This window comes from Saccopteryx bilineata, chromosome 9, assembly GCF_036850765.1.
Source record: "Saccopteryx bilineata isolate mSacBil1 chromosome 9, mSacBil1_pri_phased_curated, whole genome shotgun sequence".
NCBI classification, from domain to species: domain Eukaryota; kingdom Metazoa; phylum Chordata; class Mammalia; order Chiroptera; family Emballonuridae; genus Saccopteryx; species Saccopteryx bilineata.
Genome location: NC_089498.1, coordinates 37,750,542 through 37,866,723, shown reverse-complemented (window position 1 = coordinate 37,866,723; position 116,182 = coordinate 37,750,542). Strand labels below are relative to the sequence as shown.

General features: G+C 44.2%; 2 protein-coding genes, 2 non-coding genes and 1 pseudogene across 4 annotated transcripts; all 5 read left to right on the top strand.

The window, feature by feature from the left end:
* Positions 1–2,423: 2,423 nt before the first annotated feature.
* LOC136313604 (large ribosomal subunit protein eL34-like) lies at positions 2,424–2,767 on the top strand (annotated as a pseudogene).
* Positions 2,768–4,192: 1,425 nt separating this feature from the next.
* TRNAA-AGC (transfer RNA alanine (anticodon AGC)) lies at positions 4,193–4,268 on the top strand. The gene has a single exon. It is a non-coding gene; the product is annotated as a tRNA-Ala (tRNA).
* Positions 4,269–8,674: 4,406 nt separating this feature from the next.
* Positions 8,675–51,428, top strand: GPATCH1 (G-patch domain containing 1). The gene is made up of 20 exons (XM_066243565.1): positions 8,675–8,772; positions 13,715–13,849; positions 17,402–17,487; positions 19,339–19,499; positions 20,187–20,284; positions 20,882–20,940; positions 21,325–21,567; positions 22,932–23,079; positions 27,819–27,898; positions 30,288–30,492; positions 32,626–32,922; positions 34,180–34,358; positions 34,635–34,762; positions 36,323–36,459; positions 36,803–36,969; positions 41,823–42,039; positions 43,991–44,098; positions 47,840–47,937; positions 49,656–49,801; positions 51,186–51,428. Exons 1-20 carry the CDS (start codon positions 8,700–8,702, stop codon positions 51,214–51,216), a joined length of 2,796 nt encoding a protein of 931 aa, XP_066099662.1. The 5' UTR covers positions 8,675–8,699; the 3' UTR covers positions 51,217–51,428.
* Positions 51,429–52,215: 787 nt separating this feature from the next.
* On the top strand, positions 52,216–85,099 carry WDR88 (WD repeat domain 88). Its single transcript, XM_066244122.1, has 11 exons — positions 52,216–52,668; positions 56,268–56,378; positions 57,508–57,596; positions 59,355–59,418; positions 61,375–61,513; positions 62,736–62,865; positions 67,760–67,947; positions 70,409–70,491; positions 71,935–72,003; positions 82,860–82,952; positions 84,803–85,099. Exons 1-11 carry the CDS (start codon positions 52,216–52,218, stop codon positions 84,992–84,994), a joined length of 1,611 nt encoding a protein of 536 aa, XP_066100219.1. The 3' UTR covers positions 84,995–85,099.
* A 1,893-nt stretch (positions 85,100–86,992) lies between these two features.
* On the top strand, positions 86,993–87,066 carry TRNAT-AGU (transfer RNA threonine (anticodon AGU)). Its single transcript has one exon. It is a non-coding gene; the product is annotated as a tRNA-Thr (tRNA).
* Positions 87,067–116,182: the final 29,116 nt, after the last annotated feature.

The window sequence follows — 116,182 nt, the reverse complement described above, 5'->3', positions numbered from 1 at the left end:
AGAGTGCACCACCCCACATCATGCAAGAGTCAAGGGTGTGGGGAAAAGCTTAGTCTTAAAACTAAACCTGAGGCTATAAGGACCCTGCCTGCTTACAGCCTGTCCCCCACACCCAGTGCAAACTATAAGCAAGCAAACATATATATCATATTTACAAACTTATTTGACCAACATTCTACCCCTTTTGCTTGCTTACAATCTAAAGCACAGGTATTTTGGTACAAGGAAATTAAGCACATTACACAAATTACAATAACAGCACAAATTATACAGTTTCAATAATTATAAGGTACATTTCAGCAGTCTTTGAGCACTTTGTCAAAAGCACAAAATGTCCTCGGCCTTTTTTTTAGCCATTTGAAAAGCTTCCCAGGGCAGGGGAAGGGCCTCCAGCAAAGCCGCCTCCCACCCCCATCAGGGTATTTCACATTGTCCAAAATTCGTAAGTCCATCCAACAAAGGAGCCAGTGCCCATTCTGGTCATAGTCCAGTAATCAGTCCACGCACATGGGGCCTCAGCCTCCCTCCCATCCCTGCCATCCTGGCAGATCTTATACTGTCCCAAAGAGGAGCACATGGCAATGGCAGTCAGCATTTCCATCTCTGCTCTAGAGAGCATGATGGCATTCACCCCTATGTCCCAAAATCGCAGACCTACCAGCGGCGTAGTAGGTACTCCTTGCTGCTGGGCTCTCACCTTCTGGAGACTGCAGATTGCAACTCCAGCCCAAGTGTCCTCATCCTCCAAAGAGGAACTGAAAACACCAGTTCCTGCCGCTGGGCATGAGCCCTGGGCTGTCACTGCCTTCTGCTCCATGGGCCTTGCAGCCCCTGCCCCGGCCTCAGCCCTGGCCTCCTGCCACTGTTGGCTCTCCACAATGTCCAGGGCAAGCTGCAACTCATGAACTTGTGATTTCTCTTCCAGCAGCTGCTCCATTTCTAAGTGAATTTCACAAACCCAGTCGGCCTTCTCCGGTGCTTGCTCCAGCTCCAGGGTCAGCATTTTTTTTCTTCCACGTTTGCTTCACCTTCTTCCACTGCTCAGTTTGCAGGTCCCAGGCAGCCTCTTCCACAGAGCTCTTGGTTTCCTCATGCATGGCTATAAAAGTCAGCCAGCCTACGGCCCCCAAAAGGACAGCCATGGGGAAACATAACAGCAGCCAGTCCTCTACTCCACTCTTCAAAGGTGGTGGTGGCTTCATACCAATCTGTATCGAATCCTGCTGATTATGCCAAATGTAGGGCCAGTAGCCACGGCCACCATCACAGCCACCTGGCCAACGCAGGTTCGCATTTGATTCAGACAGATGGTAATAAAACAACAGAGCCAAGAACTGGTGGACCATTAGCTTTAATCCTAGCTTGCACCAGCCTTATTCACCTCGATTCCCCATCTTCTTCTCTCTGCACAAACTGGCTTCTCCTTCAGCACTCCGCCATCTTGGCTGCTTCTCCTCTCCTCCACGTGGCCTTTCTCTGCTCTTCTCCAGCATGGGCTCCTCTAACCCATTTTATAGTGTAGAAATCAAAACCTTTAATTTCTTAGAATAATTTGTTGATAGGTGTCCTCAGAAGTCTAAAGTAAACGAACCTGAGTTTTCTAAGAGGCACTCTTATTCATTCCATTACTTCTGGCAAAGGCTCCAGGTGTAGGCTTGGACACTAGAAAGCCTGTTTTTTTATTTATTCATTTTATAGAGCGAGGAAATGGAGAAAGAGAGAGAAACATTGATTTGTTGTTCCATTTAATTATGCATTCATTGATTGATTCTTGTATGTGCCCTGACTGGGGATCGAACCTGCAAACTTGGCATATGGGGATGACACTCAATCCCACTGAGCTATCTAGCCAGGGCAAAGTATTTTTTTTCTAATTAAATTTATTGATTTTAGAGGGAGAAATTGTTGTTTCACTTATTTATGCATTCATTGGTTAATTTCTGTATGTGTCCTGACCAGGATCAAACCCACAACCTTGGCTGGTTGGGATGACTCTCTAGCCAATTGAGCTACCTGATCAGGATCAGACACACTGACACAACTGACCTTTTTTTTTTTTTTTTTTTTTTTTTAGAGAGAGAGAGATGGACAGACAGACAGGAAGAGAGAGTGATGAGAAGCATCAACTCATAGTTGTGGCACCTCAGTAGTTCATTGATTGCTTTCTCATACATGCCTTGACCTGGGGAGCTCCAGCAAGCCAGTGATCTCTTGCTACGCTCAAGCCAGTGAACCTGTGCTCAAGCTGGTAAGCCTGTGCTCAACCTAGTAACCTCGGGGTTATGAATCTGGGTCCTCAGCATCCCAAGGAAATGCTCCATCCACTGCGCCAGCACCTGGTCAGGCTAAACTGACCTAGTTTTAAGATTGAGATTTTTTTTTTCCTTTGCTTCCTCCAGGGATGATGTCTATTGTCATTCAGAATGGTCCAGTGTTTGACGTACCAATGTAGGCTGTCCTACAACAGTCTAACAAAAGAAGGCTGTCCTAAACCTCTGGTAATGGAATTGTTTACCTTTATACCAAGAAGGTTGGGGAAACACCAAAATCTGCATATGGTTGGCCAAGCTGACTTTGCGGAGTTCCTACTGTGAGACCTAAAGTTCAAATGAGGTTGTCTAAAATGAAAAAACATGTCAGCAGGGCCTATGGTAGGTCTGTGCTAAATGTGTCAGTGACAGGATCAAGCGTACTTTCCTTACTGAAGAGCAGATAATCATTGTGAGTTTTGAAGGCACAAGCTCAGAGTCAGAGAGCTAAATTTTAAAAAAGAAGCTCTTTTAAGTAATAAAAACAATGCAAAAACAAACAAAAGATAAAAATTGGTTAATGAGATAGAGAACAATGTATTCACCTAGTTTCTGGAATGTGGGAATTCTTATTTGAAGTTTTGAAGGTGGGACTAATGCAGAATAGTAAAAAATTAGGGAAATTCCTTGACAAGTTGAGTAAGGGTAACTGAGACAAAATAATTAAACAAGGCCAAACAATTTGAGCAATTCACAGCCAGCTAATGAATCACAAGGTTTTATCTTCCCAAACCAACGATACTTAGGAGCAAATGGTGTCGACACATTACAGAATATGCTGGAACTGACCAGCCTTGGTCCTGGGCCCTCTTTGATGACATTCTTTTTTTTTTTTTTTTTAATTTTTAAAAATATTTTTATTTTTCTGAAGCTGGAAACGGGGAGAGACAGTCAGACAGACTCCCGCATGCGCTTGACCAGGATCCACCCGGCACGCCCACCAGGGGGCGACGCTCTGCCCACCAGGGGGCGATGCTCTGCCCCTCTGGGGCATCGCTCTGTTGTGACCAGAGCCACTCTAGCGCCTGGGGCAGAGGCCAAGGAGCCATCCCCAGCGCCCAGGCCATTTTGCTCCAATGGAGCCTTGGCTGCGGGAGGGGAAGAGAGAGACAGAGAGGAAGGAGAGGGGGAGGGGTGGAGAAGCAGATGGGCGCTTCTCCTGTGTGCCCTGGCCGGGAATCAAACCCGGGACTTCTGCACGCCAGGCCGACGCTCTACCACTGAGCCAACCGGCCAGGGCCCTGATGACATTCTTTAAAAATAAAATTAACCAGAAAATAAGCCTGACTCCTCTTTACGTGCATTTTGATGAATCAGCACATTGAGGGACAAACCTGTAAAGCTAATGAGTATTCTGTTAAGACCTCCTCACCCAAGACCTCCTCTAGGATTCCCACTGGCTAAAGAAAGAGAAAAAGTCTCAAAACAAAGGACCCAGGAGCATGCTGTCTCTACAATGCCCATACCTTTCTCTCTGACTGTAAGGAGACTTGCAAACAGGGGAGCAGCTTATCCGGGGCTTACCCCCTGAACCTGTCAGTGAGGCCCCCTTTTTCTCTAACTTTCCAGAGAACCAAAGCAGAACTGCCTAGGCTCTTTCCTGTTGCTTCTTCTATCCTAAGCCCTTTCTTCATTACACTGTTCCCAGTTATAATAAACGTTCTCTCTCTCTTTTTTTTTAATTTTATTTATTCATTTTTAGAAAGGAGAGAGAGACAGAGAGAGAGAGAAGGGGGTAGGAGCTGGAAGCATCAACTCCCATATGTGCCTTGACCAGGCAAGCCCAGGGTTTCGAACTGGCGACCTCAGCATTTCCAGGTCGATGCTTTATCCACTGTGCCACCACAGGTCAGGCTCTCTCTCTTTTTAAAAAAAATATTTTGGCCCTGGCCGGTTGGCTCAGTGGTAGAGCGTCGGCCTAGCGTGCGGAAGTCCCGGGTTCGATTCCCGGCCAGGGCACACAGGAGAAGCGCCCAGCTGCTTCTCCACCCCTCCCCCTCTCCTTCCTCTCTGTCTCTCTCTTCCCCTCCCGCAGCTGAGGCTCCGTTGGAGCAAAGGATGGCCCGGGCGCTGGGGATGGCTCCGTGGCGCTAGAGTGGCTCTGGTCGTGGCAGAGCGACGCCCCGGAGGGGCAGAGCATCACCCCCTGGTGGGCAGAGCGTCGCCCCCTGGTGGGCGTGCCGGTTGGGTCCCGGTGGGGCGCATGAGGGAGTCTGTCTGACTGCCTCCCTGTTTCCAACTTCAGAAAAATACAAAAAAAAAAAATTATTTATTGATTTTTTGAGAGAGATGAGAGAGAGAGAGAGAGAGAGAGAGAGAGAAAGGATAGGTGGGGAGGAGCAGGAAGCATCAACTCATTGTTGCTTCTCTCATGTACCTTGACTGGGCAAGCCCAGGGTTTTGAACCAGCGACCTCAGCATTCCAGGTCGATGCTTTATCCATTGTGCCACCACAGGTAGGGCTAAATGTACTCTCTTTTTTTTTTTTTTTTAATTTTTTTAAAATTTTTTTATTTATTCATCTTTAGAGAGGAGGGAGAGGGAGAGAGAGAGAGAGAGAGAGGAGAGAGAGACAGAGAGAGAGAAGGGGGGAGGAGCTGGAAGCATCAACTCCCATATGTGCCTTGACCAGGCAAGCCCAGGGTTTCGAACAGGCGACCTCAGCATTTCCAGGTCGACGCTTTGTCCACTGTGCCACCACAGGTCAGGCATTCTTTCTTTTTTTTTTTTTTTAATTTTTTATTTATTCATTTTTTAGAGAGGAGAGAGAGAGACAGAGAGGGAGAGAGAGGAGAGAGAGACGGGGGGGAGGAGCTGGAAGCATCAATTCCCATATGTGCCTTGACCAGGCAAGCCCAGGGTTTCGAACCGGCGACCTCAGCATTTCCAGGTTGACGCTTTATCCACTGCGCCACCACAGGTCAGGCTAAATGTACTCTCAATATCACTTGGTCCTGGACTCATGCTGTGAAATTTTTCCTGTACAAAGTCAAGAACCTACACACACTGCCAGCTGGTCCGAGGCAGACCTGCTCTGGACCCAATCCCTGTCTGGTAACAGACTAAGGGAAGTAGAGTTTAGGGTGCCAAAATATGCCTTTTAGGAATATTGATTATTTAAGGCTGGTTAATTTTAAGAACCAGCAGACATGGGAGAAGTTCACAGGTACAAGTAGAAGTTACCCTTTGTGAAAGGGCGTTTACACTTATAGGGGAAATCTCTATTTGTAAGGGTTTCCCTTGTTATGAGTACCCATCTCACTGGCGGCACAGATGTGTGGACCCTGAGGAAGAAATCACTCCCTATCATGGTGACTCAGTCCATCTTCTTGTTTTTTTGTTTTTGCTTTTCTTAGCCCATTTTATTATCTGCAGTTTCCTGATAAGATTCTGAGATTTGTGTCTTGCATACCTGAATAAGAAAGGAGGGGTATTTGGTGTTTCAGTTGCATAAATGTCAGAATGTCCATACCTGTAAATAATTTTATTTATTTATTATTGACTTTAGAGAGAAAAACATTGATTTGCTATTCCACTTATTTATTTATTTTATATTTATTTATTTACTTATTGGTTTTAGAGCGAAGGAAAGGGAGAGAGAGAAACATTGATTTGTTGTTCCACTTATTTATGCATTCATTGGTTGATTCTTATATGTGCCCTAACCGGCAATTGAACCCACAACCTTGGCATTTTGGGCCAATGCTCTAGCCGACTGAGCAAGCTACCTGGCCAGGGCAATTTTTATAAGATTTTATTTGAGCCAAACTGATGACAGTTGCTGGGAAGCAAGATCTGAAATGCTCAAGAGAATAAGTTTTGCAGCTTCTTTTATCATTTTGGAATTAAGGAGGTTGGGTTCTAAGAGCCTGCACCCTGAGAAAAATTAAAATCTGCCAATCTCTTAAAAGTTTGATGTGGAAATTGTTTTATTGTTGCTTTCACTGTATTTTTTAATTATTTTTTAAAAATTAAATTTATTGGGGCAACATTGGTTAATAAAATTATATAGGTTCCAGGTGCACAATTCTATAGCACATCATCTATATATTGTATTATGTGCTCACCACCTCAAGTCATGTCTCCTTTCATCATCAAGTCAGTCCCTTCAATCACCATTTATTCCTCCTTTACCCTCTTCTACCCCTGACCCACTTTTGCTTTCACTATATTTTTGGTCAAACAAGTCATGGAGCCTAGATTCAGGGGGAAAGGACATAGACTCCATTTCTTCCTTTCCTTCCTTCCTTCCTTCCTTCCTTCCTTCCTTCCTTCCTTCCTTCCTTCCTTCCTTCCTTCCTTCCTTCCTTCCTGCCTTCCTTGAGGACATAGACTCCATTTCTTTCTCTTTCTTTCTCTTTCTTTCTTTCTTTCTTTCTTTCTTTCTTTCTTTCTTTCTTTCTTTCTTTCTTTCTTTCTTTCTTTCCTCCCTCCCTCCCTTCCTTCCTTCCTTCCTTCCTTCCTTCCTTCCTTCCTTCCTTCCTTCCTTCCTTCCTTCCTCCCTCCCTCCCTCCCTCCCTCCCTCCCTCCCTCCCTTCCTTCCTTCCTTCAAAAAAATTTTTCCATTTCAGAGACAGGGAGAGAAAGGTTGTAGTTGTGGCACTTTAGTTGTTCATTGATTCTCATATTTGCCTTGATGAAGGGATGGGGGGCCGGCTCCAGCCAAGCCAGTGACCCCTTGCTCAAGCAGTGACCTTGGGCTCAAGCCAGCAACCTTTGGGCTCAAGCCAGTGATTTTTGGATCATGTTGATGATCCCATGCTCAAGCTGGTGAGCCTGCAACCTCGAGGTTTCCAACCTGGTACCTCAGTGTTCCAGGTTGACACTCTATCTACTGTGCCACCACTGGTCAGGCTGGGGCTATGTCTTAACACCTGCTTTTTTTTTTTTTTAACTTTTGTTTTTTTAAAGTCATGTACCGTGAGTTAATTTAGTTATTTATTCTTGTTTTCAAAATTATTTATTGAATGTTTACTACCTGCTAATCAGTATTTTAAGCTCTGAGGATAACTGAAAGGAAATAATCCCACAGAACAACTCACCCTGGTTGGACAGCTCAGTTGGTTAGAACGTTGTCCCCGTATACCAAATTTCAGTTCAATCCCTGGGCAAGCCACATAAAAGAATCAACCAGCGAATATATAAATGATTAGAACAACAAACTGATGTTTCTCTCCCTCTCTCCCTTACTTCTTTTTCTCTTTTGCCCTCTCAAATCAATAAACGAAAAAAATAACAAACCTGGTCCAATCTATGTTCATGTGGCGTTTATATTCCAGTTCTGAAAGACAATAGCCACAGTAAATAAAATATATAGTGTGTTAAAAATAATAAGTGTAAAAAAAATATAAAGTAGGATAAATATAAGGGGGATAGGGAGTATAGTAGATAGTGATTGCTTTTAAAACAGGGTCAGAGAAGGCTTCGCAGAGACCTGAAGAAGGTGAGGCAGTGAGTCATGCGGTATCTGCGGGAAGAACATTCCAAACTTAGGAAACAGGAGCTACAAAGGCCTTAAGGTCAGATGTGCTTGGAGTGCTCAAGAAACAACCTTACTCCCAGAGATTCTGATTCAGGAGGTCTGGGGCGTGGGTTGGAGGGGCATTTTAACAACATCCTAGTGATTCACTCACACAGCCTTCTGACCCTTATTTTAAAAACTTGGGCTTCCAGGGCTGGTTTTCAGCTCAGCCTCTGTAATAAAAAGAGTTTTGGGGTGGGATAACAGCACCCCACTTGACAGATGTTTGTTTCTTTAGGTTCAGTAAAGCAGCCCACAGCATCCCCTTTACCTCCCAGCAACTTTTTGCTTGTCTGCTTGCTGTTTCTTTTTCCTTCCTGTTTTTTTCTCCTTTTCAGATTTTTCCTTTTCTCTCTATTCCTCTTCCCAAACTCACATTACCCCTTTCTTTTTCTCCTTTTCTTTTATTCTCTTGTTCATTGTTCTCTCTGATCAACTGTTGTCTGGAGCTGCCTTTGGCAGAAACATCAGGGTTTCCGGGTCAGAAGTTTGGAAGGGAACTCCACTCTGGCAAACCTAAGCGCGATACTGTGTGTGTGTGTGTGTGTGTGTGTGTGTGTTAACACGTGCGTGTGTGTGTGTGTGTGTGTGTGTGTGTCTGGTAACAAAGATACTTTCCCAACAAGTGGCGGGATGGTATGGAGGCAAGCAGTCTCTCTTGGAAGAGGAACGGAAGCCTGCCTTGTGGCAGGATAGCTAAGTGGTTTCTAGCTTCTCTCAGGTACCTCCTAGAATGGGCTGTTGTGGCTTCAGAACTTTCAGGCACAGATCCCAGGTTAAAGACTTAGGTTTGCGAAGCAGAACGAGCGGAAGGCTTTTGGCCTGTCGAAGTCCCCGTAGCAAGGGGGCGGGGCCAGGAAGGGAGCAGGATGGCGGCGCTGGGTAGTGACAGCGATGAGGACTTGGTCAGCTATGGCACAGGCTTGGAGCCACTGGAAGAAGGTGCACTCCTGTGGAAATGGGGCCAGGGCTTAGGATGCGGGGCGAAACGTATACCCCGGTGTCGGGTCTTGGCAGGCTTCTGGGGCAAGACTCCTAACTACGGGCGCTGGGAACAGCGATGAGGGGTGTGCGCCGAACTTTTGGGATGCTCATGTTCTGGAGCGACGGAAGGGAGACTCAGAGGGGTGGGAAATAGATGACGAAAGGGCCTCGTATGAGAGCGGGGTTTGGGGTGGTCAGGCAATGTCTTTACTAGGAGAGCACATCTGAGCTCAGTCTTGAAACAGAGGAAGGAACTACCGTACAAAGACCTGGGGGGTAGAGGATTTCAGGCAGAGAGAACAGCAAGTGCAAGGGTGTGAAAGTCGGGGCCACTTTTGCAAATTGAGGGACAGGCAGGCCTGATGTCGGGAGAGGAGAGAGTTTGGGTTTTATGTGAAGTGTAGGAGAGTCATTGGGGAGTTTACACAATTGAGGAGTGTCTATTTTAAAGCCGATTCTGTCGATTTGGAGAATAGGCGTCGGGTTGGGGGTGGGCAAGAGTGAAGCAGGGAGATCAGCAAAAAGAGGTCTGGCGACGATGATGGCTTGGACTGCAGTGTTAGCACTGGTGGTGGTAAGTCGTTGCCTTGGTCAATATACACTTGGAAAGGAGAGCTGACGATACTTGCTGGTGGAATGTGGGGGAGGGCAAGATGAAGCAAGGTTCCCTCTCATGTTTCTAGTCTGATTCACTTAATGACTTGATTTGTATTGAATGCTCAGCAAGGTCTGATGGCAGTGCCAGCCTTGTGGGAAAGAGAAAAGAAGCATGGTTGGCTAGGAGTTACTTGTAAACCTGCGATTGAGATCTTTTTTCTACCCTGACCACATCCTGCCAGGTTGGTTGTAATGCTGGGATATTTCCACTGATGACCTTTTTATTCCCTCTAAACAGTTCTAATCATTAGAAACTTCTGCTACATACTGGCCTTGCTTCTATTCCTGCTTACAAAAGACAAAGAAAGGCTAATCCCCTGAAAGCTTTTTTTTGTGTGTGTTTGAAGACAGCCTTTGAATTTCTTTAAAGACATTTCTGTACCACACTTACCATCTTCAGTTCTCTAATTTGTTAAAGCCTTTCTCCAAGTATGAGACCAGAGTGTGAATAGAGAAGGGCAAATTCTTTCCTACAGCCTAAGATCACATTAGCTTTATGGGCAAATTCATCACCTCATGATCTCAAAGAATTTGTTGATTACCCACCATGACCTGTCTGTTAGGAATTATGTTCAGCTCATTCTGTGAGGTCACCACTGGGCTTGTCAGATTTATTGCAGAACCCCCTTTTCATCCATGGAACACAATGCACTCTGAGTACATTTTACATGATAGCATACTAGAGTCAGTAGTCGTTTTTATTTCGTGCTTTGAAGTTTTAATGGTAGGTTGACCAGTGGTCGGCAAACTTATTAGTCAACAGAGTCAACAGTGCAATGATTGAAATTTCTTTTGAGAGCCAGATTTTTAAAACTTAAACTATATAGGTAGATACATTGTTAATAACTTAATTAGGGTGTTTCTAAGTTGGCCAAAGAGCAGCATGTGGCTCGTGAGCCGCGGTTTTCTGACCACTGGTTAGACAAACATTGTTAGAGGAAGGACTTCACTACTTTTTTTTTTTTAGATTTTATTTATTTATTCATTTTTTTAGAGAGGAGAGAGAGAAAGAAAGAGAGAGAGAGAGAGAGAGAGAGAGAGAGAGAAGGGAAGAGCAGGAAGCATCAACTCCCATATGTGCCTTGACCAGGCAAGCCCAGGGTTTTGAACCAGCAACCTCAGTGTTCCAGGTCGATACTTTATCCACTGCGCCACCACAGGTCAGGCTCGACTTCACTACTTAATTAAAGTTGCTGGCCCTGATGGACAGGTTTATTGTTTGCACCATCAAACGTAGACCCATAGACACATAGGCTCTCTGGCCTGGAAGGAAGGGGGCACCATCTTCCCTTAGACACTTTTCAGTTGGCTCTAGAATTCTCATCGCCAGTTCATCTGTACACAGGTAAGTTTTAGGACCATTTCCTCTTCCTTGATGTTGTGACTCTATCACTTAAAACTGTCTGTGGCTCCCATAACCCACAAGACATATCACAGACCCTGCAGCACCATGTTCAAGGTCCTCTGCATGCTCTTCCTGTCTGGTTTCATCTTCCATTCCTTCCCTGCTGTCCAATCAGACTAGACTACTTTCTCAAACCATCTGACACTACCCTGTTTACTGATGGACTTAACTGCTTCTGTCAGGAATTGTGTCCCTATCTGCAGCTATCCGATTCTGCTTCTGCCTAGTGTGACTGTGATGTTGTGCTCCTTAAACACTGTCAGAAGAGTTCCTATACATCCAGGTCTCCTCTGCTAGGCTTTGGGCACCCTGGGAGCAGAAATGGAGCTGTACTTAGTTTTCCATACCCTGGGTCTAGAACAGGGCTGCTTCCATGGTAAGGCCCTCAGTAAGTTTTTGGTCAGGGATGAGTGAAGGGCAGCGTGGGTAGCATCCCTGGCTTGGAGGCAGAATTGAGATTTGATTTCAGCTTTGTGATTAGCTGTGGACCTCAGGGAAGTTACTTAATTCAAGCAGTCTTATCAGGGTATGATAAATGAGATAATTTGTGTGACAGGAAGGGATTAGTTGTTATTAGTAGCAATAATTATAAGAGGGCCTGGCTAAAATGTCACCTCCCTGGAGTTTCCATGCTGTGGTTAGAGCTGGCGCCTCCTCAGGAGCCCTGTGGTTGGACCTCATCATCTGCTGCCACAGGTTCCAAGTAGTTGTCTGCAGATCTTATCTCCCCTTTCAGATCAGAAGCACCTGGAGAACAGAGCAAGAACAGTACGTAGCATTGGCAGGACCTACCCTCTCTCACTTGAACTGGGTGGCTCTCAATTGGGAATGATTTTTCCCTCTAGGGGACATTTGGCAATGTCTGGAGACATTTTTGGTTGTCATGCTTGGAGGGTGGGGAGTTGCACTGGCATCTAGTGTTACAGGCCAGGATGCTGCTAAACATCCTACAGTGTACAAGACTGTTCCCCACAGCAAAGAACTCTCCAGCACAGACTGGCAGTGGGTGCTAAGGTCGAGGAACACCACCTTAGTCAAGAATCATGCCAGCTGCACATGCATTAAGGGAGTGTGTGTACTGCATTTCTAAGAAACGGTGACAATCTTGGATTGGGGGTCCTCAGTTGTAGTTCAGTTCTTTCGAGTTAAATGAAATTGTAGCTGATATCAACTGAGCTTCCCTGAGACCAGGCACTGTGGTCAGCCCTCTGCGTGTGGTATTTAATCCTCAGCACCACTCTACAAAGTAGGCTCCGTTAGTGCCCTGATTTTATAGTTTTGGAGGCTAAGTCTTGTGGAGATCAAGTAACTTACCCAAGTTCACAGAGGTAGCAAGTAATAGAGTAAAGGGATTTGAGCCTAGATCCCCTGGTCTTCAGAACGAGAACTTGTGACTGGCTACCCTGTTATGGATTATACTCCAGAAATGATCTGGAGACCTCATAAGCTACAAATAAGAATTTAAGACAGTGAAACTGGAAGTTCCTTTTTGTTCCATCTTCCAGGAGTAGTAACTAGCTCAATTATTGAAGTAACAGGTACATGTGGACTTTAGGATGCATCTTACCTATTGTATATAATAATAATAATAATAATAATAGTAATAGCTAGTACTTTATTAAAAAGAGGTATTTGTGTGTGCCTCTTCTTGACAAGCACTTTATAGGCATTATCTTTAAATTTTTTGTTTTATTGATTTATTGATTTTAGAGAGAGGAAGGGAGAGAAAGAGACAGAAACATCAATCTGTTTCTGTATGTACCCTGACTGGGGATTGAACCAGCAACCTCTGCTTATCAGGATGATGCTCTAACCAGCCTAGCTATCTGGCCAGGGCCATCGGTATTATCTTATTCAATTTTCATAACAATTCTATAAAATAGTTATTACTATTAGTGTCATCCTCATTTTACAGATGAGGAAATCAAGGCACTGAGAGGTTAAGATGACTAAGTCTTCAGTGCTAGAAAAGGTGAAGTTGACTTTAAAGTCCATAGTGCTGTGACTCAACTCTGTGCCCTTAACTACTGTATAACTTGCTTTCTGTATGCAATGTTTGGAAGTAACTTAATGGTTACTTTTTATTTTAAATAGATTCAGAATTTTGGATTGGAGTTGATAAAATTAGTAATTGGGATCATGGTACCTAAAACTTTAAACCTGAGTAATTTTTAGACTAGGTTAACATATATTACAGTAAGCTCCTTTCTGCTTGTATGATGGAGCAACCCAGCCCCTTATAGCAAAATAGCAAAAAGAACAAGTTTAAAGAATAGGAACTATAGAATCAGAAGATTCTCAGAAATATGGAAACACTTAAGATTTGGGGGAAATGAGCAATACCAAGGGGAAAGTTCTGGAGTCAGGATGCTGTGAAATGCTAGGAGAGATACAGAAATGTTTCTTCTGTTGCAAACTTCTATATGCCGTGCACCACCCAGCAGTCAGCCTCCTTCACTGCCCACAGGTTTCCCTTCTGTGTGTTTGAACTCTCCTCCCCAGGCAATGTAATTCAGTTTTCATAATGCAAGTTAGTGGAAAGAGCAGGCCATTTTTGCTAAAACGTATTTATTTCTAATATAAATAAGAGATATTTATAATTGTTTTAGAATTATAAAGAAGCTTGTTAAAATGTATTGCTTTCTAAGCCATATAACCTAGTGAAGCCAAGGAAATGCACCTTAATTAAAATTATTATATTTGAAGTTACAGGAAGTGATATTCAAGAAATATTTTCTAGTCCACCATATATCTATATATCTATAGATCTATATCTATATCTATATATCTATATATATCTATATATCTATATATATATAAATACATTTTTTTTTTTAGGTGAAAGACCAAAGAAACCAATTCCTCTTCAGGATCAGACCGTCAGAGATGAAAAAGGAAGGTATAAACGGTTTCATGGAGCCTTCAGTGGAGGGTTCTCTGCTGGGTACTTCAACACTGTTGGCTCAAAAGAAGGTATGATTTTCCTACTTATAGCTATAATATTGCTAAAGCAAGTGATTACTAACTAGCACAAGTTTCTCACCTCCCCACCACTCACTTTTTTTTTACCTCTGTTTTTTTTGAAAACTTCATGTAACATTTTAGTACATACATTGTGCACTTGCGTGTTCTCTGAATATTTATAATGTTTTCAGATTCAATGTGTGTTATTCATTGATGGCAACCTGAAGGTGAGAGAGTTTGTTTCCACTTAAAAAAACCCTCTAATTAGATCGTTAAATGATGGTAGTGACCTCCATTTCATATTATATCTGCCATGCACAAAGCACTCTTACACAAATGGTCATTGTCTCACACGACTCAGTGATTAAGGAGGGCAGGTGTTACAGCTGTTTTGTAGATGAGGTCACTGAGAATAAGAGCTGTTGTCTCCTGATGTGGGACTCAGCCTTACTTCTCAGTACATACTCTCGACCGGAGAAAAGTCCATTAAATTTTTTCACATGGTGCAATATAATATATTCTGTATTGATAAAAGTAATATTTTTTTTAGTGTTTTACCATAAAACTGTAAAAAGATCACATATATCTGAGAAATGAATAGATTAACTCATATAGGAATCATTAAGAACTAGATGGGACAGATCTTTTATATATATTTTTAAAAGTAACTTGTAATATAGTCAGTAATACTTTAATAACTGTGTATGATGTCAAATGGGTACTGGACTTATCGGGGTATCACTTCATAAATTTTATAAATGTCTAACCACTGAGCTGTACACCTGAAAGTAATATAAAATTGTGTGTCAACTATAATTGGAAAATAAATAATTAAAAATAACTTGTAGCCTGACCAGGTGGTGGTGCAGTGGATAGAGCATTGACCTGGGTCACTGAGGACACAGGTTCAAAACCCTGAGGTAGGCCCTGGTCGGTTGGCTCAGTGGTAGAGCGTCGGCCTGGTGTGCAGAAGTCCCGGGTTCGATTCCTGGCCAGGGCACACAGGAGAAGCGCCCATCTGCTTCTCCACCCCTCCCCCTGTCCTTCCTCTCTGTCTCTCTCTCCCTCTCCTGCAGCGAGGCTCCATTGGAGCAAAGATGGCCCGGGCGCTGGGGATGGCTCCTTGGCCTCTGCCCCAGGTGCTGGAGTGGCTCTGCTCGCGACAGAGCGACGCCCTGGAGGGGCAGAGCATCTCCCCCTGGTGGCCAGAGCGTCGCCCCCTGGTGGGCGTGCCGGGTGGATCCCGGTCGGGCGCATGCGGGAGTCTGTCTGACTGTCTTTCCCTGTTTCCAGCTTCAGAAAAATTAAAAAAACCCAAAAAACCCGGAGGTAGCTGGCTTGAATGTAAGCTCATCTAGCTTGACTATGGGCTCGCCAGCTTGAGCACAGGGTTGCCGGCTTGAGCGCAGGCTTACCAACTTGAGTGTAGGGTCATTGGCTTCAGCATGGGAACCTAGACATGACCCCATGGTCATTGGCTTGAGCCCAAAGGTCACTGGCTTGAAGCCCATGGTCGCTGGCTTGAAGCCTAAGGTTGCTGGCTTGAACCTAAGGTCACTGCCTTGAACAAGGGGTCACTGGCTCAACTGGAGCCCCCAGTCAAGGCATGTATGAGAAAGCAATCAATGAACAACTAAGGTGCCACAACTATGAATTAATGTTTATCATCTTTCTTCCTGTCTGTCCCTCTCCTCTCTTTTGCTAAAAAAAAAAACAAAACTAAAAAAGAATGAAAATAACTTGTATACTACAACAATAGTGAAATAAAGATGAAAAGTAATGGAAGAAAGAAAGGAAAAGAACCATGTAAGAAAAATAGTTGGTGCTGATAAGATGGTTAAAGTTCAATATCCAGAAAGTATAAAGATCAGTTCAATAAGCAAGTGATTAAAGTATTTGAACAGTTTACTCCAGACAAGCTAAAAATGCTATATGAAATATTTAGCGTTATTATTAACAAAAGCAAATTAAGAGAACTAAGGCACTATTAACACACTTATTAAAATTTTAAAATGGCAGCAGGATTTGTGAGAAAGGAGTATACTAATGCATTGCTGGTTAGTATGATAATGGCTGTGCTGGGCATTGTAATTCTTTAAAAGTAAGACCAGCTCAAATGATTAGTCAGGTATAGACTGTGATATGTTAATATACTGGAATATCTCTTTATCGTTAGGAGCGATGGGTTCCTATCTACATAGGAACAGGGCAAAGACTATAGAAATCCAAGGTGGAAGAAGGTGGCGGGCCCATCCTTACTCTCCTGGGGAATCAGTCTCCCAGGCCGGTCTAGAAACCTGCTCCACCCATCTGCCAAGAGTAGATCTGCCCATAGTAAGACTCCTCAGCAAGACCCTTGTAGGATATCAGAACATAGGTGTATAACTCTTAGAGAAATCTAAAGAAGTTACCTGCAGAGGGTTACAGATACATTTGACCACCAGAGCATTCTCTCACTTTAGGCACAGCGCATGCTTGTGACTATGGATGAGAAACAGGAGCATTTGTCATAGGACTCAGGTATTTGATGGAATTGGGAGCCAGTATGGCCATTGCCTGCCCTTAGACAAGCCTGGTTGAGTCCTTAGGCCAGGGCACCCTGAATGTTGTTTGGATTGCTTTTGTAACTCTGCTTTTTTTTCTTTTCCTTTTTTTTAGTGAGAGAGAGACAGACAGACAGACAAACAGACAAACAGAAAGGGAGAGAGATGAGAAGCATCAACTCAGTTGCAGCTCCTTAGTTGTTCATTGATTGCTTTCTCATGCGTGCCTTGACCATCCAGCAGAGCTAATGATCCCTTGCTCAAGCCAGTGACCTTTGGGCTCAAGCCAGCAACAAAGGGGTCATGTCTATGATCCCATGCTCAAGCTGGTGAGCCTGTGCTTATGCTGAGTGAGTCCACACTGAAGCCGGTAACCATGGGGTTTCAAACCTGGGTCCTCAGCATCCCAGGCCACTGCTCTACCCACTGTGCCACTGTCTGGTCAGGCTGATGATACTCTGTCTTTAGCCATCCTTTCTTGGCTGACTAATGCATCTTGATATGTAAATTTTATTTACAAAATGTTTTAATTTTTTGTTGAATTTCTTGAGGTGACATTGGTTAATAAAATTATATCGGTTTCAGGTGTACAATTCTATAATACATCAACTGTATATTGTGTAGTATGTTCCCCAGACATACCGTTTCTTTGTTATGTCAGTTTGCTAGTGAAGGTTGCCTTTCTGCTGGTCTCAGAATGGTCTTGCCTTTTAATGTGATGTTGCATCTTTCTGTTCAGATCTTCTTGTGTTCCTTTCACCGTTTAACTTTCAATGTATGATTTTACTTGGTTCCAAATTCTAATGGAATTTAGTAACCACTAAATTCTGGCAGCGGGGGGTATGGGGATGAATAAGAAATTTATGTGGAATAATTACATCTATATGAGCAGTGAGATGGAGAGTAGCTAGGAGTTTATAGTTATTGAGGCTTTAAAGTCACACATGTTACTTAATTATTTAGTTCTAAACCAAAATGCTATCTAGGATTGTAATGTTCTAAACTCTTTTATTTCAAGGATGGACACCTTCTTCCTTTGTGTCTTCACGACAGAACAGAGCAGACAAATCTGTGCTTGGTCCTGAGGATTTCATGGATGAAGAGGTGGGTGTGCCGAACTTTAATTGCCAGTTAGCTGTGGTTGGTTGTTGTAGCACCTTGTCCTTCCCCAGAAAATTCAATATATGATTTCCTATTTGTATATAAGGCTTTATCTTTTAAATATTGGGACTGTAGTGCTCTGTACATCAGTGGATTCTCATTATTGGACTAGTGTATTATGCTGGGGCCAGTTTCTACAGTCAGGAGTGTAGGGAAAGTCAGGTACTGGCATGCCTTGGAGATGTTACTCATGGGTTCGGTTCCAGGCCCCTGCAAGAAAACAAATATTGGGAGAAAATGAGTCACATGAATTTTGGGGTTTCCCAGTACATATGCAAGTTATGTTTATACTCTGCTATAGTCTATTAAAGTGTGCAATGTATTATTTCTTTTAAAAAAGTATATGCTTTAATTTAAAAATACTTGATTGCTAAAAAAACATTAACTATCATCTGAGGCTGTTGCAACAATGGCATGGATGGATTTGCTCGATGCAGGGTTACCACAAACCTTCAATTTGTAATAAATGGAATATCTGCAAAGGATAGGAAAGTGCAGTGCAATAGAACAAGGAATGCCTGTATAGGCAAATTTACTTGAAAAAGCCCCAGTTGCTTCAAAAGTGGGGTATTCATTGAGCAAGTGTACAGCCTTTCACAGTAACTCACGCACATTGCAGTTTAAGGAACAGTGAGTGACTAGAGAAGGAGTTGAAGGAATCCATCCAGGTGCAGGCATCTGGGCAGATTGTTAAAGTGACAATGACTGTAAACTTCTTAGGGGTAAAGGGGGACTCATGGGGGGAAGGGTTCTAAAGTAGTCCTGCCAGCCTGCAGGCTATGCTTCATTTTGTTTTAAAATTAAACTCTTCTTAACTTAAAACCTACTCATGGATTCATTTGTGATAAAGGTGAAATGAAACACTTATATCAGCATGCTTTGGGTTGCGGGTAAGAGGCAAGGGGAGATCCCTTTCCTACCCGACTAGATAACCCATAAGGAAACATATCTCACGTAATAAGAAGTCCGGGTGCCAGGGAGGCCCCAGATTCTCTTCTCAGTCATTTCTGCATGTCAGCTTGTCCTTGTACTAGATCTCCTAGTGGTTGTAAGGTGGCTGCAGTAGTTCACAGTGGCACACCCAGGAGGACATTATTCAGTAGAAGGAAGACTTTCTTCCTGGTATCTTTTCTTTAGATCAAAGAAACTACATAAATCCTCCAGTGGATTTTCCCTCTCATCTGCTTGGACAAATTGTTTTTTTACATGTTCATTCTTTAAGCAAGGTAAATGGGATCAAAATGACTGGCTTAGATAAGACACGAACCCCCATTCTCTAATCCTCCCCTCACCCCAGCCCACGCACACCAGGGACATGACTCTTGAGGTGCATGGTGGTGCAGAGGAAGGCAGGTGTCTGGACAATCTCAGGACAGTGAGGAAAGAGGGAGGGGCGATGGCTGTTGGACAGGCAGCCAACAGTAAATGCAAAGGAACTTAACTCTGGGCCTGGCACACAGGTGCTCACAAATGGTTGTTGACTGTGACTCAGATTTGCCCCCTTCACACTGAGCCGTGAAATGTTGCTTGAGAAAATGAGGGCCTTCCTGTTTTCCCAGCTTGGCAGTGCCCCTTGTGGCTTCAGTGAGTAGTGACTCTAATGCCCCTGTCCTTGGCCACTGACTTTCACATAACTGAGGGTTCCAAAGTCAGTGTGAAAAATCAGCTGCTCCTCTCATCCCAAACTCAATTTTGTAGCTTTAAGTTTTTTTTGAAAGAACTAAAGCTACATGATGTATCTTGTTTAGTCACTTTCCAAACAATGAAAGTAATTCTGTTTGAATTGTTTTTAAGGATCTTAGTGAATTTGGGATAGCACCTAAAGCGATTGTTACCACAGATGATTTTGCATCCAAAACCAAAGACAGAATACGAGAAAAGGCCAGGCAGCTGGCAGCTGCTACTGCCCCCATTCCTGGAGCCACTCTGCTTGATGACCTCATAACACCAGCAACGTGAGAAGAATTTAATTCTGACTTTTCTCATCTTGAAATCACTGCTTTGCATATGTATGATGCTCTTATTTAGGGAAGGCCTAGGTGCAAGTAGGACAAGCCTTCTTAGCCTAGCTTGAGTGCAAAGGGGGTTTTGCCAGAAGGGTCTTCCACTGTTATTGCATGGAGTACTCGAGAGCTCCAGCCATGTTCTGCTCTCTTTCTTTTTATTTTATTTTATTGATTGATTTTAGGGAGAGAGGAAGGGAGAGAGAGAGAAGAACATCAATCTGTTTCTGTATGTGCCCTGAACCAGCAACCTTGCTGCTTCCGGACAGTGGTCTAACCAACTGAGCCATCTGGCCAGGGCATCGTTGTACTCTCTTGTTCTGGTTACCTCCTTGTTCTGATTCTGAGCAAGTGGCCTGATGTCGCAGACTCAGACTGTCATGGTTTCCTAGACCGCATGCTTGACAATCAGGACCATGCAGAGTCCCTCTGTGCCCATTCCAAAGGCCCGGGAGAAAAGACATCTGATTGACTTCCCAAGTGCAGTCAGCCCATCCAGTACACGTCCAGAAAGGCAGGGACATGTAGTTCTAACGAGGGTGAGGGACAAGTAGAGCAGCTGGGAAGAAACTCAGGGGCTGCTTACTTCCTACCATTCTGTATAAAAAGAAGTTCATTTTCAATGCCTTGATATCCTAGATTATCTGTTGGTTTTGAATTGCTAAGAAAGATGGGTTGGAAGGAAGGACAAGGAATTGGTCCTCGAGTAAAGAGAAGACCACGCCGAGAAAAACCTGGTATGCATATTGATTGTCATTAACTGTAGTCCCAACCCTGACCTGACTCTGACTCTGACTCTGACCCTAGTCCTAATCCTGACCCTAACATTACTACTTTTTAATGGCTACATGTTTCTAGAAATAAAATTGCTGAGTGGTATGCGGGTATTTTAAGGCTTTTTTATGTAATGTGAAAAAGCTTTCTGAACAAATTGTACTAGTCTACATTTCCATCAGGAGCGTATGACACTGTTTCCTACTTCTGCCAAAACTGTGTCACAGTTTAACATGATCATTTTCTATTGATTTCTTGTCCTTGGTCTCCCCAGCCAACCAGTGAACTCTTGGAGGCAGCAATAATTTTTTGAGTTCTTCCTGGTGCTGGAGCAATGAATGTAGTGGTTACTCATTCATTACATTGTTGCCAGATGTGAGCAGGGGCTGGTGGAAAATAATTCCTGAATCATCAGTCTCCTACCCTAAAGCTGTAGCACTTTTTTTTTTAAAGCTGTAGAACCTTTTACAAGTGCAGCCATATATCTCTAAAGAGTGTCGGCAAGTCGAGTTTCTATGTTTTCAATTGCTCATGATTGGTATATTTGAAATCTGTTATAGATCCTGGGGTCAAGATCTATGGCTGTGCATTACCTCCCGGAGGCTCCGAAGGATCTGAGGTATTATATGGGATGACTGACCAGTGTGGTTCAGTAGCATTTGTTATTTTATGAACGTGAAATTTTATGATCTGAAAAGATTTTTGAAATCACCGATATCCCTTTACAGTGAAATACCGCTACCCCGAAATTATCCTCAGAATGTCAGATCCTGTATTTAGCAATATGCCAGCACCATAGATATCCCAAGTCTGTTTAAATTCTTGAAATAGAATTGCTTGTGTTAGTAGTATTTGTTCAGGGACTTGAGTTAGTGATTTGTAATATGGAAATGAAAGTTTGGTCATTGTTCTGTCTGGAATTAATCACTGTATTTGAAAATAGTATTTTATAGGCTTACTTTGGGCCAGGCAGTGACTTGCCTTCATTCCATTTTTTAAATAGGATGAAGATGATGATTACCTGCCAGAGAATGTGACCTTTGCACCCAAAGATGTCATGCCTGTGGATTTCACACCTAAAGATAATGTCCATGGACTGGCTTACAAGGGCCTGGATCCCCACCAAGCATTGTTTGGAACTTCAGGAGAACAATTTACTCTTTTCGGTGGGAGACCTGAGAGGACAAGTGATCTTCTTGGAGATATTAGAGTGAACAAAGGAAGGAAAATGGGAATTTCAGGCCAGGTAAAAATGTTTCTGTTTTATAAATATGGAGCCATTGACAAATGAGAATTCTTTCCTTATTATTTGCCCCATAATATGCACTCATTATTAATTGACTACACAAAGACGTTGGAGTGGTTATATTTTCCTTAGGATCTTTTCTGAAGTCATGTAAAGTACACCTTCCTGATTTTAATATTTACTCTTGAGATCCTGTGACCTATGTCCTTGGTGGAGTTTATGTGTTCCCAGGAGTGAGGACTGCTTTTTCACACTCTTGTGAGGCTGAGCAGAAAACCACAACCACACTTACCCCTTTGGTTTAATTAATAGTTGAATTTCAGTCTGCCTCTCCAAGTTCAGGTTCAGGTTTGATTATCTCTTGGACTATTTTCTAGGGCTGCCAGCCCTAAATTGGGAGAATAGGTATAAGTTTCACTTGGGAGACTTGCTTTGTCCCTTTGAGGAAATATAGAGTGTTTCCTGACTGCGTGTCCTCTCAAATTGACTCAGGTTTTTTCCTAAATTACATTTAGAAAATGTCATTATTGTTTTTTCCAATTCTGTTAACAAAAAGTGATACTAGTTAGAGACCATCTCCCACAAAGATTAGGAGTCCTTATAGCAGTTATTAGAATAGTGATGGTCTTCACACCCTGGGCACCAGCTCCGTCCCCAGGCCACACTGAGTGTAGATGAACACTTCCTTTCTCCTTTTGGAGGCCTCATTTCTCCTGCACAGCTACTGTGTGTGTTCTCCATTCCTCTGCCCCTGCTGGGCGTGGCATTCACTCTGGTCATTGTAATCTAAAGGACTTGAGTCTGTGTGTTAATCTGGGTCTCCCATTTGCTTCTCTCTTGGTAATCTTACAGTGCTAATGTGCTCTGTTCAATTATATCCTTAAAGTAGCTTCATCCTTTAAAGTAGACATATACCCTAAAACCTGTAATTGCTTTTTTTTTTTTTTTTTTCATTTTTCTGAAGCTGGAAACAGGAAGAGACAGTCAGACAGACTCCCGCATGAGCCCGACCGGGATCCACCCGGCACGCCCACCAGGGGCGGTGCTCTGCCCCCCAGGGGGCGATGCTCTGCCCATCCTGGGCGTTGCCATATTGCGACCAGAGCCACTCTAGCACCTGAGGCAGAGGCCACAGAGCCATGCCCAGCGCCCGGGCCATCTTTGCTCCAATGGAGCCTTGGCTGCGGGAGGGGAAGAGAGAGACAGAGAGGAAAGCGCGGCGGAGGGGTGGAGAAGCAAATGGGCGCTTCTCCTATGTGCCCTGGCTGGGAATCGAACCCGGGTCCTCCGCACGCTAGGCCGACGCTGTACTGCTGAGCCAACCGGCCAGGGCTGTAATTGCTTTTTGAACCCTGTTTTCATAGGCTTTTGGTGTTGGTGCCCTGGAAGAGGAAGATGACGATATCTATGCCACAGAAACTCTGTCTAAGTATGACACCATTTTGAAGGACGAAGAGCCTGGAGATGGACTGTATGGCTGGACAGCGCCCAAGCAGTACCGGAGTCAGAGAGGTGATTCCACAGACCCACAGCAGGTGGTAGGACCAGTGTCAGGCTATCAGGAAGAAGGGATTGCAAGCAAGGTTGATACTGCAGTGTCAACCTGCGTGGAGTAGGGGTTTGTTGGTCAAAGATGCACAGTGAGAAACAAAGTGGGAAGAGGAGAGGCCCAATGTGGGAGGCAAGACCAGTGAAGCCTGACTGGTGGCGGCGTAGTGGATAGAGTGTTTATCTGGAATGCTGAGGCCGCTGACTTTACCATGGGCTCATCCAGAAGCTTGCCAGCTTGAGCATGGGGCCGCGGGCTTGAGCATGGGATCATCAACATGATCCAAAAGTGGCTGGCCTGAAGCCGAAGATCATTGGCTTGAGCAGGGGGTCACTGGCTTGGCTTGAGCTCCCTAGTCAAGGCACATATGGGAAGCAATCAGTGAACAGCTAAAATGCCACAACTATGAGTTGATGCTTCTGACCTTTCTCTCTTCATGTCTGTCTGTCTATCTGTCTCTCAGTAAAAAAAAAAAAAAAACCAATGCAGGGTTTAGAATGGGTCAAAGTCAAAGCCAATTATCAAGACAGGGCCAAGGAGAAGAGAAAGAAGAGGTCTGGAATTAGGGAAAGCACAAGTGTGTGGACAGGTGCTCATGTTGCAGGTCAGCTGGCATTGGGTCAGAGGGACATTCCCAGCTTGAGAAACTAGGCAATAGTCAAAGTAGGCCAACTCAAGCAGTAGGTCCGAAGGCCAGGTGTGGTGATTTGGTGGTAGGAATACTGAGAGCCCATAGCAAGAGGGAGCTTGGCAGTCAGCCTGTCTTCTACTTGTGTTCCTGGTTCTTAGGGGGCTCTTAGGGGCAAAGAGGTGGACATCTCTCAACACAACTTGAATTTTAAGTCACAGTCTATAGTGATTCAGATTCTAGGTAATATTTCAATTTTTCAATCCAGAAAAGGTATAAGGAGGAGAGAGTGTGGTATAGGTATTAATAACATGTGATTTGGAGTTAATCAGACCTGGATTTGGGTTGCTGCTTTCTTCTGTTCAGCTGTGTGGCCTTGGGCCAGATTTGTAACCTCTCTGGGCATCATTTATAAGGTGAGGATAAAATCCACTCTGGGGATTATTATGAGGGTTAAATGGCATAACAGTGGGTTTGGCATCTGCCGCAAAGGCTGAATTAATGGCATTTACTGTTCTTTGGTTCAATAATAAGTATCACCTAAATAAAGTAAGGACACAAAAGCTGAGATAAAGCCATCTATTCAGACATTTTTTAGCTATAGTCAGATAAAATTGCATCTAACTCTTGTAAATACATCTGAAACCACACTTGCTGAAATAATTTAACATCACTTCTCAAAATACCTGTTTTACATTTCTAGAAGAGAAAAGGCAGGTGCAAAACAGTTTTTAAGAGGTAGTTTGTTTAATGGACCTTTATATTTTCAAAATTTTCTACTAAGACTATCATTTTATTTATTTATTTATTTTTTTACAGGGACAGAGAGAGAGTCAGAGAGAGGGATAGATAGGGACAGACAGACAGGAATGGAGCGAGATGAGAAGCATCAATCATCAGTTTCTTGTTGCGACACCTTAGTTGTTCATTGATTGCTTTCTCACACGTGCCTTGACCGTGGGCCTTCAGCAGACCGAGTGACCCCTTGCTCAGGGACCTTAGGTCCGAGCTGGTGAGCTTTTTTTGCTCAACCCAGATGAGCTCGTGCTCAAGCTGGTGACATTGGGGTCTCGAACCTGGGTCCTCCGCATCCCAGTCCGACGCTCCATCCACTGCGCCACCGCCTGGTCAGGCTAAAACTATCATTTTTATAACTTAAAAGAAGATACATAACAATACATGTCATAATAATATGTTGTAATATATTACTAAGAGCCCAAACTGTGAAGACAGACTGCCTGCTTTCAGTCTGGGCTCTCCCCATTCATCAGCTATGACACTGGACAAGCTACTTAACCTTGATGTGCCTCGGCATCCTTTCCTGGACAGTGGCATGACAGTGGCATAAGTATCCCGTGGAGATTTTTTTTTTTAGATTTTATTTATTCATTTTTATTAGAGAGAGAGAGAGATAGAGAGAGAATAGGAGGAGCAGGAAGCATCAACTCCCACATGTGCCTTGATCAGGCAAGCCCACAGTTTTGAACTGGCAACCTCAACATTCCAGGTCAATGCTTTATCAACTGAGCCACCACAGGTCAGGCCCGTGGAGATTTTAATGTACATAAAGGGCTTAGAACCTGCCTGGCACGCAGCAAGCACTCTGTAAGTTTGAGTGACTTGTCATCGCCATAACAAGAACAAAAGGTTTTATACACAGTGCTGGAAGGGCTCATGCCCTGGGCTAGTTGGCATTACCTCTGTGTGATAATTGGACTACTTTTATTTCTTCCCTTTTGCTTACCTTTGTATTTTTGTTTTACCTTTATATTTTAAAATTTTCTACTATGACTATCATTTTTATAATGTAAAAGAAGTTATATAATAATAATACATACATATTATATTAATATGTTAAATATACTATAGAAATATTAAATGTCAGTTATAGCGTTAACATAATGCTATATTACTAAATTAACATAATATATTAATTGTGTAATAATTACTAATCTGTAATAAGTATACATATTTAAATTTGCCCTTTGAGCCAAATCGTTAGCTTTTCCCTTATATAACACTTTTGCCCGACTGATTAATCCCCAGCACTTCTTGCATCTAGCCTGGCCCGGTGCTCTCCCTGAGCTCCCCAGCCTCCCTGTACCCCCTCTCTGTTGTCTCCCCCCTCCCACAGCTGCCTGTTCTCTCCCACCCGTAGGACCATAAAATCTATAGTGTTGACCTTATAGTTTTTCACTGAGTGAATCTATAGTTAGCCAATCATAATGGTTGATTTTTGTTTGTGTGTGACAGAGACAGAGAGAGGGACAGATAGGGACAGACAAGACAGGAAGGGAGAGAGATGAGAAACATCAATTCTTCGTTGTGGAACCTTAGTTGTTCACTGATTGCTTTCCCACATGTGCCCTGACGGGGGGGCTACAGCAGATACAGTGACCCCTTGCTCAAGCCAGCAACCTTGGGCTCAAGCAGATGAGCCCGTGCTCAAGCCAGTGACCTTGGGGTTTCGAACCTGGGTTCTCTGCGTCCCTGTCCAGTGCTCTAGCCACTGCACTGCCGCCTGGTTGGGCTGATTTTTGAATTGTTCTTATTTTTTCCCTGATCTGTATGGCTATAACAAATATTCTTATGGCTCTTTGTGCACATTTGCTGAATAGTTCTTTAGAATAAATTCATAAAAGTAAAGTTTCAGGGTTTTAAAAGACTACAAAATAGGAAGAATGTGAAATTTAATCCCAAATTACTTTACAGAATCTTAGGAACTTCCAGAAGCTGGTACTAAAGTTCAACAGGAATTGAAGTACAAGGAATGATTTTCAGGGGAGGACAGTTGCCTGGTTGTGCAACAGTCTAAGTGTGGAAAGCCTCAGTCTCCCCTGCATTGTGGGCAGCTGTACCTGCTGGAGGACGGAACACCAGCTTGTGGCAGTGCTTGTGGTGGTTGAGGAGGGGGGTTTGGCTACAGAAAATGTAGTTTGTGCATATGAGTTTTGACAGAACCATCATGGGCAGGAAATCCTTGATAATTAAAGAGCCTTGCCCTGACCGGGTAGCTCAGTTGGTTAGAGTGTTGTCCGATACACCAGGGTATGGGTCCAATCCCTGATCAGGACAGGTATAAGAATCAACCAATGAGTGCATAAATAAGTGAAGCAACAAATCAAAGTTTCTCTCTCTCATCCTCTGTCTCTAAAATCAATAAATTAAAAGAAAAAGTCTTTGTCGATGGGGTTGTCTCTGTGACCGATGGACTATCCCTGGCTTAAAGTCAGTGTGTTGGTCATTTTGTTTCCTGAATTAGTGATCCTTATCTCTTGTTAGAATTTCATTTGAGAAAAAGACAAGAGTGCCTTTTAATTTGTACTAAGGGTACAGAGATTCCCGGCTGGCCTGGTTGTATTGCTTTTCTACCTTCTTCGGATGGCTGCTAAGGTAATTGGGAGGAAGTCTGTCCCTAGGTTCTTCACCTAGTTTTAGAAATGACCCTCTCACAGTTATGATTTTTACTTTTCTCCATACTTGTCCTCTCGTCTTTTCGCTCTCTCTCTTTTTTAAGTGACAGGAGGGGGATAGAGAGACAGACTCCCGCAAGTGCCCCTGCCAGGATCCACCCGGCAACCTCCATCTGAGGCCAATGCTCAAATCAACCAAGCTGTCCTCAGCTCCTGAAGCGAATGCTCAGACCAACCAAGCCATCGGCTGCGAGAGTGGAAGAGAGAGAGAAGGGGGAGAGGGGAGGGGAAGAAAAGCAGATGGTTGCTTCTCACATGTGCTCTGACTGGGGGTTGAACCCAGGACGGCTGCACGCCGGGTTGATGCTCATCTACTGAGCCAACCGGCCAAGGTCCATACTTGTTCTCTTGATGATTTTCCTTAAGATCTGTTACTCCAGAGTAAAATTTGTGCCCCTTAGCTAGGACCTCAAGCACCTAATCAGCTGTGGGTGGTGTGGGCCCAGCTGCCAGCGTCAGCAGAGGTGTTTCCTGCTGTGCTGCTGTCTGTGCGATATCATGTGTGACATGTAGTGTTTGTGTTCCTAGAGATAAAATACTGGCGTCTTTTGTCTTATTCTTATCTGTGCTTCTGAAATTAATCAATGACATCATTTTGTAGAATCAGAGAAAGATCTTCGATACGTTGGCAAAATATTGGATGGATTTTCCTTGGCTTCTAAACCTTTATCTTCTAAGAAAGTAAGAAAAAAAAATTTTTTTTTTTTACTGGTTTTGTATTTTAAAATATTTGTTATGTAATCTGGGTTATTATGTTAACAACACTAGAATGATAAGTAAATTCTGTGTTCTGAAAGCACCAGCCTAGTTACTAGAGATTATTGAGAAAAACATATTCTGTATTAGAAATGTCAATCAAGTAGCCACATTATATTCAAAACAGCTAATTGCTGATCTTTTAAATCCAAACTTCAAGTGACTGATGATTTTTATTAAAAAAGAATTATATTAGAAACTAGTGGGAGAATGAAATTACTAATATTCTAGAGACAATGTAGCTTAAGGACAATGTAGCTATAGCCCTGATGACTCCTCAAGGCTGAGACCTATTAACCAATGGGGGCAGGGTTCCCTGGGCTCCTTGCCTGGGCCAGCGGAGGAGAGAGAAGCCCCGTGCATGCAGGTCCAGCCTGGGGAGAACTCTGCCTGTTCTTCCGGCTACTCACCTGCTCTAAGCTGACTTTATAAGTTAGTTGTGGGTGGATAGCACAGGAGGGGTGCTGGGCCATTTGCCTTGATTTTAGGGTGTTTTTTTTCTTTTTTCTTTTTCTTTATTCATTTTTAGAGAGGAGAGAGAGAGGGAGAGAGAGAGAGAGAGAAGGGGGGAGGAGCTGGAAGCATCAACTCCCATATGTGCCTTGACCAGGCAAGCCCAGGGTTTCAAACTGGCAACCTCAGCATTTCCAGGTCGACGCTTTATCCACTGCGCCACCACAGGTCAGGCAGGGTGTTTTTTTTGTTTTAAGTGTACTTTAGGCATCCTTTTTTTTTTGGTTGTCCCACACTATGTAATGAATGGGCTTTTTGTTTTCTGTTCAGCAAACATTCAGTATGTCTGTGGCGTGGCCTGTGGTTCTCCGGCCCAGGAGCGGCCACGAGCAGTGCAGCCTGAGAAACCACATTCAGTATGGCAGGCGCTGTGACTAGTTTAGTGGTAACAGTTAAAGCATTGTAATAACGAGCAGAAGATATTTAAACCGGTGTTGGGCACATAGTAGGCTGCTATTATTATCAGAAATGTCAAATGAAAATGCAAGTTTTTTACGTTTATGAAAGAAGAGCATAAAAATGGCTGAGAAGTATTCATTCGACTCAGGGCTCAAGGATAACTAGGACAAAGTCTGGCCCTATTCAGGGAGGGTAATAGACAGACAGATTCACTGGAGGGCAGAGTGCCGTAAGTGGGCAGACGGACACTGGGGCTTCCCGAGGTCCTTCTCGCTGGGGGAGGGCTTTGAGCATGAGTGATTCGGAAGAGGGCTTTGTTCACCTAGTTTTTTGCAGACAGGCAAGTTTTCTAAATATGTGGCTGAAAACCCCACCCTGGAATGCTTTAAGTGTAACGGAGGTTATGAAAGAGTCGTGCGTACACACTGCTTTTCTGCTGTGCTCCTCTGGGTTTTTGTCTTGGTAACATGAGAGTATTTGCTAGCTGATTGGGGAGTCTGTTTTTCAGAGAAGTGGTTAGGTTAAGATGATAAGAAATATGATTTCCTAACAGTGATAATACCAGTCCTTTTAGGATTGGTTCCTCAGGGAACCACTGGGGAAGCTTGAGGGACTCCAATTACTGCAGACTTTGTGGCGTTGGGACACAGGCATCATTACTCTTAAAAGCCTCAGGGGAGTCCAGGGTGCAGCTGGGGCTGAGAACTGCCTCAGAGAGCGCTCTCTGCTTCACTGTTACGGAGCCCAGAGCTTCAGGTAGCTGAAAAATCAGGAAACCAGCTTACATACGACTGCACATGTCTGTTAGACCAGGTGCGAGAGAGGCCAGTTGGTGCAGTAATTTAAAAATATCTAGTATTTTCTCTTATCTGTTCTGCCATCATTAATGCCCAAGTTTCCCAAGTACTATATTTTAACTTCAGTTTAGTTAGCTTTTGAATTAAAAATACCTCAGGTAAAAAATGAGGCCTGAAGTTCCAATTTGGAACTGAAACATAACCAGAAAAAAAAATCTGAACTTAAAAGTAACTTAGTTAAAGTTATTATTTTTTTCTACACCTTGATTCTACCTTTCTAAAATTTCTGATTTACAGTGGCCAGTTCTGCATGTGGACCTATCCATTGTGTTAACTATTATTATTGTTCTTGTTCTTGTATAAAACGTGCATGTTCGCATCTCTGTGTAGAAGTGGGTGGGGTGATATTAAAAGTGTCTGGTGGTTAGAACTGTGGTTTTGGTGACCCTCTAGATCTATAATGGATGTTATAGACAATCATGGCAGCTGGACAATCTGGGGAAGTATTAGGTTAATAACACCGAGAGGTAACAGGTTTTCTTGGGTAAATCAAGCACAATCTTGCAGCATGTATTTTCAGAGCTTTGTTTTTTTTTTTTTTTAAGATTTATCCACCACCTGAATTGCCAAGAGACTATCGACCAGTGCATTATTTCAGACCTGTGGTAGCTGCAACCTCAGAGAACTCCCACTTACTTCAGGTATTATCAGAGTCAGCTGGAAAGCCAATACATGACCCAGGGGCACAGAGTAGGCACCAGCTGAATGCCTCCAAGCGGGGAGAGTTGTTAGGAGAAACACCTATTCAAGGTATGTGTCATGGAGAAGACTAATAAATAACTTTATAATAATCTGACTGATCAAAATCAAAATGGAAAAATGGTTTCCCATTGAAATCTTTTCCATGATTTTGTATTCTAGACTGTGAGAATAAAATTATTGTGAATGGCACACATGCATGTACATCCTTTACTTCTTAGGACTGTTTCCCACTGTCAGTTTGAGTTGTGTCATTGAAATTACAGCCCTTGTCTTCAGCTCAGCAGTTTTCAGATTTTAACAGTTGTTCAGGAATGTGGCAAAGACCAGGGACGTGTGCACATTCATTTTTTCAGCATAGCCAGGGAACATAGGGTTTTTCTCTTAGGAGGGAAGGGTATTGTAGAACTTTTCCTGAAAGGCTAAAAGGAATGAGTGCGTGTGAGAGTATGGACAGATGTGCAGAATCCCCTGTAGGTTGGAGCAGAAAGACCTGCTATGAGAGATGAACTTGTACTTGCCATTTGGGAGCCTTATAGGCATCTCAAATGTAATAGACTCAAACAGCATTCTTGGTGCCCATTTCCTTCCCTAAACTTACTTTTCCTCCAGTCTTCCCCTTCTCAGTAAATGATACCACCAGTGACCCACTGCTTAAATCACAATGTAGGAATTCTAATTTATTAAAAAAAAATTTTTTTATTCAGTGAGAGGAAGGGGGGCAGAGACAGACTCCAGCATGTGCCCCTAACTGGGATCCACCTAGCAAGCCCACTAGGGGGCGATGTTTGATTGTTCGGCTACGGAACTCTTCTTAGCACCTGAAGTGGAGGCCATGGAGCCATCCTCAGCGCCTGGGGCCAACTCGCTCCAATCGAGTCATGGCTGCAGGAGGAGAAGAGAGAGAAAAGAAAGAGAGAAGTGAGAAGGGAGGGGTTGAGAAGCAGATGGGCACTTCTCCTGTGGGTTCTGACCGAGAATCAAACCCGGTACATCCACATGCCGATCTGACAGTCTACCACTGAGCCAACCTGCCAGGGCCAGAATTCTAATTCTTAGCTCCTCTCTTTTCCACCCTTCCCTATCCTGCCCAGTTATCAGCAAGTCCTCTCATTTCTACCCCTGATAGGCACATGGACTCCATTTACTTCTCTGCATTTCCACTGCTTCCCCCGAAGTCTGAATGCCATCTCCTCTCACCTGGACTATTGTGGTAGCCTTCTGAGAGGTCTTCTTGGCAATCTGTTCCCCTCAACAGCAGTGAGGTGGACCAAATTATATCACTATTCCCCCTTAGAATGCTCCAGTACTTCTTAGCTAAAGAGAAATCCAGACTCTCCACCAAGCTCTGTGGATCCATTCCTGCCCACCTTTCAAGCCACATCTTATACCATTTTCCCTTAACCTGCTGTGGTCTAACCGCATGACCCTCCTTTTTGCCCTCTGAACTTGCCAGCCAAGATGCCACCTCAGGGTCTTTATGTTTGCTGTTTTCTCTGCCTCTTTTCTTCCCTTATATTTTGACTCCTTTTTTACTTAGAAGTTACCTCAAATATGACCTCTTTAGAGGGACCTTCCAGACCTTCCCTGCCAACCATATAAAGCTAGTTTTCTTTCCCTCTACCCCCATGGCCAGCTCTTATACTTAACTTACCCTCACTCACATCAGCCTATTTTTCCCAGAGTCCTCCTCTCATAGCAATCTTCTGGTGGTGGTTTTTGGATTCTTGAATGTCCTTCTCCCTCGTTAGTGAGAGCAGACCCTGCCTGCATTGTCCTCCCAGCCCCAGGCCAGTGTGCTCAGTGTGTGCATTTGTGACACGAGTGAGTGTGTGATGGGTAGCTGTGCCCTGAACCGGCCTCATGCTGGGCAGGACTGTGGACATGGCGGTCAGCACAGACTGGAGGCCAGGGGTTCAAGGTGGCAGCTTCCTCATTCTGGGACCACTTGCTGGCCTGATAAACGTCCAAGTACTAAGTTCCATTTTTTCCAATTGTAAAATAGGAGCCTTATTGTTTTATTACTGTCTAGTTTACAGAGATAATATGAATACAGATGAAACACTGAATGTAAAATACTCTAATTTCATAAATTTGTGACATTGAAAGATGTATGTACAGGGAAATGTAACGATGTTTTTCTTATGATAATTTTCATCTCTTCCTATTACTGCTTTTATTTAGGTTCAGCTACTTCTGTGTTAGAATTTCTGTCCCAAAAAGATAAAGAGAGAATTAAAGAAATGAAGCAGGCAACTGACCTTCAAGCAGCCCAACTGAGGGCCAGGAGTCTGGCCCAGAGTGCCGCGAGCAGCAGAACCCAGCCCTCCTCTCCAGATATCGGGCGCGGCTCTTGGCACGTGGCATTGAGTGGTGGGACAGCCTCCACAAAAGCCAGCGACTTCAAACCTTTTGCCAAAGATCCAGAAAAGCAAAAACGATATGAGAAGTTTTTAGTAAATATGAAACGGGGTGAGAAAGGTGGGTGCTAGGCCTGGGGCTCCCATGTCTCTGCCAGGTGCTGTGTTCTTGGGATTCTGACCCTTGTCCCAGATTTGAAGGCGGTGTGCCCTGCTCTGCCGTGTTTGCGTCGTTCTGCTGTGAAAAGTGCAGAGATTTTAGGCCCTGGCTCTTGACCTTAGAAAGCGAGAACAATGAGCTTGTGTTTTTGTATATCTCAGGTCGCAAAGATAGCTGATTAACTGGGAGCACGTCGGGGTGGTGGCTAATGCTAAATTACAGACCATCTTCTGTTCGCAAATGCTTGACTTCTGAAAGTGTTGCATCTCACACACAAGGACAAGGTCATCTCCCACTTTCTTAAGGTCCTAACCATCCAGCCCTAAATCATAGTTTAAAATTTGACTTAGAGTTGGCTGTTGAACAATTACACGGTGTAAAAAATCACTCTGTGATTTGTGAGGTACCACATTTTCCCATGTATAAGATGCACCTTAATTTCGGGGCCTGAAATTTGAAAAAAATGTATTATATAAAGTTATTGAACTCAAGTTTTATTCATCATAAAATTCATACAATTCTTCATCACTGTCAAAACTCCCATCCATTAGCTTGTCCTCATCTGTGTCTGATGACAAATCACTGTCTTCAACAGTGAGTGCAAAAACAAGCACAAAAAAGCTGGACATGGAACTAAAAACATTTACAACCACTGTATAAGACGCACCCTGTTTTTAGACGCCAAATTTTTTGAAAAGGCTGCGTCTTATACATGGGGAAATATGGTAAGTATGTCAAGACTTGGGGGAGGACTGGCTGCAGTATGCAGTACTTGTGAGAGGTAGCAAATTTTGGTTTTGCAAAGCAGATCTTTGTGTACTGGACTGTGCACTGTGTACTACTAGAATCCAGACCCCTAACTTTTATTTGTTAAATTTAAAAAATGTTAGACAAAGGAGTGTTTTTTTGCTAAAACTTAGGAATATAGTTGGAATGAACTTCATGTCTGGGAATGGTAACAAGTTCACTTCAAAGATTTAATCAAACATGAGTTCCCAAATGTTTTTCTCAGATACATGCAGTGGAATTCAAAAGAAGCATCATTTTTAGGGAGTGAGCAGTATTACCTGCCAAGTACCTCCCCACTGTGCCCTTACAAACTAGGATGAGGATTTGTCTCCTCTGGTGAAGTCTACAGGGACACAGTAGTGCCACCAGATGTTCCTTAAGCCCTGTGTTTTTCCTAAAAGAAGCAGTTTCTTGTGCTCTGTCCCGTAGATGCGCTGGAACGCTGTCTGGATCCCAGCATGACGGAGTGGGAGCGAGGCCGCGAGCGGGAGGAGTTTGCTCGGGCAGCCCTGCTGTACGCGTCTTCCCGCTCGACCTTGTCCTCCAGGTTCACTCACGCCAAGGAGGAGGACGATTCAGATCAGGTGGAGGTGCCTCGAGACCAAGAGGTCTGTCGCCATCATGTCCCTACCTGGTGTTTTTAAAAATTAGATCATTGCAAAGCCAAATATTTTATATCCCTTGGTGAAAAGATCAAAATATATGTACGTGGCATTATAGAATTAGAAGTTATTTTTATGCTGTCAGCTTCCTGTTTACTTTAGCAAGAATGTAGCGTAAGCAGTTTTGTAATTCTGAGAGATTGCTTGAGAACTTTTAAGTGGAAGAGCAGTCGGGTCAGTCGTGTGACCTCTTGATGAAACAGAGTGAATGTCTTCTTCCAGAATGATGTCACTGACAAGCAGTCAGCTGTGAAGATGAAGATGTTCGGGAAGCTCACCCGAGACACATTTGAGTGGCACCCCGACAAGCTTCTGTGTAAGAGGTTTAATGTCCCTGACCCTTATCCAGAGTAAGTTGGATAACCCTGCCCTTCCATCAGTACTTATTCCTTGTATTAAAGTTAATCTTCTTACATAGTCATATAAATGCCATTTTTCTAGAGGAACTTACTTCAGTTGCAGATTATGTAGATTTAACTTCTATTTATGTGTTACTAAAAAAATAAACACTCGACATCCATAGCAAACTTATTCCATATTGAAGATAATGAAACTCAGATATGTCAAGTTATAAAAACTCAATGCTTGTCTAATTTGCTACCTTTTCAATGATGCACATACAGTTTACATTTAAAATGTTATTTATGTTTTCTAATTCTTTATAAAAGTCTAATACCTTCTTATTTGATTATAAACAACACAAGAAAGCATATACAGTTGAATCAGAGAATTTATCAGAAAATTTAGGTAGGCAGTTGACCCTTGAACAATGTGGCAGTTAGGGGCACTGGCCCCGAGCAGTTAAAAGTCCACATATAACTTTTTTTCCCCTTTTTTAGCTACAGAGAGAGAGAGAGACAGACAGACAGGGACAGACAGGAAGGGAGAGAGATGAGAAGCATCATACTTGTGGCTCTTTTGTTGTTCACTGATTGCTTTCTCATATGTGCCTTGACCAGGGGCCACTAGCCAAGCCAGTGACCCCTTGCTCAAGCCAGCGACCTTGCGCACAAGCCAGCAATCTTGGGTTCAAGCCAGCGACCTTGCACATAAGCCAGCAATCTTGGGTTCAAGCCAGCGACCTTGCGCACAAGCCAGCAATCTTGGGTTCAAGCCAGCGACCTTGCGCACAAGCCAGCAATCTTGGGTTCAAGCCAGCGACCTTGCGCACAAGCCAGCAATCTTGGGTTCAAGCCAGTGGCCTTGGGCTCAAGTCAGTGACCATGGGGTCATGTCTGTGATCACATGCTCAAGCTGGCGACTCCATGCTCAAGCTGGTGAGCCCATGCTCAGTTCGGCAACCTCAGGGTTTCGAAGCTGGGTCCTCAGTGTTCTAGTCTGACACTCTATCCATTGCCCATTCAGGCAAAAGTCCATATACAACTTTTGACTCCCCCAAAAACTTACCTACTCATAGTACTATTGACCAGAAGCTGGCAGACAACATAAACAGACACATTAATTTGTAGGTATATGTATTAAACATATTGTATTCTTATAGTAAAGTACCGTAGAGAAAATAAAATGTTAAGGAAATCATGAGGAAAATACATTTATGATATTTATTGACAAAAATCTGCATATAAGTGGACCTGTGCAGTTCAAACTGGTGCTGTTCAGAATCAACTGTATTTTTAGCAGTGGAAGTTTTCCTTAATGGAAATCCATCTTCAAAGTTAAATTCTAGCTCTTACTCTAATCAGGAAAAATCTAATGGGTACTGAAGTCACCCATTATGAATTTTTAAGCTGCTTTGACAAGTGAAAACATCTTAGGGGATCTTTTCGGCTAAGTGGAGGAACAACTGGTAGAGAACATGAGATGGAAAGCTTGATAAGAATTGGACGTTATTCTCACAGTTGTTATTAAAATCATATTCATATATATTATATATATTTTTCAATCCCCAGTTCAACTTTAGTTGGCTTACCAAGAGTGAAACGTGACAAATACTCAGTCTTCAACTTTCTGACACTCCCAGAGACAGCTTCCTTGCCGACAACTCAAGCATCAAGTGGAAAAGTACCGCAGCACCGAGGTCCCGACAGTGAGTAGGGCTTCCCCGGGCTATGTGCTGCCCATGGTCTCAAGCCCTAGACCATTGGGAAGACAGAAGTGAAGGGTCATCTAATGCTAAGGATACATAACGTGTAAACTCTCCCTCCATTGGAAGAATTGCTCATGTGGATACCTTGGCTCATGCTGTAATGGTCCAGATGTGTCCTCCTTGGGGTTGGTACTCTGCCTCAGCCTCTGCCACATCCACAACGCTGCACAGTGCCTTCCCTGTAACAGATTCACTGAAGTTCTTGAATGAATTAAAGAGCTGTGATGAAGAAATTGTTTTTTGCTTGCTAATTCTGATGTTATATCTATGTCCTACTTTTTAGAATCAAGGAAACCATCCAGATGGGATACATCTAAACAAGAAAAGAAAGAAGATTCCATTAGTGAATTCTTAAGTTTGGCTAGATCAAAAGTTGGTCCACTTAAAGAAGAGTCTAGTCCATTAATAAACAAAGAGGAAGAGCATGTGAAGGAATCGCCCTCAGACAAGGTACTTGGGGCTGTGGTCCTCTGTGCCAGGCTAGCTGTGGCCTTTACCTTTCTCTACAGTGAGCAGAGGTCAGCACACTGTTTCTGTGAAGGGCCGGGTATTACATAAATATTAAAGGCTTTGTGGGCTATAGTCTGTGTTGCAACTATTCAGCCCTGCTGTTGAATGTGAAAGGAAGCACAGGCAGTATTAAAACAATTGGGTAGCCTGACCAGGCTGTGGCACAGTGAATAGAGCATCGGACTGGGATGCGGAGGACCCAGGTTTGAGACCCCAAGGTCGCCAGCTTGAGCGCAGGCTCATCTGGTTTGAGCAAAAGCTCACCAACTTGGACCCAAGGTCGCTGGCTCAAACAAGGGGTTACTCGGTCTGCTGAAGGCCTATGGTCAAGGCACATATGAGAAATCAATCAATGAACAACTAAGGTGTTGCAATGCGCAACGAAAAACTAATGATTGATGCTTCTCATCTCTCCATTCCTGTCTGTCTGTCCCTGTCTATCCCTCTCTCTGACTCTCTCTGTCTCTGTAAAAAAAACCCAACAAAAACAACAATTGAGTACATCTATGTACCAATAAACCTTAGTTACAAAAGCAGGCAGTGGCTGTGCTCAAGCCAGTGCCCTCAGGGATTTGAACCTGGGTCACCTGCATCCCAGTCCAACGGTCTGTCCACTGCGCCACCACCTGGTTAGGCTGGTTTGCTTGTTTAGAGTCAGATCAACACAGGCAGAGCTCAGAGGTGAGCCAGAAGCTCATGGACCACTTTGTAGGCTCACCCTCTTGAACTCCTCTTCATGATCTTTCTGTCACTTTCTGACTTGCTGGGCTCCTCCTTCCATTCTCCAGTCAGAAAGCTGGGGCTTTAGGTGCCCTGTTCTGCCTTGCACTTCCTGTGACTTTCTCTATGGCTGGAGTCAAGTGGCAGGAGGGCAGGAAGGGAAAAAAAGCAGTGGATTTGATCCAGATTGTTGGGACCTTAGCATCTGTGGTCAGAGAAAAAGTTTCCCCTCCTTTAGAGCCTGGCAGCTGCCACCATGGATTTGGAACCTCTCCATTCAGCTTTTACTGTTACTTCTTTTTTAGAGAGAGAGAAAGAGAAACATTGATTTGTTGTCTCACTTCTTTATGGGTTTATTGGTGTATACTTTATGTGCCCTGACCCCGGGGATCGAACCTACAACTTTGGCATATCAAGACAATGCTCTTAACCAACTGAGCTATCTGGTTGGAGCTACTGTTATTTTTTTTAATGGCATAAAATCCTACTCAGGGATTTTATGATATGTGATAAAATGTGATACAGTCCTTAGATTAGAAAGCCTAGATTTTCTGAAAAATTATATTGACATAGTATTTGGGTCATTTTTTCTGGGAAGTTGTTTGTTTTTTGTTTTTTTACAGGGACAGCGAGAGAGTCAGAGAGAGGGATAGACAGGGACAGATAGACAGGAACGGAGAGAGATAAGCATCAATCATCAGTTTTTCGTTGCGAAACCTTAGTTGTTCATTGATTGCTTTCTCATATGTGCCTTGACCACGGGCCTTCAGCAGACCGAGTAACCCCTTGCTCGAGCCAGCGACCTTGGGTCTAAGCTGGTGAGCTATTTGCTCAAACCAGATGAGCCCACGCTCAAGCTGGCGACCTCGGGGTCTCGAACCTGGGTCCTTCGCATCCCAGTTCGACACTCTATCCACTGAGCCACCGCCTGGTCAGGCTTTTCTGGGAAGTTTTGTTTTTTGTTTTTTTTTTGTATTTTTCTGAAGCTGGAATCGGGGAGAGACAGTCAGACAGACTCCCGCATGCGCCCGACCAGGATCCACCCGGCACGCCCACCAGGGGCGGAGCTCTGCCCACCAGGGGGCGATGCTCTGCCCCTCCGGGGTGTCGCTCTGTTGTGACCAGAGCCACTCTAGTGCCTGGGGCAGAGGCCAAGGAGCCATCCCCAGCGCCCAGGCCATCTTCGCTCCAATGGAGCCTTGGCTGCGGGAGGGGAAGAGAGAGACAGAGAGGAAGGAGAGGGGGAGAGGTGGAGAAGCAGATGGGAGCCTCTCCTGTGTGCCCTGGCCGGGAATCGAACCCGGGACTTCTGCACGCCAGGCTGACGCTCTACCACTGAGCCAACCGGCCAGGGCCAAGTTTTGTTTTCTTGGTTTTTCACTTATTAGCCATGGCACCTGAGGAAGATCTCTTCCCCCTCTCTGGGTTATTTAATATATATTTTTTCTGCTTCTAAGTTTCTGTTAACATGATTTTTTAAAACCAAGCACCCATACCAGTGCATGAGGTTAGAGTGGGAGAGGAGGGCAGTTGAGGGAAGGGATTTGGCTCTATTGGTAATAAAGCTCCCTGTTTATCCCTTCGTGGATTTCATCTGAAAGTAAAGGTGTTAAGCAGTCCTTATCAGGGCCTCCAGCCCCAGCCTCTTGGTTCACAGCTGGGTCACGGTGGCCCGCTTGCTCAGCCCAGGGCCAAGGAAGCCATTTTGAACTGGTAATACTTTTTTCTTTGGGAACTTCTGAGTCAGCACAAATGTGAATGTTCACACCTTTTGATGGGAGAATATGTGTGGGGTGCGGTGAGGAAGCTTTGTAAACTTAGATGATGTATATCTGGTGTGTATTGTGGTTGTCATTTTATTCCAGGACAGCTTATTATATTCCAGAAAAAATAAAAACAAAAAAGATCAGCTTGTATAGTACATATCAGCTTGTATAAGTACATAAGTAACTATCTTATGTACTTATGACAGTTCTGCCTGTACATTGAATAATATCAACACCATGAAAGGCCAGAAATGCCTCTGAACACAGAGATCATCCACCTGTCATTCAGTTTATAGTCCACACATGTGACATTGGTATCTGTAGTTTGCCATAAATACATCAGACTCGTAACTCTTCTATGGAATTGCCATCATCCATCAAAATTGAAAAGTGACATTGACGTATAACTGCTATCTGATGCTCAGACCCATTCAAGGCCTACCAGTTCTAATAATGTTCTTTGTAGCAACAAGGAGTCAGTTCAGCATCACTTGTTGCATTTGACTGTCATGTCTCCTTAGTCTCATTCAGTCTGGAACAGTTCCTCTTTTTCTCCTTGACTTTTATGATCTTGATACTTTTGAAGATTATAAGTCAGTATTGTGAAGAGCATCTTCCAATTTGGGCTTGTCTGATGTTAGCTCAGGGCTGGACTCAGGTTCTGCATCTTTGGTAGGACTTCCTCGGCAAGGGTGCTGCTGTGCTGTCGTTGATCCCAGCCAGGTGCAGGAGGTCGGTATGTCCCGTTACTGATGACGTTCACTTTGATCACTTGAGTAATGTGGTGCCTTTTGGGGTTTTTCATGGTAAAGTTAATCTTTTCCCCTTTCTAATTAATAAACATTTTATTTCTTATTAATTTTTAATAAATATTTAAGATCTTTAAAATATAAATACCGTTTCTCATTGAACTTTGTTTTTAGTTTAAAAGATTTTTTTATTGATTGATTTAGAGAGAGAGGAAGGAAAGAGAGAGAGAAACATTGATTTGCTGACCTACTTATATATGTATTTATTCATTGGCTGATTCTTGCATGTACCTTGACCAGGGATTGAACCCACAACCTTGGTATATCAGGATGCTGAGCTACCCGGCCAAGGCTAAACTATTTCTTTGTGTCACTGTGGACCCATGCTTTTCTATTTTGTCCAAAGGGATAAATTTGGTACTATCATTCTTTATTTTAATGCTCAAATTGTACTAGCTTGGCTGGTTGGAGCCCCTTCAAGTTGGCTCTTGTGTCCTTTGGGTATACCCCTCTTACTCTCTAGCCTTGCTTTCTGGCTCTTTTTATTTCTCAGTTCTAGCTCTAGATTCAGTTCATTCTTCAAGGCACCCTGGTTATTTTTAGTGGGAAATGGTATATGTTTTCTCTTTAAATATTTGTTATGAAAAGAGTTTACTTTAAAACTACAAATGCCACTGTCTTGTACCAGTTTTCCTCATGTGGGTATTTGTAACTTCGCTCCAGAAATTGGAGATGTTGAGGTATGGGGGAGTGACCACTGGCCGTGAGTAAGGAGAGCTGGGTAGTAGTGTCCAGATCCACTCCTTGGACCTCTCATCTCTGACTAGGTTCTCCAGTGGTTAAACGGAAGGGCTAAAGTGGATTGTGATCTGGGCCAGTCCTGGGCTCTCTCGTATTGCTTAGCACATTAGATTACCCAGTGTCTGTCTGGTGATACGCTGTTGGACGGTGGGAGCTGTGTCTTCCTCATACCTTTGCATTTTGCTTATTGAATAGAATGTGTACAAAGTTACTGGCTTTTTATCTGGTTTAATATGAATGTCCCTATCTGGACTTCTTTTAGGAAGGGTGATGTGTAGTTGCAAAGAAAAGTTCTGTAGCCATTTTATTGAAATGTTCCTGGCTCCCTTCCCATTGTGTGGAGGACCCAATTTTCTCTTCAGCATTTTCATATGAGTAGACTGACTTCAGCACCTTTAATATTAGACCTCTGAAAGCTCAGATAGACTCTGGGAAATAGGACAGAGGCATTGTGCTATTTCTTGCTGCATTTTTCTCTGCAATTCTGAGTAGTGGCATATCTCCACGAGAGAGTTCAGCTGCTTCTACCATACAACACATTCTGCAGTTGTTGAATCAGAAATACCACAAAAATCAATACTGTATGTGATAATGGCGTAGTGAGGCAGTGTGCGGATGTGGAGACCCATGTACATGAACTTAAACACCAGTATGTGTGTGTCTGTGTGGGTGTGTGTACATGTGCGTGCATGCTAGAACATTCAGCTCCTTTCACCCTTGCCTCTTCATTCCTGACTCTTGTTTCACTGTTATTCAGCTGGAAAACAAAGGTGTGGATTCACAGACTAAAGGAGAAGATAGCCGTCCCTCCATGGACTTGTTCAAGGCCATCTTTGCCAGCTCCTCTGAAGAAAAGTCCTCATCTTCTGAGGATGAGCAGGGCGACAGCGAGGATGATCAGGAGGGTACCGGGGAGGCCAACTTTGAAAGTCCCCAGGAGGGTGACTTGGTGAAAGCATCGTCTGCAGCACACAGTATGTTTCGCACTTCGGGATCTAAGATGACGATGATGTTGCTAGAGAAGCTGCAGCTTTGTTTCGTGTGTAATTTTAAACCAGGATAATTGGATAATTAGCAGTCAGTGGTGTTTTAGTCTTTTACAATTTTTTTTTTTAGCGAGAGAGAGGGACAGACAGGAAGGGAGAGAGATGAGAAGCATCAACTCGTAGTTGCATCACTTTAATTGTTCAGTGAATGCTTTCTCATATGTGCCTTGACTGGGGGTGGCTCCAGCTGAGTCAGTGACTCCTTTCTCAAGCCAGCAACCTTGGGCTTCCAGCCAATGACCACAGGATCATGTCTGTGATCCTATGCTCAAGCCAGTGACCCAGCACTCAAGCCGGTGAGCCCACACTCAAGCCAGTGACCTTGTGATTTTGAACCTGCGTCCTTAGCATTCCAGGCTGATGCTCTATCTACTGCACCACTGCCTGGTCAGGCAATCTTGTACATTAAAAAAAAATTTTTTTTTTTTACTTATTCATTTTTAGAGAAGAGAGAGAGGGAAGCAGGGGAAACAGGAAGCATCAATTCCCATATGTGCCTTGACCAGGCAAACCCAGGGTTTTGAACCAGTGACCTCACCATTCCAGGTCAATGCTTTATCCACTGCGCCACCACAGGTTAGGCTTTTGTACATTTTTATTTTTTTAAAATTATTTTATTTTATTTATTCATTTTAGAGAGGAGAGAGAGAGAGGAGAGAGGAGAGAGGAGAGAGAGACAGGGAGGAGGAGCTGGAAGCATCAACTCCCATATGTGCCTTGACCAGGCAAGCCCAGGGTTTCGAACTGGCGACCTCAGCATTTCCAGGTCGACAGTTTATCCACTGCGCCACCACAGGTCAGGCTCTTGTACATTTTTAATTGGTGTAGACTAGTGTTCTGTTTTATCCATCTGATGTAAATCTCTGGTATATTTTTAGGATAGTGGTGTTCGATAATGTTGATTTTCCTACTTATTCTAGTTGAGATTTTATTTTTTAGATTTTATTTCTTGATTTTGGAGAGGTTGAGAAGGGGAGAGGAGCAGGAAGCATCAGCCTGTAGTTGTTGCTTCTTGTATGTGCCTTGACCAGGCAAGCCCAGGGTTTCAAACCAGTGACCTCAGAATTCCAGGTTGATATTTTATCTACTGCACCACCACAGGTCAGGCAAGAAAAGAATTTTAAAATAGTAAAAATTTTATTTAAAAGAATAGCTTTTTTTTAAAATTTAATAAAAGAGAGAGGAAGGGGGAGAGAGTGAGAAACATTGACTTCTTGTTCCATTTATTTAAACATTCAATTGTTGATACTCCTATGTGACCTGACCAGGGATCAAAACCATGACCTTGATGTATTAGAATGATGCTAACCAACTGAGCTCTCTGGCCAGGGCATTGTGAACACCTCTGATGCTTATTTTCTCAGACTTTTTCTATTTTTATCTCTTCTATCTGAAAACCTAGTCATCTGTTGTTTTTTTTAATGAGATTATTAATATGAACACGATAATTCATTTATATTCAGTTTTTCTCTTCTTTGATAATTCATTTTGAGTGACATAAGCTTTCTGAGCTGGGACATAATTTTACTTCCCTGTTTGTAAATTTTATTTTTGTCGACCTTCCTATGAGGATGTCATGCAACCCTCCAGGTTGTAGTAGGTGGTTGGCAGTGTGGGCTCTGCACACCCCTGTGTCACAGACGCTGGTGCACTTGGTTGCAGGTGCCATTGTGTGACTGACTTCCCAGCTCTAATGCCCACGAGGTCGGAGGTCAGGTCCATGTCTTCACAGAACCTCTGTTCTCAGCCCTGATATGAGCTAATTGAGCAGAGTGGTGAAGGAGAGCACATGTTATCTGGTGGCAACAGACATTAGTTAAAGACTCAAACATGTTAACGTTTGGCAAATATGTAAAATTTATACCCTGGTGTTTTTCAGCTAGTGAGCCGGCCCCCCAGGAGCCCACAACCTCCTTCGTGATACAGAAGATGCAGGTAGATGAGAGAGAAGAGTTCGGCCCGCGGCTGCCTCCGGTCTTCTGCCCCAGTGAGTCCCGAGCTTCTTGGTTCACCTGTTTGTACTGGCTGCAGAGTGTCCCCTGAGATATGACAACTCGAACTCTGTTATATATACCCCCCCATCTAATCCAGCATGAGGCCAACCAAGTATTTGTTTCTGGGTTGTCAGTTCTCAGCCACATTTTTACATCCATTACTCTACTTGTTGCCTAATGATAGTTGTTGCTTTACAGCAGGTGTCCCCAAACTATGGCCCGTGGGCCGCATGCGGCCCCTTGAGGCCATTTATCCACCCCCGCCGCACTTCCCGAAGGGGCACCTCTTTCATTGGTGGTCAGTGAGAGGAGCACTGTATGTGGCGGCCCTCCAACGGTCTGAGGGACAGTGAACTGGCCCCCTGTGTAAAAAGTTTGACCCCTGCTTTACAGCGTCAGAGACCTTTAAGCTTTTTTTTCTTTCTCTTTTTCTTTTTTCCAAGTGAGAGGAGGGGAGATAGATTCCCACATGTGCCCCAACTGGGATCCACCTGGCAACAGGGGTTGATGCTCTACCCATCTGGGGCCATGCTGGCAACTGAGCTGTTTTTTTGTATCTGAGGTGGAGGCTCCATGAAACCATCCCCAGCATCCTGGGCCTATGCATCAATCAGGCCATGACTGCAGGAGGGGAAGAGAGAGAGGGAGAGAGAGAAAGGGGAAGAGGAGGGGTAGAGAAGCAGATGGTCGCTTCTCATGTGTGCCCTGACCGGGAATTGAATGCGGGACATCTACTTGCCGGGCTGATGCTCTACCACTGAGTCAAGTGGCCAGGCCTTTTTTTTCTTTTTAACTATCAGATATTTAAAGTGGAGTTCTTTTTTTTTTTTTCTTTTAAGACTTCATTTATTCATTTTACAGAGAAAAGAGAGGGGGTGGGGGGAGGAGCAGGAAGCATCAGCTCCCATATGTGCCTTGACCAGACAAGCCTAGGGTTTTGAACCTGGGACTTCAGTGTTCCAGGTCGATGCTTTATCCACGGCACCACCACAGGTCAGGCTACAGTAGAGTTCTAAGTATCTCAAATGTCACTTAGGACACAGTGATGGGAGGGGAATTGCAGGGCGTAGGGCATTCTAAGACTTTTTAATACTTTGGCTAATGAAACAAATAAAATACAATGAATTCTTTCAGAAGTACCTACAGCCCCTCTTCCTCCTCTAATAGCTGTTAACAGCTTCTGTGCACTGCCGTCTTAAATTGACAGCTCACATTAAAATGTTGAGACTGGTTTATCATTGCTTCGAAGGCTGGATTAACAAACCTCTGATAATGCAGCTGAGGTATATGAATAATAAATAATTGTTATCTACTTTGCAGTTTCCTATAGTGCTCACATATAAATATTGTTTAGTCAATTAACCCAGCCTTCAAAGAGATGAAGCAGAGAGAGGTAAAAAGTGTGAAGTTTTGAAAAATAGCAGTTAATATATTTCTTATTTGCATTAGTTGTTCAAATATTTAGCTTAAAATAAGTGTGTTAGCTCTTGAAGCTAAGTTATTTATGCCCATTTCCCATATTTTCCTTGATATCCTTGGAGTATTTAATAACTTAATTTGGTCTATTGAGGGAAAATGATTTTCCAAACACTAGCATTAAAAAAAAAGTTTGGAGAGGCCAGTTTTTGAAATATCTGATCAAACTATAAGAATAGAAAATTGTAGGCCCTTACTGGTCAGCTCAGTGGTAGAGTGTCAGCCTGAAGTGTGGCAGTCCTGGGTTCGATTCCCAGTTAGGGCACACAGGAGAAGCTTTTCCACTACTGCTTTTCCACCCCTCTTCCTCCCCCTCTCTTTCTCTCTTCCCTTCCTGCAGTCATTCATGGCTTGAATGGTTCGAGCAAGTTGGTCTTGGACAATGGCTCCATGGCCTCTCCTCAGGCTCTGAAATAGCTTGGTTGCCAAGCAACAGAACAGTGGCTCCTGATGGGCAGAGCATTGCCCTGTAGAGAGTTTGCTGGGTGGATCCTGGTTGGGGCACACGGAGGAATCTATCTTTGCCTTCCCGCCTCCCACTTAATTAAAAAGAAAAAGAAAAGAAAAGAAAAAGAAAGTTGCAGACACCTGTTAACTGGATTTGGAAAACATACACACTTCTGAAATACCTTGGAACTTTTCTTTAGGTGGAGAAAGGTGATGTAATGATTTACACTGCTTCTACTATTGTGAGTTTTTGCTTGTTTTGGGTATCAGGAAATTAACGACTTGTGAAAAGATTTTCGTCAGATTTGGAGGTGGAGAATTTAGGTGCCTGTAACTTGTCATTTTAATGATTACATATACTATGTTGCTCTGATGCTAGTTTTTTAGTGTTTCCACTTATAAGACAAATTCATCTTGATGTGCTTTTATGATGGGTGGACAATGTGAGAGGAGCTGACATTTCTGTGCCAGATGCTAGGCTACGGGATTTGTGTGCGTGGTCCCGTCTTATCCTCTCTGTGCCTAAGAAGATAGAGATTCTTCTTATCCTTGTTTCATGGAAGGGGAAACTGAGACTTGACAAGGTTAAGCAAGGTGCTAAACATCACAGAGCTGGTGACACAGCTGAGGTTCAAATTGTGAGCTTACCTAAGGATGTTAAATTACAAAGGTGTTGTGGGCATTCTCGTATGACTTTATCTTCATCTGGCAAGATACTGGTTGGATCACACAGGTCTTGTGTGTACATTTCTGGCAGCTTCTAAATATAGAGCTAACACATGATGTGCTAATCCATTTGAATTGAATTTATTGGGGTGACATTGGTTAATAAAATTACATAGTCTTTAGGTGTACCATTCCATAATGCATCTCTGTATACTGCATTACGTGTACACCATCCCAAGTTCCTTTCATGACCATTCACCCCCACTTTGGCCTACTCTCCTACCTCCCCACAACCCGCTTTCCCTCCTACAATCACCACACTGTTGTCTGTTTCTGTGAGCTTCTTCTTCTTGGTTTAATCCCTTCACCTTTTTCACCCAGCCTCCAACCCCCTTCCCCTTTAACAGCTGTCAATCTGTTCTCTCTCTCTGTGAGTGTTTCTATTTTGTTTGTAAGTTTATTTTGTTCATTAGATTCTACATGTAAGTGAAATCATATGGTACTTTCCTTTTTCTGACTGGCTTATTTCACTGAGCATAATGATATCCTGGTCCACCCATGGTGTCACAAAGGGTAAATGGTCCTTCTTTTTTTTTACAACCAAGTAGTGTCCCACTGTGTAAATGTACCACAGCTTTTTTACCCACTCATCTTACGGACACTCGGGCTGCCCTCATGTCTTGGCATGCCATGTTATTGTAAATAACACTGCAGTGAACATTGGGATGCATATGTTCATCGAAAAATGCAAATTAAAGCACAATGAGCTATCACCTCACACTTGTCAGAATGGCTGTCATCAATAAATCCACGAACTACAAGTGCTGGCGAGGATGTGGAAAAAAGGGAACCCTGTGCACTGTTGGAGGAAATGCAGATTGGTGCAGCCACTGTGGAAAGCAGTGTAGAATTACATCAAGAAATTAAAAACTGGAACTGCCTTACGACCCAGCGATTCCTCTTCTGGGACTATATCCAAAGAAACCAGAAACACTGCTGTGCTAATCCATTTGTATATCAGTGAGGCAGGGCGGGCGTTGTGCCTTACTGTTAAACATTCCGTCTAAGGCAGATTCCTAAGTCAATAATTTAGCCTTTATTTTCCCCTATATATAGTTCATGTGTTTACTGCATTTGTGTTTCAGATGCTCGTCAGAAACTTGAGGCTCCTCAAAAAGAGAAACATAAAAAGAACAAAGACAAACACAAGACCAAGAAAGAGCACAGACGGAAGAAAGAGAAGGTGAGTCACTTCTGGGTGTCCCAGGATCAAGAGTGTGGGGTCTGTTGCTCTTGTTTCTGTAATCCAGACAAGCCTCCAGGGGCCACACATGAAGCCTGTGGAAGAGAGTATCTTGTGACCAAGATGGGGGCATGGGGGCTTTTCGACACCTTGACAGAAGTGTAGACTAGACATTCAATTTAAACCCTCAAGCCTGACCAGGCAGTAGCGGAATGGATAGAGCATTGGCTTGGGACACAGAGGACCCAGGTTTTGAACCCCCAAGGTTGCCAGCTTGAGTGCAGGCTTGAGTGCAGGCTTATCTGGCTTGAGCATGGGCTCACAGGCTTGAGCGTGGGGTTGCCAGCTTGAGCGTGGGATCATAGACATGATCCCATGGTCACTGGCTTGAGCCCAAAGGTCACTGGCTTGAACCTAAAGGTCACTGGCTTAAGCAAGGGATCACTGGCTCAGCTGAAGCCCCCCAGTCAAGGCCATTATGAGAAAGCATTAGGTGTCACAACAAAGAATTAATACTTCTCATCTCTCTCCCTTCCTGTCTGTCCCTATCTCTCTCTCTCTTGCTAAAAAAAAAAAGTAAACCCTTGATTTTCAGAAACTTTGTTTTTCTTTCAGACAAAATGATTTGTTTAGTTGTACTTAAAATTTTTTAATTTGTGAGCATTAAAAAATAGGAAAAAGGATATTTATGTATTTTTGAATAATGGTTGAGTATTAAATAATGAAAGTGTTTTTTGATTATTCATTCGATATTAAATGAAGGTATTATTTTGAACATTTCTCAACTACTTTGTCATCATTACATGGAGACATTGGTCCATAGCTTGCATTTGAAGTTAAGAAAACTGGAATTATTAGTTGTGTGTTCGCTGTGGACATCCCTCATTTCATCGTCCATGTCTTCTTTTCAGTTAGGCACAGGCTTTTGATTCAGTTAACAGTGTTGGGTACAAAGTGGTCTGGGCAGTAGACAGCTCCCTTATTGGCTATCAGAAGAAAGGATTTCTGAGTATAGACGATGAGGTAAGTCTCTTGTAGAGAAAGGAAAAAGACTGATGCTGACAGGTTCAAAAACTGAGTTCATTTGTTTCTAACCAGTGTATCTGTTATTCTCTGACTTTCTACTAGTTTCTTCTTTGTGCATTTCCAGGGTGTTTGCCATCTTGATGTATAGTTTATCACATATGCCTAACAAAATGGACCAGTCAGATTCACAGGAAGTAGCAGGGGTCACCTTGGATAAGATGGGGGCTAAGTGTCAAGACAGTGTCCTGCCTGTATCTGCTTGGTTTGCTATGCCTGTCCCTAGAGGATCAAGTCTGTGAGTGTTGCACAGTGAAGAGTGTGCACAGCTGTGTGTCCCTGGTCTGTCCCATACGAGGCTAAAGCTCATTCCAGTCCTGGCTGGGTAGCTCAGTTGGTTAAAGCGTTATCCCACTACTCCAAGGTGTGGGTTTGATCCCTGGTCAGGGTACATAAAAGAATTAGGCAATGAGTGCATAAATAAGTAGAACAACAAATCAGTGCTTCTCTCTCTCTAAAATCAATCAATCAATAAAAATGAACTAAAGCTTACTCCAAATGAGGTTTTGTTTTTGTTTTTGAATGACTCCAGCAATTGAATGCCGCATTAGCCTATCACTGTACTGAATTAGGGAAGGAAACCCTGTGTGAGTGAGTGTGCCCGAGTGTGTACCAGCAACTTTTTTATTTTTAAGAAAAAGAAACACCGGAAGCATAAACACAAAGGCAAGCAAAAGAATAAAAAGTCAGAGAAAAGCAGTAGTTCTGGGAGCACTGACAGCAGTGACAGCGAGAGTGCAGAAGGCACTGCAGATGTGTCACCCGAGGGACTGCTGCAACGGTGAGCGATGGGGGCTGGGGGGCAATGGGGGGCCTGCCGATGGTGGGGGATGGCAGGAGATGAGGGATGGGAGGCGATGTGGCAGGCAGGCGATGGGGGATGGGAGGCGATGGGGGATGGGGGGCGATGGGGGCTGGGGGCGATGTGGCAGGCAGGCGGTGGGGGATGGGGCGATGGGGGCTGGGGGGCGATGGGGGGCCTGCTGATGGTGGGGGTTGGCAGGCGATGAGGGATGGGAGGCAATGGGGGATGGGAGGCGATGGGGGATGGGGAGCGATGGAGGATGGGAGGAGATGGGGCAGGCAGGTGGTGGGGGATGGGAGGGCGATAGGGGCCTGCGGCTTTCAGGACCCTTTCAAGGGCTCATTAAAATCTTGATGTATTTGCTTAGAGGCAAATGTCAGAAATAGTGTATTAAATAGAGTTTTTAAAAGGTTAATTTTTAATTGGATTAGTAATATGTGAATGTGTTATTGTTGTGAAAATTCATACCTTCAGAGAAAACTTAAAGTGGTCCTTGACCAATTCCCCAAACTTCTCCTTTTCCCATAGGAACCTCTGTCAGTTTCATCTGTAACTTTGAAGAATTTTTTGCACAACCACACATAAAGTGTACGCACACATTGTTACACATTTTTAATATAAATTATATAATTTTATGTAGCATAAGTATGGTATGAACATTTAGAATGTATAAATACTGCCCAGTTATTTTCAAAAGTAGCTGTATCAGTTTACAATTGGAGAGCACCTTCTTATTACATCAGATATAAACGTTACAAAATATTTGCCAGTATGATGGATGAAGAATGGCATCTCATTGTAATTTGCATTTTCTGGATTATTAATGAGGTTGCTCGTCTTTTCCTGTGTCTCAGCCTTTGCCATGGGCTCTAGCTTGCTCATGTCCCTTGCATAGTATTCTGTTTTCTTTAGATTGTTTTACTGGTTTTTAGGAATGAAAATATAATAATTCTGGATATTAATTCTTTGTGTTTTAGTGTATTGCCTATCATATGATCTTAACTATCTTTGTTGTATAGAAGCTTTAATTGTTGGTGCACTCAGTTTTACCAATTCTCTTTGTTGGTATGTTTTAATTTTTGTCTTAAAGGCCTTCCCATCCCAAGGTTTCATATCTGTCTATACACTATAATCATGCTTTTATAGTTTTGTTTTTGTTTTTCTCAAATAGCATAGGGGTAGGCACCTAACTTTTCTTCAAATGGAGAGCCAGTTGTATTAGGGTGAGGAAGCTAGCAGCGATGAAAATGAACCCCTCCATCCCAGTGTTGTAGAATAGTGAGGCATTAGTAAAATTGAGCTGTCTGGTTTTTTATTTCATATCTAACTTTTCTTCTCTCCCTTTTATTTCCTCTTCTAGGTTAAAATGTCTTCCACTAAGGAGGCAGTAATTGAATTCTGCCCTGGTCTGTCCCAAAACCAGATCTTCATGATGGAAGCTTGTTAACTGCTTAGTTAATACATTGTACAGATTGTATTTATATGTAAATTCATGCTGTAACATAATTTTTTAAACCTTGACATTTCAAAGGCTGCCTTGGAAGGTTGCAGAAATTGGTTTCTATTTTTAACTTCAGTTAATGTCAAGGAAAAAAATCAGACTGTACAGTTTAATTAAAATGGAATTTTTCTATTTCCTCCTTGTTTTTTTTCTTCTTCTTTTTATTTCCTGAAACTTTTATGAAGAAAGCCAGGTCCAGATAAGGACAGCGGGACTCACCTGTGGACTGGTAGAGGAGGGAGCTGGTCCTTCCCTTTCACTCCTACAGTTTTTCTCTCTGGGGTTTGGCTCCTCCCATCTGGTTGATGGTGGCAGCCATAAGTCTAGTGGACTGCCCAATGCCAGGAACCTGGCAGGTGGCCTCAGCCACTCAGGGTAGATGTCACCAGTGTATCATAGGCACTGAGACCAAGAGAGGGAGAGTATGCACCCACCCCCACTCCTGGCTCCCTGCTCTGTGAATGCCTTATCTGCCCTAATGTGACCTTGTACAAAAGTAATTTTGTACATTATCAAAGTAACATTTTAAAAAGATCAGAACAATTTTAGAAAGAGAAAGGGAGAAAAGCACTTTTACCCACCCAGAGATGACAAGCCTTGATGGTTTGTGATATCTGTCCAGTCTTTTTCTAGGGGTGGGGACTGCTACCCGAGTAGCCCTGCTCTTAACAGATTGAGTGTAACCTCCTCTAATAGCTGCATCTTAATTCATCCAGCGCCTATTCTCTAATTTATTGACCATTTCTCTGTTGACCGGGAGCCCCTACATAGGAAGAGGACATACGGAGATTGTTTTTGGGGAGAGAGCCAGGAAGACCCAAAGCAAGGTCACGAGGATGGGGCCTCACGGAACTCAAAACCCGTTTTTCTTGGGTTAATATGTTCTGCTATGAGAGTGAGCAGCGAGATTGCTGGGCCCCTAGGGGAGGAGGACAGGGTGGGCGAGTGGGACTCAGGGGTTGGGCGCTGGACGTGGGGTGCGCGTGCGCGCAGTACCACCGTTTGTAGCCAGGCCTGGGTGCCGGTCACTGGCAGGCGGGGCTCCGAGATGGCCTCCCAGCAACCGTGCGACTCCAGCTCCTCAAAATACCCGAAAAAGGATGGGAAGTCAGCCACCCAAGACTGTAGTGTGCAGCGGCGCTTGGTCTCAGCCACCCATGACTCATTTGGGCCCTGGATGACCCTGATCAAGTCCCTTCGCCGCATAAAGCTGCCGATTTTGGAGGCACGGCGGGGCAGGACGCAGGGCCCCCTCAACCCCCTAGACGTGGACCCGGAGCTGCCCGAGAGGCGCCTGATACCTGAAAAGAATTTTTGGGGCGACCAGGAGCCCCTCGCCAAGGTCAGAACTGGCCTGGGAGGGGGGGACAGTGGCTTGTTGCCTACACATGGGGAGGGCTAGAGCCCATGAGGGGACCTGTGAGAGGGGACTTGGCTTCCCTAGAACCCGCAGTGAAGCCCTAAGCTCAGCTCCCTGCCTGAGGCACAGCTAGAGGACAAAGGCTCAGCAGTGTCTGTAGGTGGCTCGGCCTTCCCTGTTGGGGAAAACAGGGCTGTCCTGGGGAAGGAGGTGGGGTGTGCAGTAAGGACAGTGTTTCAAGGCGGCTACCCTTGACCCAACCCAGACCTGGGGTCTCCAGCTGAGCCTCTTAAACGTCCCCCTGGTGACTCGCCCAAATGCATACCTCCTGGTCAGTGAAGGAGCCCTCCCCCCACAGTAAACAGCACCAGAAGCGGCAGAAAACAGAATAACAATAATAAAAAAACGTAAGAACCGACAACACTGTATTCTCAGTGATATTTGGGAGACATTGCATTGATAAAACAGAGACAGGCAGCTGGAGAGAGGAAACATTCTGAACAGAGAATTCTTGCGGATAAGAAAGGATTTCCAAATCCTCCAGGAAGGCTTTTTGTGTGTGTGTGTATCCCTCCGAAGCTGGAAACAGGGAGGCAGTCAGACAGACTCCCGCATGCGCCCGACCGGGATCCACCCAGCACGCCCACCAGGGGGCGATGCTCTGCCGATCTGGGGCATTGCTCTGCTGCAACCAGAGCCATTCCAGCTCCTGAGGCAGAGGCCACAGAGCCATCCTCAGTGCCCGGGCCAACCCTGCTCCAATGGAGCCCCAGGCTGCGGGAGGGGAAGAGAGAGACAGAGAGGAAGGAGAGGGGGAGGGGTGGAGAAGCCTCTCCTGTGTGCCCTGGCCGGGAATCGAACCCAGGACTCCTACACGCCAGGCCGACGCTCTACCACTGAGCCAACCAGCCAGGGCCAAGAAGGCTTTAACATTGGAGGGGAGAACTGAAACAAAAAATCAGAAAACAAGCTCATGGGATTTTCTGAGAACTCAGAAAAAGAAATATAAAGGAACAATAATTATGAGAGAAAAGACAAGGGGGCCTACTGGAGAGATCCAGAAGAGCCAATACACACAGGAGAGGTGGAGAAGAGGGAGAGGGAGGAGGAAAGAAACAGGAAACAAGGAAGAAAATTTCCCTGGGCTGGAGGAAGACTGGAGTGCTCTTGTGGAAAGAGATGGGGAAGTTCAATGTAAGATTGGAAAGAAATTTAACCTACACCAGGTGAATGCCTGCATTCATCACAAGGACAGGAGCAAGACTGACCTGCACACAGATGGAAAAGCCTGGGGTCAGATTGAGATCTGAGCTTCCCCAGCTGTCCTCACAGCAGAGTCCACACTGGGGTTGTCCATTGGCTGACTGTCCCCCCACCCCCACCCCCCTGCACCGGCTCTCCATGGGGAAGTCTGAAGAAAAAGCAAAGTATGTACCCGTGCTTCTGCTTTGTGTTTATTCTGATTTTTAAAGTAAAATTAAAGGAGAGTACAGAGATTGTATTTAATTTATATTCTGAAAAGAACACCCATAAGATTCAAATTCAGCTTTTAATTTAATTTAATTTATTTATTTGTTTATTTATTTTCTAGTGAGAGACAGAGACAGGATGGGAAGCATCAATTCGCAATTGCAGCACTTTTAATTGTTTGTTGATTGCTTTTTCATATGTGCCTTGACTGGGGGGCTCTAACCGAGCCAGTGACCCCTGCTCAAGCCAGCAACCTTGGGCTCAAGCCAGCGACCTTTGGACTCAAGCCAGCAACCACGGGGTCTTGTCTATGATCCCACACTCAAGCTAGTGACCCCGCGCTTAAGCCGGCAACCTCAGGGTTTTGAACCTGGGTCCTCAGCTTCCCAGCTCAATGCTCTATCCACTATGTACCACCTGGTCAGGCGGTTTTAGTTTTTTTTTTTAACAAAAGTCTCCTTAGCACCCTTGCCCTCCAACTACCCCATTTCCCTCTAGAGAGCCAACAAATATTTCTAGTTTCCTCTGCATTCTTACAGAGATGTTTTATGCATTTACCAGCACATACATGTATAGCCCCCCTTTTGTCCATAAACTGAGGCAAATGTTAGACCCTCTTTTGTACCCTTAAAATTTTAAAAATATTAATATATTTCAGAGATCTTTTCACATCAATGAAGAAATAGCTTCCATATTTATTTTTTTATGGATAGTATCCCATTGGCTAGCTGCTCCCCGATGAGTCTAACCAGTCTCCTGTGGATGTACATTCAGGTGGCTGATGATTTTCTGGCCTGAGATTTTTATGACCCATTAGAGTGACAGAAGTTGAGAAGTTCTACAAAACTCTGAGAGAGAGGTTTATGATCTAAGAATTCTCTACCTGGCCAAACTGCTGATTCCCAATAAAGGCAACAGAAAAACATTTTTTGAGCTGTGAAGACTCAGAAAGGATGCCTCTCTCTGAGGAAAGAGTTACTCCAGGGAGAACATGCTGGCAAACAGCAAAGAATGAGAACTTAAAAACTCAAGTAAAAGAAAACGATTTAAAATAAACAGAGGAGAGCAGTGACTAAAACCAGTGTACTTTGGAGGTGTTTACATAGTGAGTTCAACGTGATTGTGTAGCTCAATGAAAATGTCACATGTCACAATTAAAACAATAATAATTGACTAAAACCTCCCCCTTGCCCAGGATGATTCTCACTGGAACCAATAGAGCCACTGGCTGAGGAGAGGAAGAGAAAGAGAAGGGGAAGAAAAGAAGAGGGAGATGGAGGGGGAGAGAAACAGATGGTCGCTTCTCCTGTGTGCCCTGACAGAGAATTGAACCCAGAACATTTATACACTGGGCCAACATTCTATCCACTGAGCTAACTGGGCCAGGGCCTCAACTTCATTCTTTTGCATGTGAATACTGTCTCCACTTGTCCTAGCAAGGTTTTTAAAAAAAGACTTTTTATCTCTCCATCTTTAATTTTCTTGGCAACCTTGTCAAAAATCAATTGACCTAAAACATGAGGGCTTATTTTTGGAATCTCATTCCTATCCCATCAATCTATATGTCTATCCCATCAATCTATATGTCTATCCCATCAATCTATATGTCTATCCTATGCCAGTCCTACACTGTCTTGATTATTGTAACTTTGTATGTTGTAAATTTTGAAATTGGGAATTGTGAGTCCTCCACCTTCTTTTTAAAAATTGTTTTGGCTATTCTGCTTCTTTTGAGTTTCCATATAAATTTTAGAATTAGCTTGTCAATTTCAGCTGGGATTTCGATAGGTTAGTGTTGAATCTATAGATCATTTTGGAGGGTATTTTCATCTTAATAGTAAGTCTGTTAATCCATGAGCATAGGATGTTTTCCCATTTATTTAGGTTTTAAAACTTTTTTTTCAACAAAGTTTTGTAATTTTCAGAGTAAGTTTTACACACTTTGTTAAATTTATTTATATTTTGATACTTTTATAAATAGATTTTTAAAATTTTTTTTCTAGATTGTTCATTGTGAATGCATGGAAATATTTATATAACTGGTTTTTAAAAATATTGATCTTGTATTCTGCAACCTGCTGATCTCATTTAGTCTCTATATATTTTTTCAGATCCCATTTCAAATTCTGACCGGACACCAGCACATTGTGAGTTCTTGTCACTTCTGTGTGGATGACACAAAGCTCCTCAGTAGCTCCTATGACTGCACCGTGAAGCTGTGGGTAGGTGACCCCATGCTAGGAGGAACCAAAACAACTTGTAAGCTATGTCACCTCTTGTGGAAAGTCTGCAAGAGGTGAATTTCCAGACTTTCAAGGATCACAAAGATTTGGAGAGGTCTTGCTGAGCAAAGTTTAAGAAGGAGAAGCAAAGTGAGGGCCCTCACTAGTGTCAAGCCCCTGGAGAGAGGTGAGGTTGGTGTAGCTGCTGTTAGACTTTGATTTGGAATCAGTGAGAGCAGGAGATGGAGACCACTGGACTGGGAACTCGCACCTTTGGTTGGAGGGTCCCAGTTGTGTCAAGGCCCTACCTGGGGTGACAGAGCTGTGTTATCTCTTCAGGTCTCCTTGTCATTTGGAAAATGGAGTTCTATATACAGAGATGTTATGGCCAGGACTGACTGGTCACAGACAGAAAGGTGACCGGGCCTGGGACTTGTTTATTAGGGGATGTTGAGAGAGGCAGGCCTGAGAATCAGTGCCCCAAGGTGCAGGAAGCAGGGGCACAGGAACAGGGATCTGATGGTCAGACAAGGTCTCAGAGAGGTGGTCACCAAGAACTGTTCTGAAGCCTTCTGCGCATAGCCAGCAGACCCCAGCAAGCCTGTTGGTGGGCGGGGCTTTGCTGGTCAGTCAAGAGCAGGGCTGGGGGATGGCAATATTCCTCAGGGACTAGGTAGCAGATGACTGTGGCTGGAGCTGGGCTCATGGGGAAGGACAGTCAGTTCTGAGTTGTTTCATCTGTTCTGGCTTTAAGGGCAGGAGAGGGACAGTATGAAATGAGTCAAGGCTGGATCCTGGGTTCCAGTTCAGGTAACTGGGTAGAGGATAGCTTCTCACCCTCCAGATAACTTTCTGTATCGTTGGTGGGTACCAAGGCCAGGCAGACTAGGCAGGAGGGTTTGGGAACTGTCCAAGTGGTTTAAGTCACATTTGGGACCCACTAGCTATGTGATCCTGGGTCATCAGATGTCCTTTCACCTTTTTGAGCTGGACGAGAGTCATAGGGCCATGTGGTTCTAATACCTCACGGTTGCAGAGCAGCTCAGGGCTTGTGTGGAACTCAGTTCACAGCTTCAGTCAGTGCCTCAGTGACCTCTTGCTCTCTACCCCTCTCTCCTGTTGACTTCAGGATGCTGTAGATGGATCTATTGTTCGGGATTTTGAAGAGAGGCCTGAAGCTCCTGTTTTAGAGTGCAGTGTCACGGCTGACAGCAGAAGGTGACCTTTCCTTCTTTTCCACAGATCAAGAAAAAAATGAGGGTGAGGAGACAGGCCAGTGTCCAGCCCTCTGGGGGAAGCAGAGTAAAAACAACATGGGAATTTCATGTTCATGAAAATTTCTCTCTCTTTTTTTTTTTTTAATTTATGTTTATTTATTTTATTTATTTTATTTTATTTTTTATAAATTTTTATTAATGGTAATGGGATGACATTAATAAATCAGGGTACATATATTCAAAGAAAACATGTCTAGGTTATTTTGTCATTAAATTATGTTGCGTACCCCTCGCCCAAAGTCAGATTGTCCTCCGCCACCCTCTATCTAGTTCTCTGTGCCCCTCCCCCTCCCCCTAACTCTCTCCCTCCCTTCCTCCCATGTCCTCCCTCCCCCTACCCCTGGTAACCACCACACTCTTGTCCATGTCTCTTAGTCTCATTTTTATGTTCCACCAATGTATGGAATCATGTAGTTCTTGTTTTTTTCTGATTTACTTATTTCACTCCTTATAATGTTATCAAGATCCCACCATTTTGCTGTAAATGATCTGATGTCATCATTTCTTATGGCTGAGTAGTATTCCATAGTGTATATGTGCCACATCTTCTTTATCCAGTCTTCTGTTGAAGGGCTTTTTGGTTGTTTCCATGTCTTGGCCACTGTGAACAGTGCTGCAATGAACATGGGGCTACATGTGTCTTCACGTATCAATGTTTCTGAGGTTTTGGGGTATATACCCAGTAGAGGGATTGCTGGGTCATAAGGTAGTTCTATTTGCAGTTTTTTGAGGAACCACCATACTTTCCTCCATAATGGTTGTACTACTTTACAGTCCCACCAACAGTGAATGAGGGTTCCTTTTTCTCCACAGCCTCTCCAACATTTGCTATTACCCGTCTTGTTGATAATAGCTAATCTAACAGGTGTGAGGTGGTATCTCATTGTAGTTTTGATTTGCATTTCTCTAATAACTAATGAAGCTGAGCATCTTTTCATATATCTGTTGGCCATTTGTATCTCTTCCTGGGAGAGAAAATTTCTCTTATAGAAAAGACGATGATTGTCATGGAAACATGCACTATAACAAGACAAAGGTGGCATTTTTATTATTTTACTAAATGCCCAATAAAACATTTCAGAATGAAATGAGCTGTGTACTAAAGTATTCTTTTCTGTCACAAATTACATATGTGAGCAGAAGTGATTGATTAATCCTTGTGAATTGTAGATATTACCTTAGAACAGCGGTTCTCAATCTGTGGGTCGTGACCCCAGCGGGGTCGCCTAAAGCCATCGGAAAATACATAATGCATATCAGGTATTTACATTCCGAATCATAACTGTAGCAAATTTACAGTTATTAAGTAGCCACCAAAATTATTTTTTGGTTTGGGGTCACCGTAACATGAGGAACTGTATTGTGGGGTCACGGCATTAGAAAGGTTGAGAACCACTGCCTTAGAAGAAGATGGTCAGTTATAGAACAGATGAGATGATACCTTTAATGCCCTAAACATGAAAGGACAGAGGTAGACGGCTGGAGAGTGAAGGAAGAAGTTGTGCTGGAGTGCTTTTGCGTTGGGTTCTCTGTTTTCAGTGAGAACCCACTGCTCTCCAGGGGTGGGTCATGGAACATCTTTAGAGAGATCTGGTCTTATTTGCAATCTTGGTCCTAAATTATCACAAATCTCTATGGGGAAGACATATGCCTAACTATCTCTGACATAAAGACCCTGTGCTCATCACTTCACTTCCAGCATTGTTGCAGCATCCTATGATAAAACAGTGAGGACTTGGGACCTTGAAACAGGCAAGCTGCTGGTAAGTATGCCCTGCCCCAGTGGAGATGTCGCAGCACAGGGTCTTGATGGGGACTTAGGGAGCCTTGGGCTGGGCGTGGGGTGGGAAGAGAAGCCAGTCTTCTAGGAAAAAGGAATTTTCTCGGGGACCCAAGATGATATGGGTGGACATCGGAGAAGGAAAACTTTCTGGAGCAGGCAGAAGGAGGGCTTCCGCTTGAAGGACGGATACACGGAAAAAAGTGGAATGGGGGTGGGTTGGGGGGTAAGGTGTCAGGGCTTTTCAGACTGAGGGAAAGAGACCCTTCCCCCGTGTGGTGTCTAGATTTTTTTTAAAATTTATTTATTTATTTATTCGTTTTAAAGGAGAGAGAGAGAGAGAGAGAAAGGGGGGAGGAGCAGAAAGCATCAACTCCCATATGTGCCTTGACCAGGCAAGCCCAGGGTTTTGAACCGGCGACCTCAGCATTCCAGGTCGACACTTTATTCACTGCACCACCGCAGGTCAGGCAAGCGGTGTCTGGATTTGATGAAGTAGGAAGTAGACCTGAGGCCATAGAAAAAGGCCACCTGGCTAAAGCATGAGTTCTGGGCCCTTCCCGATCTGTTCTCCATCTTGGTGGGGCCACCACCCACCCATCGAAACCTCCCCCACACCCCCTCTCTCTCCTGTCCAGTGCCCACGCAGCTCTGGCCCCGTACAGGCAGCTTCGGGGTTTCCTGTCCCATCCCTGATTCCCTTCCCCTAGCAGCTCCTCATCACCTCTCCTCTCCCTTCCGCCTCTTTTCTCTCCTTAAAAAAAAAATCTCTTAGTGCAAAGATCAATTTATATTTATTTTAAAATTTTTTTAGAAACACAAGTCATAATTTAAAAAACAACAACAACCTTATAACAACCCCCAGAGATTATGATTAACATCTTGCTGTCTCTTTTTCTATGTTTACACGTTGGCATGAACACAGGCAAGTCTGCTCTGTTAACAACATAGTATTATTTAAGCACACATCAGCATCATCTTTTTTAATGGACATGTGGATTCCATGGGACAAATAAGCCATGCTGTATTTCACCATTCCCTGTACAGGACATTAAGGCTCTTTCCACTTTGTCAAAAACAATGATACAATGAAAAGAGTTTGCATATAATTTTTATTTATTTATTTATTTATTTATTATTATTTTTTATTTCTCTGAAGCTGGAAATGGGGAGAGACAGTCAAACAGACTCCCGCATGCACCCAACCGGGATCCACCCGGCACGCCCATCAGGGGGCGATGCTCTGCCCCTCCGGGGCATTGCTCTGTCGCGACCAGAGCCACTCTAGCGCCTGGGGCAGAGACCAAGGAGCCATCCCCAGCACCCGGGCCATCTTTGCTCCAATGGAGCCTTGGCTGCGGGAGGGGAAGAGAGAGACAGAGAGGAAGGAGAGGGGGAAGGGTGGAGAAGCAGATGGGCGCTTCTCCTGTGTGCCCTGGCTGGGAATTGAACCCAAGACTTCTGCACACCAGGCCGATGCTCTACCACTGAGCCAACCGGCCAGGGCCTGCATATAATTTTTATATGTATGAACCAAATGTTTCTGGATATATATAGCTGGATTTTATTGTTTATTTGGTATAAAAACATTGCGCTTTTTAAATTGCCCTCCAGAAATTTGTGCCAACTCATACCCTAAGCCCATGATGGCAAACCTTTTTACAAAAACTGCCCACTTTTGCAGTGCTGGTCAACCTGGTCCCTCCTGCCCACTAGTGGGCGTTCCAGCTTTCATGGTGGGCCAATCACGTTGGCATTTAGGCGACCCCTGTGTTTTGGTCGTTGGACCCCGTTGGGGTCGTGACCTACAGGTTGAGAACCGCTGGTCTAGGATATTGGACAATGCATGGATGGCACATTTTCATCATTACAGGAATCTCTACTGAACAAACAACTGGGTTAGAGAGAAAACAACCTTTTGATTGTTGCCCTATTTCAGTGGAAGATCAGTCATGAAAACTTCGTAGTCTCCTGTAAATTTTCTCCTGATGGGAAATACGTGGTCTCAGGCTTGGATGTGGATCATGGAATCTCTATAATAGACGCAAAAAACACAATGACCGTGTCACACATCAAAGGTAAGTTTGCATGGGCTCCCTGCTCTGTTCTGTCTTCCATGCTAAACTGCTTGTCACTTGATTTCTGATTGCTCTATTTGGTGAAATTGGAATGATTTGAGCCACATCATTAAAGCTAGGGCACTGACTGATGAAAGCACTGGCCATTAATACCAAGACTGGTCCTCAGCAATTGAACTTTTTTTATTCAGTCTTGTTCTTATAATAAATGAAACAATGTTTTGCTCCAACCTCACGTGAACATTTGAAGCCCAATCGTCTATTGGTGGAGGCTCAAGATTCTTAACATTTTTATCTGTATTTTCTCAATATTAAAATAATAACCATCGTGTGTCAATTTCCTGGTTGTGATATATAATTATGCATTGAGGGAAACTGGACACACAGGAGCTCTTCATATCTTCCTATTACTGAATGTCAGTTGATAGTTATAGCAAAAATAAATGCTTAAAAAATACATCATCTTTGTAAAAACATTTGATAAGTGTGTAACGTCAAAAGTTAGAGGCTTCTGTACCTGTCCTGTTTCCTCCCAGAGATGCCTGTTATAGACAGTCTGTTGCTGGGTGGCGTTCCTAAACTCTCTGTGTGTGTTTGTCATACAGTGCTACTTTCTGTATGTGCATTATGCTTATTTTTATCAACACAGAATCATGATATAATGATATGTGCAGGGCCCTATGGCTCATGTGTTTCCCTTAATGCATCACATCCTGCTCTACCTCTCCTCACTCTCCAGGTTCTAGCTGCTCATTGTGCTTCACCACACCCAGGTCCACCTCCAAGCCTTTGCTCATATTGTTTATTCTGCTTGGAGCACTCTCCCTTGTTCTGCTTCTTTTGATAACTTTTGGGTCCTTCTTTGACATCTCGGGGTTGCCCCGGGCTGGGCCAGGCTTCTACTGGCCAGGAGCCGTGAGCTACCTTCCCTTCCTCTCATGGCTCCTGGTATGCTGTGTAGTGTTGTTGAAGCAGGGTGGATTTCCATCGGACTGGCAGTTCTGCTGGAACAGGGAGTGGATTGGCAGCACTCCTTGTTCAAAGCCTGGCACACGTGGTAGGCACTCAGGAATGTGTGACTGAATAGACCCTAGTGAAAACCGAAATTGCTTTTCTGGAATATTGTCACTGCCTGGGGGAGTAGTTATGAACCTCTCGGCTGTGTGAGCACGTGGCTCAGAATGTGGCATATGCGTAACAAGATCCTTTCCCTGTGCCTCAGATCATCACAAAAGATTGGTCACATCCTGCTGCTTTGATCCTGATAGCCAGAAGGTGGCTTCCGTCTCATTGGACAGAACTATCAAGATCTGGGATGTTACATCTCAGGCCACACTGCTCACCATCACCAAGTGAGGAGGGGCCTCAGGAGACTGGGCAGCATCCTGCAGCAGGGAGGTGGGGGGCCCCATCCATGCCCTCCTGGATTTGGGCTGCACATTTTCGGCTTGTAAGCCAGCATTCATTCGTGTTGTGTATCTCCAACTTTGTTGTGGTGCTACAAGGAGGCTGAAGAGGAAGAAGGGAAGGAGGAGAGCAGACTGGGGAAACCACCAACTCTGGCCTGTGGGCTGGGGCAGGCCTCGGATGCCTTTGTTTCAATGTCAGCCAACATAATCTCAACTGATTTTGAAGCTTGCTAGGAGCAAACAGAAATATTTTGTCATATATATACATATATATAGATATATGTATATATATAGTTATATATATATAATTTTATTTTGCTTCAACTCAAATATAATTTAGAAAACTCGAGGAGAAGAAAAGTCTACTGTATTTGCCCATACTTTTGCTATGTTTTGTCTTCCTTTCTGATGTTCCAAATTTTCTTCTTTTACTACTTTCTTTTTGTTTAGAAAACTTCCTTTCCCTGACTTGTTGGCTCAGTGGTAAAGTGTAGGCCTGGCATGTGGAAGTCCTGGGTTCCATTCCTGGTCAGAGTACACAGGAGAAGCGACCATCTGTTTCTCCACCCCTTTCCCTCCTCCCTCTTCTCTCTCTCTCTTTCTTTCTCTCCTACAGCCAAGTCTCAAATGAGCAAATTGGCCCTGGGTGCTGAGGATCGCTCCATGGCCTTACCTCAGGTGCTAAAATAGCTCAGTTGCCAAGCAATGGAAGAGAAGCCCCAGATAGGCAAAGCATCAGTTCCAGATGGGGGTTACCAGGTGGCTCCCAGTTGGGGCACATGCAGGAGTGTGTCTCTCCACCTCCCTGCCTCTCACTTGATTAAAAAAAAGAAGAATAAAAGAAAAGAAAAATAAGAACCTCCTTTAGCAAGGCATACCTCTTTTAAGGTAGGTCTGAGGGCCATAAGTTCTCTTAGTTTTCTTTCATCTGAAAATGTCTTGATTTCCCCTTTATTCCTGAAGGATATTTTTGCTGGGTATAGAAGTCTGGATTTATAGGTTTGTTTTTTTCTTTCAGCATTTGAAAACTGTCATGTCATTTTCTCTGGCCTCCATGGTTTCTGGTGTGAAATCTACTGTCATTCAAATTGGTTTTTTCTCTCTTTTTTTATTTTAGTGAGGGGAGAGGGAGGGAGGGGGGAGAGAGAGAGACAGAGAGAGAGAGAGGAGAGAGTGAGAGAGAGAGAGAAGGGGAGAGAAGCAAGAAGCATCAACTCCCATATGTGCTTCGACTGGGCAAGCCTGGGGTTTTGAACTGGCAACCTCAAACCTCATCATTCCAGGTCTACGCTTTATCCACTGCATCACCACAGGTTGCAACAAGTTGTTTTTCTCTTAAAATTGAGGTGTCATTTCTCTCTAGCTGCTTTCAAGATTTTTTTCTTTGTGGTTTTCAGAAGTTTAATTATGATGTGTCTAAGTGTAGACTTCTTTGAATTTATCCTATTTGGAATTATATAGCTTTTTGAATCTATAGGTTTATGTCCTTTGTAAAATTTGGTAATATTTCAGATGTGATTTCTTTGATTACTTTTTCAGCACCACCCTCTTTCTCCTTTCCTTCTGGAACTCTGATGAAACAAATGCTTAGATAGTTTGTTATAGCACCACAGATTCCTGAGGCTTTGGGGTTTTTCCAGTCTGTTTTTTTTGATAGGTTAATTTATATTGCCTGCCTTTATATTCACTAATTTTTTTCCTCTGTCCTCCCCAAAGTTCTGAATTACTTTTTGTTTTTATTTTTTTAGCAAGAGAGAAAAAGAAACAGACAGACAGATAAAAACATACAGGACAGACAGAGGAAGGGAGAGAGATGAGAAGCATCAGCTCATAGTTGTGGCACCTTAGTTTTTCATTGATTGCTTTCTCATATGTGCCTTGACCAGAGGGTTCCAGCCAAGCCAGTGACCCCTTGTTCAAGCCAGTGACCTTGGGCTCAAGCCAGCGACCTTGGGCTCAAGCCAGTGATTATGGGTTCATGTCTGTGATCCCACACTCAAGCTGGAGACCCCACACTCAAACTGTTGATCCTGTTATCCAGCATTCTAGCTGGATAAGCCCATGCTCAAGTCCGTGATGTTGGGGTTTTGAACCTCTGTCCTCTGTGTCCTAGGCCAACACTCTATCCACTGTGCTACCACCTGGTCAGGCTTCAATTAATATTTGATTATTCTTTATATCTATCTATCTATCTATCTATCTATATATATATAAATATATTTTTTGCTGAGGATTTCTTTTTGTTTGTTTCAAGCATGATTATAATTGTCCATCAAAGCATTTTTATGATGGCTACTTAAAAATCCTTGTCAGATAATTCTAGTATCTGTGCCATCTCAGTGTTGGCATCTATTGTTTGTCTTCATCATTTATGTTGAGATCTTCCTGGCTCTTAGTATGATGATTGATTCTTAGTTGTATCCTGGAGCTTTCGGGTATTATATTATGAAACTCTATTTTACTTAAAATCTTGTTTTAGCAGACCACCTCATTACAGCATGGCCAGGGTGACAGTCTGGGTTCTCCCCTTGACTTTTGTTGACAGAGGTGGAAATGGGACTACAGTTTTCTCCAAGATATTTGGATTTTGTAAGGTGGGTATTGTCTAAGGGTGTTCTGTTTTGTGAGGCTCTCCCTTTGACTAGGGAGAATGACTTTACTTAGAGGCCGTGTGTTTGTGTGTGTGTGTGTGTGCGTGCGCACACGTGCGCGTGTGGTGTGTTATAAGTTTTTCCAGTACCCAGTCCAAGATGTATGAAGAAATAAAATCCTTAGGAACTCATTCTTGGGTCTGCCTTCTTCTCTCTTCCTTTCACAGTCTTCTGTTTGCTTTATTATTCTGTTTGCCCAGGGTTGTTAGCTGTACTTAGCAGGAGGAATAGAGAGAAATATATTGACTCCATCTTGTTCAGACATATATACACAACACAAGGACTTTCCCCAAACATTTGTACTAAGAAAAGTGGTCTTTTATGAGAAATGGAATTTATTTGAAATGAGAATCCCATCCTGGAACACAGAGATAGCTCTGGTTTGAGCCCCAGTGACAGTGTCTGGATTCTGAGGAGAGCTTTGTTTCTCATCTTCAAATTTAAACGCCAATGGCAGTGTCTGGATGCTGGGATGGTTCTTAGTCCAACAGGCACAAGGATTTGGAAAGTTTTACCCTGGACACCCCTGAGAGGTTGACTTTTTCCACTTGATCTTGCTCAGTTTATACATGTCAAAGAACTGAAAAGGGGTCCAAAACTCTGACCTAAGCTCTGGAAAACAGTTTTGCCTAACTTCTTCCTCAGGTAAAATGATTGATTTTGTGATTCAGGCTATTCAGAGATATTCATTTATACTTATAGGTTTGCTTGAAAACTACATTGCTCACAGAAATTAGGGGATCAGGGACCGTGCAGATATTCCAGTACTTTCAGCCTTTTTGTATCATGCATTTTCACCAATGAAATAAAAGTTGGTTTTGCATCTCATTTGCATAATTGAGTAACTTTCTTTGACTTGTTGTTTGCTTTTCTGATGTTCTTATTTAATAAAATAAAATCAAATGCTTTTTTTTAAATTGCTTCATATTAATTTTAAAGTATCCCCTAATTTTTGTTAGCAGTATATAACAGGAGATGACAATCATGGGAAAAATACTTTGAGGGTCACAAACAAACCAAAAAAAAAAATAAGGGCAGCAAAATTATGACAGATTTTTTTTCTCAAAAACAGAAAAGACACTTAAAAATTGAGAACGAAAAACCCAAAACTTTGTAAATTAAAAGTGCATTGCTTCAAGGCCTTTCGGCTAAGGTCACATGTATTTATTAAATGCATTTATTAAATGTATTTATTAAGCCTGACCAGGCGGTGGCACAGTGGATAGAGTGTTGGACTGGGACGCGGAGCATCCAGGTTCAAGACCCCGAGGTCTCCAGCTTGAGTGCGGGCTCATCTGGTTTGAGCAAAAGCTCACTGGCTTGAGCCAAAGGTCGCTGGCTCGAGCAAAGGGTTACTCAGTCTGTTGAAAGTCCGTGGTCAAGGCATATATGAGAAAGCAATCAATGAACAACTAAGGTGTTGCAACACGCAACGAAAAACTAATGATTGATGCTTCTCATCTCTCCATTCCTGTCTGTCTGTCCCTGTCTATTCCTCTCTCTGACTCTGTAAAAAAAAAAAAGTATTTATTAATGACAGCAAAGACAGATGAGAGGAGAGGAAGAGAGAGAGAGCCGTTGGGGTGAAGAGGAGTAAGAGGGTAGGGGTGAGGTAAGGGAGGGCAGGGGAGAAGTAACCAAGCCTCCGCGTCCTGGAGAGGAAGGAGGTGGAGAGTAAATAGGAGAGGCCCACTTTGTGTGATCCAGTACCAAACCTGAGGGATGTTTCTCCATTAATCACCACTGACAGCTTTTCCTGCTGCTGTTTTTCCTCAAGCCTCAAGCAGCTCTGAATAGTGTAGTGGCTCTCAATGAGCTCAGAGGCAATTTTGTACCCCCGTGGACATTTGGCAATATCTGTAGACATTTCTGGTGTGAGGGCTACTGGCAGAGAGTGGGTAGAGCCCAGGGATGCTGCCGGACATATTACAATGTACAAAACAGCCACTTACCACGAGGTTATTCTGAACGGAATGTCAGTATTGCCATGATTGAGAAATCCTGGAATAGTGTGACATAGAGCGATTACTATTTGGATCATGGTAGTTAGTGATTGAGGAATAATGTCCATACCGCAAAGGCATCTGCTTCAATTCTCCCTCCTTTCACCCTCCTCCCTTTAGGTGTATCCTAAGATTTTCCAGGAGTGAAGTGCTAACTTGTGCATCCTTCCCTCTGTGTTTCAGGGCACATAACAATGCAATCTCTAACTGCTGTTTTACCTTCAGTGGCCATTTCCTATGTACAAGCTCTTGGGATAAAACCTTAAAAATATGGAACGTCCACACAGGAGAGTTTCGAAACTGTGGAGCCTGTGTGACTCTGATGCAGGGTCACGAAGGCTCTGTGAGTTCCTGCCACTTTGCCAGAGACAGTGAGTAATAAACACACAAAGGGATTCTGCACCCAGGGGAGTGCTGGGGCAGAGTTCTTCATGTTTCAGTCACATGGACTTTCCTTAGCACACAGAGGTGATTTTCTTTTTAAAGTTTTTTTTTCCATTGATTTGTGTGAGAGAGAGAGAAAGAGAGAGAGCAAGAAAGAGAGAGGAGAAAAGAAGGGAGAAAGGAGGAAAGGAGAGAGAGAGAGAGAAGCATCAACTCATTGTTTCACTTAATTATTCCATTTAGTTGTACACTTACTGGTTGCTTCTCACATGTGCCCTGGCCGGGGATTGAACTGATGAACAAAGAGTGCTGGGACTACGCTCTATCCAATGAGCCACCTAGCCAGGACTAGAGATGATTTTCGATGTTGCTGAAATGAGGATGAAATAAATTCCCACAAGAACAAAACAGCTAAGATGGAGATTCATAGGCACAAGTTCGTAAGTGACAGAAACTCAGCTCAATGTGGTTTAAGCAAAAGAGAAATTCATTAACTCCTGTTATAGGAAAGTCCAAGAGCAGGTCTTGCTTCAGATGTGGCTGGGTCCGGGCACTTGGACAATGCTGCCAGGATGCCTTTGCCTGTATGGACATCAGTGCTGCCAGGAAACCAACTCATCCTCTCAGATCAGCTTCTTTCTTGTGTTGCTATTTCTCCCCAAGTAGGCAAAAAATGGCTTCTGGTGGTTCAGGCCAATAGCAGTTCTGGTTTCTGGCAATCTTAGAGAGAGAAGCTCTCTCTGATGATGCCAGCACAAGTCCTATGGAAGACTCCCATTGGCTCAGCTTAGGTCACATGCCCATCTCTGAACCAATCACTTTAGCAGGGGTAAAAGATGCTGATTGGCTAGGTCTGAATGACTTGCTCGCTTTCACAGTTAGAGGTTAGGGTCAGTCATTCTGAACCAGGTGAGAGAAATTAAGAAGCTATTTGAGATGAAGGGGCATGGATGCAGCAGAGACAATGACAAGAGGCTGCCACATGGGCGGTGACTGTTTCTGATACTCAGGAGCCAAAGTTACACTCCTCCATCCTCATGAAGTGTGTGTGTGGGACACCCAGCCAGTACACACACAGTGAGGGTCTGACTTGAGAAATGCAAGGGTTTTTCTGAATCACTTTCCGTCTTCAGAAGCAGCCTCTGTCTGTGTAAGTCAGACCCCACTATAAGATGCCCCACCAGTTTCTGTCCGTTGCTTTATTGGGTTCAGAATTGACAGTCGACTGTCACTATTTGCGGATTCCATATTTGTGATTTCACCTACTGGCTAAAATTTATTTGTAACCTAAAGTCAATACTCACGGCACTTTTGTGGTCATGCGTGGGTATGTGAAGTGCAGTGACAAGTTTGAGTTAGCTGTGCACACATTCGTGCCTGAAGAAGTGGAACAAGGTGACTCACTGCCTTCTTGTTTCACCTCTCCTATTGTACAGTGGACTTTTTGTGGAGTATTGAGGGCCACGTTTTTCAGTTTGAGCTTGTAGTTGGTGATTTTGCTGTTTAGATGGCCCTCTAGCATAGTGCTGGAGTGCTTGCTGCCTGGCATTCCTAAGTGCAGGAAGGCTGTGATGTGCTTTACAGAGAAAACACACGTTAGAGAAGCTTCCTTCAGGCACGAATTATAGTGCTGGTGACCACGAATTCAGTGTTGATGGATAAATAATATATATCAAATAAGGTGTCTTTGAACAGAAACAGACTTAAAACCAGGTTATGAATTGATCCGTTAAGAAAATGTGAACAGAGCCTCACAGGAACCTAACCCTGTATTTTCCTTAGGAGCAATGGTTCAGTATTTGCTAATTCAGTGCTTGTGATGACTTGACTGAATATAACTACCATTAATAATGAGAATTGGCCCTGGCCGGTTGGTTCAGTGGTAGAGCGTCGGCCTGGCGTGCAGGGGTCCCGGGTTCGATTCCCGGCCAGGGCACACAGGAGAAGCGCCCATCTGCTTCTCCACCCCTCCCCCTCTCCTTCCTCTCTGTCTCTCTCTTCCCCTCCCGCAGCGAGGCTCCATTGGAGCAAGGATGGCCCGGGCGCTGGGGATGGCTCATTGGCCTCTGCTCCAGGCGCTGGAGTGGCTCTGGTCGCAGCAGAGAGATGCCCCGGAGGGGCAGAGCATCGCCCCCTGGTGGGCAGAGCATCGCCCTCTGGTGGGTGTGCCTGGTGGATCCTGGTCGGGTGCATGCGGGAGTCTGTCTGACTGTCTCTCTCCATTTCCAGCTTCAGAAAAATACAAAAAACCAAAAAAAAAAAACAAAAAAAAAATGAGAATCAACTGTAACTGGGGCTGGCTGAACCACCAAGAAGGGGTCAGCATGTACTCAGAGTGAGCCACAGGGCACCACTAACGCAGCCTCAGCCTGCTTTGACCTCACCACAGGAGGAAGCCATTGCCTGGGGGACGATGACCCCTCTAGACTCTTTTATTTTGTGTTGCAGCATCCTTTCTCATATCTGGCGGGTTCGACAGGTCTGTGGCTATTTGGGATGTAGGAGACGTCTACCGGAAGCTCTCTTTGAAGGTACCCATACCAGCATCAGGTAGAAAATCTGAGCTTCATTCCTTAGTCATTCCATGCTGGGTGCTGCTGGATGCTAGGGAGTCAGCAGACCTAGACGTCCCCTATGGAGCTGACACCTCTGTGGGGAGCCACCAACAGTGATGTGTGAAATAAAGAAACCATAACAGGGTGATGCCGTGATAGAAACAGACCGCGGGGGCTAATTCACAGGGGGTGGGTAGGGAGGGCTGAATGGAGAAGGTGGCCTTTGAGCTGAGGACCAGATGGCAAGGAAGGATTGGATGAGTGAGGATCTTGGTGGAGGGCATTCCTAGTAGATGGAACAGCAAATACAAAAACTCAGAGATGGGGAAGTGTCTAAGAACAGCAGACATGACTGAGCAGAAGGCTACATACCGTAATGAGGCATGCATGGAAAACTGTGGTGCTCCAAAATGGAGGGTGTCAGTTGAGTGCTTTTGGCTGCAAGTTAGAGAAGGTGCCACTCGAAGTAGCATTAGAATAGGGGATGGGTTATCTAACACAGCCAGGTCAGGCAGTCCCAGGATTGGTCCCTGCAGTGCCTCTGTTCCAGGTGCTCCCTCCCCCAAATGTCTGCATACTTTCTGATCCTGTGATGTCATGGCCACCTTTGTCAGGGAATGCTTGCATCCATGAGCCTTGGTCTCTCTGTTCCCTGTGACCCAAATATAGATGATGTCCCCTTGATACCACAACGTTCAGGCTCCCAGGGTTGGTCTACCTGAGCTCTCTTCTCTGAGAGTTTGGAGAGGCAAAGGGAGTTTACATCACAGCAAATCAATGGCTTAAAACTGAATGTCCAGACTCCCTGTGCTTAAAATGCAATCCTTTTGTCTTCCTATGAGTTTGTTCAGATCACTTTGCTCCTCCTCTCACCTCCCTCTCTCTCCACCCCCCTCTCAAATTCCTGTCCCTTTGCAATTCACAGCAGCTTAACCGTCTCTCTGTTCCCTGTCCTCTTACCAAACCACATTGCCTCACTGTCTGCCTCTTTCCATAATGGAAAGCCGGGAGAAAGGTAAGGACACTAACACAGAGCCCTGACCCGGCATTAAGTGTCTGACCCAGCAATGGTGTTTCTCTCCTTTGCAGTTATTGAAGCCAAAAGCCCCCTCACTGATTGGACCCCTGAGTTGTATTTCTTAGAACAAAGAAAGCAAGCAAAAACCTGCAAGAGGTGCCCTGGTACTAGCTCGGAATTCAATAATTCTTTTCCCATCCTGCTGTTGTTAACACACAGGATGCCACGACATACATGCGTGTCACAAGCCTTTACACTCTGTAGTCTGCCTTAAATGTCCTTGGTGAAACCAAGGAAGCACAATTAGTTCCCCTGAAATGTAAGCCACATTGGGTTCGTCACCTCTTTAGTTGTTTTTACAAAAGCTTTTCCATCCTTGTTAAAATTCTATTTTTCTTCAGGGTCATGATGACTGGGTGATGGATGTTGCCATTAGCAACAACAAGAAGTGGATCTTATCTGCTTCAAAGGTAAAAGTGGCCAACCTTTCAGTGACTTAAAATCTCTACTGCATTTGTGAAAACTGATGTAACAGAAGTGCAATTGTCAAGTAAAATCCTTGGGCAGGCTCAGTCTGAGGGCCACACCTGGCCAGGCCACCCCCATCCAGGGGGCTGCCTGCACATGAAAAGCAGGTCCCTCTATCTGCTCATATGCAGAGTCGCTAAGTATTTTTGTGTCTGCACCGCTGACGATTGAGTTTATTAGAGCAAGAGCCTGGCCAGACTGGTGAGTACAAAAGCCAACAAGGAGCCTTGGAGGGCAAGGCTCAGCTTGCAGACAAGCAGCAGAGACACACTGAGGTCACAGGTGGGACTTCCTTCTGTACCTCAGTACATCCCCAGATTCCCATTTTAATGGCACAGACAGCTCCCACAGGATATCCTGAGGGCTCCTTTAGGCGGCAGCACCAGAGAAGAAGGGGGTCACCCTGACCCTCGCCTTTCTTAGGGACATGTTATCCTCTAGGTTGGGAGTTTCTAGATCTATGAGACTGTGGGCAAGACTATGCCTATCATGACCAACTTGTCCGGGAGACAACCCCAGATACCGCCATACCTGACAGGAAAACCATAATAAATGACACATAATAAAAATTTTATACCTATGTGTTATTATTTTAATATAAAGTTAAGATAAGTGATTGTCAATTATATCTCAGTAAAGCTGAAAAAGAAGTAGAAATATAAAACAAAATATAAAAAAATGAATGTTTACTTGAAATTGTCTTCTGTATTTTTTATTTTTCTGTTGCATAAATGTGATTTAAATGAAACAACAATGGGACTGGTTAACAGCAGCTCTTAGTAGTAATTACGAGAACTAATTAAATGTGTAAGAAAAATACAAAAAATATTTTATAATGTTTCTTTTTACCCACTGATACAGCAATTTATTTAGACTTTAAAAACATCTTTATTGTGCCCTGGCCGGTTGGCTCAGCGGTAGAGCGTCGGCCTGGCGTGCGGGGGACCTGGGTTAGATTCCCGGCCAGGGCGCATAAGAGAGGCGCCCATTTGCTTCTCCACCCCCCCCCCTCCTTCCTCTCTGTCTCTCTCTTCCCCTCCCGCAGCCAAGGCTCCATTGGAGCAAAGATGGCCCAGGTGCTGGGGATGGCTCCTTGGCCTCTGCCCCAGGCGCTAGAATGGCTCTGGTCACGACAGAGCGATGCCCTGGAGGGGCAGAGCATCACCCCCTGGTGGGCAGAGCTTCGCCCCTGGTGGGCGTGCCAGGTGGATCCCGGTCGGGCGCATGCAGGAGTCTGTCTGACTATCTCTCCCCGTTTCCAGCTTCAGAAAAATACAAAAAAAAAAAAATCTTTATTGTATTTTTAAATTTTGTAGGTTGTGTCATTCTATATTCTTGAGATACATAAATGTAAGACTTTATAAAATAGGATATAAATACTATAGGTTTGACTAATTAGATATTTATATATTCTAGCTTTATTGAGATATAATTGACATATAACATTATGTAAGTTTAAGATGTACAACTTGATTTGATACACTTATATATTGCCAAATGATAACCACCATAGCCTTAGCTAATCCCTTCTTCATATTACATAAGTACTATTTCTTTTTTGTGGTGAGAACATCCATGATCTATACTCTATCAAGTTTCAAGAATATGATACAATATTACTAACTCTAATCACTAAGCTGTATGTTAATTCACCCAAAATTATTCATTTTATAACTGGAAGTTGGTACCTTTTGACCAGTATCTCCCCATTTCTTCCATCCCTAACTGCTGGTAAACAGCACTCTACTTACTCTCTGTTTCTATGAATTTGGTTTTTTAGGTTTTACTATAGGTGAGGTCACTCAGTGTTTGTCTTTCTCAGTCTGAATTATTTCACTTAGCCTTATGCCCTCAGGTCTGTTCATGTTGCTGCACATGCAAAAGTTTGTTCTTTCTGTCTGAATAATATTCCATTACATATACATGCCACATCTTTCTTATCCATTCATCCATTGACAAACACTTAGGTTGGGATTGCTGGGTCATATGGTAGTTGTATCTTTAATTTCTTGAGGAACCTTCATACTGTTTTCCATAATGGCTATATCGATTTACATTTCCACCAATAGTACACAAGGGCTCCCTTTTCTCCACATCCTCATCAACACTTATCTCTTGTCATTTTGGTGATAGCCTTTCTAACAGGTGTCGGTAGTATCTCATTGTGGTTTTGATTTGCATTTCCTTGATTATTAGCAATATTGAGCACCTTTTCATGTACCTGTTAACCCTTTGTATGTCTTCTTTGGAGAAATGTCTAGTTCCTCTGCCCATTTTTTAATGGAAATTTTTATTTTTTGTTATTGAATTGTATAAGTTCTTTGTATATTTTGAATATTAACCTCTTGTCGGATACATGATTTGCAAATATTTTCTCCCATTCCACAAGCCTCCTTTTCATTTTGTTGATTTTTTTTTTTCTGTGCAGAAGTTTTTTAGTTTGCTATAGTCCCACTTATTTATTTTTGCTTTTTTTTAAAGCTTTATTTGAAGCTGGAAACAGGGAGAGACAGTCAGACAGACTCCTGCATGCGCCCGACCGGGATCCACCTGGCACGCCCACCAGGGGGCGATGCTCTGCCTCTCTGGGGCGTTGCTCCGCTGTGACCAGAGCCACTCCAGCACCTGGGGCAGAGGCCAAGGAGCCATCCCCAGCGCCCAGGCCATCCCTGCTCCAATGGAGCCCGGGCTGCGGGAGGGGAAGAGAGAGACAGAGAGGAAGGAAGGGGGGAGTGCAGAAGCAAATGGGTGCCTCTCCTATGTGCCTTGGCCGGGAGCCGAACTGGGGTCTCCCGCACGCCAGGCCGACGCTCCACCACTGAGCCAACTGGCCAGGGCCTGCTTTTGTTTCTTGTGCTTTTGGTGTTATATCCAAAAATCATTGCAAGATCAATGTCCAGGAGTTTTACACTATTGAACCTTATATTTTTTTTCATTACTTTTTGTGAGTGGTTTGAGATAGGGGTCCCATTTAATTTTTCTGCATGAGGTTATCCAGATTAATTAATACTTCCTTATTGAATTCTCTTGGTTCCCTTGTCAAATATTAGTTGACTGGATATGTGATGGTTTATTTCTGGGTTCTCTACTTTTATGCCAGTACCTCACCATTTGATTACTATAATTTTGTAGTATAGTTTGATATCAGGTAATGTGATGTCTCCAGCTTTGTTCTTCTTTCTCAAGATTGCCTTGGCTATTTGGGGTCTTTTGTGGGTCCACAAAAATCTGGGATTGTTTTTTCTATGTTTATAAAAAACGCTGCTGAAATTTTGATATGGATTGCATTGAATCTATAGATGGCTTTGTTAATTCTTTTGATCTATTTCTTTGTGCCTTCTTCAATTTCTTTTATCAAAGTCTTGCAGTTTTCTTTCTTTTATTTTTTGTATTTTTCCAAAGTTAGAAGCGGGGAGGCAGAGAGACAGACTCCTGCATGCGCCCTACTGGGATCCACCTGGCATGCCCACTAGGGGGCAATGCTCTGCCCATCTGGGGCATTGCTCCTTTGTGGCTGGAGCCATTCTGCGCCTGAGGTGAAGGTCATGGAGCTTTCCTCAGCACCTGGGCCAACTCTGCTCCAATGGAGCCCTGGCTGCAGGAGAGGAAGAGAGAGACAGCAAGGAAGGAGAGGGGAAGGGGTGGAGAAGCAGATGGTCGCACTCTCCTGTGTGCCCTGACTGGGAATTGAACCAGGACTTCCACACGCAGTGCTGATGCTCTACCACTGAGCCAACTGGCCAGGGTCGCAGTTTTCAGTATACAGTGTGTCCGTAAAGTTATGGTGCACTTTTGACCAGTCACAGGAAAGCAACAAAAGATGACAGAAATGTGCAATCTGCACCAAATAAAAGGAAAACCCTCCCAATTTCTGTAGGATGATGTGGCAGCATGTGTGCATGCACAGATGATAATGTAACACCGTGTATACAGCGAAGCAGCCCACGGCCATGCCAGTCGAGATGTGGATGGTACAGAGGAAAGTTCAGTGTGTTCTGTGGCTTGCTAAATTCGAATCTGTGGCCAAAGTGCAACATGAATATCGGCACATTTATAACGAAGTGCCACCACATAAGAATAACATTACTCGGTGGGATAAGCAGTTGAAGGAAACCGGCAGTTTGGTGGAGAAACCCTGTTCTGGTAGGGCATCAGTCAGTGACGAGTCTGTAGAAGCTATATGGGATAGCTACTAAGGAGCCCTAAAAAATCTGTGCGTAAGCCCACATCGAACTGCACTGAATAGGTATAAAACTGGGAGAGTTTTCCTTTATTTGGTGCAGATTTCACATTTCTATCGTCTTTTGTTGCTTTCCTCTGACTGGTCAAAAGTGCACCATGACTTTACGGACACACTGTATATATCTTTCACCTTCTTTGTTAAAATTATTCCTAAGTATTTTATTGTTTTTGATGCTATTGTGAATGAGATTGTTTTCTGTATTCCTTTTCATTTTTAGTGTATAAAAACACAACTGATTTTTTTTAAAAAAAAATCCAAAATGTATTTATTAGCATGGTTTTCCCTTGTCTTGATTCAAGGTGCTTTTGGTGCTGTTCCCTCTGTCAGCCTTGCTTGCCTCCTGCAGGCGGACAGAGGACAGGGCAGCAGGCACTTGTGTTTCTTCTTGTCTTCTGGGGAAGGACGGAGGAGATCCTTAGTGAGAGGCATGTTGTTGTGGGGAGGTTGTCATTGCTGGAAAGGCCACACTGATTTTTGTATGTTGATTTTGTATCCTACAACTTGACTGAATTTGTTGATTATTTCCAACAGGTTGTGTGTGTGTGTGTGTGTGTGTGTGTGTGTGTGTAGCCTTTAGGATTTTCTAAATATAAGATTGCATCATCTGTAAACAAAGACAACTTTATTTCTCTTTTTCCAATTTTGATGTCTTCTGTTTCTTTCTTTGGTCTGATTGCTGTGATAGAATGTCTAGTACTATGTTAAATTAGAGTGCTTGTTTACGGTAAAGACAGACCTTTTACTAAGAAAGTTATATCCCTGGAGAATGACTACCCACCATGACCTGCCCAGTTAGGAATTTGTAATCGGATCACCCTGTGAAGTTACTTTCGGTCACCTGAGCTTGTCAGATTTATTACAGAGCACTTTTTTGTTCACAGACTAAATACTTTTATTGACCCTGGCCAGTGGCTCAGTGGATAGAGCATTGGCCCAGTGTATGGACATCCCAGGTTTGATTCCTGGTCAGGGCATACAGGAGAAGTGACCATCTGTTTCTCTCCCCTTGCCTCTCCTCCTTCTTTCCCCTTCCCTTCCTGCACCCAGTGGCTCGATTGGTTCAAGCATCAGCCTGGATACTGAGGCAGGTCAGCCTCAGGCACTACAAATAGCTCAGTCCTTGAGCATCAGTCCAAGAAGGGGCTGCCATGTGGATCCCGGTCAGGGCATAGGTGGGAGTCTGTCTCAATATCTCCACTCCTCTCAAAACAAAAACAAAACTTTTATGAAAAACCCAGCACCACAGTTAAGCAAATCACATACTTTTTTTAGGAGTGCTATGTATATGCATGATGCACAGGGCATTTAATAGGTAAGATCTTTTCATTTACTTTGGTAAGAAGTTAGTAGACTGAATAGAATTTGCCAGAATTTACATTTGCATTGTCTGCTGAATATGTAAATGTTTAGTTTGTATTTGGATAAAATGTCAACATGCTTCTGTTTTATGTTCTCTGCATTTTCATTAAAATCTTCTCAGAAATCAAGAAGATGATTTGAAAGCTCCAACTTTTAAATCAAAATATCTAAGAACTAGGGGAACATTTCTGTTGTTACCATGATTGGACAAATCACTTGATTATCTATAGGCAGTATGATTATTGGTAGAATCTGACAGCTCTGTACTGCAAGGGGCCAACACATACATAACCAAACTTTTCCTTTCTGTTCTCCCACAGGACATTTAGCTGTTACTGCTGGGTCAGGAAATGTAGCATTACATGTGTGTTGGTTTTTTATTGTTGCTATAATAAATCACTACAAACTTTACCACTCAAATTAAGTTTAATATCTTATAGTTCTGTAAAATAGAAGTGTGGCAAGGTCTCACTGAGTTGAAATCAAGGTGTCAACAAGACTCTATTCCATTCTGAAGGCTCAAAGGGATAATCAATTCCTGCCCTTTCCAGCTTCTAGAAACCACCCACATTTCTTGGCATGTGGCCTCTTCTTCTATCTGCAAAGCCAGCAACAGTGCTTCTCTCTGTGCCTTTCTTCCACAGTCACAGCTTCCTCTGACTGAATGTTCTACTTTGAAGGATCGTTGTGATTATGTTCACAGGTTCTGCCGTTAGGGTGTAGACTTCTCTGGGGGAAGGGCACTGTTCTGCTGACTATTCAGTGACATAAGACTGATTTGATAATGGATGTTCATTTGATAGTATTTACAAATCAATTTAGCAATCACTATTTTCTTAGAAGCACTGGTGCTGTGTTATAAAAAATTAGATTTTATTTTTTAAAGAAGCTTTAGATTTACAGAAAAACTGAGCAAATAGTAAAGAGAGTTTCCAAGTACCCCCTCTCCTGACAGCTTTCATTATTATTATCTTGTATTAACTGTGGTATGTTTGTTATAACTGATGAACCAATGCCGGTATATGATTAACTAAAGTCCATGATTTGTTTCACTCTCTGTGTTATATGGGTTTCACAAAATGCATGTCATGTAGCCACCATTACAGTATAATATATGTATCATAGAATAGTTTCACTGCTCTAAAAACTGCCTGGACCTATCTGCTTGACCTATCTTTCTATCCTTGTGCCTGAACCACTCTGTCTTAATAACTGTAGCTTTGTATTAAGTTTTGAAATGGGAAAGTATGAGTCCTCCAAAGTTGTTCTTGTTCAAGACTTTTTGGCTAATCTAGGTCCTTGAATTTCCATATGGATTTTAGGATTAATTAGTGAATTTCTGGAAGGAGTCACCTGGGATTTTCATAGTGATTGTGTTGAATCTGTAGATCATTTTGGGGGGTATTGTCATCTTACCAATATTGTTTTCTGTTTTATTGAACATGGGATATCTTTCAATTTATGTCTTCTTTAGTTTCAGTAATAATTTTTAGATTTTGGTCTGTGAGTTTTGCACTTCTTTTGTTAAACTTATTTCTAAGTATTTTATTCCTTTATAAAAAACTTTTAAAAGGGGGCGGGGAGGAGCAGGAAGCATCAACTTCCATATATGCCTTGACTAGGCAAGTCCAGGGTTTCAAACTGGTGATTTCAGCGTACTAGGTCGACATTTTTTTTTGTGTGTGGCAGAGATAGAGAGTCAGAGAGAGGGACAGATAGTGACAGACAGGAAGGGAGAGAGATGAGAAACATCAATTCTTAGTTGCTGTTCCTTAGTTGTTCATTGATTGATTTTTTATATGTGCCTTGACCGGGGTGCTACAGCAGTCAGAGTAACCTCTTGCTCAAGCCAGCGACCTTGGGCTCAAGCTGGTGAGCCTTGCTCGAACTAGATGAGCCCATGCTCAGGCTGGCAACCTCACGGTCTCGAACCTGGGTCCTCAGCATCCTAGTCCGATGCTCTATCCACTGCACCACTGCCTGGTCAGGGCCAGGTTGACACTTTAGCCACTGTGCCACCACAGGTGAGGTGTTTATTTCTTTTGATGCTAAGTGGATATTTGTGTGTGTGTGTGTGTGTGTGTGTGTGTGTGTGTGACAGAGACAGAGAGAGGGACAGATAGGAACAGACAGGAAGGAAGAGAGATGAGAAGCATCAATGCTTCATTGTCGTTCCTTAGTTGTTCATTGATTGCTTTCTTATATGTGCCTTGATCGGGGCTATAGCAGAGTGAGTGACCCCCTTGCTCAAGCTAGCAACGTTGAGTTCAAGCCAGTGACCTTGGCCATCAAGCCAGCGACCTTTGGGCTCATGCCAGTGACCATGGGTCATGTCTATGATCCCATGCTCATGCCAGCAGCCTGCGCTCTACTTGGTGAGCCCGCACTCAAGCAAGCGATGTTGGGGTTTCAAATCTGGGTCCTCTGGATGTGGAGAAAAGGGAACCCTCCTGCACTGCTGGTGGGAATGCAGACTGGTGCAGCCACTGTGGAAAACAGTATGGAGATTCCTCAAGAAATTAAAAATCGGACTGCCTTTTGACCCAGCTATACCACTTTTAGGAATATACTCCAAGAACACCATAGCACTGTTTGAAAAGAAGAAATGCATCCCCATGTTTATGGCAGCATTGTTCACAATAGTGAAGATCTGGAAACAGCCCAAGTGTCCATCAGTGGACAAGTGGATTAAAAAGCTTTGGTAGGCCCTGGCCGGTTGGCTCTGTGGTAGAGCATCGGCCTGGTGTGCAGGAATCCCAGGTTTGATTCTCGGCCAGGGCACACAGGAGAAGCGCCCATCTGCTTCTCCACCCCTCCCCCTCTCCTTCCTCTCTGTCTCTCTCTTCCCCTCCCGCAGCCAGGACTCCATTGGAGCAAAGTTGGCCCAGGTGCTGAGGATGGCTCTGTGGCCTCTGCCTTAGGCACTAGAATGGCTCTGGTTGCAACAGAGCAATGCCCCAGCTGGGCAGAGTATCGCCCCCTGGTGGGCATGCTGGGTGGATCCCGGTCGGGCACATGCGGGAGTCTGACTGCCTCCCTGTTTCCAACTTCAGAAAAATACAAAAAAAAAAAAAAAAAAAAAAAAGCTTTGGTACATATATACTATGGAATACTACTCAGCCATAAGAAATGATGACATCGGATCATTCACAACAACATGGATGGATCTTGATAACATTATATTGAGCGAAATAAGTAAATCAGAAAAAACTAAGAACTATATGATTCCATACATAGGTGGGACATAAAAGACTCAGAGATGTGGAGAGTGTGGAGGTTACGGGAAGGGGGGGAGGAGAGGGAGGGGGTTGGGGGAGGGGAGGGGCACAAAGAAAACCAGTTAGAAGGTGACGGAAGACAGTTGGACTTTGGGTGATGGGAATGCAGCATAATCAAATGTCAAAATAACCTAGAGATGTATTCTCTGAACATATGTACCCTGATTTATCAATGTCACCCCATTAAAATTAATTTTAGAAAATTTCAAAAAAAACCCCAATAAAAATAAGTAAAAAAAAAGATTAAAAAAAACAAACCTGAGTCCTTTGCATCCCAGTCCGACACTCTATCCACTGCCCTACTGCCTGGTTAGGTGGAATTGTTTATTTAATTGCATTTTCAGATAGTTTACTGCAAATACATAAAAATACTATTTTTTAAAAATTATTTTTCTTAAAAAAGTTTCTATTTATTGATATTTCAGAGAGAGGAGGAGGGAGCAAGAAGTATCAACTCATGGTTGCTTCACCTTAACTGTTCATTGCTTGCTTGTCATATGTGCCTTGACCAGGCAATCCAAGGGTTTCAGACCAGCGACCTCAGCATTCCATGTTGACACTCTATCCACTGCGCCAACACAGGTCCAGCTACAATTGAGTTTTGTGTATTGATTTTATATTCTGCAATCCAACTGAGCTTGTTAGTTCTAATGGCTTTTTAGTGAATTCTTAGGATTTTCTATATCCAAGATTATATAATCTTCAAATAGAAATAGTTTTACTTCTTTTCCAATATGAACACTATATATATTGAATAATATATATATATATATACATACACACACATATATATATATCGATACTATGTATATTGAACATGGGTACCGTTGTGGGAAGTGAAAAACTTTTGAATAATTTAGAACTTGCCTGTCTCATCTCATCTCAGTGACCATATGTGCTTTTCACATCCCCTTCTCCACTAAATCTAATCCTGTTATTTTCTGCATACTGTGCAGTATGCTTTGTTCTGGTTATTTACCGCCCAATCTAGTTTTACATGACTGCTTATCTGTCATTAAACACAGTTGTATAGCCTCCTTTTCTGGTGCTATCTGACTCATGCTGGCACTGGTTTTGTAATTGTTCTCATTTTCATTATCCTAACTCTTACAAAATGTAACCACAATATTCAGAATTCTACCAGCACTATCTTGAAACAAAGCACAATAATTTTTTTAAATAAATTTTTATTAATGTTAATGGGATGACATTAATAAATCAGGGTACATATATTCAAAGAAAACATGTCTAGGTTATCTTGTCATTAAATTATGTTGCATACCCTTCGCCCAGAGTCAGATTGTCCTCCGTCACCCTCTATCTAGTTTTCTCTGTGCCCCTCCCCCTCCCCCTAACTCTCTCCCTCCTTCCCTCCTGCGTCCTCCCTTCCCCCCACCCCTGGTAACCACCACACTTTTGTCCATGTCTCTTAGTCTCGTTTTTATGTTCCACCAATGTACAAAGCACAATAATTAATCCACACGTAGAATCAAAGGCAAACTGTTAAGACCCAGAATTACAAAGCAGTCACTTTGAATACTTAAGTTGCATCACAATAATTGATAATCTAGTATTGTAAACTGCAAATTGTGGAAAACGGTGATTGACCTATGGAAGGTGTGGATCATCTATGCATATCCATTTGGCACTGAAAATATTTTGCTTTCTGTTGTTATTATGAATTTCCACACCCATTGCTAAAAAATGGGACTTTTTGTACCCTGACAGGGGTTTTCTGGGACACGGGACTTACAGAGCAAAAGCTGAAAAGGTACTGGAGAAACTGAGGCAGTTGGTTGCCCTAACTGCCCCTTTGTAGGTTGTTCCTACATATGTAACCTGATGTGATGCTCCTCTCTGGGTCTGCCCCTTAAGAGCCCATGTTGTGACTGCTGGTTTGCTGTTTAATTTGTTCTAGGATCGGACCATGAGACTATGGAATATTGAAGAAATTGACCAAATTCCTTTGGTAATGCAGAACAAAACGGCCCTGGGCTTAAACGTGAAACAGGTTGGTACTGGGTAAAGTTAAGCCCAGTGTAAGCTTTCATTAGTTACCACTACAATTAATTTACTCTTCAAATAAACTTTTTTTTTAGCAACTGGGGATAAAACCATGAACAGATTGCAATCCTGGCCCTGAGTTAGCACAGATTCTAAAAGGGGATAAAAAACAAAGAAACTAGAAAAAAATATTTAGTGACTCACATGGTGATAAGTAATTTAGAGAATAACAGGGAAAGGGAATGAGAAGTTGGAGGTTGGTGTATTTCTAAGGGTAGGTCTCATTGAGAAAGTGACATTTATTCAGAGACTTGAAGGTGGTGAGGGAGTGAGATGTGCAGATGACCAGGGGAAGAACTTCCCAGCAGAGAGAACAGCCAGTGTGGAGACCGCGGGGCAGGAGTGAGCCTGGTGTATTTGAGGTGAGGGGGACTGGGAAATGAGGCCTGAGGGAGCACTGGACACACAGCTGGACACTGTGTGAGCCTCCGGCAGCAGACCCTCTGGCCAGCTTCAGTGTCCCATTTCTCATGGAAGGGGCTCAGGTTCCTATGTTTCTCCAGTGAAAGATCTTGGTGGTAGAGTGGGCACATCTGCTTCACCAGGTGCAGCTGGGGCTGGCCACAGAGGTTCTTCCTGAGCAGTGGAGGCCTGTCCCTGCTGGGACCACAGAGCAGATACCTGGCTGCTGCCTTAAGAGGCTAAGGAGTCTGTGCTCAGCCCTCTTGAGTCTTCCTTCCCTTGGAATCCTACAGCCACCTGGGCTTGTCTCCTCTCAGAAGTTCTGGCTCGGAGCCAATGCTTCTGGGAACGACTAATTTGGGAACAGCACCACGGGGAAGGGAAGCGAGGGGTGGGGCCCACGTGGACTTCGTCTTTGCGGCCAGCTGGTTCTCATGGCCTCTGTGGTCATGTTGGCCCTCAGCCCTGGAAGCTGTCTAGCTAGAGAGCAGTACTTGCCCATGTCCTCCACTTGCCAGCGGGAGCTGCCTCCTCTGAGCCCTGCCATTCTGAGGTTGGATCATGAGAAATTATACTGTAGAATAAAGAAGTTTTAATTTTAGAAAAGGCTGGTTTTCTCAGAGGCTGGATTTCCCAGAGGCCCTGCCCTATACAGAGTTTGCCCCGTCTCTCCTGTGGGTCTTAGTGTCCTGAAGTAGGCAGAGCACAGGGTGTTGAGGCGCCAGGGCAGGGGCATGCCATCTTGCAGGCTTGTTTCAGAGGACTGTGCTGTGGCTGGGACTCCTGAGAGATCTCTGCTCATGGCCTGAGAGCCCACTCCGTGGTTGCTCACTTGTTTGTGGGAAGCAGATGTAGTGAGTGAGCTGTGCTCTGGTGTCCGCTGTTCTCTGTGTGCTTTGGCCAGGAACAGGCGCCAAGGTGAAGGAGGATGCTCGGCACCTCCACCATCTAGTAGAAATTCCCGCTTTGTTCAGAACTTGTGCTAATTTACTTCTCATAGTTCTGTAAGACTGAGGATGTCAAGGATTTCGGATATCCCCTTCATCCTATAGTTCTGCTCTGCACGGAGCAGAGATGGGGTTAAACCCCTCTGCCCTGTCCTCTCCATTGCCAAATGGCTTACCGTCCTGCTTTCAGGACCCCTATGGCAGGAAACGCGGGCTGGCAGTACCTGCATAGCTTTTGGGGGGAAGAGAGGGAGTAGTAGCCTGTGCTCATCTCGGTGGCCTGCAATTTCCACCCTTGTATAGGTAGAGAGACCTCATAGAGGAGAGGCAGCCCTCGCCTTGACCTAATCCAAGGTGGTTGGATTGGGTGGGAGAATTCTAACTGCCATGTCTTGATTCTCTCTGACTAGCATCTCCTTTCCGCTTTTTAAAAAATATTTCACATCAGTGTGAAGAATGTGACAGGCCTTTCTCTGTCTATGAAAGTGATGTCTTTTCTGAAACAGTCACCAAATGTGTGTTTTGCCGGATGGAAACAAAAGACTTGTCAGCAGAGGCCTCATTATCATCATCAGAAGAGGACTCACCAGCAAGGGATGCAGCCCAGGCAAGGATGACTGATGGCCACCAGGCCCTTTGAGTGGCTTAAGCACAGGCCACCTGTCGTGTAGGTTTCAGGACTCTGCAAGGACCTTTCTCTTGGGCCCTTCCCTGGCTGGGTGGGCCTGTCAGACTGGGGCCGGGCTCCCACCACTGTGCTGCCTCCTCAGCACACAGCACCCTTACTGAATGGGATTGGATGCTTTATTTTTAGTTTTCAGCAGAATAAAACTATATCCTTTTGGAAAAGGAGTGTGCTTGTGAATTCCAGAAGCATTCTTGCTGTTTTAAGCTTTATGTCCTGGTGTTCATCCAGACACATCTGGATTCCCATTCTGGGCCCTGGAGTTGCCCTATAAGGCAACCCTCAGGGGCTGGTGGAATAAAGAGTAAGACGTGTGGGGCCCCCTCTGTGGAGACTGTGGGTGCCTCCCTAATGCTCTCAGATAGCCACTTGCCTAGAGCAGAGGAAGGTCTGGTTACGCAGGCAGGTGGTGGGCATTTCCATCACAGAATGTTTCATGCTATCCAACCCAGACTTCCATTTCCAGCATGCCCATGCACACAGACCGCCCTCTTCCTGCTTCCACAGCGTATCTACAACATAATTACTTCAGTAGTGAAGATTTCAGTTGACAAACATGAAGGGCCCCCTTTTCCATTTGGTATTACTCACATGATTTCCATAATATACCATTTGTATGCCCATTGGTCCTTTTTAAATACTTAATTGGTGGATTTTAGTGTCAATTGACTGGCATCCAATAATACTGCTCAGGAGCACCATAACCTGTTCGTTATTCTTTGGGCAAGTCCTGTTGTGCTGAGTAATGCCCTCCTCAGTCACAACCCTGGTGACTGCTCAGACTAAAGCAGTCTGGTCAGTATTCATTTATTTATACGAATGATGTGTGAACATATCAAAACTCTGGCGCTCTCAGCAATTCAGTTCTTCTTCAAAGAGAAGTCCTATTGCTAGTGGTCTTGGGTTTCCGACAGAAGAAGGCATGCACAGATGTCTTCTTCCCTCCACTGTGAAGGATGGGTGGACTACATACACCAACACGGCCCTCATTGATGAGCGTTAGGTTGTTTCTCGTTTGTTTGCTATCACAAATAATATGGGAGTGAACCTTCTTGTGCATGTATTTTTGCAGAAACAACCTTTCTGTGGATGAGCCTCTCCCATCTGAGGAATTGCTGGCTTAAGGATTAGTAGTGTATGGTTTTGTGGTTGCTCAAAGGTCCCCTAAAGTACTGGGGCAATGTGTCCGAGTGAGGGGACCCACACTGGGCAAGTGAGAAGCTTGGGTGGGTAGAGCCTTGTCTTGCAGCAGAATACTCCCCAATCATGGTGTTGGTGGTGCTCCAAGGCCAGTAGCCTGGGCTCCTCGAAGCTCTTGATCCCTGCGTCCGCGGACTCTGCCCTCTCAGGGTCCGCCGGTGAAGCGGCCCAATAGAAGCCATAGAAGCCACGGGTCTGGTCTTGACAGGTGGGTAGATGAGACTCCACGATGACAGGGCCGGCGACACCAATGGTCAGAGTGCGGCCGAGGTGGGTAGTCTGGAAGGGTACCAGTGGGATGGGTGCGAGGCGTGGTACCGCGGGACCACCTCGGGGTGTGCGCCCTGACCCAACGTGGGCGCAGCCGGCAGCCGCGCGGTGTCGGCGTAGCGGGGATCTCCGGAGCGGGAGGAGACTCGGCATCGCTGGACAGCCCGGTGGAGTTGCCTGCGCCAGCTCTGGAGGGCAGAAGGCCAGGGCCTTGCGCTAATATCTCCCAAAGAAGGAAGCCCCCTTGGCTCCACGCCGGGACGTGGACACTACAAAGACCAGGAAGAGAACACTGCCCGGGTCCCACCCACCCCGCGCCGCGGGAGTCTCAGACCTCGGTGTCTACAACTCCACCACAGCCGCGTGTGTAAACAAAGACCGACACCACGCATGCGCGTGCTGCTGGTTAAAACTTGTGCGCATGCGTGCGACTGATGGAGTAAATAGTGATGAGGAATAGAAATGCGCGGTGCACTTGCGGGCGGCGCCGTGGCTTAGTTGGTTAAAGCGCCTGTCTAGTAAACAGGAGATCCTGGGTTCGAATCCCAGCGGTGCCTCAACCGAGTACCCGAATATACTCAAGTTTTGCCCAATTTCCAATTTTGGCTTGCCCCCTTTCCCGTCTCCCAATTTTGGGAGTGTGAGGGTGATTCTGAGAAGCCATTGCTTTGCGCTTGGGTGGGCCCCTGGCCCTCCCTGCAGTCCTCCCCGGGTCTCGAGAGCTGCGACACAATCTCCGCTCCCGCGACCAAGCAGAGTCGTCCCTCCATGAGGAAGCGCAGAACTCCGCGGTTGCCACGGCGCGCGATATGGGCAGCGGCCGACAGGGCCCCGGGCGGGAACAGATCAAGCAGGACTCCGGGTTTGGAGCTCATTTCTCCAGGGGCCTCGGTGTGCGGCTGCGCCCTAAGGCTCGGCTGCGTGAAAATACACGGTCGCGGGCCCTGGCCTAGAGCCATTGCATCGCAGTCTCTGGGGACGCGATGAGGCATTGTAATAATAATAATAAAAAAGTTACACAGGAATTCTCACGTCAAACTGAACGAAATTCATGTCAGCCTCTCAACAGTTCAGTTTCACCAGCTGCAGAAAAAGCAGTCATGCCATCAGTCTGTCTCAAATTCACTTGCCCCAGAGGAGCTCTTCTCTCTGTTTCTCCTATGGCTCTGGATTTATTATGATTTTTAAAATTTGGTTAACCGTCAATTTCTTGCCCATTGCAGCTTGGTTGTTTTCGATTGACATTGCAAAGAAAAACTTGTAGGGATAATTTGAGGCTTTGCAGTTCTGATAGGAACATCACAGATGAGTTTATTGGTAACAACAGGCTTGAGTCATTGTGGGGCTGCTATTTTTTCGACACATCTTTACTGCTAGCGTGAGGTATGTCAGGTCAGTTTTGAGCATTTGCTTATTATGACTAAGGAGGGATGTTTAATTTCGTTAATTTTTTTATTTTTTATTTTTCAAGGTATAAGTTCTGCACATTTTTTTTGTTAAATTTATCCCTACATATTTCCTTCTGTTTGATGTTATGGTAAATGGAATTGTTTTCTTAATTGAATTTTCAGATTGTTCATTACAAATATAGAAATACAACTGATTTTGTATTTTAATCTTATATGTTGCAACCTTGCTGAAGTCATTTATTAGTTCAAATAGTTTTTTAGTGAATTCCTTAGATCTATTTTCTTGGATTTTCTGTATATAAATAATTGTTCTATTATAGTTTTACTTCTTTTGTTTTAGTCTAAATGTCTTTTCATTTTCATGCCTAATTGTTTAATTGTACCTCCAGCACAATATTAAACAGAAGTGGTGACAGCACACATTTTTGTTTTTGTTTTTTTTATTTTATCTTAGGGCATCCTGTCTTTCATACTTCATACTTAATGAAATATGATGTTAGCTGTGGATTTTTATTTATTTATTTATTTATTTAAAAAAAAATTTTCTGAAACTGGAAACGGGGAGAGACAGTCAGACAGACTCCCGCATGCACCCGACCGGGATCCACCCAGCACGCCCACCAGGCGGGGGCACTCGTCCCACCAGGGGGCGATGCTCTGCCCCTCCGGGACGTCGCTCTGCCGCGACCAGAGCCACTCTAGCGCCTGGGGGAGAGGCCAAGGAGCCATCCCCAGCGCCCAGGGCCATCTTTGCTCCAATGGAGCCTGGGCTGCAGGAGGGGAAGAGAGAGACAGAGAAGAAGGAGAGGGGGAGGGGTGGAGAAGCAAATGGGCGCTTCTCCTGTGTGCCCTGGCCGGGAATCGAACCCAGGACTTCTGCATGCCAGGCCGACGCTCTACCACTGAACCAACTGGCTAGGGCCAGCTGTGAATTTTTAATAGACACTTTTTATCAGGTGAAGAAGTTCCCTTTGATTCTTCATTTGTTGAGGGTGTTGATTTTGTTAAATGCTTTATTGGCTTCTGTTAAGACCATTATGTGGTTTTTTTTTTATTCTACTGATATGGCGTATTACATTAATTCATTGTTAGATGTTAAACCAACCTTGCAGTACTAGAATAAATCTCATGTGCATATGTTTTACATAAACAATTAACATGATCATCTTGGAAGTCTTTCCAGATGGGTGTCCTTAGTTTCCTTATTTCTCATTTACTGCTTCCCAGTGGTCCTGGCTCAGCTGTGGCTGTTATATGAATTAGGAGACCCCCTCCCCCAGCTGATGGACAATGTGGTGGTGTGGGTTTTTTTCTGAACCTCACCACCATGGACAAAGCTGGGACGGCACTCCCCTCACACACAGGTTTCTTTGTGCACTTGAGTTTTTCAAAGACAAAGAAAGCTAAGAGAGGATTTCTGAGTGTACTATGTACAGGCCACTCTGATTTCCCCCTCCTTGAGCTTTTCTGGAGTACCCACTCCTCCATACCTCGCCAGACCGGGAGCCTGCCAATATCAGGGACAGTTTTGTAAAATGCCATCTTATTGGTATTTTATTCCATATTTCCCTCACTTCAAGTGGAGTTGGGGATCCTTCTAGATGCTTTTTGGCTATTTGTATTCCTTCTGTGAGTTGCCTGTTTGTATCCTTTGCTCAGTATTTCAGTTGTGTTGTGTGTTTTTCTTACTGATTTGTAGGTGGAATTTATATTAAATAAGAATCCTTGACCTTTTATAGATGTAATCAATTTTTGTTTTTCAGAGACACAGAGAGAAAGAGAGAGGGATAGATAGGGACAGACAGGAACGGAGAGTTGAGAAGCATCAATCAGTAGTTTTCCAGAGTGCATTGTGACACCTTAGTTGTTCATTGATTGCTTTCTCATATGTGCCTTGACTGTGGGCCTTCAGCAGACCAAGTAACCCCTTGCTGGAGCCAGCGACCTTGGATCTGGTGAGCTTTGCTCAAACCAGATGAGCCCGTGCTCAAGCTGGCGACCTCGGGGTCTCAAACCTGGTCCTCGGCATCCCAGTCTGACACTCTATCTACTGCGCCACCACCTGGTCAGGCGATGTAATCAATATTATCTCTTAGCCTGCTGTTTGCTTTTTGACTTTGTTACAGTCTTTTATCTTTTCATTTAATTATGTCAGTTTTCAAGTCCTTTGGTGAGTTTATACTGTTCTTAATCTAGGTCTTGTATGTTTCCTATGTATGGTGAATGGGACAATTTTCCTATTATTTATTTATTTATTTTGTATTTTTCTGAAGCTGGAAACGGGGAGAGACAGTAAGACAGACTCCTGCATGCGCCCGACAGGGATCCACCCGGCACGCCCACCAGGGGTGATGCTCTGCCCCTCTGGGGCGTCGCTCTGCCGCTACCAGCGCCACTCTAGCGCCTGGGGCAGAGGCCAAGGAGCCATCCCCAGCACCCGGGCCATCTTTGCTCCAATGGAGCTTTGGCTGCGGGAGGGGAAGAGAGAGACAGAGAGGAAGGAGAGGGGGGTGGAGAAGCAAATGGGCACTTCTCCTATGTGCCCTGGCCGGGAATCGAACCCGGGTCCCCCGCATGCCAGGCCGATGCTCTACCGCTGAGCCAACCGGCCAGGGCCTTCCTATTAATATTTAATTCTTACATTCCTAGCATGTAGGAATGCATCATATGTTTGGATATGGCTCTTTAAAGCCGCGCTCTTGCTTGACTTTTTATTTTGTATGTTTATTAAAGCTGGGGACAGTGAAAGAAGGAATGGCTTAGGACAGAAGAAGCAACAAGAGAACCCAGGAGAGGCTACTTTGGTTCACTGAGAAATAAAAATCACAGTGAAAGAAGTGAGCCAAGGAGGGACTGCTGTCAGCTCACTGGAAAGTCAGAGAAAGGGGGGCCTCGGAGACAGGGGTTAGGGGGTTGGCCCAGGATGAGGTGCTGCTGCCCAATGCTCCGTGGTTGCAAGTCTCATGGTGTCCCTTAGGGTTTAGGAGATGCATGCCTGTGGGGGAGAAAGATGGAGAAGAGAAAGGTAAGGTGTGCTCTGGGGAGGGAGGGCGCACCTTGACTGACTCTTTTATTATTCACAGCAATTTGTTAGGTTTGGGGGGAGGGAAGATTCTGTGTTGTACAAATTGGGATATTGAATGATAAACTTAATCTTAAGAAAAAAATGTTACAAACTGGAGAAAGATATCTGCAATACATATAAGTAACAAAATAATTTTCAGCAAAGGAAGGATCCAGTGGGTTTAGCAGAGCAGTGGGAATGACCTCATTTTATCAGAATTGAAAAGCCATATCATCAAAATCCCACTCTTCAGTATTTCTCCAAGAGAAATAAAAAAGAAAATATCCATAAGAACACTTGTACACAAATGTTCACAGATGCTCTAAACGCAATAGCTAAAACTGGGGCCAGCCCAGGTGTCCATCACAGAGATAGATGAACCTTGGCATGCCAAGCAATGGACTACTACACAGCAACGAAAAGGAAGGGACTTCCGATGCTCGCACCAACATAGATGAAATTTCACATTGTGCAGTACAGAGATTATCACCCCATTTGTATGAAACTTGAGAAAATGCCAACCAATCTGTAGAGACAGCTGATCGGTAGCTGTGTATGTGGTGGAGGGACTGACTGAAAAGAGGCAGAAAAGAACTTTTTGGGGTGATGGAACTGTTCTTTATTTTGGCTAGGGTGTGGGTATGTATTTTTTTCAAGACTCACTTAATTGTACACTTAAGATCTAGGCATTTCACTGCATGAAAGTTAATCTCTTTAAAAATATTAAAACAACCAAAGTCATGTTGACAGCGATCTGGATCTTTCCCCCAGTCTTCTCACCCCCACCCAGCTCCGCGCCTGTTTAACTCACCTTGCCCATTGCCTGCGCCCTCATAGCAGGGCCAGGCCTCGACTGGGGGGCTATCTCATCACCTCTATTTCTTCTTCTTATGCAGTTCCAGCCTAAGGCCTTCCAGAGAAAAGTTCATGTAGGCAAGGTGAGCAGGGATGTGTACACCCTATTAGCTGCTCCCTAGGAAGGGTTCCACATTTGGTGATCCTCTGGAGTGGTGGCCTCAGCCTTGGGGAAGAGCCCACTGACAACCAACCTCGCAGGAAGAGCTCCGCCTTGCTGCCAGGGAAGGGCAGGGAGTGAGGTCTCCACTGTGCTGGTTCTCAGCTGGAGGAGACAAAATCAGTCAGCGATTTCCCTTATCCCTGCTCAACCGTGTGGTTATTCTTTTTTTTTTTTTTTAATTTTATTTATTTTTTACAGAGACAGAGAGTGAGTCAGAGAGAGGGATAGACAGGGACAGACAGACAGACAGGAACGGAGAGAGATGAGAAGCATCAATCATTAGTTTTTCATTGCGCATTGCAACACCTTAGTTGTTCATTGATTGCTTTCTCACATGTGCCTTGACCGCGGGCCTTCAGCAGACCGAGCAACCCCTTGCTGGAGCCAGCGACCTTAGGTCCAAACTGTTGAGCCTCGCTCAAACCAGATGAGCCCGCACTCAAGCTGGCGACCTCGGGGTCTCGAACCTGGGTCCTTCCGCATCCCAGTCCGACGCTCTATCCACTGAGCCACCACCAGGTCAGGCCATGTGGTTATTCTTATAAAGCAAACTGTAACGTTGAATGTATTTGTACAAATGATATTTATTATATTTTACTATTTTAATAGGTCAACTAATGTTGAAACAAAACATTTGGCACCACATTTTAATTCTTACAATTGATTAGATTATACTTTGACACAAAATCTTATCCACATTTAAATTCAGCAAATGTAGAGTGTCTACTAGGTGTAGGATGATTCACTCCATGCTCTGGGGGCTGTAAGCATGAGATTAGAAGTCTGTGTGGGGCAAATTCAGGCTGATGGAGCATTAAGAAGGGAAGCAAAGCTTAGGTGTAGGCATTGGTAGGGACTGGTTTCCAGCCTTTGTGTTTGGGTTCCTCGCTGGGCTGTGTCCCTGAGATAATCTGTAACTTTTTTCTGAACCTGAGATTGGTTCCTTGAGAAAGCTGTTGACATCAGTAATTTTGAAAAATAAATTGGTACCAAGTCAACCACTAACTGTGCTGACTCTGCTGTTTGTGGCAGATTACCTGCTGTGCTTGTCTGCAATTGAGGTCGAACTGCATACAGGAGCCTGGGAACCTTACTCTGAGGAGGGTTCTGTAGGCACGTCTGCTGGTGAATGCCGTCTGCTGGTGAATGTCGGCAGAACTGTGCAACTTCGGTGGGCCAAGCCTAAGTGCACACAGCTAAGGGTGACCTCGGGCATGGAGTCAGACTGCCAATCAAGTGACTTTCAGTAAAATCCATACCTGTGAGGATGAAGCCCTGGAGACGGCCATGCCAAGCTGATAGGTTCATGGTGGGACCTGCACCCCTGACTTCCCTCTTATGCATCTCAAAGCTCTCTTTAATGTATGGTAATGAAATAATTTTGTTTGAATCAACATGACTTGTAGTACAGAGATATAATTATAAATCCATTCCATCAAACATATTTCTATACCACATTTTCTAAATTTATAACATATTTAGAAAAAGTATTGAGCTAAGAATTATTCTAGATTGCAGCATTTTAAAATGAGATTGGAAGTAGACAAATGAAGAGACCTGAAATTATGATTATTATAATCTTGATTCCTCACATTCTTTTTTTTTTTTAAATTAAGTGAGAGGCAGGGAGGTAGAGTGACAAATTCCTGCATGCGCCCTGACCAGGATCCACTGGGCAAGCTCTGGGGAAGCTCTGCCCATCTGGGGCCGCTGCTCCATTGCTCGGTAACCAAGCTATTTTCATGGACCTGAGGTGAGGCCATGGAGCCATCCTCAGCGCCCAGGGCCAACTTGCTCAAACAGCCATGGCTGTGGAAGGGGAAAAGAGAGAGAGAGAGTGAAGGAGAAAGGGTGGAGAAGCAGATGGTCATTTCTCCTGTGTGCCCTAACCAGGAATTGAACCTGGGACTTCCACACACCAGGCCAACACTCTACGGCTGAGCCAACCAGCCAGGGGTTCCTCACATTCTAAAATGAACACATTTGTAATTAGCATGTAGTAATCTATCAGCTGTATAAACATGTACAATTTCTCCCAATAAATTTGAGATAATTTTGTATCCAGCCACAGATGGCACACACACATTTACTGTTGCAAACTTTATAATTTCTATAACAATTTAAAAATAACACTGGGGAACAAAATTTTTGTTGCATCCACAAAAACACTTGTTCTTACCTAATTTGAGTGTGCTGATCTCAAATCTGACATTAGTTTTTCTCTGTAAACTACAGTTTTGCAATTCAAGATTTTAGGTTTTCATCTTATTGTAAAATTTTCAACATTTAGTTTAACATAATGAAGTAGAAAGTCTTCTTGGGCATATCTTTGTGAAAATATAATAATTTATATAATGCAGTAAATACACTAATACACTAAAAGATATGATTGCATCAGAATTTGTCTACAATTTTGAAATAGAACATATTAAAACACTTATTTTAATCATAAAATTTCTGCCAAACTTATTTAAATTCTATTCAGGCAAAAATTTGCGTTTGTAGCTCTTGCATTTGTGTACTTGTTGAGGACAATCTTATTTGATGCTCCAGCAGTAGTCTGCTCATCACTAACAGCTCCAAGATTTTTGGGAAACTTATCAAGGTGACTGTTCAGGAAGTGAATCTTAACACTCATGTCCCATCCAATGTTGTGGAAAGCCAACAGCATCCTTTGAACCAGAAGTTCATAGTTTTCTGCTTTTTTGTTGCCAAGGAAGTTCTTTGTAACTGCCACAAAAGACTGCCATGCTGCTTTCTCCTCTTTATTCATCTTCCTGGTAAATTCTTCATCATGTATGAGGGTTCGAATTTGAGGTCCATCGAATATACCTGCTTTTATTTTCTTGAAAGACAAGGCAGGAAAAGCAGAAATAATATGTTGAAAGCAGCCTGACCTGTGGTGGTGCAGTGGATAAAGCGACGACCTGGAAATGCTGAGGTCGCCGGTTCGAAACCCTGGGCTTGCCTGGTCAAGGCACATATGGGAGTTAATGCTTCCAGCTCCTCCCCCCCTTCTCTCTCTCTGTCTCTCCCTCTCCTCTCTAAAAAAATGAATAAATATGTTGAAAGCATTCACTTTCTCTGTTCAAAGTCTGAACAAACTGCTTCATTAAGCCAAGTTTGATGTGAAGTGGGGAGAAAATGATCCTGTCTCGATTAACTATAGGTTCATTCACAATATTTTGCACCCTGACTTCCAGAGCTTCACGTTTTGGCCACTCCTTTTGTGTCCAGTGTTTCTCCCGAGCTCAGCTGTCCCACAAACACAGAAAGCAAGATACTTCGTGAAATGTCTCTGTTGTCCTAGCAGGAAATTTACCATTTTAAGATCCACACAAATGATCCAGTTATGCTCCTCATACTTCAGAAAGTTGAGGACAATTTTTATGTCATTATAATCTTCTCACAGATAAGTTGAATAACCAATTGGAACCATTGCATAAACATTACCGTTGTGTAGGAGAACACATTTCAGACTCTGTTTAGAGCTGTCAAGAAATAGCCGCCATTCTGTTGGACTGTAAGTGCTAACACCTAGCTGGCTGAGAAGACTACTGATATCATGACAGTAAACAAAGTGTTTGTCTTTGGAAAAAAAGTCCACAAAAATTTGTTCATGCTTCCTGAAATGGGATACTTTAGCTGACCTGTGAAGTACATTCTTTTCTTGCAGCCTGGAGGCTAATAACTCAGCTGCTTTCTTTGATTGGCCTAAATCTCTTACTAAGTCATTCAATTTGGGTTGACTAAACTGCTGAGGGGTTAATGACTGCTTGGCATCAGAAGACCCTTCAGATTCTACAACCATTTCCTCATGCATCTTATCAAAATACACTTGATCACCATGTTCACTTTCTTCATCCTTAGAAGAAATAAAACCATTGAAAACTGGAACCGGGAGTGTCTCAGAGTGTGGGATAGGTCGTATTGCTGAAGGAATATTAGGATATGCGATCATATGCCGTTTTTTCCTGCCGATGCCCTTTGTATGGATCAGACAGAAATAACAGTCACTGCTGTGGTCCTTAGGTTCACGCCAAACCATAGGAATACCAAAAGGCATTCCTTTGCATTTTCCTTTTGTCCAGTCATGAAGCATTTCCTCACAATTATGACACACAATATAAGGAGCCCAATTCTTGTCTTGATTGCCAAGGGGAACTTGAAAATAGGCAATATGCACGTGTCACAAATGAGGAAAGATTGCGCCTTTGACGCTGAAGTGTGTAACAGCCACATATATAACAGACAGTGTCAGGACTATTCTTACATTTACGCCTACTCGAAGAAGCCATGATTCAATCTTAAAACAAAATAAGAGGGTGTTTTAATCAGATAATAATTTTTTACATTTAAAAGCAACTACAATTATGTAAAAGTGATGTTTGTAGAACATTAATTGCCTGTGGTTATGTTCAATCCAAGGGTTGTTGCCCTTTAACTCCAACTTAAAAACCAATGCATGCCGGCCCTGGCCGGTTGGCTCAGCGGTAGAGCGTCAGCCTGGCTTGTGGGAGACCCGGTTTCGATTCCTGGCCAGGGCACATAGGAGAAGCGCCCATTTGCTTCTCCACCCCCCCCCTCCTCTCTGTCTCTCTCTTCCCCTCCCGCAGCCGGGGCTCCATTGGAGCAAGGATGGCCCAGGCGCTGGGGATGGCTCCTTGGCCTCTGCCCCAGGCGCTAGAGTGGCTCTGGTCGCAGCGGAGTGACCCCCCGGAGGGGCAGAGCATCGCCCCCTGGTGGGCAGAGCAGGGGGCAGAGCGTCGCCCCTGGTGGGCGTGCCGGGTGGATCCTGGTCGGGCGCATGCGGGAGTCTGTCTGGCTGTCTCTCCCCGTTTCCAGCTTCAGAAAAATACAAAACAAAACAAAACAAAACAAAACCCCAATGCATGCCATTAACTGTAGCAAAAAAAAGTTAAAATTGCATAAAAACTAGAGCATGCACCGGAAAAACAGATTTCAGATTTGGAATCAGCGATGCAGAAATATATAGAAACAGTTCTAAAACCTCATGCAACAGAAAATGAAAAAAAATTGTTATAATTATAAATAATTATAATTATTTAAAACTACTTCCACCACCAAAACATGCAGCATGGTGGAACAGAGCATGCCAATGCAGGGACCAGAACTTGAAAAAAAGGCCAAAGGATTCTGACAGATAAAGTGGATGTAAACAAATGGTGCTACTGACTGGGCTGTGTCTTCTGGTATTGTCATCAGCGCCTTCAGGAGATCAGTCCAATCAAAGGACACGGTGTCAAGGTACCTGGAGGGCATTGTCATATTCCATTGGAAGGACCCAAGTCCTGATGAGAAGGAAGGTGGGGAAGAGAACAGGTGACCTGCAGCTCTGCAGCTGGCACACGGGCCTGTGTGCTCCTTAGGGCTGAAGCAAAAGAGATCTTCACAGGCTCCTGACACTGGGAAGTCCAAAAGTGCCACTGGCTTCTGGTTGGGTGGCTCCAGAGCAGAGGCAGATTTAACAGTGGGCGCACCGGGTGCATGCCCTGGGCCCCGACTTCTGAAGGGCCCTGCAAAACCCCACCTTTATGATTTTTTCTAATGACACCAACTTCGGTTTCATATGTGCAATTTTAACACTAATAGTACATAATGTTTTTTTATTTATTTAAAAATATGGTTAGCATGTATTTTTATTTTCTGTCTTTTAAAATTTTTTAAATTAAAATTTTTTATTTTATTTTTAATTTTTTCTGAAGTGAGAAGCCAGGAGGCAGAGAGATAGACACCTGCATGTGCCTGACCGGGATCCACCCAGCATGCCCACTAGGGGGCAATGCTAAGTTACAACCGGAGCCATTCTAGCTCCTGGGGCAGAGGCCATGGAGCCATCCTCAGCGCCAGGGCCAACTTTGCTCCAATGGAGCCTTGGCTGCGGGAGGGGAAGAGAGAGATAGAGAGAAAGTAAAGGGGGAAGGGTGTAGAAGCAGATGGGCACTTCTCCTGTGTGCCCTGGCTGGGAATCAAACCCTGGGACTTCCACACACTGGGCTAACGCTCTACTGCTGAGCTTGCCGGTCAGGGCCGTCTCTCTTTTTTCTGAGGGGCCCAATATTTCTTCTTCGCATGGGGTCTCAACCAACCTTAATTCGCCTCTGCTCCAGGGTCTCCTCCAACACCTTAATTCATTCTCCGTCTCTTGGCTCTGCTTCTTTTGGAGTTGCTTCTCTTTCAGTCAGGAGAGGAATTGACTGCCGGTGGCCCCAGACTGACATCCCACTTCCTCACCTGCTCAGGGTAGAATTTCCTGTTGTTCTGAAACCTTAGGCTGAGTTTATGAGTCAGAGTTGGGTCTCAGGCCTTTTTTCTTATGATATGTCTTAGTGCAGATCTCGAGACCAGGGAAAGGAATATAAGATGAGCTGTGATTGGCTCAGCTGTGGGCCGCAGGTGGTTCCTGAGACTGGGGTGTGGGGGTGTGGTAGCTAGTCAGCTCCACTCACCACCTGGGCTGAGCACAAGTGCAGCGAGGGCCAAAGACAACTAGAAATGCTGTTGCAAAGGGCAAGGAAGGATGACTGGGTGGGCAAGGTCCACAGTGTGCTCTCGTAGTCCTGGTGACAAATCAGCATGTACTCCTGAATGACTCAAGAGGCCTCCTGAGGGGACCCTTGAAAATTCCTTCATTGCTGAGTGAGGAAAAAAAGCATAGGAAGAAAGATACATGCAATGGGATAGTGTTATGCTTTAAAAAACCCAAGACCAAAGGTGAATGGTTATTTTTTTCTATGGGTACAGACAGTATTAGGAAATTTTGTATATATAGTCTAAAGTCTGTTTTCAGGGATAAGTATTGCTACCCCAGCTTTTTCCCCCTTTACATTTGCATGCAATATCTTTCTCCATCCCTTTATTTTCAGTCTCTCTGTGTGTGTCTTTCATTCTGAGGTGGGTCTCTTGTAGACAACATAAATAGAATCTTGAATTCTTATCCATTCTGCTACCTTATGTCTTTTGATTGGAACATTTAAGCCATTTACATTTAAAGTGAATATTGATAGGTGAGTATTTATTGCCATTTTCTGCTTTTCATTATGTTCCTCTGTTTCTCCTCCTCCTTCTTTTCTTTCCTCCTCCTCCTCCTCCTCCTCCTCCTCCTCCTTCTCCTCCTCCTCCTCCTCCTTCTTCTTCTTCTTCTCCTCCTCCTCCTCCTCCTTCTTTTCTCCTCCTCCTTCTTTTCTCCTCCTCCTCCTCCTCTTCCTCCTCCTCCTCCTCCTCCTCCTCCTCCTTCTTTTCTCCTCCTCCTCCTCCTCCTTCTTCTTCTTCACCCTTTAACATTTCTCGTAATATTGGTTTGGTAGCAACAAACCCCTTTAACTTTTACTTGTTTGGAGAGCTCTTTATTTTTCCTTTGATTCTAAATGATAGCCCTGCTGGGTAAAGTAGTCTTGGTTGTAGGTCCTTGCTTATCATCACTTTGAATATTTCATGCCAATCCCTTCTGGCTTGAAATGTTTCTGTTGAGAAATCAGCTGGAAGTCTTATGGGAACTCCTTTGTAGGTAACTGTCTTTATCTTGCTGCTTTTAAGATTCTCTCTTTATCTTTAACCTTTGCCATCTTACTTATGATATGTCTTGGTGAAGAACTCTTTGGGTTCATCTTGTTGGGACTCTCTGAAATTCCTGAACTTGTGTGTCTTTTTCCTTCACCAGGTTAAGAAAGGTTTTTTTGTTTGTTTGTTTTGCCTTTGTGTGTGTGTGTGTGAGAGAGAGAGAGGAGGGAAGATAGTAAGATAGACTGGCATGTGATCTACCTGGCAACCTTCTCTGGGGCCCATGCTCAAGTACCATGCTATTTATCGCGCCTGAAGCTGTTGTGCTCCAGTGGAGCTATCCATGCTCGAACACATCAAGCTACTGCCTGCAGGAGGGGAAAGAGAAGGGGGAGAGGGAGGGGGAGAAAAGCATGTGTGCCCTGACCGGGAAGTGAATTTGGGATGTCCATAAGCCAGGCCGACGCTTTATCCACTGAGCCAACCAACCAGGGCCCAAATAGCTTCTTAATCCCTTGCTCTTTCTATTCTCCTTCTGGTTCTTCTACCATGTGCATGTTATGTTTCATGTTTTCCCAGAGATTCCCTAAACTATATTCATTTTTTGTTGTTTTTTTTTTTGCAAGTGAGACAGAGAGAGACAGAGAGAAGGACTGATAGGGACAGACAGACAGGAAGGGAGAGAGATGAGAAACATCAATTCTTTGTTGTAGCACCTTTGGTATTCATTGATTGTTTTCTCATATGTGCCTTGACTGGGAACTACAGCGAAGTGAGTGACCCCTTGCTTGAGCCAACAACCTTGGGCTCAAGCCAGTGACCTTGGGCTTCAAGCCAGTGACCTTTGGGCTCAAGCCAGAGACCCCATGCTCAAGCTGGCGACTTTGGGTGTGTTTTTTTTTTAATCTTTTTTTTTTTTTTAATTTTAAAATTTTTAATTTTTAAATTTTATTTTATTTTATTTATTCATTTTTTTAGAGAGGAGAGAGACAGTGGAGAGAGAGACAGAGAGAGAGAGAAGGGGAGAGGAGCTGGAAGCATCAACTCCCATATGTGCCTTGACCAGGCAAGCCCAGGGTTTTGAATGGCGACCTCAGCATTTCCAGGTCAACACTTTATCCACTGCGCCACCACAGATCAGGCCGACCTTGGGTTTTGAGCCTGGGTCCTCTGTGTCCCAGTCTGATGCTCTGTCTACTGATCCACTGCCTGGTCCAGTTCATTTTTAAAAATTATTTTTCTTTTTTGCTGCTCTGATTGGGGTTTTTTTTCTTCCTTGTCTTCCAAATTGCTGATTCAGTCCTCTGCTTCATCCAACCGCGTGTTTATTCCTTCCAGTATAGTCTTTACTTCATTTCTGAATGGTCTTTTTTATGGTTTCTATGCTTTATTTCATGCTGTTGAGCATCCTTATGTATGTAGTCTAAAACATGCATATACACATACCTATATTTCTGTCTCTCCATGTACATTTTTTTTTTTCTGAAGCTGGAAACAGGGAGAGACAGTCAGACAGACTCCAGCATGCGCCCGACTGGGATCCACCCGGCACGCCCACCAGGGGCGATGCTCTGCCCACCAGGGGGCGATGCTCTGCCCATCCTGGGCGTCACCATGTTGCGACCAGAGCCACTCTAGCGCCTGAGGCAGAGGCCACAGAGCCATCCCCAGCGCCCGGGCCATCTTTGCTTCAATGGAGCCTTGGCTGCGGGAGGGGAAGAGAGAGACAGAAAGGAAGGCGCGGCGGAGGGGTGGAGAAGCAAATGGGCGTTTCTCCTGTGTGTCCTGGCCGGGAATCGAACCCGGGTCCTCCACACGCTAGGCCGACGCGCTACCGCTGAGCCAACCGGCCAGGGCCCATGTACATACTTTAACACGTGAGTTTCTGCTGATATTTCCGACTCCAATGTAGCACCATAGTATTCATTCTCGCCTTCCCACTTGCTTTCGCTTTCTCAGTCAATGAAAAGCCCATCTCTCCTATTGTTTCCTATACATTTACTTATTTGTTCAACTCTACTGTACGTGGAAAACAGTTTCAGAATTAATAGCCTGTATCTGTTTGAGAAACAAATTTGCCAACCGGAGTATTTCTCTACAACTCTTTTTTCTTTAGTCTTACAGTATCTAGTCAAAACATTGCCTGAGCTCTTCTCTTCCTCATCAGTTCCAGGGTGGTTGAATGACCCATTTGTAACCATTCATGTCATAAGGCGTATTCTAGCTTGATTTCCTGACATTCTGGTGATTTCTAAAAAGTTGAATATAGTAAAATTCACTCTTTGTGGTATTCTGCTCTCTTTTTGACAAATTACAATACTGAGTTTGCAGTGTTGAGCCAGCCTTGCATTTCTGGAATAAGCTTCATTTAGTTGTGATATATTATCCCTTTAATATATTGCTAGATCAAATCTGTTAGTATTTTGTTAAGGAATTTTACATCTGTGTTCATGTGATATATTGGTCTGTAGTTTTCTTGTAAAGTCTTTCTTTGGTTTTGGTATCAGGATAAATCTGGCCTCATATAGTGGGCTGGGAAGTTTCTCTCCTGTTTTATTTTTCTAAAAAGTTGTGTAGAATTGATATAATGTCTTCCTTCATCATTTGTTAGAATTCATCAATGAAACCATCTGGGCATGAAGTTTTCTTTTTGGTTTTTTTTTTTTTACAGGGACAGAGAGAGAGTCAGAGAGAGGGACAGATAGGGACAGACAGACAGGAATGGAGAGAGATGAGAAGCATCAATCATCAGTTTTTCGTTGCAACAACTTAGTTGTTCATCAATTGCCCCCTCATATGTGCCTTGACCGTGGGCCCTCAGCAGATCGAGTAACCCCTTGCTCGAGCCAGCAACCTTGGGTCCAAGCTGGCGAGCTTTTTTGCTCAAGCCAGATGAGCCCACGCTCAAGCTGGCGACCTCGAGGTCTCGAACCTGGGTCCTCGGCATCCCAGTCCAACGCTCTATTCACTGTGCCACCGCCTGGTCAGGCTGAAGCTTTTTTTTGTTGGAAGATTTTGTTATAAACTCAATTTACAATAGATCAAGCACTATTCACTTTATATATTTCTTCTTGAGTGAGCTTTGGTAGCTTCCTATAAAGTTAAACATATGTTTATCATACAACTCAACAATCCCACTCTTAGATATTTACCTATGTGAATTTAAAACTTATGTTCTCACCAAAGCCTCTTTTTTTTTTTTTTTTTTTGGACAGAGACAGTGAGAGAGTCAGAGAGAGGGACAGACAGACAGGAAGGAAGAGAGATGAGAAGCATCACTTCTTTGTTATGGCTCCTTAGTAGTTCATTGATTGCTTTCTCATATGTGCCTTGACTGGGGGGCTACAGCAGAGCGAGTGACCCCTTGCTCAAGCCAGCGATCTTGGGCTTTAAACCAGTGACCTTTGGGCTCAAAACAGCGACGTGGGGTCATTCTATGATCCCATGCTCAAGGCAGTGATTCTGTGCTCAAGCCGGATGAGCTCATGTTCCAGCTGGCTAGCTTGGGGTTTCGAACCTGGGTCCTCCATGTTCCAGTCTGACACTCTATCCACTGTGCCACTACCTGGTCAGGCTCTCACCAAAACTTTTTAATTCAGAAGTTCATGGCAAGTTGTAGGACACACTGCAGGAATATCTGGGAATGGCTTCTACTTGAGGTCTATTCCAGGGCTTCCCGACCAGACTACACCTGGCCCAGGGTGGCCTACACAGAAGAGTATCTGGTCAGGCTGGGCCAATCAGAGTACTTTTAGAGAATTTGAAATTTGGGTGGCTGGCATATAATGTGCAGACTCAGGTGTTGTGGGCGATAGTGGTGGAGGCAGGTGCCATGTTTTCTGCCATGTGGTTGCAGGAAACAGAAGAAGCTGAGAAAGAGAACAGATTAGGCATAGGGAAAGAGGCTGGGAAGAGAGCTCTGAACCACACAGTTTGCTCCCAAGTTTTTCTATTCATTCCTGTCCTGACCTCTGGGACGCATCTCGGGCAAGCTTCCCTTAGGAAAAGTTGAGTCAGGTTTCCATTACTTGCAGCAGAAATTGTCTTAATGATCAAAAGGCTCTCTTTGTACAATTTATATTTTCTTCTAGAGAGGAGAGCTTTTCCATATCACCTGCCACTTTCCCTCAGCTGGCCTCTTCCTCCTTAGTCTAAGTGGTGGGTGACAGTGGTTAAACCATGTCATATTGCTCCTTATTTTTATCTTCTACAAAGTGAGGAAATCCACTCTGACTTAACTGCATGGAGGATCTTGCATGGAGAGGGTACTCAAAGGACAGCCTGGACAGGATGTTGTAAGGAGGGACATGACAACTTGCCTATGGTCATCTGGATTTTGGGCTAAGGTATATCAAAGAGTGGCAATGATAATAGGGGTAAAGATTTAGTTTTTTTTTTATTCAGTGAGAGAGGGGAGGCAGAGACAGACACCCACATGTACCCCAATTGGGATCCACCTGGCAAACCCACTAGAGGGTGATGCTTTGCCCATCTGGGGTGTTGCTCAGCAACGGAGCTCTTCTTAGCACCTGAGGCAGAGGTCATGGAGCCATCCTCAATGCTTTGGGCCAACTTTCTCTAATCAAGCCATGGCTGCGGGAGGAGGAGGAGGAGAGAGAGAGAAGCAAGAGGGGGAGGTTGGCCTGATCAGGCAGAGGCGCAGTGGATAGAGCGTTGGACCAGGATGCAGAGGACCCAGGTTCGAGACCCCGAGGTCGCCAGCTTGAGCGCAGGCTCATCTGGTTTGAGCAAAAGCTCACCAGCTTGGACCCAAGGTCGCTGGCTTGAGCAAGGGGTTACTCGGTCTGCTGAAGGCCCACGGTCAAGGCACATATGAGAAAGCAATCAATGAACAACTAAGGTGTTGCAACGCACAATGAAAAACTAATGATTGATGCTTCTCATCTCTCTCCGTTCCTGTCTGTCTGTCCCTGTCTATCCCTCTCTCTGACTATCTCTCTGTCCCTGTAAAAAAAAAAAAGAGGGGGAAGTTGGGGAAGCAGATGGGCACTTTACCTGTATGCCCTGACTAGGAATCAAACCCAGGACTGCCAGGCTGATGCTCTACCACTGAGCCAACTGGCCAGGACAAAATTTGGGATTTTTATCTCCCTAGGAGAAGAGAAAGAAGACAAAACCAAGCTTGTTGCCTGGAAGGTATTAAAACGTTCTTGTTGGCCCTGGTCAGGTTGCTCAGTTGGTTAGAGAGTCCTCCTGATAGGTCAAGGTTGCAGGCTTGATCTCAATCAGGCACGTACAAGTGTCAGCCGGTAAATGCATAAATAGATATCTCTCTGTGTCTCTCCTTTTCTCTCAAAAATCAATAAACCAATCACATGTTTTTAAGAGCTCTTATTATTATTGTTGTTGTCATCACTACTGTTATAACTAGACTTAACCGAACACAATAGTTCTAAGTGTGCCCTTGTTCTCCCTGCCTCCCACACTCGACACCTTCATGGCTCTCTGTTGACACACTTTAGGTGGAATCAAATTAGACCAGCTCTTGCTGAAAAAATTAAAGGAATTAGAATTATTTTCTCTTCTTTATCAATAGAAATTAAAAAAATTTTTTAAATGTTTTATTTATTGATTTTTAGAGAGAGAGGAGAGAGAGAGAGAGAAGGGGGAGGAGCAGGAAGCATTTACTCCCATATGTGCCTTGACCAGGCAAGCCCAGAGTTTTGAACCGGCGACCTCAGTGTTCCAGGTCGACGCTTTAGCCCACTGCGCCGCCACAGGTCAGGCAGAAATTTTTTTAAAAAACTAAGAAAATTAAAAAAGAACATTGTTTCTTGTTATTTAAATAAATAGTTGAATGAACTTTTGGGATGGCATATCTGTTGCTCTTCTCTGGAGAAAAAGAAGTATGTCCTTGTTTTTATATACTTTTCTTTGCTGACAACACAGGGATTCAAGCTCCAAGATCTTGGTGACCTCCTGCCGGCACACAGTTCACTAGGTGCCAGAAATGATGTTAAGTTGAGCTTTCTCTCAGTTACTTGGAAAATGTAGATTTGTATTTCCAATACTCAATAACTTGCTTTTTTCTTTGTTATCTGAGATTTAGGAGCTGGACGGTGACCTAGAAAGTTTCATCCTGATTACTTCAGCTGCTGTGATGCTAATATGACTCACATATTGGGAAAAATTCCTGGAAACTTGCTAAAGGAGGAAGTTCAAAGCACGTTCTTTCTGTTGACAAATGTGCCCTTCTGAGAGGATTAAGGGGCACAATTTAATTTTGTCTTGTTCCTGAGGGTAGTATGTGTACCTCTTTATTTCTGAATATCTTTTTTTTCCTTAAAAATATTGCAGAACATAGAAATAGACAATTCACAAAGGAAGAAAGGAAAGTGGCTAATAAACATGAAAAGCTGTTTGATCTAATAAATGCAGATTGAAGCAATGAGTATTTTCTCTCTAGCCATGTAAAAAAATTTATAAACGCTCCTTGAGGCTCAGAAACCAGACTCCCAAGACACTAATCTTAAAGACCCGGCTGCATCCCTTTGTGAGTTTGAAGACTGAGGTCATTTACTAAAGACTGTTCATGAGAGAGACTAGAAACAACCTAGTGCCCGCCAGCAGGGATGCATTAGGCAGGTGACATGTCTGACACTCCCTGGAGTGTGGGAGAAGTGCTCAGAATTAGGGTGTAGAACTTCATATGTGAATGTGGAGACATATATTGCCAAATAAAGTTACAACTCTTGCTTATTATGGCTCCATTTCTGTAAAAAAAAATCTGTATGTGTGTGTTTATAAAAGTAGTTTGGCCAGTCACAAAAGGACAAATACTACAGGATTCCACTTATGTGAGGTACTTGGATGAGTCAGGCCCACAGAAACAGAATGTATGACAGATTGGTGGTTACCAGGGGCTGGGAGAGGCGAGAAGGGGGGTTTGTGTTTAGTGACAGAACTTCTGTTTGGGAAGATGAGAAAGTTCTGAAGATGGGTGGTGGCAATAGCTGCACAACAGTGTGACTGTCCTTAATGCCACTGAAAGTGTTTGAAATGGTAAATTTTATGTTATGCATATTTTATTTATTTATCTTTTTAGTGAGCTGTGGATTCATTGAATACCTTTATTTCCATTTAAAATTTAAAAATGTTACTATGCAGACCTGGAACCTGCCCCACGCCTTCCCTTAGCTGTTGTCATTTGACAGATTTTCCTTAAGTGTAATTATTTTCTTCCTCTCCTTCTTCTTCTCCTCCTCCTGCTCCTCCTCCTCCTTCCTCTTCTTCTTTTCTTCTTCTCTTCCTCTTCTTCCTCCTCCTTCTTCTTCTTCCTCTTCTTCTCCTCCTCCTCCTTCTTCTTCCTCTTCTTCTTTTCTTCTTCTCTTCCTCTTCTTCCTCCTCCTCCTCCTCCTTCTTCTTCTTCCTCTTCTCCTCCTCCTCCTCCTTCTTCTTCCTCTTCTTCTTTTCTTCTTCTCTTCCTCTTCCTCCTCCTCCTTCTTCCTCTTCTTTTCTTCTTCTCTTCCTCTTCTTCCTCCTCCTCCTTCTTCTTCTTCCTCTTCTCCTCCTCCTCCTCCTTCTTCTTCCTCTTCTTTTCTTCTTCTCTTCCTCTTCCTCCTCCTCCTCCTCCTTCTTCCTCTTCTTCTTTTCTTCTTCTCTTCCTCTTCTTCCTCCTCCTCCTCCTCCTTCTTCTTCTTCCTCTTCTCCTCCTCCTCCTCCTTCTTCTTCCTCTTCTTCTTTTCTTCTTCCTCCTCCTCTTCTTCTTCTCCTCTCCTCCTCCTCCTCCTCCTCCTCCTCCTCCTCCTCCTCCTCCTCCTTCTTCTTCTTCTTCAAGTGAGAGGACAGGAGATCCCTGCAGGCACCCCAACCAGTCTCCACCCAGCAACCCCTGCCTGGGGCTGATGCTCTGTCCATCTGGGGACATGCTTGCAACTGAACTATTTTTAGCACCTGTGGCAGAGGCTCCAGGAGCCATCCACAGCGCCTGGGGCCTTTGCATTTGAACCAATCGAGCCATGGCTGTGGGAGAGGAAGATAGAGAGGGATAGAGAAGCTGATGGTTTCTTCTCCTGTGTGCTTTGACTGGGAATTGAACCAGGGACATCCACGCACCTGGCCAATGCTCTACCACTGACCCAACCGACCAAGACCAGTTTTTTCAAGCTGTTCCCTGCCACTTGTATAGTCTTTGGCCACCCTGCTGCATCCTTCTGCCAGGCCACCTGAGATTCCCTCCATCCCGAACTGTGTTTTATTTTCTCTAGTGCAGTTACCTTCACCTGAGGTGTTGTGCTTCCTTCCTTACCTCCATGTTTAGAGTCACGTCTCCCTTAGTCCTTGTATCAGTTAGGTACAGCTGCCATAACAAAATACCACAGATGGGGGCCTAAACAATGGCAACATGTTCTTTCACAGTTCTGGAAGTCCAAGATCACGGTGTCAGCAGGTTTAATTTCTTGAGACCTCTCTCCTTGGCTTGAAGATGATGACTGCCTTCTTGTTAATGTCCTCATGTGGCATTTTCCTCTCTGTGCTCACACTTCTCTACCCAAATTTCCTCTTCCTACAGAGACACGAGTCAGATCCGATTGGGGCCCTTCCTAATGGCCTCAGTCTAACCTAATAACCTCTTAAAGACCCTATCTCCAAATACAGTCACATTCTGAGGTATTGGGAGTGAGGACACAATTCATCCCATAACAATCTCCAAGAAGGATCCTGGTCCTCTCTTCTGCTGCTGTATTACTAAGTCTCAAACATTGCCAGGTGGATAATGAAGGTTCAAATATATTTGGAGAATTGAAAGAAAGGGGGAAAGAGAGAAAGGAGTGAGGAAAGAAAGAAAATAAGGAAGTAAGGAAGGACAGAAGGAAGGAAAGAAGGAAGGAAAGGCAGAGGAAGGAAGGAAGGAAGTTAGGAAAGGATGGAAAGAAGGATGGAAGGAAGGTTGGAAAGAAGGAAGGAAGGACAGAAGGATGGAAGGAAGGTGGGAAGGAAGGAAGAAAGGAAAGAAGGAAGGAAAGAAGGACAGAAGGAAGGAAGGACAAAAGGAAGGGGGGAGTGAAGAAGGGAGAGAAGAAGGGAGGGAGGATAGAAAAAAGAGTGGAAGGAAGATGGGAAGGAAGGAAGGAAGGAAGGAAGGAAGGAAGGAAGGAAGGAAAGAAGGAAGGGAAGAAGGAAAGATAATGACTGTGGGGGCACTGTGGAGTTGAGATCTGACAGGTGTGCCCAGCTTGGTGATGATGCTGTCCCCAGCAGACTCTGAGGCTGAGCGAGGATGAAAATGAGCCCAGAGAAGATGAAGGCCAGGGCACAGGGTCCACCGGTAGCTCTGGGGCAGGGAAATTAGACAGATGTCTATGAATGCATTTGGACATGGTATGAGTTATCTATTGCTGCATGACAAATTACCAAAAAGCTCTGTGGCTTAAAAACCAATTTGTATTATCTCATGTTGTCTGTGGATCAGGACTTTGCCTAACCGGGTGCCTCTGATGCAGAGTGTCTCCTGAGGTCGCAGCCAAGGAGGGGTGGGTAGAAAGAGGTTCGCAGGGCAGCACACTTTCAAGGAAGATTTGGCCAGGCTGTCGGGGCGTCCTTGTATCAAAATTGCTCGTGGAAGGAGTCCCACATCTCACAGTGGTGACAGGCATTAGTGGCAGGGTCACGTGCCACCTCTGGCTGGGAGCAGCATGTGGGAAGTGTGGCCTGGGAATCATGTATTTTCAGGTTGCCAGGTGGCTAAACTAGATCTCCAATGTCCATGTGACTGAATCTTGAAGACAGAATGTTGGGTGAAAAAAGCAGGTTGTTAGAGGATAGAAGCAATACGTTACCACTTATGTAAAAGTTTAAAACACACAAAACAATATGATACATTGGTCATAGGCACATAGTATCTAGTAAAATAAAAGTATAAATATGAAGGAGGAAGCATGCAGGTTGGACCTAGGCTGGGATAGGGAGGGAAGGATTCCCTGGTGGTGCTGCCTGATTCCAGGGGACGTTGGGTGGCACGCCTGTCCTACAGGCCGTGATTTATGGAACGAGAGGTTTGAGACACGGCCAAAGAGCAGCGTTTCTGTAGGCAGCTTGAGACATGCTGTCGTCTGCTTTAACCCCAGTCGGTAAATGCTGGCTGACCAGCTACTCCGTGGTGTGAGCAGAGGTGCTCTGCTTGGCGGGGATGGAAGAGGCATGGTGACCCCCTGGGAAGGGTCTGACCGCCTAAGGACACGGACAGCCATGGACATGAGCCTATAAATCACACACGAGAGGAAGATGTGTGCAGCCCCAGAAGCCTGTTCAAGGTACAGAAGGAGCACTGAGGAGAGAGGAAGTATTATCTCCCCCTGGGAGGCCCAGAGAGAGGACGTCTGACCTGGGTTCTAAAGACTGAATGAGAGTTTTCCGGGAGGGGCGGTTGGAGAATGATTGGCATTGACCGAGTGCTTACTCTATGCCAGTGACTGTTGTAAGTGCCTTACAGGTATTAATGCTTTTTGTTCTTATCATGACCCGGTGATGTAGGTGCTGTTGTGCCCCTACTTACAGATGAGGAAGCCAAGGCTTTTAAAGGTTAAAACACCTGCCCCCGTGGGGAGTGGGTGCGGGAGCTTTGTGGAAGCATCTTCAGGCTGGTCTGGAGTCTTGGTTTTTACCGTGAGGAGGGCCTTCCTGCTGTGGGACGCTTGGGGTGACTTCCAGGGGCCCTGGCTGATCTGGGTCAGGGCTGTCACATCCTGTAGGGAATGCCACTGAGCGCAACACAAGGACATTATTCTCTCTTCAATTCTCTTCTAGTGTTTCTCATGCGATTGAGGAGACATTCTCTGTTTGGATGCCGGTGAGCCTTGAATGCTAGATGGCTTCTTAAACGTCCCCGGTGGAGATTAACTTAGAGAGAGAGAGAGAGAGAGAGAGAGAGAGAGAGAGCCTGACCTGTGGTGGCACAGTGGATAAAGCGTCGACCTGGAAATGCTGAGGTCGCCAGTTCGAAACCCTGGGCTTGCCTGGTCAAGGCACATATGGGAGTTGATGATTCCAGCTCCTCCCCCTTCTCTCTCTGTCTGTCTCTCTCTCTTCTCTAAAAATGAATAAATAAAATTTAAAAAAGAGAGAGAGAGAGAGAGAGACTCAGGCAACAAAATATACAGTGTTTGGGGGTTTTTTTGGTCATGTTTACCTATTTATGATTATCTCTTGATGCCTAGACATCTGGATTTACATTCAAAGTAATGATATAAAATTTCTTTTGAAGTAGAATTACTTAAATACAATAAAAACGAGTTTATTTAGGTACAATCATTAAGTCCATAATATAGAGTTTGCTGTCCACCATACTGGAGGAAGAGCCCTGGTGAGTGGGTAGCACTGTGACGCTCTGCCCCCACCCTCTGTCCCCAGAGAGCCTTGGGAGCTCTAACGGGGACAGACCGCCTCGCCGAGGGCCACCTCCGCAGGCTGCTTTCACCTCCCACGCGTGCTCCGTGGCATGTGAGGGCCGTCCGGAGCCGTCCCGAGCCGACCTGACCGTGCTCCAGCCTTGGCTCTCCCGGATCCCTTGTGTCTCTGGACTCGGGCTTTTACTTCTGTGGCAGCAACAGGGTTAAAGAACAAACCTTATTTTTTAACCCACCTCGGGCTTCTGATGCGTTTTTGCTCCATTAATAATTTACTGAGGTGGACTGAATTGGATTGATTTTTCCCCCCCAAATCGATACGCGAATGATTATTGTTTCAGGGCACATTTGAGTGCTTCGGCAAGGCTGAGGGGAGCTTTTTGATTGAAAATTGGAACTGCACTCATCATCTAAAATTACTGTGAAGAGGGTTATGTAAACCAAGGGATGACCTGGTGCTAGCGTTTTTATTGCAATAGAAGCCTTTTTCTTTCTTTTTTTTTTTGAATGGTGTTTTTATGACATACTTACTATCACTGTTTCAGGCCAATAATTTTAAAATTACTGCTCGATACTGAAGGGGAAATGATTTTACTGCTACTGGTCTATTAAAGTTGTGAGAAGCAGCAATGGCTTGGAGAGCGTCTATGGCTAGATGTGCACGGCCACCCTCAGGCCATCACCACAGATGTACTTGCAGATGTGGCAGAGTTGGATCAGTGGGTGGGGCGGGATGGGGGGGGGAGAATGGTGGCGGGGTGTCTGGGCTTCTCACTGGGTGGAGCAAGCTCTGGGCATCATGCCTTGTCCCTCTCCCCCAAAGAACAGGGCTCCAGGAAAGCAGAGCTACTAGGAAGTCACACTAAACCCAAAGCAGCAACCCAGACTGGCTGCCCCATCCCTCAGAGCTCAGGTGGAAATATGACAACCCTGAATTTTACTGGTTTATTTTTAGTGTATTTTTTATTGTGGTAAAATACACATAACATAAAATTTACCATTTCAACTATTTTAAAGTGTGGTTCAGTGGCATTAAGTACATTCACATTGTTGTGCAACCATCACCACCATCTGTGCAGAACTCTTTTTGTCCTCTGAACTGAAACTCTGTAGCTGTTAAACATGAACTCCCTAACCGCCCCTCCCTCCAGCCCCTGGTGACCACCCTTTTAATTTCTGTCTCTGTGAATTTGAGTACCCTAAGTGCCACATAGAAGGGGAATCATCATACAGTATTTGTCCTTTTGTAACTGGCTTATTTCACTTAGCATAATGTCCTCAAAGTTCATTTATGTTATAGCATGTGTCAGAATGTCCTCCCTTTTTAAGATTGAATAATATTACATTGTACGGATATATCATACTATGTTTGTTTTTCCATTGATCTTCCACCTCTTGGCTACTGTGAATACTGCTGCTATGAACACAAGTGTGGAAGCATTCCCTGAAGTTCCTGCTTTCAGTTCTTTTGGGTGTATATCCAAACGTGGAATTGTTGAGTCATATGGTAGTTCTATGTTTAATCTTTTGAGAAACTGCCAAACTATTTCCATAGCAGCTGCACCACTTTACATTCCTTATCAGCAATGTGCAAGGGTCCTACCTTTTCCACGTTCTTGCTAACGCTTGTTACTTTTCTTCTTTTGCTCTCTTTCTTTCTGATAACCATTCTAATGGATGTAAGTGGTAGCTTATTGTGGTTTTGATATTTTTAGTATTTTTAATTCAAATAAACCTTAATTCCCTTTCTCTAAAGCTATTTTTCTCTTCTTACCTCCTTTTCTGTCCTCCCACCATCTTATTTCAAAGTTGTACGTTAGCTGCCATTCACAAATTCCCTAGTCACAGGTTTTTATGTTTGTTTCTACTTAAATGACTGAGATTTTCAAACATAATTTGGGAAACATGAATTTTAGTGTATATAAGGGAAAAATAGGCTTTTAGAAGACACTGTCTTGTGAGGCTCACCTGTTGGGATCCAAAGGAATTTTATAAAGCACCTAAGGTGGGGTTCTGTGTTGGGGACCAAAAAGCCAACAGGGTTTTTGCAGTTTAGATTTTGGGGGGACAGAGGTGTGGGGAACTGGCTGTAAGCTGACAGTCTGCCCAACTCCCCACCTCACTTGCCTGATTAGGTTGCAAAAGGCTAAGTCCTTCCCCACATCTCCATGTTAGCTGATACTCATCCTACCCCTCATGTCCCCCGGAAAGACTGGAGGCAAGTTTCTTCTATCCTGTTTTGTGAAGTTAAGATGTTATGTATGGTGGAGGTTTTCTGCACTTGGTAAAAATTCTTGAGTTGCCTTGGAAACGTGATCAGAGATCTCACTGATTTGCTAATGGCTCACTTTGCTCTATAAATAAAGCAAGTGCGGTTTTTGGGCACGCTCTCTTCTTGCCAGCAGCAATTGTAGAGCCCTCCGAACCCATTCTTTAATTCTTTAAGTGTATTTTCTTAATTCTGCGCCGTTCCCACTCGGGACCTGGAATTACTAGTCATGCTGGTTCGCGACAGTTCTGCCCAAGGAGAAACTGGCTCACAGTTACAGACAGAACTGTCCTCTCACCATTAGCTCGACTGAGTAGCTGGCCTTGGGTGTTTCTCTCCAGGGCGTCTGTTCGTACATCCACACACTGGAAGGGCTGCTCCTGAGGCTGCCACAGCTCTCCAAACGCAGTCTGCTCTGCCTTCTTGACTGTTGTCCTGGCAAAACAGAGGAAGAGTGGGAATCAGCCCTGGGAAGAGTGGAAATGTTCTGGGGACAGAAGGAGTTGGGTGAAGAGGAGGGCTTTATAGGCAGGGCTAGCCCCATAGGATCACAAAGCTCAGGATAAAAACTTCGAAGTTTGTTCTGCAGCATTTTCTGCAGGGGGCATGATTCACTCTGCATGTTAATAATATGAGCTGTTGATTGAGAGACAGGTGACCATGTGGGAGGCTTTTGTAGAGGTCCAAGAGAGAGGAGATGGGGGCTGGGACCTGGAGGTGGCCATGGTGATGAAGGGAAGCGGGCAGATTTGAGAGGCATGTGGGGATTAACTATCAAGACTTAGTGATGGATGGTATAGGAGCATTGGAGCAGAGGTTATTGACTCAGTAAGTGATGTGGCCATGCACCAAACTGGGTACAGCAGGGAAGGCACAGACTGAGGGAGGTGTCTGTTCTCGAGTTCAGGTGGGACAGTAAAGGGTTTGCCTTCCCGGTAAGCACCTGCACTAAACCAGGACCAGGTGGGGGTAGGACCTTGTTTTAGTTTTACTGGCCAAAGCCACTTTTGACCGTAGACCCTACAATATATTTTACCTATTTGAAATCAAGAAATATAATTCCCATCTAACTCAGTATCCTCTATGTAGTGTCCAGCAATGAGTTGGATGAAAGAGGGCTTAAGTTTGCATTTGCATGTAGGTAAATGGTGGAGGGGGGTAGGGAAATTCTCCAGGGACAGTGGCTTCTTCTACGTCCATTGACACCCTTAGGGCATGCAGCCAGTGAGTGGGTAATGGCAGTGACCATTGTTTTGGACAAGGATTTATGTGAGATACCTCTGTGCCCCTTCCCTCTCCCTTCTGCTTGCTGTCTTCTCCTCACTGCTGGAAGAGACTGCACAATGGCTCAATGGCCCACAGTCTGCATCTCAAGGGACAAACATGAGTGACAGCATCTTTGCTTCTTCCTAAGTAGAAATGCCAGCTTCCCACTATAAAGGTCCTGATTGGTGTCTGCGCCGCTCCGCCCCACTTCTCCCTCATCTGTCCCAGCCAGTCTGTGTGTTCTCTGGGTCTATTATTTGCATCACCATCTTTCAGTACTAAATTCTCCACTAGTTGGAAGATCATGGGCTGTGAGGGACAGAAATTCCTTGAATACAGTTCATGCCAGTACACATGCTTGTAAAAAAGTTGCAGAGGCGGACGGTGCCAGGTGATCGCAGCTAGGATGTCGAGTCTTGCAGCAGAGACTTGGCTGCCAGGAACTGTTCTAGAAATGGTGAAATGGGTTATCAGAGGAGACGGGGCCAGGGCTACCCTGAGGACTCCCAGCGAAATCCCAGCCTGTGGCGGCAGCCTCTAGAGGGCACTAGACCACCGTGGGACTGAACCAGAAATGACGTGTCAGCTGTCAAAGTCTCAATGTGGGCAGGGTTTAAATTTGTGCTAAAAACCCCAGCCAGGCAGAAAAACCGACAGACCCATGAAAGCACTACCAGTGGAAAAATAATGTTAAAAAAAATAAAAATAAATGCAAAATATCCATAATGAGCAAAGGAGCAAATGTTTAAATGAAGATAGGTATTGTTTGTTTTATGACCCTACACTGTTGCACAATGGGAACAGTTGTTTCTAATGAGCCCAAGGTTCCCAGGTAAATTGGCTGTCCCCTGCTGTTTGGCTTTATGAGGGTTAACAATGAGGTATGAGCAGATTGGGCAACTTAGAGCTTTAATATAGTCATGTTTTATGATTGTAGAGCTTTAATTAAACTTTTCCATTTGGTTCAAAATATGAGAGGATATTCTGATGAGTGTTTATAGAGGCTCCCATTTTTCCTTTCCCTCAGCCTCTTAAATAGGGCTTCCTATGGCACTGATCTCAAACCCGACTTCTTTACATAACACATTACATACATTGACGTGGAAATAAAGTTGCAGACCTTCCCTGCCAGTGCCTATACTTCAGCCAAACATTCTGCCCTGCACAAGTGCCCATTACATGGGCAGGGAGCGGTCTGAGGAAATTCTGAAACCAAATTAAGGCACGCCAGTGATCTCTACCATAAATGAGTTATCTTATTTGATTCTTAAATCCTTTAATGCATAGCCCAAGAAGAAGTCTGTTTGGAAAAATCACCAAAGGAATTACAAGAGAGGGAACAAGAAAAACAAAACTAAAAGCTGCTTCCCCTCCAACTAGTTGTTTGGTTTTTTTTTTTTTTTTTAAGATTTTATTTATTGACTTTACAGGGTGTGGAGGGAGCGGGAAGAAATGAGAAGTATCAACTCACAGTTGTTTCACTTTGGTTATTCATTTATTGCTTGTTGTATGTACTTTTGACCAGGCAAAACCCAGGGGTTCAAACTGGCAACCTCAGCATTCCAGGTTGATGCTTTATCCATTGTGCCACAACAAGCCAGGTTCCCAGCCCCAAGTTTTAAAATTAAAATCCCGTTGGACTGTACAGTGAAAGCGAATTATTCGGTCTATAACTTTTACTAACATTGCCAGTTTCTCTCTACCTTCTCTCTTAACTGGCTATGATCAAAGCTGGGGGAGAGGGGATGTAGAGGGGTCCT

Bases quoted from the DNA above. Each gene is read 5' to 3' on its own strand.
- GPATCH1 (XM_066243565.1), top strand. From the start codon at position 8,700: ATGGCGGCGCTGGGTAGTGACAGCGATGAGGACTTGGTCAGCTATGGC. The intron at 17,488-19,338 runs GTGGGTGTGCCG...ATTGTTTTTAAG, and splicing joins AGGATTTCATGGATGAAGAG to GATCTTAGTGAATTTGGGAT. The intron at 34,359-34,634 runs GTCTGTCGCCAT...GTCTTCTTCCAG, and splicing joins AGGTGCCTCGAGACCAAGAG to AATGATGTCACTGACAAGCA.
- WDR88 (XM_066244122.1), top strand. From the start codon at position 52,216: ATGAGAGTGAGCAGCGAGATTGCTGGGCCCCTAGGGGAGGAGGACAGG. The intron at 56,379-57,507 runs GTAGGTGACCCC...TGTTGACTTCAG, and splicing joins ACTGCACCGTGAAGCTGTGG to GATGCTGTAGATGGATCTAT. The intron at 70,492-71,934 runs GTACCCATACCA...ATTTTTCTTCAG, and splicing joins ACCGGAAGCTCTCTTTGAAG to GGTCATGATGACTGGGTGAT.